At 37.4% G+C, this 115,763-nt stretch overlaps 11 protein-coding genes, 1 long non-coding RNA gene and 2 other non-coding genes across 18 annotated transcripts; 9 read left to right on the plus strand and 5 right to left on the minus strand.

Moving 5' to 3' along the window:
- The first annotated feature begins 31,928 nt into the window (after window positions 1-31,928).
- LOC112189919 (uncharacterized methyltransferase At2g41040, chloroplastic) lies at window positions 31,929-34,461 on the plus strand. The gene is made up of 6 exons (XM_024329300.2): window positions 31,929-32,127; window positions 32,253-32,475; window positions 32,702-32,898; window positions 32,991-33,102; window positions 33,698-33,805; window positions 34,034-34,461. The coding sequence occupies exons 1-6, from the start codon at window positions 31,994-31,996 to the stop codon at window positions 34,160-34,162; spliced, it is 903 nt and encodes a 300-aa protein (XP_024185068.1). The 5' UTR covers window positions 31,929-31,993; the 3' UTR covers window positions 34,163-34,461.
- A 2,766-nt stretch (window positions 34,462-37,227) lies between these two features.
- Window positions 37,228-40,123, plus strand: LOC112188270 (uncharacterized methyltransferase At2g41040, chloroplastic). Its single transcript, XM_024327358.2, has 7 exons — window positions 37,228-37,485; window positions 37,594-37,700; window positions 37,792-38,014; window positions 38,121-38,314; window positions 38,441-38,552; window positions 39,112-39,216; window positions 39,776-40,123. Exons 1-7 carry the CDS (start codon window positions 37,339-37,341, stop codon window positions 39,902-39,904), a joined length of 1,017 nt encoding a protein of 338 aa, XP_024183126.1. The 5' UTR covers window positions 37,228-37,338; the 3' UTR covers window positions 39,905-40,123.
- Window positions 40,124-41,359: 1,236 nt separating this feature from the next.
- LOC112190508 (protein RGF1 INDUCIBLE TRANSCRIPTION FACTOR 1) lies at window positions 41,360-44,516 on the plus strand. 2 transcript variants are annotated; one of them, XM_040513745.1, is made up of 4 exons: window positions 41,360-43,340; window positions 43,468-43,704; window positions 43,801-43,941; window positions 44,062-44,516. In XM_040513745.1, the coding sequence occupies exons 1-4, from the start codon at window positions 43,338-43,340 to the stop codon at window positions 44,443-44,445; spliced, it is 765 nt and encodes a 254-aa protein (XP_040369679.1). In that variant the 5' UTR covers window positions 41,360-43,337; the 3' UTR covers window positions 44,446-44,516. The 2 variants fall into 2 exon arrangements, with proteins under 2 accessions (XP_040369679.1, XP_024185712.1); XM_024329944.2 differs by having other exon boundaries at window positions 41,372-43,340; window positions 43,459-43,704.
- Window positions 44,517-50,954: 6,438 nt separating this feature from the next.
- On the plus strand, window positions 50,955-55,117 carry LOC112185798. Of its 3 annotated transcripts, XM_024324108.2 has the most exons (9): window positions 50,956-51,201; window positions 51,459-51,628; window positions 52,082-52,263; window positions 52,388-52,672; window positions 52,763-52,821; window positions 52,920-52,956; window positions 53,074-53,145; window positions 53,627-53,948; window positions 54,035-55,117. In XM_024324108.2, the coding sequence occupies exons 1-9, from the start codon at window positions 51,069-51,071 to the stop codon at window positions 54,599-54,601; spliced, it is 1,827 nt and encodes a 608-aa protein (XP_024179876.1). In that variant the 5' UTR covers window positions 50,956-51,068; the 3' UTR covers window positions 54,602-55,117. The 3 variants fall into 3 exon arrangements, with proteins under 3 accessions (XP_040371579.1, XP_024179876.1, XP_040371580.1); XM_040515645.1 differs by lacking the exon at window positions 53,074-53,145 and having other exon boundaries at window positions 50,955-51,201; XM_040515646.1 differs by lacking the exon at window positions 50,956-51,201 and having other exon boundaries at window positions 51,496-51,628; window positions 52,086-52,263.
- Window positions 55,118-56,830: 1,713 nt separating this feature from the next.
- TRNAY-GUA lies at window positions 56,831-56,921 on the plus strand. Its single transcript is given in 2 exon segments — window positions 56,831-56,867; window positions 56,886-56,921. It is a non-coding gene; the product is annotated as a tRNA-Tyr (tRNA).
- A 2,163-nt stretch (window positions 56,922-59,084) lies between these two features.
- Window positions 59,085-59,175, plus strand: TRNAY-GUA. Its single transcript is given in 2 exon segments — window positions 59,085-59,121; window positions 59,140-59,175. It is a non-coding gene; the product is annotated as a tRNA-Tyr (tRNA).
- Window positions 59,176-68,241: 9,066 nt separating this feature from the next.
- On the plus strand, window positions 68,242-69,355 carry LOC112187562. Its single transcript, XM_024326410.2, has one exon. It carries the CDS (start codon window positions 68,345-68,347, stop codon window positions 68,972-68,974), a length of 630 nt encoding a protein of 209 aa, XP_024182178.1. The 5' UTR covers window positions 68,242-68,344; the 3' UTR covers window positions 68,975-69,355.
- Window positions 69,356-76,824: 7,469 nt separating this feature from the next.
- Window positions 76,825-79,623, plus strand: LOC112187329 (protein NUCLEAR FUSION DEFECTIVE 4). Its single transcript, XM_024326082.2, has 3 exons — window positions 76,825-77,434; window positions 77,925-78,808; window positions 78,900-79,623. Exons 1-3 carry the CDS (start codon window positions 77,105-77,107, stop codon window positions 79,387-79,389), a joined length of 1,704 nt encoding a protein of 567 aa, XP_024181850.1. The 5' UTR covers window positions 76,825-77,104; the 3' UTR covers window positions 79,390-79,623.
- A 229-nt stretch (window positions 79,624-79,852) lies between these two features.
- On the minus strand, window positions 79,853-81,561 carry LOC112189066 (palmitoyl-monogalactosyldiacylglycerol delta-7 desaturase, chloroplastic). Its single transcript, XM_024328335.2, has 5 exons — window positions 81,229-81,561; window positions 80,852-80,992; window positions 80,530-80,679; window positions 80,316-80,422; window positions 79,853-80,192 (listed from the first exon to the last, which is right to left on the minus strand). The coding sequence occupies exons 1-5, from the start codon at window positions 81,523-81,525 to the stop codon at window positions 79,934-79,936; spliced, it is 954 nt and encodes a 317-aa protein (XP_024184103.1). The 5' UTR covers window positions 81,526-81,561; the 3' UTR covers window positions 79,853-79,933.
- A 5,112-nt stretch (window positions 81,562-86,673) lies between these two features.
- Window positions 86,674-87,816, minus strand: LOC112188469. The gene has a single exon (XM_024327585.2). It carries the CDS (start codon window positions 87,735-87,737, stop codon window positions 86,928-86,930), a length of 810 nt encoding a protein of 269 aa, XP_024183353.1. The 5' UTR covers window positions 87,738-87,816; the 3' UTR covers window positions 86,674-86,927.
- Window positions 87,817-90,914: 3,098 nt separating this feature from the next.
- Window positions 90,915-93,420, plus strand: LOC112189082 (calcium uptake protein, mitochondrial). The gene is made up of 7 exons (XM_040513804.1): window positions 90,915-91,467; window positions 91,544-91,611; window positions 91,736-91,959; window positions 92,063-92,146; window positions 92,260-92,452; window positions 92,552-92,848; window positions 92,931-93,420. The coding sequence occupies exons 1-7, from the start codon at window positions 91,077-91,079 to the stop codon at window positions 93,132-93,134; spliced, it is 1,461 nt and encodes a 486-aa protein (XP_040369738.1). The 5' UTR covers window positions 90,915-91,076; the 3' UTR covers window positions 93,135-93,420.
- Window positions 93,421-94,138: 718 nt separating this feature from the next.
- LOC112189098 (protein ALP1-like) lies at window positions 94,139-95,100 on the minus strand. The gene is made up of 2 exons (XM_040515037.1): window positions 94,293-95,100; window positions 94,139-94,206 (listed from the first exon to the last, which is right to left on the minus strand). Exons 1-2 carry the CDS (start codon window positions 95,098-95,100, stop codon window positions 94,139-94,141), a joined length of 876 nt encoding a protein of 291 aa, XP_040370971.1.
- A 3,853-nt stretch (window positions 95,101-98,953) lies between these two features.
- LOC112189105 (cell division control protein 2 homolog) lies at window positions 98,954-102,363 on the minus strand. The gene is made up of 6 exons (XM_024328378.1): window positions 102,215-102,363; window positions 101,905-102,064; window positions 101,152-101,420; window positions 99,451-99,531; window positions 99,187-99,328; window positions 98,954-99,079 (listed from the first exon to the last, which is right to left on the minus strand). The coding sequence occupies exons 1-6, from the start codon at window positions 102,361-102,363 to the stop codon at window positions 98,954-98,956; spliced, it is 927 nt and encodes a 308-aa protein (XP_024184146.1).
- Window positions 102,364-102,867: 504 nt separating this feature from the next.
- On the minus strand, window positions 102,868-105,710 carry LOC121051409. 2 transcript variants are annotated; one of them, XR_005805643.1, is made up of 7 exons: window positions 105,101-105,710; window positions 104,328-104,574; window positions 104,145-104,231; window positions 103,641-103,719; window positions 103,457-103,559; window positions 103,126-103,239; window positions 102,868-103,006 (listed from the first exon to the last, which is right to left on the minus strand). It is a non-coding gene; the product is annotated as an uncharacterized LOC121051409 (long non-coding RNA). The 2 variants fall into 2 exon arrangements; XR_005805644.1 differs by lacking the exon at window positions 104,145-104,231.
- Window positions 105,711-115,763: the final 10,053 nt, after the last annotated feature.

A 115,763-nucleotide genomic window follows, 5' to 3' on the forward strand; every position in this document is an offset into this window, starting at 1 on the left:
CCTGCCCCATTTGAACATGTATATGGAACTGTGGATGTAATGGAATTTCTTTTTAACTAGTTAGTCACCATCTTATTTCTCATATTCTTTTGCAGGTTGCTGAAATCACTCGTATATTGAGAAGTGGTGGAATCTTTGTTGGAACCACTTTTCTGCGGTCTAGTCCTTCCACTCCATGGATATTCAAGCCCTTTAGAGAAGTAAATACCTATTCTCATTCATTGACTACCAAAATGTGATCAATGATAATAATGATTTACTTACTGTCATTATTGGTTACAAAAATGTGATCATACTTTCTTATTCTCATTGCAATCCATGTTCATATATGGTGGATTTATGCTTACAACCTCCAAGGTTGGAGACCAAATAAATCATATTAATCTAGGTGGATTAACAAAACGGACAACTTCACATCAATTTCATCCATTTTATAATTTTATTAGACAACACCCGACTACTTTGATTACTGCATATGCCATAGCAGCACAGGTAAGAAACAGAAGCTACAACTCTGTTAAATGCTTACCTAAAAGATTAAGTATTTGAGTATGAAATTCTCATCCAAATACTGTATGACCATAAATATTGATTTTGAGGTTTGAATTTACGTGGCAGAGGATCCATCAAACCAATACCTATTTGACGGAGGAAGAGCTTGAGGACTTATGTACATCGTGCGGTCTCACCAATTACTCGGTCAAAGTTCAGCAATCTTTCATCATGTTTTCTGCTCAGAAACTATGAGTTAAATAACTGGTCTGTTCAGAAACCAGAACTGAAGACCAAGTTTGAGCCATTTAACTACCATTTCTCTGTACATGGATTCCTCAGATATCTTGTTTTGTTATGTTATATTCTTTGTTCATTTGCCTTGGCTCAAATGGCATAGGTGGTGTGGGATAATCGGGAGCAGACCGTCTTTCAAGCTCCTTTTTTACATAAATTCCATGCTAGGGCTCAAATCCTAGTTTCCTAAATGGATTACCTTGCACATGTGACTTAGCCTCCCTAATATCATGCTCATGTGATTTTAAGCTCCTTTTCTGCCAACCATGTTCTAATTCAATTGTTTTCCATGTATAGCATATGTCTCTTTCTAATTTACATATAAGATTTGGCTTAGATGTATAATTAGAAGCTTGATTAATTTTTGAATACGTGGATCTGCATATCTAGAACAGATTAGGGAGCTTAAATCACATGTGAAAGGTTTTGCCATACCCTAATTATCATGGACACAAAGAGACCAATGACTCGTAAAAATCACATGTGCAAGGTTCTGCCAAACTCTTAGACACAGGGCTCTCAATTTTCTAAATTTTCTGTTTTTGTTTCCAACTCAATAATCTGGGTTTGATAGTATGGTGTCAAGGTCTCCAGGCTCATGTTGATACATGATCATCTATCCATCGGCATTGCTTCTTCGATTGGTTTTGCTGAGTTAGAGCTGATATGGGGCTCAACTTTTTAGCATTTCACCCTCTAAGAATGATAAATTTTCAAAATAACTTTTGGGCTAAATTCAAAAAAATTAATAAATAAATGTTTTAGGGAAACGGAATTGAGAGTAAATTGTTGTGTATTCTCATTGATAATAGGGGCCTGTTTATATAGATGATTACAATGCATAGAATCCGAATCATACATTGAATATGAATCTAGATCATTCTAATTTAACTTTATTACCACTAGGTCAAGTAACATAGGGTTTGGGCCAGACACACAAATAAGAATTACTTGAACACTCCCCCTTGTGTCGTCTAAACGCGGTGCTTCTCTCGTTGCCTCGCTAAAAACCTTGCCAAGTAACAAAAACCCAGTGGGACAAAAATAACTTCGGTCGAAGGGGGAAAAGAGCACAACACACCCTTCATGTTTCGAGATCATACATGTAGAGACCTCCCTCTGATGTCTGCATCTCCCCCTGATGACTACGATCATTGGAGTTCGGATAACTTCCGCAAACGATGTTACCAACACGTTTTTCGAAAGTGAAATTTAGGCAATGACTTAGTGAGCAAGTCTGTCATACTGTCCTCAGATTGAATCTAGTTCAAATTGATCTTGAGGAGAGTCTGTTAATTCTGCTACATCCTTTCATTTTTTTTTAAGGAAAAACAATTTTATTTTGTATTTGTAAATTTCTACAAATCATGGAAATTTTTTGTTGTTGTTGTATCTCATTTGTTGTTAATCTATTATCAACAACTAAACAAATCATATTCGAAGTAACGTTAATGTTTTTTAGATTGCGAATATTAATCTATTACATATGAAACTTAGAAAATAATAACCCGCAGCATTGCGCGGGTCAGGTTGCTAGTAAAATTGAAGAATACTATGCCTCATTCTTCTTCTGCTATACCCAGTTTGTCTATACTACATGCTTCTTTTGCTCCACCAAAAAACAAAAAAAAATTCATTCTGCATCATTTTTTGAGGTTGTCGGAAAGATGGGTTAAGTTGCCCGGAGACCATCTACGGGTAATAGAGCTGGTGGGTGTCCAAATCAATTCTAGGTATTGAAGGTGTTGGCACATAAGATCGCTTTCAAGCATTGCCAGACGAAGTGGAGGTTGGGTTTGACTTGTCGGAGATTGGGGAGCACAATGATAGTGGAGGTGAGTTGCGGGTGCTTAGAAACCAGTGGTGGGAGTAAACTGAATTTAGTCTTTATTCATTGACTACTGAAATGTGATTGATTATAATCAGGGAAAAAAATGCAAACAGTACCCGACCTTTGGCCTATTAGTAACTTTAGTACCTGACAAAAAAAAAATATCATTTTGGTACCTGAAGTTTGGACCCTGACCCAATATTAGTACCTAAAACACTGTTGGCCGTTACGGTGTTAGCCATGTGACAAACTTTGAGGGGCATTCTCGTCCCTTCACTCAATCTCTTCTTCTTCCTCTCACTTTCTTCGTCTTCTGCTTCCTCCCAACTCTCCTTGTTTCTCTCAATCTCTTCTTCTTCCTCAAGCTCAGATTTCCAATCCAGCCACCCACACCATGCCAATCAAATCTCGCCGCACAATCCACCATTCTCCGTTGCTGTCGCTATAACCCTCGCTCAAACTTCACCCGAAACAAGGCTGAGAGAGAAAGAAAGAGGTTCGTACTTGGCGGCCATAGAAGGAGTTCGAGTCTGAAATCGGACGAGTTTGGGTCTGTGGTAGAGCCAGGTACTACCCATTGCTTCACCTTCATTCCCCAATTTCATCGTCCGTCTTTTCAACTCTTAATGCTCAATCTCCCATTGCAATTCGCAATTTGCCAGAAATATATGACGAATTTGTGGTGGAAGAGAAGGAAGAAGAAGACTTTTCTTGCTATTTTGAACAAATAGCTTCCTCTCCTCATCGTCGACGTCTTTCTGGGGTCAGATCGTCCAGCCGGCAACTCAGGAAAAGGAATTGAAGTCGGAAAGCTTTGTGTTTTCAACGAATTCTGGTGACTGATTAGGATGCATGAGGTATAGAAATCACTCTCCTCTTCCCTCTTCACGCTCTACATGATGGGTATCACTGGTTTTTGAATTTGATCAAGTTTTGATTAACTGGGTTTATAGAGACTGGAAACGTAATTGCAAAGAAACCAAACTCAAACTGGATGGAAATCTCTTAATCTATTCAATCAGTTCAGGCTTCATAAATAGCCTCAAACACTAATAACTTAAGCTAAAAACATGATCACGTTTGGCTACATACAGCCACGTGCAAAACAGAAAACAAATACTAATTCAAACTAAAACTGAATCCTAGAAACTAGGACATTATTCAACTGAATGACAAAACCTTAAGAACAAGTCAAAACCCTTCAATTCCCTCCCTTAAGCTAATGCAGTAAACAATTTAGCTTATATCAGTGACATCACACATTCCTAACTTGCTCCTGAGCCTTTGAAAGGTGTCGAACTTCAATGGTTTTGTCATGATATCAGCCAACTGATTGCTACTTCCACAATGAACAAGAGAAATTGAACCTTCTTTAGTGAGATCTCTGAGGAAATTGTACCTTACATGGATGTGTTTGCTTCGACCATGAAGCACTGGGTTCTTGGAAAGTTTAATGGAGGAGCTGTTATCACAATTGATGCTGATGCAGCCCTCCTCATGTCCGAGCTCCTTCAAGATCTTCTTTAACCATATCGCCTGACACGCACACATAGTTGCAGCAACAAACTCGGCTTCTGTTGTTGACAAGGTCACAATCGGCTGCTTTTTAGAACTCCATGAAATAGCTCCAGAGCTTAACAAGAAAACATAACCACTTGTGCTTTTGCTATCCTCCATGTCCCAAGCGTAGTCACTGTCAGTGAATGCCATGAACCTGTCATCTCCACCATTCTTGTAATGTATGTCATAGTTCACAGTCCCTTTCAAGTATCTAAGAACTCTCTTTGCCGCCTGTAAATGCAGCTCAATGGGTTTTGCCATAAATCTGCTTATAAGGCTGGTAACAAACATTAAGTCCGGCCTAGTTGCTATCAGGTACATCAAGCTGCCTACAAGCTGCTTGAAGTAGGTCTCATCGATCACAACTCCATCTTTGTCTCTTCCAATTTTGAACCCCGGTACCATAGGACTGTTAACTTCATTGCTTTCTATCATTCCGAATCTTCTTAGAACCTCCTATGCATTCCTCTGATAGATGAAAATACCTTCTTCCTTTTGTAAGACTTCAATACCAAGGAAATAACTCATACTTCCCAAGTCAGTCATGTCAAACTCTCTCATCATAGAATTTTTAAACTCAAGCATCAAACCAGCATCATTACCAGTATAGATTAAATCATCAACGTACAGACTTACAATGATGATTTTACCTCCACCTCCTTGCTTTGTGAACAAAGTTTGTTCACTCTCACATCTTTGAAATCCTTCATTGACAAAATGAGACTCTATAGGACTGAACCAAGCTCGAGGAGGTTGTTTCAGACAGTACAAAGCTTTGTGCAGTTGATACACCATGTGCTCCTTGCCCTTCTTCTCATATCCTTTAGGCTGCTCAATAAACACTTTCTTAATCAAATCTCTGTGCAAGAAAACAGATTTGATGTCTAGTTGAAAGATCCTCCAGCCCTTCTGAGTAGCTAAAGCAATGATGGTCCTTACTGTGTCTAGTCTTGCTACAGGTGCAAAAACTTCTGAGTAGTCAATCCCCTCCTTTTGTGAGTAACCCTTTACTACCAGGCACGCTTTGTACTTGATCACTCCTCCTTGCTCATCACGCTTGGTTTTATAGATCCATTTCACCCCAATTTTCTTGGCCCCCTCTGGTAAGTCCGTGAGAGTCCAAGTCTTGTTCTTTTTGATTGAGTTGATTTTAGAATCCATAGCCTGCCGCCACTTTTCTTCTTGCATTGCATCTTCAAAGAAAGTAGGGTCTTCACCCATGACATCTTGCACCATATAAGATTCATCCTCACTCAACCCTCCACCACTCTCATAATCCTCCATCTAGGCAGGCCTTCTTCTCACCCTCCCTTCATCTACACCACTTTCTACAGACTCATCTATTCCTCTGCTAGCCTCGTTAGGGTTACATCTCCCTTCATTCCCATTTTCTTCTCCTGTTACTTCTCCCTCACTCACATCATCATCATCACTCCATTTTAAATCTACTGAAATTTGCTGCTCATATGTGTCACCCCACTCCCACATCTTTTCTTCTTCGAAAATAACATCCTTGCTCACCACTATTCTTTTTGCACAAGGGTCAAACAACCTGTACCCTTTAGATTCTTCAGTCACCTCCAATAGAATACAGGTAAAGCTTTTGTTATCTAACTTACCTCTTCTTGCATTCGAAATGTGCACATGAGCAATGCTTCCCCAAACCCGGAAGTGATCCACAAAAGGTTTGATTCCACTCCATGCGTCTTGGGGTGTGACATCTTTTACTGCCAAGGTAGGACATCTATTCAGTACTTAGAAGGTCCACATTACAGCTTCAGGTCAAACTGTTTTTGGGACTTTCTTGGCGGATAACATTGATCGAACCATGTTCATCACAGTTCGATTCTTCCTCTCGGCCACGCCATTTTGATGTGGCGTATAGGCTGTGGTGAGCTGCCTCTTGATTCCTTGATCTTTACAGAAGTTGTTGAACTCATGAGATGTAAATTCTCCTCCTCTATCTGTCCTTAAGCACTTGATAAACATTTCTGCTTCCTTCTCAATCATCTTCTTGAAGTTTTTGAAGTTGTTTAGTGCCTCAGATTTTTCACACAAAAGATACACCCATGCCTTACGACTAAAGTCATCAATAAAACATAAGATATACCTCTTGCTACTATTGGATGTGGAAGAAATAGGCCCGCAGATATCTGCATGGATTAACTCAAGAACTTGACTTGCTCTCCAGGTGCTTTGTTTTGGTAGGACGTTCCTGTGTTGCTTCCCATTTAGGCAATCTGTGCAGGTAGTCTTCGAATCTTCAAGCTGGGGTAGTCCATGAACCATCTTCTTGGATTGCAAGGTTCTTAAACCTTTGTAACTCAGATGTCTGTACCTCTGGTGCCATAAGTGAGTTAAGTCTGAGCTGCTTGTGTGAAGACATTCTTCGAGTTGAGCATTTGAGGCTTGATTTTCAGCTAACAGGATAAACATGCCATTCAAACTCATTTTTCTTTGAGCAGTCTGTCCTCAGTGTGGATGATAAATGTTACAGGTGCCATTTTGAATCAAAAACGATAGGCCTCTCTCTGGAAGTTGCCCAATGCTCAAGAGATTGTTCCTAAGGTCTGGAACAAAATATACTTCTCCAACAATTAAGTAGCACCATTTAAAACAAGTTTCACACTTCCCTTTCCAGTAACATGCATTCTAGAATTATTTCCAAGTTTTACTGAATGTTTAAAGTTTACATCCAAACTTGAAAACATACCTCTATCTCCACACATGTGATTAGAGCACCCAGAGTCCAAGAACCAAGCATCCTATCTTTTTGCATTATGCATCTCCATGTATGCCATCAAGAGCAAGTCATCTTCTTCTTCTAGTTGGGCGTAGTTTGCCTCCTTGGAACTGTTCCATTTTGGGCACTTGTATTGAAAGTGACCAAGGTTGTGGCATTTGAAACATTCCACTGTTGCCCTATTGAAAGTCTGCCTTCCTCTCCCTCGACCTCTTCCTCTGAGAGCTGCTATTCCTCTGCCTCTCATGTTCGCTCGATCTTCCACTTTTAAGACTTGATCGTAGTCTTCTCTGTTCAACCTCTGGAACTTCTGCTTGTGAACCACCAACGAGCTTTGCAATTCATCAATGGATATGGAGTCAGTGTCTCTTGACTCCTCAATGGACACCACCACATAAGTGAACCTCTCAGTTAGGGTTCTTAAAATCTTCTCCACTATCTTCGAATCCGGCATGTCTTCACCGTTGCTCCTCATTTTGTTGGAGACAGTCATCACCCTAGCAAAATACTCCGTGATGATTTCACCATTCTTCATCTCAAGCACTTCAAATTCTCTTCTTAGTGATTGACGAAGAGACTTCTTCACTCTGTCATTCCCTCAAAATTTCCTCTTCATGGAGTCCCAAACAATCTTGGCAGTGCGTCGATCCAGGATCTGTTCGAAGGTTGTTTTATCAATGGCTTGATAGAGATAGTGTTTCACCTGATGATCTTTGGTTCTGGCATCTTCTAGCTGTGTTTGCTGTGCCTCAGTTAGTAAGACTCATTCTCTTTGCTCCTCGAAGCCATTCTCCAGCAAACTCCATAGGCCCTTTGCTCTGAGCAAATTCTCCATCAGCTTGCTCCAGTGATCATAATGACCGTCGAAATGAGGAATCCTGGCCAAGCTCTTCTCCTCGCTCATCTCTCTCTCTCTAAGCTGCTGCTTATCACACCTTTTCCTCAGGCCCAGTGGGGGCTCTGATACCAGTTTGTAGAGACTGGAAACGTAATTGCAAAGAAACCAAACTCAAACTGGATGGAAATGTCTTAATCTATTCAATCAGTTCAGGCTTCATAAATAGCCTCAAACACTAACAACTTAAGCTAAAAACATGATCACGTTTTGGCTACATACAGCCACGGGCAAAACAGAAAACAAATACGAATTCAAACTAAAACTGAATCCTAGAAACTAGGACATTATTCAACTGAATGACAAAACCTTAAGAACAAGTCAAAACCCTTCAGGGTTTTGGTTGGTTTCGGGGTCTGTCACAAGTACCATCGCCGGTAGCTTTTCTGGCTTCGTCACTTCACCGTTGACGGTGTGTGAGGTATAAAACTCGATCTTCTTTTGATACTCTAAATGTTGGTGTCCTTGGTTTCGATTTGTCATCGAGTTTTGATAAAGTCGTTGTTTGGGGTATTGTCGGCAGAGTTTCTGGTTTGTTTCTGACGTTGATTGGCATTCTGGAGGAAGAACTGCTTGGTGATGTTCATTTTAAGAATCTGTGTAGTGGAGTGCAAATCCGAGCGTGATTGGATGGTAGCAAGGAGTTGCTTCGAAGTTAGAAAGCTTCATGTTCAATGATCGTGTTCGAAACTAGACACAGTAGCAATACCCATGATTAACACAGTGAAGGTAAATTTCGATTCTCACAATCCATGTGTATTGCGGCTGTTCTTTTAGGTGCAGAAGTGGAATGGGTTTGTGGAGATATGATTATTGTTGGCTCTATTATATTTTGATTGATTATGCTGGAAAATGAGATTGGCTTGTTGATTAGCTGCTATACTGAGAACCGAAAAATATGGAAATTGAGTTGTTGTTATAATCTTGGATTAAGTGCGTTACTAGAAATGTGATATTAGTTGAGTTTGGCCATGAATTAGAAAAAGATAATGAAGGAAAAACATGAGCGGGTGCCCTTGTATACTGCGTTTTGATATTCAACAGTTGGGAGGAAGAAGAAAACGAAGAAAGCGAGAGGAAGAAGAAGAGATTAAGTGAAGGGACAACAATACCCTTCAAAGTTTGCCACACGGCTAACGCCGTAACGACCAACAGTGTTTTAGGTACTAATATTGGGTCGAGGTCCGAACTTCAGGCACCCAAGTGATATTTTTTTTTTTTGTCAGGTACTAAAGTTACTAATAGGCCAAAGGTTGGGTACTGTTTGTATTTTTTTCCCTTATAATCACGAGCAATGATACCCGCGCTTTGCTGCGAGATTTATTGTTGGTAATAATTTACAATAATGAAAGATATAATTGAAAATGATTTTATTTTTATTTTTTTTGTAAAATGGGAAAAATGACTTTATTATTGATCAAACTGATAAAATACCATATATTACATCAATTGCAATAGTATTTTTGTGAAGAGACACAAACTGTTCCTGATTGAATTGCTCTAGAAAGTACTCCCATATCATTTGATTCCTCCAAGCCTTTGATTTCCATTACCACATTGTTCTGTGATAGAATATGTATCTCTCTAGACAATCAGCTTTCTGTTTTCGTTGTGCAACAGTTGCATCCAGCGGCATTAGCAGTACCTCACCTGGACAGAACTCCCTCTTGAATTCAATTTTCTTATCAGTCAGACTTGATTTGGCAAACCAAAGTCATTAGCTGCTCTTTCTCATCCCCAAATGGATATTCTTTTACAAAGTACTTAGTGGCCAAGAAGAAGCCTCCACTTAATGTCTCGATGCATCACCTTTGGTTCAATGGCGTTGTGTAAATAAGCCAGACTGCAAAAAGTATATCTTGTGACTTGTTGAATAAGAACAACACGTTGGCATCAAAGGCAAAGTGAGATATCTATGGTGACAAATACCTCCATGAAGTTACTACTCCAAGTTTCCATTGTTGACATACGTGCAGTATATCTGAGATAAACATAACTCGCGATACTACGCTTTGCCGCAGGTAGTATAAATGCATTCTACTCGTATAACAATTGTAAATTGCTTTTTTCCTAACTGAACTAACAACTAACAAAAATCAAACGAAGAGGATTCAAATAAGAAACCAACCCAAAATCAGAAAAGAACATTCACAAGTTAAATATTCTGCCCCACTTCTAAATGCATTCTGTGTCACATTCTCACTTCACATTTAGTGAAGATGGCAGCTCTTTTCAACTGATCCAATTGTTCATAGGTGAAAATTTTCAAGTTAGGCATCTTCTTTTCCAAGCTCTTTAAAACCTCTGATAGTGTTTTGCAATCTAGTAGCTCCTCTTGATTGTGTGTAGTCTATGATGGGGAAGCACACGGTTTCATTGAAACTGGTTCATTACACTCACTGTCCAATTCACCACCAAGGCAAGGAAAAAATATCCTTTCCTGATCAATGAAAGCAGAGGATATTAGTATTCATCATGGCACTGCATTTGACTTCAATATAGAGGAAATTAATATTAGTACAATTAAGTGTGGTACCTCAACGTGTGTTGGGGTTGGGTATTCAATCATTGATTCAAGTAGTTGAGAAGCTACATGATCAACCTAAGCAATCATGACTCCATAGGAAGCTTCAATGATTTTTTCCTGCTTGTGAATGGCTTCGAAGCTCTCAATTTTCACCAAAACTCTAGATCTGCAAACAATCTCAAAAGATAAAATCAATTTTATATAAATAGAAAGCATAGATCTTTCAAGATTAAAGAAAGCTATACATTAGCTGCTACATAACAGAAACCAAAGGTGTATTCCCAAAAAATAAAAAAATTATAGAAATTTTTCTCCCTCTTCTCCTCTATGCAAAAATATGATACCAAGTATAAGCTGATTTGTTATACCACACCTTCATTCTTAACAACTCATGGTCTTGGACAGGAAGGGAAGATCTCCACCAGGGGATAACCCCCTTCAACTGTGATGATAGCAGCTTGGACTACAGGGAAATTATTTAAACCTTTTAAAATGTATGCACTGAAGTCTCATGGGCTTTAAACATACTACTCAAAACTAATTGAAATAAATCCACCAAAAGAGACAATCAATATTCAGTACATTAGATAATAGTGTTCGAACAAAACCTCAATGTTAATTTCATATATTGGCAATCAGATCACTCCAGCTCTTCCAATTCGTCATACTGCATAAAAATTAGAGAACAAAAGAACAATACTTTTTTAGTATAGTAATCGACCAAACTGATGCAGCAACTTTCTTTACATGCATAAATGATATACTATTACCTTAGTAGTAGGAAAAGAGTCAGATGTGTAATTACTAAAAGATAAATTTGTGCTGCTTAGACTTAAAATTGCAATGATAAGCATAGACTTTTACCTCATCAAGATCAGTTCATCTTCTCTCCAAAGTAGAAGTATTCCTGTTTAGCCCCAACCTTTGAAATTCAGCTTCAAGTTCAGCCTCTATTTTACTCATCGAATTTGAACTTACACGAACTCTACCAACATAGTTGGTTCATTTTCTGTTCAGGAGATTTGTTCTAATTCAAATATCAGTAACAATCATCCTGTGATCCTCTGGTGTGCTGTTCCAAACAATAACCTCCTAACATAAAAAAAATTAAAAAATATAAAAAAAATATATAGGAGAAGCTGATGATGAATCTGAAAAGCATTTAGCTAACGTTTCCTTTAAAATATATATGAAGCCACAGTTGTGATTCTTTATACTGGAAGATACGTAACTATGTGATTACGTACCACTCTCCATTTCCTGCCCTACAATATTCCCGGAGACATTCAGATGATGTACTGAATACAAAATATACTGACAGATTCTTTTCGAATAATGATGAATGCAAAATGCCTATTATAGAAACCTTAGATACTGGTATATTGTCTACCGCTATCACTTGTAAATTTAGGGGTAGGTTTGTTTACTCAAAATCTAATGAAATGAAATTGAAAAAACTCAGGAAATTATTTCTGGGAAGCAAAACTCACAATAGATGAATTTATAATAAATTATACAACAGAAAGTTCAAGTATAAATATTAATAAAGTTAGCCTGCAACTTCAGAAACTAAACCTTAACAGGTGTGTGAACCTATAGCTCTTAAGGAAGCATGAGTTGCAGCAAGAACAGTTTGAAGGATCTTCCAAGTGATTACTCCTCAATATAAGAAACTCAAATTGTGGATCAGTTCTTTTACTATGGGTGACTGTCAATGAAAGGTTTTTTATAGTAGGATGTACCATTATGAGAAACGCAGATTGTAAAACCATAAAAAATGACAAAAGAAAATCAAAGAAAGATTGGAGATTAGAAGAATAAAGACTTGGTCTTCCCATATTTGAAGCATCATTCGTTCAAAGATGCAAGGGTCAGTCTTAGAATCAAAATCTTTATTTTTATTCTATTTGGACCTGGGACGACAACCTCATTGAATGATAACCATATTTTCATATGATTTCCATTTCTGACATGTACAGACAACATGTTGGATCTTGTATCTATTTTTCTGTTTCGTAAGTAAATAGATCAAATCTATACAAACTAATCCAAAAGTGCCAAACCCAAAAGATTTTGAAACAGCTAAACATAAAATCTATCAAATCCATATTTTTTTATAATATTTGAAACAACTATACTCTGTGTTTCAATGCAATTAAAAGAAACATAAATTAATCACAAATTCAGAAATAGAAATTTAAGTAAGAAAGAACTCACAACTCACAAATTAAAAAAGCAAATTGGCTCAGAGACAACTTACCTCGTACTCATATGATGAGGTGACAATCTCCTTTTGTGAATTTCAGCTATCTCTCTCTCTATGTCTTTGTGCAAAGCAAAGCAAACAATCACAACCAATCTCTCTATTTCTGTGTGGATCGTTCTTGATAAGTGATCAAATTGAAATGGATCAAAATACCTGAAAATATAACCAAAGACAGCACAGCTTAGTGGAAGTTGAAACATGAAGCTAGATAACTGAATTTTTATTTTGTATGATGTAAGACGTACGATCGATGTACAATTAAGCTAAACGCATAAGAATTCAGTCAGTATCTAAGCTCTCAGTATCATTATTGCCTTCACTTCAAATTAAATGTCAAACAATTACATCCACTGGAAAGACAATAGGAAAATGGACAACCATATACTGGTAGCCCCAAAATCATATAGCTAAAGCTTGTCCCAATCTCCAGTTTCTCTTTCTAAAGCACCAACACAAACAAAACAAAAGAAATAACTATACTGTATAATATTTGAAACAACTATACTCTTTGTTTCAATGCAATTAAAAAGAGAAACATGAATTAATTCCCCACATTAATTGACCAACCAAAACAGAAATAAGATGAGTTAAAAACAGAAACATAGATTAATCACAAATTCAGATATAGAAATTAAAAAAACAAAGAACCCACAACTCACAAATTAAAAAGCAAATTGGCTCAGAGACAACTAACCTTGTACTGAGATGATGAGGTCAGAATCTCCTTTTCTGAATATCAGCTATCTCTCTCTCTCTATGTTTTTGTGCAAAGGAAAGCAAACAATCACAACCAACCTCTATTTCTCTGTTTAGCCAAAACAAACAAAACAAAAGGTGCAAGCAAGAAATTTAAAACAAAATGCCTCACCCTTGATTTTAAACTGTAGAGCTTTGACAGTTTAGCTGCTGTTCCATTTTAAACCTGCAGAAAAGAGGCCGGTCAGCTACAACCTTTGGTACTTCGTAATACAATTGGGGTATACTGCGTTTTACGTACAGAAATAAATTGAAAGTATTTTGTGAATTAAACAAAAAAGAATGAATCAGTGGTATCATTGCAATTTGAAAGAGGAGTTCCAATTAAATGTGCTGCTATCTAAGCATTTGTAGTACCCAACCAAACAAACAAAAAAAATAACAAACAAAAAACAACAACAGAGCTGGAGGATAGAAGTTCTTAACAGTGGGATCCTTGTCTAAATATGAAAAAGAAGAAAAGAAGAAAGAAAACAAAAGAGAAGAATGAATGTTCTGATATACATAACACAAAAGAAGGCTTAATTAACAAACTGCAAGCAAAGTTCTTTCATACTCAGCTTAAGAACACAAAGGAAAAAACCAAAACAATCAAAATGTTCAATGAAGATAAAGAAGTTTGGCACTCCAAAAAGCCTGTCCACTCACAATTGAACTGGCTATTTTATTTGTTTATGTGATGGTCCATAATTCCATATTCCAGCTGAAGATGTAAATTCCAACATTAAATAACAAAGATATCTATTACAGACATGAATGAAACATAAGAATAGTTTCACCAAAAAAAAAGAAAAAGAAAAATCAAAACAGAGGCAGTATAAAATAAAAATTAATACCTTTCAATTGGCACGGTTCTATCAATAAAGAAACTCTGATTTGCAACTGGACTGGAACGTGAATGTCAACCTATTTGCAAAGTTTGGAAACAGTTAGTTCAGAACCATGGTCAGCACCAATACAAACCATATTAACATTTATAAAGTAGAAGTAAACATGGAATAAAAAACTGAGACATAAGAATAATCCAAAACATGATTAGCATCAATACAAACCGTATTAACATTTATAAAATCTATACCATGAATACAAACCATATTAACAATTCCAAAACCAAAAACAAACTGAGGTGAAGTACAAAATAAAAATTCAACTCTACTAAAGATAAATAAAAATGGGTTGGTTCCCCTGAATGAAAATTTTCACAAAACATGGGTATTCATTACCAAAGGCTGAAATCTTGTCCTCCTTTTTGCCTTTTTTTTCCCTTTCGAAAAAAAGAAGAAAGAATTTAGAAACTCTATCTATATTACAGATTGGAAATGTAGCAACAAACAAACATATAAGCCAATGAATAAAGCAAACATTGTAAACAGAAAAACAAATCAAACCAAATCGAAAGTCAAAACATCAAGAAGTAAAGGAATATATAGCATGCATCAACCATCAGAGCCCCATAAACAGAAAAATGAACCACTGAAATTTTTTACCTGCAGTCAACAGTGATGTCGATTCAATGTCTGCAAAATCCGTAATCGTTGCCTCAGTTTTCCTACAGCAGACCTGCATAAATAGACAAATTAGAGATGTTAAACAATTATCAATTGTTTATTGGCTCCAATCAAGATTGTTGAAATAAACATGGTGTTTTAAGGCAAGGACTGCTGAAAACGCATTCCTACACTTATTTCTACATTTTGGGAGTTTGGTGCAGAACTCGAATTGTTAAATTAGAAAGCTGACATTTTAATTTCCAAAATTTTGAATGTTAACTATCTTTGTTCCACACCAACATACAACAACAAACAACTTTCTAGAGTAAAAAGACCATAAGCATTTTCAGGGATTAATAATGATTATCAAAAGCTACTTAAGGTCTGATTGTAGAACACGACGAAATCAAAACCTTAATGCGGAGTACTTGTTTTGATAAGACGACAACAACAATATCAATAACATATCAACAAATACTAATTCTTTGCATTAATACTGATCTGTATTTGGGGTTCTTGTTTCCAGAGAAGAATACACACATGTAGAATTTAAAGAATGATATCGCAGAAACAGGCGATCAATGTTTTAACTTCTGACTTAAAGTCACAGGAAATTAATGACTTTATGGATCAAAGGCAAGTAATCCAAAACAAAGCCAGCATCAAAAAACTTAACGCATCAGAAGCTAATCTTAAACTTAATAAGACAAAAAATGAGAATATCTTATTGAAGCTTGCATAAATTTCCTGAGTAATAAAAAAGAAACAAATGTGATTCAGATTGAAGAACCAAAACTCAACAATATTCATGTGGAAAAGCAATAGAAATAGGCTCAATTCATTGTATAATGAAAGGTTCAAAACAGGTGTAAAAAAATGTATAAAATTTATGAATATGAATTTATTGCAGATTAATTTTAAGGTGTTAAAAAAAAAATGCTTAAGATCAAAATACCAACAGAATTTGGCAGAGAGCTAATACAAATCTAAAGTAAGGCAATCAAAGTTAATTAAGTATATCCATTTGTAAAATTGAGTTTAACATTAGACAGAGAGAGTGAAAACAGTTGAAACCAACTTAAATGGTTGATTTCAATAAGCAAGAGATGTTTTTTAAAATCCATTTGAAAATCATAACAACAATTTGAACAGAGCAGGCCAATCAGAAGTATCAATTCTTTATTACCAAAACTACTGAAAACAGTGATTTCTAATATTTAAAGCACACCAACTACATTTTGTATACAAAGAATTTGAAAATCTATACCCGAATGCAAGACAACTGAAGAATCCGCTTGCAAATTGTTCCTAAAATCTGCAAAATACAGTGGCAACAATCAGAGAATTTAATAATACCATCAGTATACACACTATAAACTAAGTGGAAAAATTATCTAATATAATTTTACAGTGTATACCTGAATAACAATAAAAAAGCAAGATAACACTGATCGATAGACAAAGGAACAGCAGCAGCAAAACAATGCTAAGATTCTTTTGCATAAAATCTGTAGAAGCCAAATAAAACAACAATGAAACATTGAAATTGATTGTTAAACTACAAACACTAATTTCAATACAAAGTTTCTGTATGCGAAAAAAGAAAAAGAAAAAAATAAGTTAGTTTTGATATCAGAGGCCAGACATATAGAAATATTTGATTCATTTATTGTTCAGACTATACGAACATCAGAATTTTAGTTTGATCTTACAATTTATGATCAGTTTCCTTCCATATTCAATACATTGCCTATACTTAATTACTTTCAATCTATGATGGATATTAATTTTGACCACAGGTTGGATGCTAAAGGTACTGCAGAGTGGGCTGTAGACAACTGTACTATTGCCTAAACTTACGTACGTAGTAACATAACTGCATTTTACTAAATGAACTAAAGTAATCGGACAATATGATAGATAAGGATGAAATTTCAATAAATGCTTATTATAGCATCAGTTTCAGAATCATCAACTCCCATGCTTGATTTTATAATCAGTTTATAAAACTTATCTCACAATTTATAATCAGTTTCCTTCTATACTCAATAACTCATTGACTGATACAAATTGTGATAGACGACAATTGTAATCATTGACAGAGAAAAAGGGAAACTCAAATGGAACTAATTCAGATTGGATCAACAAAATGCGGAGGACACCAAAATGATTTAGCAGTGGGTGCCTATTTTAATATATTGGAGTCGACTAATACTATTTCGTAAAGATATATACTCTAGTTTGAATATACACAGTTGATCATTTCTGTTTCGGATAAATGCAGAAACTAAGCCTTAATGGGTGTGTAAAGGTATAGCTGCCAAACAAAAGAAAACAATTCATACTATGATTGTCCTATCCAAATTGATATACAAAATCATATCTAACTTCGTTAAATTGCAGACACAAAAACAAACTCGCATTATTAGGGAATTCTGTACTTCAATGCTTTCTAAATCAATTGCTAAATTCATAATTACGCTCTAGATCCAATTCCTCGGTGCCTGCCTTTGTCCTAAACATCTTACCTCTTAAAGAAGCTATCTCCCTCACTCTCCACAGCCTAGCTTAGGAAGTATATAAGAAAGTCAAATCATGGATCACTTCTTCAACTGTAGTTAATTGCGAATGAAAGCCTTTTTATAGTAGGATGTAAGATTAAGAGAAAAAGAGATCATAATAATGATAAAAAAAATGAGAAAAGAAAATCAAACGAAGATAGGAGATTAGAAGAAGGCACACTTGCTCTTCCCATACTTGTACCATCATTGGTTCAAAGATGCAGGGGTCCCTCTTAGAATTAAAATCTTTATTTTTATTAGTTGCTGAACTGAACTAAACTCAATAAATCCTTTTAAAGACAACACCATCATTCGTTCAAAGATGCAGGGGTCCCTCTTACAATTAAAATCTTTATTTTTATTAGTTTCTGAACTGAACTAAACTCAATAAATCCCTTTAAAGACAACAACATTCTTTTACTTCCAGTAAAACCTGATCACCCAAAAACAGTAACACTTTTTTTCACTATTCTTCTACTTATTTTTATTATAAATTTTCTCTTATTGATAACTCTTCCTTTTTCTTCTTCACAGTTATATATAAAACTCACACAACAATATACCAGAGGGACTTTTCATTTTCCAATAAAAAACTTTCATATTAGTTGCATATTTTTCATTTCGGATCTTCCTTGTTTGGTGATTTGCTGCCATGGATTGAAATATTTCAGCTCAAGAAAGCAACCACAATATCTTAAAAGTTGCGCTGAGAGGTACACCCCAAGATTGAAATAGGGCGAAAGGAATTGACAGACCATACACACATCCATACTCCAGGGTATGCAGCTCATAGGCAAGTATAATTCTAAAAACAACTTGGCATGCATAACATGCAAGAAAACAAAAGACTCAGACCTCAAATTGCACCAAATTCATAGACAATACTTCCCACGTTTGAAATTTTTACAGAGATTTGTTTATAGCCATAGCGGAATTAAAGCCTAATAATAGTGAATAGTCCATGGAAATAACCATTCCTCAAATACTAAGGTCTTTTTTCACTTAATCGAAGCATGTAGTAAACACCCGAAGTAGCCATTATAATAGCAATTTGAAAACTAACAAAATCGTTTACACAAACCACCTTTAAAATCAAAAGCAACTCATTTTAAATCAGATTGGTTAACATTGATTGCTATTGATTTTCAAATGCCTAATGTTTAAAACACTAATATAGTAATATCTGAATCGCTGCCATAAAATTTAGGCTAAGCAAATTATACCTAAAGTTTTAAAATTAGATTATGGAATCAGATTGGTTAACATCGATTGGCATTGACTGTCATATATCTACTATTTAAAACAGTAATGTCTAAAGCTGCCATAAAATTTAGACTAAGCAACTTATGTCTAAAGCTTTAAAATTAGATTACAATTGGAAAGCTTTCAAGTTATATATCTGGTACTATAATTAGGAATATGAATATATCATTATCACAAAATTGGGAATCATATTAAAATAGCAGAGGAGCTTACCTAAGCTCTGAGATTGTCTTGTAGAAATTGATATGCAAAATGACATTTAACCTTGTTAAACTGCAGGCAGAAAAACAGAGTCATATTTCCAAGTAATCAATCCTCAATATAAGAAAGTCAAATTTTCGATCACTCCTAATTACAGACCACTGAATGAAAATGAAAAAATGACAGAAGAAAATGAAAAAAAGACAGGATATTAGAAGAAGAGACACCTCGTCTTCTTATACTTCAACCATCATTCATTCAAACATGCACGGGTTAATCTTACAATCAAAATCTTTATTTATATTCTATTTGGACGTGGGACAACAATCTCAGTGAATTATAACCATATTTTCATATCATTTCCGTTTCTCACATGTACATAAAATAGGTTGGACATTGTTGTTATTTTGGAAAACAGTTAAGTAAATACATCAAATGTATACAAACTGATCCGAAAGTGCTAAACCCAAAATATTTTGAAACACGTAGATATAAAATTTATCAAATGTATTAGTTTTTATAATATTTGAAACAACTATACTCTTTCTTTCAGTACAATTAGAAACAGAAACATAAGTTTATTACAAATTCAGGAGTACAAATAAAAAAAAATAAAAAACTCACAGCTCAGAAAAGAAAAACCAAATCGGCTTAGAAACAACTAACCTTCTACTCAGATTAGGGCTGCATGCGGATTGGATTGGATCGGTTTTGACTCCAAACCGTCTCTAAGCCAAAGTAAGCGGTTTAGACATTTTAGACAACCGGTCATCGAAGAAAATAAACTTAATCCGATCCAATCCAGTCCATTTAAAGATGGTTTGGTTCGGTTGGTAAGGCGGTTTTAACCTATATAGCATTGACGTTTTGTTTACGAAAAATTCATAGTAAAAATACTAAAACTCAATCTCAATAATAAAAATTTAATAATCAAAATCCAAAACTAATATTCAAATAACAAAATCCAAAATAGTTTCAAAATGATTCACTTATTTGGGTTTTAAGCCTTTTGGGTCTAGGATTCAATATGGGGTAGTATATCATTTTGAGAATCAAATTATAATTGGAGATTTATAACTTACTTATAAAAGACTACCCACAAATAAATAAATAAATATATATATATATATATATTATGTATATAAATTAAAAAAAATTTCCTATTATATTTAATACATATCGGTCGGTTCGGGTTTCACGGTTCAAGTAAAAGAAAAACCAAACCAAGCCAATTCATAAACGGTTTGGTTCGGTATTGAACCGGATTTCATATTTTAATGCTAAAAAACCTTAACCAAACCATATTTACCGGTCGGTTTCGACCGGTTTGGCCGGTTTGTACCGTGTTTTGCACACCCCTAACTCAGATGATGACGTGAAAATTCCCTTTTGTGAACATCAGCTATCTGTGCAAAGCAAAGCAAACAATCACACCCAATCTCTCTATTTCTTTGTGCATCATTCTTCATAAGCTGTCAATTTGAAACGGATAGCACAACCAAGCTTTAATAATTTCACAATGCATTCTGTTCTACAAACTTTTTAACTGATTCTACATGTAGCGGTCTAATTCTTTTGATTTTAAGAGCAATATTTGGCTTCAATACGTGTTCTTGTTAAAAAAGACCAAGTCTAAAGATTCAAACACATTTCTTAAGTTGCTACAATATTGTATGATACTACTTGCATTAAGCGGAGGTTTTTTTGACTACATCATCTTACTGACCTAGTGGTACTCAATTTTGTATCTGCGAAGTAGCAGTACTCCTACTTGCATTAAGTGGAGGTTTTTTTGGCTACATCCTCAATTTTGTATGTGCGAAGTAGTAGTACTCCAGTTTCTATATAAACAGCCCTTTAAAATGAACACTTACTGTCTCTAACCCATCTTTTGTCTAATATACAATATTCATAAGAGCAATGGCAATGGCAATGGCAATGAAAGGAGACTTTACCAAACATATACCCAAATCAAACACACACCTCTTCCAAAACCCAACAACCTCTTCGACCAAATTCTTCAACCTCTCCACTTCTTTCTCCTACCCCAACAATCTACCATCAAAATCAAAAACCTTACATCAAATCGAAAGGAATAGACCCTACAACTTCAAATCAAATTCAATGAACCAAGAAAACCCCCAATTCAATCAACCAAGAAGACCCCCAACAAAAGAATCACCCCCCTCAAAAAGATCTAACAAAAGAAGAAAAAAAATCCAACAACAAACACCACAGAACGATTCAAACCACAAATCCAATGTCTTTTCTTTCTTCTCTCTTCTTTCCAGAGCTCATAGATCTTCTGCTTTCGTCTCTTCTATTCCTCTTTTGTCTCTGCTCTCTTCTTTCGCTTTTGTTGATCTTGATGGTCTTTTCTTTCTGCTCTCTTCTTTCCACGGCTCACAGATTTTCCGCTTTCGTCTCTTCTATTCCTCTTTTCTCTCTACTCTCTTCTTTCGGTTTTGTTGATCTTGATGGAAGCCACCCCGATCATTATCCCTATCCTGTAAAAAACCATATACATGCTCACAACATATGCACACAATCGTAAAAGGGATTAAGGCTTACCTTCAGCAATTACTGGCATGGATTCCATCTTATGCAACTGCAAACACGAACACTGAATATAGCCTTCTGTTACTTACCAACTTGCTTCTCAATGGACAGAACAATATGCAAAACGTCGGTAGTAATCAGGGACCAATTCATCTGTATATATAGGTGACTTAAACCTCAAGAAGCTTCCCATTAAAGCTATCCATATCGGTTTAGGTTTCCTAGTTAGATTCTTAATGTATCACAACTTGTAGCCTTCCTTGTAGACTAAGCAATAGATTACTATCCTTAATGAATTGATACACTATTCATTAAGTCACTAGTATTGATTTACTGTTTGTATCCATGTTAAACTAGGATTGATATTAAGCTAATCATCAATTACTTTATGATGATATGTGTTATGTCCATATTTGATCTTACAATCTCCCCCTTGGACTCACACATATCATGCTCGATGATTTGCACCAGAGAACATCAAAACCTACTTAACTTACTGAAGTGCGCGCCAGATAACAAACTTAAATCGAAAATCCATTCCAACATGGTCAGATCACAGTTACTTATGCAGAGCAAGAAACAGTATACATTTTAACAAAAATGCAGAGTTTCAAAACCACAAACACAAGCTCCTGCAATCCACATATGTCAAACCAGAAGTGATACAATATATGTTAATGTGTATCAACAAGTAAACATATATTAGGTCCTACTTTATGTTTCTAAAACCAAAAACTCAAGCAAATTTACTGAACACTGATGGCTTAAAGATATTGCTTGAACCTTAACATCATGCTTCACATGATTTAAGCCATCTGATAGCAAGTATAACTTTAAACACAAAATCGATAATTTTCAGAACATTCAACAAAAACTGCAGTAATAACCAAAATCTGAAAATACCTCAAAATTTATTAATAATAAAATCTGTCATTACAAACAAGTTGTGATAAACAAAATAAAAGATCACAACTAAAACACAAGAACTCAAAAAACCTTAGAATTTTAAATGCTCCAACTGGACTAACTCTCTACTGAACCTAAGCATCTAAATTAGCTAAAATTCCAATGCTTGCTGTATGTTTCTGGAATGCTGCTACTGACAATGCCTTGGTGAAAGGATCTGCTAGCTGTGAATTTGTGTCAATACTCAAAACAGCTATTTCACCATGCTTTACTCTTTCTCTAACACTGTAATACTTTAGATCAATATGCTTGGAATTATTTGACCTTTTACTGTTCTTGCTAAAGAAAACTGCAGCCTCATTGTCACAATAAATCGCAAGTGTTCCAGCCACAATGTGACTCAATACTTTGGTCTGCATGAGAAAATTCCTAATCCAAAGTCCTTCACACACAGTTTCATATACTGCAATAAATTCAGCTTGCATAGTAGAAGTTGAAACAAGTGTTTGTTTCATGGTTTTCCAAGCAATAGCACCTCCTGCAAGCATGAACACATATCCACAAGTCGACTTCTTGGAGTCTGGATAATTCCCTGCAAAATCCGAGTCTGAGAATCCAATGAGTTTCAGATCCTCCACTTGCCTATAAACTAGCATGTGACTTTTAGTTCTCTGCATGTATCTCAACACTTTCTTCCCAGCTACCCAATGTTCATGGCCTGGATTAGATTGGAATCTTGACAAAATCCCTACTGCAAAAGACAAGTCTGGCCTAGTGCAGACTTGCGCATACATGAGACTTCCTACAAGTCTGGCATAAGGCTTTGACTCCATATTTTCCTTTTCAACATTACTATTGGGACTTTGCTTCTCGGTTAACTTATCTCCTTTGGACATGGGAACTTCTCCAGCTGCACACTTCTCCATACCAAACCTCTTTAAAACTTTGGTAATATAATTGTGTTGAGACAAACCAAGTAGTCTCTGTGCCCTATCTCTTTTAATCTCAATACCTAGTACATAGGATGCTTCTCCTAAGTCTTTCATGTCAAAATTCATTGACAGAAAACTCTTAGTATCTTTAAGCAATTTAATGTTACTGCTAGCCAAAAGTATATCATCCACATAGAGTACCAGAAAAATAAAATTGTTCCCAACAGTCTTCAAATAAACACACTCATCAACAAGATTTTCTGTAAATCCAAAAGTAGAAATCACATAATCAAATTTCTTGTACCACTGTCTAGAAGCTTGTTTTAGGCCATAAATTGATTTTCTTAACTTACACACTAAGTTTTCACTTCCAGCTTGTACAAACCCTTCTGGCTGCCTCATATAAATCACTTCATCTAGTTCGCCATTCAAGAAAGCTGTTTTAACATCCATCTGGTGCAGCTCCATATCAAAATGAGCCACTAAAGCCATGATTATCCTAAACGAGTCTTTTGTAGAAACTGGAGAAAAAGTCTCAGTAAAGTCAATGCCCTCCTTCTGTGTAAAACCCTTGGCAACTAATCTTGCTTTATGTCTCTCTACATTGCCATTTGCATCTCTTTTGGTTTTGAAAACCCATTTACAACCTATAGGCTTCTGGTTGGGGTCAGGTTCAACTAATTCCCAAACTGCATTTTGACTCATGGAATTAATTTCTGCTTCCATTGCTAGCTGCCATTGATGAGATTCACTACTTTCAATGGCCTGATTAAATGTAGTTGGATCATTGTCCTCTGCACAGTCCATTTCAATTTCTACTTCTTGTAGATAAACAATGTAGTCACTCTCTTCCCCCCCATAAGTTGGTTTTCTTGCTCTCTGTGATCTTCTAGGTTGAGCTACTGGAGGATTTTGAGGTTCAGTTACTTGACCAGTTACGTGGTCAGTTACTTGGTCAGTGACATGGGCAGTGACTTGACCAGGTACAGTTACTTGGGTAGTTACATGGTCAGTGACATGGGCAGTGACATGGGCAGTGACTTGATCAGGTACAGTTACATGGTCAGTGACTTGGTCAGTTACTCGACCAGGGACAGTTACTTGGTCAGTGACATGGTCAGTCACTTGACCAGTTACTCGACCAGGGACAGTTACTTGGTCAGTGACATAGTCAGTTACGTGACCAGTGACATGATCAGTTACATCTTGTTCTAAAGGCAATGCTACACTTAAATTCTCATCTGACACAATTTCCTCAAAAACTGAGGTTAAATCCTCAAGGTTTGTATTGTGAACTTTTTCACTTAGAAACTTTACTTGATGTGTTTCAAAAATTCTAGGTGAATGATGAGCAGAATATAACTTATAGCCTTTAGATTTATCTGGATAACCTACAAAATAGCAACTAACAGTTTTGGGGTCAAGTTTATTCAAGCTTGGATTATAAATCCTAGCTTCTGCATGACATCCCCAAACATGACAGTGATGAAGACTAGGTTTCCTGCCACACCAAAGCTCAAAAGCAGTATTTTCTATGGCTTTGCTAGGTGTTCTGTTGCAAATATAATTTGCAGTTTTTAAAGCCTCACCCCACAGAAATTTAGGCAAACCAGTTGTACACATCATACATCTAACCATGTTCAAAAGAGTCCTATTCTTTCTCTCTGCAACACCATTCTGTTGTGGATTATAGGGTGTTGTGTATTGAGCTTTAATTCCATTGTCTTGCAAAAACAAGGCAAATGGACCCTTTTGTTGGCCGGATTCAGTGTACTTTCCATAGAACTCTCCCCCTCTATCTGACCTTACTGTTTTGATTTTCTTTTCTAGTTGATTTTCTACCTCAGACTTAAAGATTTGAAAGGCTTTCAATGCTTGTGCCTTTTCTGAAAGTAGATAAATATAACTGTATCTAGAAAAGTCATCAATGAATGTGATAAAATACACATTCCCACAGATAGTTTGATGCCTAAATGGTCCACATATATCAGTGTGTATGAGTTCTAATAAATTTTGGCTTCTATATGCAGTCTTCTTTCTAGTATTAGTTATTTTTCCCTTAAAGCATTCAACACAGTCTGTTAGATCAGAAAAATCAAGTTCATTTAGGATGTTGTTTTTCACCAAAATTTTCAGTCTCTCTTTTGAAACATGGCCGAGTCTTCTATGCCATAAAAATGCAGACTTTTCATTTAGTTTGGTTCTTTTAACACCTGTTAAAGTGCTAGTACTGTTTGTGTTATCTTCAACAAGTAAAATTTCTTGTTGAGCCATTGAACAACTTAACTGTAAATAATCATTCGAGATAACACCAGAACCAATTTGAACAGAATTTTTAGAAATAAGAATTCCATTACTATCAATAACAAGTCTACAACCAGATTTTACTAAAAGAGAAACTGAAACCAAATTCCTTCTCATGGAAGGTACATAAAAAACATTATCCAAAACTAACAATTTTCCTAATCCTAGATCGAGCTTTAAGGTTCCAATAGCCTTGACTGCCACTCTCATGCCATTGCCTACACACAGGTTCACTTCATCACTTTTTGGGATTCTGCTCCTTATGAATCCCTGCAAAGAATTAGTAATATGAATAGGTGAGCCTGAATCTATCCACCAAGACTGTGGTTCAATATTTATAAGATTAATTTCTAAAGAAAAAACTGTATTAGAAAAAATCTTACCCTTTTTGGCTAACCAATTTTTATAGCCAGTGCAGTCCTTTTTCATGTGTCCTACTCTTTTGCAAAAGTAGCACTTGAACCTAAATGGCCTGTTTTCCTTGGCCACTGCAGCTGTTGAACTCTTAGTTATGGCTTTGGTAGGCTTGAGCTTATTCTGGGGCTTTTTCTTCTTAGGCTTCTCTATGAGATTTATGGCTGTAGCAGGTTCTTTTTCTTCCTTGATCCTAGCTTCCTCATCAACACAGATGGATATAAGTTCATCTAAAGTCCAGTTTCCCTTTTGAGAGTTGTAACTGGTCCTAAGATGACTAAAACTGTTAGGCAAGGAATGAAGTGCATAATGCACTACCTGCTCATCCCTAACCCCCATCAAGAGCTCCCTGAGTCTGCCATTTATATTGATCATCTTCATAATATGTTCTCTAACTCCCCCTGAACCCATGTACTTCAAATCATGAAACTCCTTGGTTAGTCTAGCTGCTTCTGCCTTTTCACTTTCTTTAAACTTAGCACCTATGAGTTCCAGAAAATCTGATGCTAGCTCAGGTTCTTCTATACTTCCCCTGACAGTCTTGGACATAGAGGTACGAATGAGATTCTTAGCCATTCTATTGGATCTATGCCACTTCTTGTAAAGGTCAGTTTCTTTCTTGGTGCTCTTTTCATTCAACTCTATAGGCTTATCCTCAGTAAAGCAATAGTCTATATTCTCATGCATTCCCATATAGTTTTCTACAGAATCTAGCCAAGCTCTATAGTTGGTTCCAGTTAGCATCAAGACACTATTCAAGTTCATGTAAGAGTTACCTAAGGAGCAAAACAAAAAATTCGTGTGAGTTCTCAATTTGTAAAGAAAATAACTTTAAGTTTTCTGTGTTTTATTTAGCTTTAAGCAACCAAAACAAGAACATACAGAAAACCTAAACAATCCATACTTGCATTCATATCAGTCCATAACCAAAAATAATGTTAAGCAACACTTTTGAGCAGAAGCATAACATCCTGGAGTTCTTTATCAATATACCATGTTCAATGAAAACAAGTTATCCAAAGAAATTTATCCACATCTTTAGACAGAAGAAAAATTTCTAAGTATCCGTATTTATTTTCATCAAGGACGCATATTGCTGTTTTGTATTCTAAAACCATACTTGACCACTTCTTTGGAAGATAAAACTGAAGCATAGTTTTAAAACACAAAACACAATTTCAGTTTTGTTATTCGATCAGTTACTTGATTAGTTACCTGACCAGTTACTTGGTCAGTGACCTGGCCAGTTACATGGTCAGTGACCTGGCCAGTTACATGGTCAGTGACCTGGCCAGTTACATGGTCAGTGACCTGACCAGTTACATGGTCAGTGACCTGACCAGTTACTTGGTCAGTGACCCGACCAGTTACATGGTCAGTGACCTGACTAGTTGGTCAGTTACCTGATCATCGTTTTCTGCCAACATCAATGAAGAATGCTTTGTGCATCATAATCACTTATGCCAACAGAAAACCACAAAACCCATGAGCTTTTAACTTTATATTCTACCCAGATTCATCCTTGTAAGAAAATTAAGCTCTCGTATCTGTCAATTTTAATAATGTGTAAACAAAATCTGGGAGATTTTTGTTCTTCATGCAATTTTACACAATCACAGATACAATACCATATCATCAATCAATTCAACATGCATATTCAAGCATAACCAAAATTGATTTGATTCCAAGAAACCACGGAACAATCAAGAAATTGTAAATTTCATCCGGTCACCATCTACTCTAACCTAACGCACGCCGGGAATGCAACTAAGGTTCTTGAGCACAATCAAAAACACAATTATCATGCTATGAATCGAAATCAATTTCCATAGAAAAACCTGTTTTTGCTTTTTCCCCAATTTGCTGCTAAAAATCACAGCGGAAGCGTGAATTTGATAATTAACCAGATGCAGCAATCGACTTAAGTAACTTACTTTGATCAGTTACATGACCAGTTACATGGTCAGTGACTTGGTCAGTTACTTGACCCGTAAAGCAAAAACCCTTTTTTTTTTTTCTTTTTTTTTTTTTTTTCTTTTTTTTTTTGTATTTGTTTTGCAAAACCCTAAAACGATCTTGATGCCAAGCAAAAACTTCATTCATATTTGTGAGCCTATGCTCTGATACCAATTGTAAAAAACCATATACATGCTCACAACATATGCACACAATCGTAAAAGGGATTAAGGCTTACCTTCAGCAATTACTGGCATGGATTCCATCTTATGCAACTGCAAACACGAACACTGAATATAGCCTTCTGTTACTTACCAACTTGCTTCTCAATGGACAGAACAATATGCAAAACGTCGGTAGTAATCAGGGACCAATTCATCTGTATATATAGGTGACTTAAACCTCAAGAAGCTTCCCATTAAAGCTATCCATATCGGTTTAGGTTTCCTAGTTAGATTCTTAATGTATCACAACTTGTAGCCTTCCTTGTAGACTAAGCAATAGATTACTATCCTTAATGAATTGATACACTATTCATTAAGTCACTAGTATTGATTTACTGTTTGTATCCATGTTAAACTAGGATTGATATTAAGCTAATCATCAATTACTTTATGATGATATGTGTTATGTCCATATTTGATCTTACATATCCAACACAGAGAAGAGCGAGAACAAAAATGACTTTTCGACCAGCTTGATATTCTCCTCAACAGTGAGGACACAAACGGCTTTTCCAACACTTCTTATGAACAGTGCAACAGTGTTATTCTCCCTTTATATATAGTATAATGATGCACATTTTTATCACTAAAAATATGATCCATGATTTTCATGGTGGATGAATGCTTCGAAACTTGGAAGGCGGGAGAGAACATCAATCAGATTAATCGATAGTACATTTTGTTAGTTGTGGTGTGGTTGTGTGTTGATTATTGAATTCGCCTAGGCAGTACAGGAAAGATAGAAAGGGTCCAATTCTTAATATGCTTACCTAGAAAATTATGGCATTTAAAAATTGAAAGTGAGATACTATACTTCTAATTCAGAGCCGCATGTGATTCATTCTTGTCTATTATGATTTTGGCAGGCTAGCTAGCTAGGTAAATGACATTGGAGATCTCATGAAATTGTAGTAAATCCAGAATGATTGATTAGAATGTTTGAGTTTTCAGTCTAATATGACAGGCTTGGTTATATACCATAAATATAAGGTTTGAATCTATGTACGTGGCAGAGGATCGATCCATCAAACCAATACCTATTTGAAGGAGAAGAGCTTGAGGACTTCCGTACATCAGTACAATGTGGTCTCACCAACTACTCTATTAAAGGTAAGCTTTCTCAACTACTTGAGCAGCATATTGTAAACAGATAGCAGGAGTCCCTATTCCTACTTCTGAACAGGAAGATGAGTTTGTTTGGGGACTTTCCTCAAATGGGCTCTTCACCATTAAATCAGCCACTTGGCTCCAGCTTACGATAAGACTTGTGCCATTTCTTCACCATGAATTTGGACATACAATTGCTTTTTGATGTATTTGCTAGTACATTTTACTTTAAGCTTGAAATGTTATGTTAACTTGTGAACCCATTTGTCCAGAATAGAAGAGAGTTTGATTGTGGAAAAAGGCAAAGACTTTGTGCTTAACTTGTTAATTGAGATACTGTTTTGGTCTGTAATTGTAGGCAAGCAATATACAGGTCGGTTTTCGAGTACAAGAAATTGCACAAGTCTTATTCAAGAAAAGACATTTACTTGGATCTTACTGTTACTGCTGCCTTGAAGAAATACGTTGAGTCAAACCAGCTGGGACTGAGTTCTTCAGGAGACCATTTGTTCCCTTCATTTATGAAAGAGGGTGGCGTCAGTATTTCGGAGGCGGCTTCCCAGGTCCTGATGAAGAGGCTCCTCTCCATTTTCAGTTACTCAATCACTGAAGTATTTGAAATATATTGTGTGCCTATTAGTCTCTAGTTTGCAGAATTCTAGATATTTAGCAACTCTTTGGGTCAAATTTTTGGCAATTTACTCTCAGGTTGTTTGCTGCTGGGTATATCAATACCCTGTTCTCTGGTGAACCTTTATTTTTTGCATCTGAACACATGAACTGCCAATGCCGTTTATTTATCAATCTCCTGCCCTGTTTGAACATGTATATGGAGCTATGGATATGATGGAATTTCTTTTAACTAATCTGTCACCATCTTATTTCTCATATTCTTCTGGCAGATTGCTGAAATTGTTAAAATATTAAATTACTCCTGTTTTATTGTAATTGCATTTTATCTATGTGGACACGTGTGTGATCTGATCAAATGGCTGATCGAGATTACACATAAGGTGTTGCATTATGGTTATACCCTTAAGCCACGACAATATGAGATGTAAATCTGAGAATAGAGAAATAAAACAACGACTGCAACGTACAGCCATTCTTTCAAAACTTTCTCTATCCAAAACATAATATCTAACAGAAATCACTCGATATATTATGAAGGGGTGGCATCTTTATTGGAACGATTCTGCGGTCTAGACCGTCCACTCCTTTGATATTCAAGCCTATTAGAGAGGGTAAGTACTTCTTATTCATCGACTGCCAGAATGTGACAACGACAATCATTATATACGATACATTTTTTTCATTAAAAATGTGATCCAGAACCTTGGAAGGTGGGAGAGAACATCAATCAGATTAATCCATAGTACGTTAATTTCATCCATAGAAGGTGAGATAAGTAACTGGTCTGCTACATGAACTAAATTCTGGTCTCACCAACTACTCTATTAATAAAGTACCTGGATCTTTCATTTGGTTTTCTGCTCAGAAACGGTGAGTTAAGCAATTGCCTGCTCAGAAACCAGAATTGAAGACTAGGTTTGAGCCATTTAACTACCATTTCTCTGTACATGGATTCATTAGATTTCTTGTTTTGTTATGTAACAAAGAATATAGACTTTATTCATTTGCCTTGGCTCAAATGGCATAGGTGGTGTGGGATAAACATGCTTTTTTACAAGGAAAATGTTGTCATAGAGCTTCACACTTTGTCACAGAACTTCACACGAAAAAAAGTTGTCACACAGCTTCACACGGAAAAGGTTGTCACAGAGTACGGAATCTAAGTTCTATTTCCCTAGCTACTACAAAAAAAAAATTGCTTACAGATTTTTCACTCCTAGAGCTGAAAAAAAATTCCTTGTAATAAGTAAGCTTACATCATTGATCATAACAAGGCGAGCTTCAAACTATATTTTACGAGCTGTGGAGACTCAATTTAAAGATTTTTAACCCTCTGCATTAGAATGTTATTGTTTATAGTGAGACAGATGAATTAATTCCCTTTGTCATTCAATAACTCTAGTACGACTAGTGGCGGATCCAAGATGTAAACTTGGGGTGGGCTAATCTAAGGCTTGCTACCAAGATTTTTTTTCCCCCATCAATAATGCTTGTAAAAATTTTGAGACTAAATTGTAAAGAAATGTTAATAGAAATTGTTGTAAGAAAATCGGGAAAGAGAGAAAAAAAAAATAGGCAAGAAAATTTTAGCAGGAAAGAAGAAGGGAGCCCTTCATGGGGAAAGATAAAAAAAAAATAACGAAGGAACAAAAGAAGAAAATGGGGGAGGAAAATGATAAAACAACCAAGAAAACAAGCATTAATTGCTGTCAACAAGATTCGAACTAAGGTCACTAGGAAAATAACCATCTATTTTGTCAACTAAACCAAACATGAATATAAGTAATGTTAGCACTTATAATCGATCAAATATTAAAAGAATTATGGGTTAGGCCCAACCAGCCTCCTACGTAGTTACGCCCCTAGTACGATGTCTCATGCACACAACTGTTTTTTTACTGTTGGGGAGCCTGATCCGTCCATACTGAGGTGGTTGTGTTTGTTGAAAACACTAATGTCGCTTCGTACCTATAAACACTCATCACACTCCTTTCGATCTCATGCCAAAAAAGAAAGAAAAAAAGAGAGAGAAAAAAAAAAGACACTGCAGGAGCAATAGCGAATCAATCAAACTTCATGGCGATGGCTCCCTCATCTGTCAATAAGCAGAGCTCAAGGACTGATGAGAGTCAAAGCTCGGAGATTGAGTTGTTATCCTGCCCAGTATGCTATGAACCACTAATGCGAAAAGGCCCACCTGGTCTAATCCTGTGAGTACTCGATCAAATCAGTTAGCTAATAGTGGATATATTGCTGAAGAAGGCAACGGCTTTGTGCTTAAATTGTATTTGTACTTACGCGCGTACTTTGCTTGGTTGTCTTTTTTTCTCGGTAGGCAAGCAATATGCAGATCATCGTTCGACTGCAAGAAATGCTACAAGTCGTATTCCAGTGAACACAACTACTTGGATCTCACTGTTACTGCTGGATTGAAGAAGTACGTTGAAGTTAAACCAGTTGGCACTGAGTTATTCAGGAGATCCTTCATGTCCTTCATTTATGAAAAAGGTTATCGTCAGTATTTTAGACGATATGGCTTCCCAGGTCCTGATGAAGAAGTACGTTCTCTTAATTGCTTAATTAACATCGTCCCAATATTTTCCTTATTGCTTTAGCTTTTTATACTTACCCATAATAGCATAATTAACTTCTTCTATACATGCACGTATGTGTACACGTACTATATATTTCTATGCGTAACACAACATTAATATAAGTTACATGATGTTTTTAATTGTTTGTCAATGACTTATATGTAGTTTGCTATTTTTACTTCTCGCACAGTTTAAAATGGCTCAGGACTACTTTAAATCCACTGAAGGTGGTGTTCTAGTGGATGTTAGCTGTGGGAGTGGTTTGTTCGCGATAAGATTCGCCAAATCTGGGACCTATTCAGGAGTTGTGGCACTTGATTTTTCTGAAAATATGCTTCTCCAGTGCTATGATTATCTTATGAGAGACCCTACTAATTTTTTGGCTACGTAAGTTTGTTTGCTACTCTCACTCCAGTTCTTGTACAAGAAAAAATGAGATGTCTATCCTAACCATGCAAGTACGATTTTAACAACTGCAGTGATCTTGTTCTTGTGAGGGCCGATGTTTCTAGGCTTCCATTCACATCATGTTCAGTTGATGCTGTCCATGCCGGCGCTGCATTGCACTGCTGGCCATCTCCTTCCAACGCTGTAAGTGTAGTTAATTTAAATCTACTCTGGTTCAGTGGTTCTCCTTCCCCACTCATATTTCTATTCAGAGGTACGGATCCAATCAAATTGTTTTAAAACCAACATGTTTATGGAAACTAATACGGAAAATTCTATGATATATACTCGTATCTCATACACATATTTATAAATGTGACAACAAATTTGTTGTCAAAGTAGTAATGTTGAGTTATATTTTGTGTAATCTTAGTTCTAATAATGATAATTACACCACTTACGACCTTGTTATAAGTTTTTGAACAAATTTGTTGTCAATGTTGTAATTTTTGTTTAATTATATGTAAATAATGTAAATAAATATGGTAATTTTGTTCTCAATATTGTAATTTTAATTTAAATAATTATAATTTTTGTTCAAATATATGTTAAATAAGTGTATAATAAACATCACAATACCAGAGTTTGTCTCAACTAATACAGCCTTCCATTTGCTATAAATCCGACCTCATTCCGCAAAGAATTTTTAACTTGTGCAAGGGATCTAAGGATGTCAAGAAGCTGCTTGAAATTAATAAATAAATCACTACCAACTGATCAATTCTCACACATTTCTCAGGTTGCTGAAATCACTCGTGTATTACGAAGTGGTGGCATCTTTGTTGGGACCACTTTTCTGCGGTCTAGTCCTTCAAGTACTTCCTGGATATTCAAACCACTCAATGAGGTAATATGCATTCTCATATATTACTGGTCAATAATTCCAATCTTGACAGGATGGGGAGCCCTTGGTGTTTTACCATTATGAGCTTTGATACGGATCTGTAATGGTGAAACCAATATACATCCAAATTTTTAGTTAGATTGTCCAAAATATGTTGACAGACTTGTATTCCATGATCTGAATTCTCATGAAGGTATCATATTGGTTTTAAGGAGTTAATTTATGTGGCAGAGGGTTCTTCCCAGCGGGAATTATTTTAGGGAGGAAGAGATTGAGGACTTGTGCACATCATGCGGTCTCACAAACTACTCGAGCAAAGTTGACCAATCTTTCATCATCTTTTCTGCTCAGAAACCTTGAAGAAGACTAGCTAGCAGGTTCATTTCTCCATATTGGTGGTGTGCCATAAAGCTGTGTATGGTATAATAAATTTCGGGGATCGAGACCTGTAAATTTCGAGGATCGAGTTACAGGTCTCGATCCCAAGGTTTTCTTTCTTCTTTTTCTTGAATGTAAGCTATTTATTCCTATTGTAAACCAATAACGGTTAGAATATATAGGAGTGGGGAAGAAATGCAAGGGTCACTCATTCCCATTCCAGATTCTTTGTTTAAGTTATGTTGTGATCTTTATGGTATAAATTCTGAATCTCTTGATCACATTTTTCTTAATTGATCTTTTAAGGCTGCAATATATATGAAGTCATTTTACTTCTCTCTTTGAGTTGGGTGGAATTCCTCTCTCAATTTTAGAGGGTTTACAAGTGGGTATGGTTGTAGGGAGAAGTTCCCAGCTCAAAGACTTGTGGTTGATTTGTTTCACTTCAATATTGTGGTTTGTATGGATCACTAGAAACAAAATGAGACATGAGGGCATGGTGTTTTCAGTTGCTACTATTTGTAGACTTATATTTTGTCATATTCAAGAAGCTAGTCGTTTGGCAATAGGTACCATGCACAATTCCATCCAAGATCTTCGCATTTTGAAAGCCTTTAGAACCCATTGCAGATTGCGTTGTGCCTCTAGAGTGATAGAGGTGAATTGGCATCCCCCATTGATTGGTTGGGTTAAGATTAATTCTGATAGAGCTTGGAAATGTTAAATAGCGACAAACGTGGCCCGTGGCCCACCATTGTACCGATACTGTCCCAACTTAACCACCTATTAAGTATTGAGTTTTAATCACAAAATGCCTCAGTACAATTAGGTGAGATCCACCCACTTATAAGTTATATTTTATTTGTCACTTTTCCAATGTGGGATCTTTCATCTCCAACGGGAAACATGATGAGGGGGTTGGAGGTTATGGAGCTGTGTTTAGGGATCATATGAGATGTTTTCTTGGTGCTTTTGCTTCTAATCTTGAGATTCCTAGTTCCATTGCGGCAGAGGTGATGGCTATGATTAAAGCAATTGAGCTGGCCTAGGTTCGTGATTGGAAGCACATATGGTTAGAAATTGACTCTTCTCTTATTCTGGATTTTATCAAGTCTCCGTTGTTGGTCCCCTGGCAATTTCGTATTAGGTGGCTCAGTTGCTTGTATAAGATTTCTCAAATGACTTTTCGTGTGTCACATATTTTTCGTGAAGGTAATAAGGTAGCTGATGCTTTGGTAAATTATGGTACGACTTCTCCTAATATGCTGTGGTGGGATGCTCCACCATCTTTTATTTTATCGCATTGTCAAAGTGACCAATTGGGTATTCCCTAATTGTGGTTATGATAGCTTGTTTATTTTTCGTTGCTTTTGTAGGGAGGTTTGGTTTGGTCCCCCTCCTAAGTTCCTTTTTTCCTTTTTACTTTTTTAATAAATTCAAGTAAGGGGAAGGCCCCTTATTTGGTTCAGCTAAAAAATAAAATAAAAATGTTGTGAGAATAAAAACCTTGTAAAATTCTACTCAAAAAACTATGTCATGGACTCCACATCAATTTCAAGAATAACTACGCGATTTTGAACAAGATCTCTTTTCATGATTCATTATATCTTTTGATTTTGTATTTATTCGAAAGAAAAATAAGTAACCTAACGACAATTTACTTAACTAATTTTTTTTTTTTTTTTTTTTGATAATGGAGCCAGTAGGGCGAATATATATTTATCAAAAGCCAGAATAGACCATTACATACCCTTCCGCTGCAATTTAGACAGACAAGAAGATAGTGATAGTACCCACAATGGTACATAGAAAATATACCAACTCATTGTACAACCCCCTTTGGAACTACGCCGGAGGCGCTAGTAGGGTTCAGCCCTCCCAACCTAACTCTTAACCAGCAAATCTAGTCGCCTAGAGACCTCAATTGGTGTACAACTAGAGACACTGAAAATTAAGTCAATAAGACCAAGACCAAATACTAAAACTAGATGCACAAAGGTGCCTAAACTATCCCTGAATGTAGGCAATTATTGAAGACTAACCAAAGTAAATAGGGACTAGGACAAAACCAACCCAAAATAAGGCCCAAGAGAGCAGCCCAAGGACATGAGTCAAGCCCAAGGCCCAACAAAATACTGACCTGAGCCAGCCACCAAAACATCCTCCTCCAGTGCAGCCGATCACCGCCAGACCTGTAGTGGCCGCGACCCCTGATGAGATAGCCCAAAACCGTCTAGCCACGCCGCCACCACGATCGCTCCAGATCCATCATGGCCCCGCCCTTGCTGCGATCCTCCCAGACCACCAAAGCTGCGCTGCCACTTCGATCTCCCAGAAAACCGCCATAGCCACGCCACCAACACATGTTCAGGAGAGCTCCTGACGAAAGCTAGCAGTCGTGGAAGCTCTGACAATCCACCAAATCCGCACAAACCGATCAGCCCGGACTCCTTTGCCAAACCTAGAGCCACCCCCATTCAGAAGACTACACGACCATTGCTTTCAAAACCCGCTCGGCGACAGCCCATTCGGCATGGCGAACCACCACCGACGAGCGCCATCGGACGAGAAGGATAGGAGATCTTGAGAAAAACCCTACGCGCGGTTCGAGTTTTTTTGAGTTATTGTTCCTTTCCTTTCAAATTTTGATACAAATATAAACATTATATTACAATTTACTTAACTAATTAATGTTACTGGTTTTGAAAAAATGAATTAGCTTTCCTTCTACACTGACTTCGAACTTAATCTTAGTTCATTTAAGAGCGCATACAATAGGACATTCCAATTTACGGTAATAAAATTCATTAAAATTATCGTTGACATTAATTTTTTAAATTAAAGTCTAAAAACAACCTTTTACCACCGAAGTAGGGACTAATTTTCTTAAATAAACGTCCAAAGACAACCTTCGTGCGACTAAATTTTCTTCCAAGTTTCCTATACATGATTTTATATCTTTCTTTATTTCTTTAGTAATATTACAATGCTAATAATTTGAGGAGCATATTTGATTTTCGTAACTGCCACCGTCTCCATACACTTCCAACTCGTCACTCACTCACCAAGTACAAACGTATGGAACTGCCATCATTCTCGGCTAATCTCAAAACCAGAAAAACAAACAACACAAACACCAAGCACAGAATCAAATCTTCATGGCCACGACGGCTCCCTCCTCCCTCCACCAAACATTTCTATCCCCAAAACACCCTCGCCTCTACCACAATTCCCATCTCTCTCCTCCTCGTCTCCGCTTCCACTCTCTCCCCATTCGCGCCACCTCTGCAATCACTCTACAACCGGTACTACCTTCTCTCTCTCCCACACTCATATTTGGTTCATAAAGTTTCAATCTTTAGGACCCTTTTTGGTCAAATTTCAATTTTCGTTCTTAAAGTTTTGATCTTTAGGAGAAGAGCTCGAACACCCAGAAAAGTCAAAGCTCGGGCATTGAGTTTTTGTCATGCCCAGTTTGCTATGAACCGCTAAAACGAAAAGGCCCAACTGGTCTAAACCTGTGAGTACTATGCTTAATTCTCGGTACTGAATAGTTAAGCTGAAAAAGGCTGAGGCTTTTGTGTGATTTATAGTGTTTTTGGGTTTGGTAGGGAAGCAATATACAGGTCAGGTTTCAAGTGCAAGAAATGTGACAAGTCGTATTCCAGCAAAGACATTTACTTGGACCTTACTGTTACTGCTGGGTTGAAGCAGTACGTTGAAGTCAACCCAGCTAGGACTGAGTTGTTTAGGAGCCCACTTGTGTCGTTTTTGTATGAAAGAGGTTGGCGCCAGAATTTTAGCACTAGTGGATTTCCGGGTCCTGATGAAGAGGTATGTGTCAATTGGTCAATGTGGTATAAATGCATATAGTGTCTGTTGTTTATGTTCTGTTTGTGGACAGTTTGAGAGTTACATGATGTTCTTATGTGCTATGCAGTTTAAAATGGCTCAGGACTACTTTAAATCCGCGGAAGGCGGTTTTCTAGTGGATGTGAGCTGTGGGAGTGGTTTGTTTTCGAGGAAATTTGCGAAATCGGGGAGTTATTCTGGAGTTGTGGCGCTTGATTTTTCGGAAAATATGCTCCGACAGTGCTATGATTTTCTTAAAAGAGATGCTGCTCTTTTGGCTACGTGAGTCTTGTCTGCCTTTTTTCTTATTTCTTATTAGTTTCTCAATGCAATACTGGTTTAAGAAAAGAGAAATGTCTATCAGTCTATTCTAATTTAGATTGTTACACATTATTGGAATAAGTGCAGGAATCTTGCTCTTGTAAGGGCAGATGTTTCTAGGCTTCCATTTGCATCAGGTTCAGTCGATGCAGTCCATGCCGGTGCAGCACTGCACTGTTGGCCCTCTCCTTCAAATGCTGTAAGTGTTGTTTGACATTGTTCCTCCTGTTTTTCCTTTAAGTTACTTCCTCTTTAGGATTCTATGTTTATTCAGTAGGATGACGGAAAGTAATTCAATCCTCTATTTACTCGAAAAGAATATGAGATCTGTTATGTGGAACATTGAGCAAAACTAGGAGCCTTTTACCCTTGTTCCTCACAACAGGCTATAGTGAACTAGGCCTCTATCCATGCATATGGTAACATGAACTCTCATGGAAATTCCATGGTCTAGTGGCCTAGTTGGTTCCCGTGGAACATACTGCAATTATAATAGTATAAAGTACTATGTACATCACAGATATTAGTATATTTTCTGGTGAAATTTTTTGGAATCAGCTTTCTTATGGTTTGGTGTTAGCAAGTGCGTACATATATATCCCCCGATCTCTGGCAGACCTTTATTTTGCATCTGAACTTCATGTGATCTGTCAAATCTCTTTAAGTTTTCAATATTTGCTCAATTTAAACATGTGTATGGATGGAATAAAACTTCAGTAACTAATACATTTACCATCTCTTTTCTGATATATTTCCAGGTTGCTGAAATCACTCGTGTATTACGAAGTAGTGGTGTCTTTGTTGGAACCACTTTTCTGCGGTATACTTCATCCACTCCCTGGTATATCAGGCCTTTCAGAGAGGTAATAATAGTTCTTCAATGATTGCCAAATGTGGTCAGTCATACTTAGGACTATGTTTGGGTGGATTTATATTGCAATCATGGACTTCTCTTGAGTTGGTTTTTATTAATCTTCATTTTGGGACTTTGCAAAGGTTCATTTACTCTGGTTTACTCTTGATGGAAAACCTGGCTATATTGATCTTCAATAGGGAGCTTTCATGGGAAGTTATTTATCCAACTAGGAGTTGGTTTGTCTAAGGAATTCTTATTTCAAGTTGGATTTCATGCTCTGCAGTTATAATTGTTGATTATTATGCTATACGGTTCAGGCATATCCATTGTCCTCCTGGCTGAATGTTACTCAGATGCCTCTTTATCTATAAGAACAATTGTGCATTGCATCCACATTCATTTCCTTATTCTGTAGGTTCTCAGGAGTAAAATTAAAACTATTCCCGACTTTAATATAGCATAGTTGAATGTTTGCAGTCTTTGGAGCATGGGTTTTATTAAAAATATGTTGAATGGCTTGGTTATAGACCATGAATATTGATCTTAAGGTGTTATTTATGTGGCAGAGGACTGCTCAGAGCTACAGCTACCTAACGGAGGAAGAGATACGGGACTTGTGTACATCATGTGGTCTCACAAACTACTCAAGCAAAGTTCAGCAATCTTTCATCATGTTTTCTGCTCAGAAACCTTGACACTAGGTTTGAGCCATTTGAATATCATATCTCCATTACATGCATTTATCATATTTCTTGTTAATTTTTTTTATAGTGTGTAAGGTAATTGTATAAACATCTGAAAAGAAGAAAACAAAACCTGAAAAGGTGGAAAATCTGGGTAGATGTAAAGTATTATTGTGAAATATGAATAAGAAGCACTTTATTAATGGTAGTAGTGCTTAACATTATCATGAATTCTGTTAGTGGTTACTGGTTAGTGATGACAGATGAAGGGGTGATTTTAATCTGAATTAAGCCGAGTTGATTATGGCATATAGACAGATGCTCAGACTCAATAAACAACTAAATTCATAAACCTGTACTCTACCAGTCGGTGACTGAAAATCTTGGAGTGTAATGTATTGATAAAAGGTACTCAAACACATAGTTTAACTATAGCTGCAATTACCCAGGCTACCAAACAAGAAGCATATTTTATTGTTGAATAAGAAGAGGAAGAAAAGGACTAACTCAGGCCACATTTCCTTGAGCCTTTGTTTATAGTCCAAGATTTCAGCTAAAAGTTTAAATTTTTCTAAGCACGATGAAAAGAATTCTTTTTTACTTGTGTGGAACTAGATTACTAGAACTGGTGTACTACTATATATCATGATGTAGGTGTAGTAGCCTTGGCCGGTCTTTAATCTTTGGAAAAAGGCTCTGCATGTGGCTTAACCCATAAAACTAAGGGTATGCATATATAATAGGTAATAAAGAAACCCTTTTTGATATAGCAGAATGGAGTGAGCCTCAGACTACACAGAGGCCATAGCAGAGGGGCAGGGAGATCCCCTCGTGCGGCTCATCCGCTGACTCTGCAAACCCTATTTGTTCTTCTAACCATATTCACATCCACATCATCTCCTTCTCTCTGGATCTTTGACCATTGACCACCACCTACAACTTTGAAGTGTTGTATGAGAAAAGAGGAATAATTTGGGTCAGTTCCAAGACGCGCTTGAGCTTTTGAACACTGCAAGTTTGCTTGGGTTTATATTTGAAACCCAGGGTCTTTGGATCCCTTGCACGTGAGCTTCTTGCCTACTATAATAGCTTTCTGCTTTTCATGGCACGTGAGGCTCCTCTTTGATTCTGTTTTTCTTTCTTCTTTTCAATTTGGTTGTAGGTATAGATAGATGTTTGCTAGTATGTTTATATTTAGTGTACACGTGCATGTTATATGAATTTGATCGGTCAAATTGGTGCTGAAGATCATGAACCTGTTCTAAGTAGCACTATGCTCAAAGAGTTATCCGTATACTTTTCTCTGTTTTTCTGATAAACATAAAAGTCCTGATCTCGTTTCGAATAAATAGAGTTTATGTACTGACGGATCTAGGGTAGCTTTGTGTTTTTTGTTTGTCTTTCTCATTCTCTGGAAAACAAATTGTAATGAATATTATTTTATAAGACTAGTCTCTGGTTTTGCTCATGACAGTAGAATTAAGGAGAGAAAACAAAGAAACCAGCAAGGGAAAAAACAAACCTCCTCAAAAGAAATTTAGGAAGGGTAAAAAATTACATGCTTGAGTTTGACCCAAGGTGAAAATAGGTAATACCTAGAGTCTATAAGCTGTCTACAGTCTATAAGATGCCTAGAGTCTATAAGGTGAAATATAAGCTGCCTAGAGCCTATAAGGTGAAGATAGGTAATGCTTGAGTCTATAAGCTGCCTACAGTCTATAAGGTGAAAATAGGTAATGTAAAAATTACATGCTTAGGACTATAAGCTGCCTACAGTCTATACTATAACATAATGTCTGAACAAAATTGTTTATAGCTTGTCTTATGCCAAATCCTCAGATGCTTCATATCTCTTACCTGTAGGAGTTGAACTTTATAAAGAAGATTAACTACTTATAAGAGCTTTGCTAGCATCAATGGGTGATTGAGAACTGTTGACTAATATGGTAAAAAAAGATTGTCAGCTCGTAAAAATCCAATTTGAATGGTAGACCTAAAAGGGTATAAAAGGGAAAATACAAGATTAATAATACTGTTAGCATTGTAAACCCCAAGATAACTCTTGGATGGAGCTCAGACCCTCAGAGGCGCATTAAGCAGGGTCGTCCTCAAAATTAGCAATGGAGCCTCCAATTAATTAGGTCATTAGTATGGGAAACTAGTGCTCAATGAGTTGTGCTTGTCTGTGAAATGTTTGTTATAAAACCACATTATTATTAAAGCAGAGGACTTGAGATTAGTGGAGTTGTTGATTGATTAATGTTGATATGTTTTATTCCCTAAAAACCGGGTTTTTTCTCGTACATGTCTTGTTTTGACTCTATCAGATGCAAGGCATATGACACTAAAGACAGTGTTCTTAGCCAACACTATAGTGCCCTCACTTGCTTTTCTCTGTTGAATTCATAAGAGTTACAGTAGTAATATTCCTAAGCACAATGTTCTTCAACGTTCTTACCACCTAAGTCACAAGACTCACAGTTCAGGTATCAAACAAAATCAATGAATGGTGACAGCTGCATATTCTTTTGATGTACTAATATTCTCAAAAACCAAAATTTTGATCTTCGATCACGAACACGCTAAAACACTACACATTGTTAGGTCTACTTTTTACCTTTTACCTTGTGTGTGATCACTGCAGCTCGGTACCCTTTTGTTCTCTACCAAGCTATACTTTGCTGTAGGCTCTAATTGCTTAGCTTTGAAGTCATGAAAGTTACAGGAATGACATCAAAAGCAGCAGGCAAGAATAAGGGATGCACAGAAATACTCTAATACAGTATAGTTGGTTTTTTAACTAACCTGGCCGACTTATTGGGATAAGAAACTCAAGCTTTTGGAAATTACCGGAAGTCTGGTGTTAAAGTTCACTTTCAGTGACTACTCGGTGGAATGCAAATTTCACCTATCAAGATGGTAACACAGAAATATCAAACCGATCATCTGTAATTCGATTTTTTTTTTCTTTTTCGGTTTCCCATTTCAAAATGATCTGCAACAAGTGGCTAGTTCCAACCGATTTCACCAATTCTAAGAGATGAGAATCAACGAAAGAAAAGGTGAAAAATAAAAATGGTGAGTCACAGAGGCACCTCCTTCAAGAAGAACTTGGTTAGTTTAGCATTAGAGCTCTTCGGCCAAGGCGATGAGCAGCATTAGTTTATACAGGTTTTAGAGAAATGGGAGACACGGAAACAGCGCCCACGTTCCCCTCATATCTTACTTCTCTCTCTCTCTCTCTCTCATGTTACAAGCCCCTATTGACAAAATGTTGTGTACCTCTCCCAAGGAATAAATATATAACCCTCTCCTCTCTTGTGAAGCTCCATAAATACTCTTATCACCATATCCCTCAGTGCCTCTCTCTCTCTCCTCTTCTGTTCACACCATTGTCTTGATAACAGCTCAAGCAGGACACTTGCTTTGAAGTGTTTATGTGATCATGGTTTGTCTCTGTCCCTCTCTGTCTTCTCTATTCCATAATTCTCATTGTCTTTGTGGATCATATATATAATTGTTTGGTAATTTTAATTTGGATTGAATTGTTGGTCCATGTAATTCAGGGAATTCAGAAGCCTGCATGGTTAGAAGCCCTCTATACTCAGAAGTTCTTTGCAGCTTGCTCCTTTCATGAAACTGCAAAGAAGAACGAAAAGAACGTTTACTGTTTGGATTGTTGCACCAGTATATGCCCCCATTGTCTACCTTCCCACCGTTTCCATAGGCTCCTTCAAATTCGTCGCTATGTTTACCATGATGTTGTAAGACTGGAAGATCTTCAAAAGCTCGTCGACTGCAATAATGTTCAGGTTTATTACATGACTTTTGCTATTCAAATTTAATTCCAATTCAGTATAGTTAATTGGGAATTCAGTTAGCTAATTTAGTCTCTCTGTGTTTTCCAGTCATATACCATAAATAATGCCAAAGTGGTGTTCATCAAGAAGAGACCTCAGAATAGGCAATTCAAGGGTTCAGGAAACTATTGCACTTCTTGTGACAGAAGTCTTCAAGAACCTTATATCCATTGCTCTCTTGGGTGCAAGGTAAACATCTATACATGCATGCATGAAGGACTTGAATTTACCATATACAAGTATATATCATTATGGAATATGGAATACTTCAATTATGATTGAATTGGAATTCATTATGAATAATCACAGGTGGATTATGTGGTTACATTGAAGAGGGGGCTCTCTCCTTACCTGAGGAAATGTGAATCACTCCAACTGAGTCCAGACTTCTTAGTTCCTCTCCAGTCTGAGTCTGATGATCAGGACATGACCAGTGATCAGACTCTCCATTCCACAATTGTGGACTGCGATGATCCAATGAGCTATTCGTCATCATCAGGCTCCGAAAACATGAGCATGAGCATGGCATACACAAATCATGATCAGATTGTCCGAAAGAAGAGAAGCGGACTCAATTACAGTTACGTGTACTGCTCAAGATCAGCTCATAAAGTTTCCAACGATGATCAAGACATGTCCTCAAACATGATCAGTAGAAGAAAAAGCATTCCTCATAGATCTCCTCTCTGTTAGAGGCTAAGCTAACCAGCTAGCTGTTAGCATAAACAACAAATTACTTAAACTTGGTATTCAATTTGCCACTACAATTCTCCATTTCATTTTAACTGAACTTCAAATGCTTTACTTAAATTAATTGATTATTCATCTTCTCTCGCTCTATTCTTTCTCTCGAAATTGAAGTTTAATTTAGTTAATTAATCACTTGGTCGGGGTGTTTTGTCTTAATGCAATCACGTGATTCCCAGTTCCAAGTTATTGTTCTTGTACATTTTTATCACTCTTTGGATTCGTACTATATCTGAGATTTTTAATCACCATGATCACTAAGTAGTCATGAATCTGATAAGGCTCTTCTTGTGATCATATGCTTTACACTCTTACCTACACTCATTGGTTTGTGCTTGAACAAATACAATAAACTTTTGTAATATTATATACATTTCAACAATTTTATACAGTTGAATGTGGTACAATCTGTGCCTTGAAGTTGCACAAATTGCTTTAGATTATCATTTTGAAATGACTGTAACACTAGGGAACCCTAATGACCAATGGAACTTGCTTGACTTTGACTGCAATTGTAGTTAAAACAATCTGAAGAAAGAGAGTGATTAACTTGGACCAGTCAAACCTTCCACAGCAGCACCTAGCTAGCAACATTTTGGCACTAGTATTGTGATCTTAGTCAAGACCTAATCATAGCAACTCAGTTCAACTCTCTCTCTATAAAACCCAGCTCAACTCAGTTTTAAGTTAATTATTGTTGTTTTCACTTAATTCCATCAGTTTGTTTAACTAAACAGATTATGATAAGCAGCGATAATAGGCACACAAGATAACAGGACACCGGCAGAGATGAAAAGTTTGGATCAAGCTTTTATATCAGCAAGATCCCCCATATTAACAGATTGGCATCCTTTGCAATGCGTGCATTCTTGTCTCTCAAACTAAATTTACGGAGTTAGCTCTAGCTGCTGTACATATGGAAAAACATCGATGACCTTTGGGATTATTGGGAAGGTGTCATGTCTCCTTTTTATGATCCACAAGCTTTCGCCGACTACTAACCTAGGTAAGTTTTACTTAACAACAAACTTGTCAACACTCAATTTTTTTTCTGTTTTGGGAAAAACTTCTGGGTTGGTTGCCAGTTCCCACGTAATTGAAAAAGCATACGTCTTTTGGAAGCACCATTCGCTTGCATGGGTGCGGGCATGCCCGCCATTAGCCTCACTTGCCGTACTCACTGTAAGCCTCACTTGTCATGCATGTCCACATTAGACTCACTTGCATAAGTGTGGGCATCATTAACCTTGCTCCATGGACATGATCATGAATGTCGTTAACCTCATTTCCATGGGCATAGACATGGGATTTAAATTCTTATAGCAAGCTCTGAAGTAATAACAGAAGTCCAGAATAAGCTTCAAGCCTTCAAGCATTCTACCCTTTGAGCTGGTTGCTATATTCCAAAATCCAAACGTGCGCGCATGACCTCAGAGCTCAGATGTAGCAGAACCAACAGCCTACCGCACTGTTGTCACTGCATTTCTGAAGATGTTCTGCTCCTATTGTGACTTTGTGAGAGCTATATATTCTGCCAAAGACACAACCATTGGAATGCTTTACAAGAAAGAGAGAATATTAACAGGTTCGCCAAACCTATTTCAAAACGGTTATAGCAATACCTCGTCACTCAAGGCATATATTCCAACTCTGGTAGCACAACCCACTTGTTTATTGTAAGTTTATTGTAATTCATCCTTCAATTATTTCAGCTTTGTTACTTTTGATTTTGGAGATATTTGATTAAGGATATTTGTAAACTAGGATATAATTGGGCCAAAAGCATACTTCCTTGTACCCTTGGAACATTTGGATGTTATGAAAATGGCCCGACTGAAGTACACTTCGACCCAACCCAGTAGAACCGCATACAGCCAATCGTTTCATTAACCCCTTAGACAAGTCATGCAATTCTCTAATAAAGGTTAACCACAAATGAGAAGAATGCAGTTAACCTTTACTATAGAGCATTTGTTTTGATGTTGATATAAGATTGGTTCTTTTTTTTTCTTTTTTTGAAAGGATTTGATTTTATTAGATATCAAAATCATAAGAAACAGGCCAGAGTTTAACTGAACTTACATAAGAAAAATCGAGACAAACTGGATAACTTATCTAAGCCACTCTAAACTCATTAAGATCTAAAGGGACGCTCGCTGAACAGCAAGCCTAAATTAAGCAAGAGTAGTCTCGCTCTCTAAGGAAAAAAATATTCATCTAGTCTAATTTGGCAGTCACGCAATTGTGGTACAAATATCAACTAGAAACGTCTTAGAAAAGCCTATAAAAATTACCCCTACTTCCAAAGACTTGAGTCCAGAATGTCTAGAAGCTTGTGGGACTTAAGCAAGCGCAGGTCCCTTCCCCGCAGGGTTGGAACCAACACCCTCTACAGCTTCCTTTGTTGCCAACAACCTCAGCATCAGGTTGCTCCTTGGGCCCTTCTGAAGATTATGCAGTATAAAGCCCAAATGGAGTCCCCTATACACAGGCCCAATCAGCGGCCCATGCAGATCAGACCCAAATCCAGCCACAACCTCAGGCCCAATCAAAGTCAGCGGCCCAGTATCCAGCCCGATCAAACCAGTGGTTAGCCCTAGGTCAAACCTAAAGTTCCCCGCCGGTTCTTCCAATCTCTCTTCTTGCTCGCAGCCCTCCATTGCAGTCACCTCCAGGACCGGTAAAATAACCCCAGCCAACTCCAGATCTTGTCCAATCACCGCCGGCGTCACGGCAAACCCTCCTACCGCCTTCATCCTCCCAGATCTGACATCGACCAACCAATTAACGCCGACACCACGACACAGGGCAGGATCGCCTACACCAAATCCGCAGTTCCGATTCGATCCGCCGACCCACGGCCAAAAAAACACCCTCAGTTGAGAAACACATCAACCGGAGCCTTCGAGAATCTTGGTCGAGATCCTGACGTCGTTTCAGAAGAGACCACAAACTCTTCAAACCCACGCCGCCATCATCTCGCCTCTGCCTGAACTGGAGAGCACGAGGCTCGCCGCCGCCATCACGAAAACGAATTTTCGCTATACCGGGTCGCTCCACTGGTTTCGGAGACCCCTTTGCCATTCTTTTTGTATTCAATGTGATATTGAGTAGGCTCGAGATTGGAATTATAAGATTGGTTCTTGTTTCAATGTTCTATGACGAGAATTGAAATAATGATTAACGATTTTGATTAGTTTAACGTGCTATATATTGATATGCACATGGTTACAGGAAAAATGATGCGTTCATCACCCGACTTCTCTACATTTTGATGATTTGTCTTTCAATTATAAATTTTCCTAACGCAAAATTCAATTTCTGTGTAATCTCTCAAGCATCGCCATCGCCCGAATGTAGGAGAATCTAGTATATTTTGAAACAAAATCAAGATACTTCCATCTATATATATTGAATATTAATCCAACAAACATAAGAACCTAAAGATCGATACGAATCTTGTCTCCAAAATTGGGAATGGAACCTAGCAAATTCAGATTCTATGTTCTCTGATAGAGAAGTTGAAACTGGTGCTTGTGCTTTATTCCCACAGTGAGCCATAGTTATGTATTTGCATTGGCCTATATACATAGGGCTCTTTTTTCTCGTAGCGGCAGGTGTATCATTTTCCCATCCTTGAATAAATCAGGTACTCCATTAATATGGTTTCATCTCTACGGATGACATGTTTTAAATTCGAATCTCTTCCTTTTTTATATCATGTGAAAAGCCAAAGATAAAATACACAAAAAATCATATACCTGAAAACATCATCATCGTGCGTGTGACTATGATTCTCAAATCATGCCAAAATCTGAGAACCTGGCTTCGATCTGTCTCTTTCCTCAGCTCATTTCTTCTCCAGGACACCTCCATAACCACATAATACAAACCTAAGTGAATATGTAGCGCCATATAATTGGTTAAACCAGTAAAAGCAGTGTACTTATATTCATTATTAACTGGCATAAGTGATCATTTAGATTCGCAGGAAAATTAACTAAAACAAAATTAAGCTGCCATTGTCCAAATAATTGGACAGTGATTGAGTATGCACTACTACATATTTCTTAAATCAAAATTAATTAGGGCAAAAAGTTTTAATTTAAGCCCATGCATATAACCTTTAAGAAGAATCAATGCACATGGACAAAGTGTAGGAGCAATAACTAAATTAGCTAAATATTTTCATTAGTACTTGCGCGCAGAACCTGTACGTGTTGTATGTATGTTAATGGTGGAATATATGTATTATATTTCTCCAATACTCCTACTAATAATTCAATCAACGCAATTTAGGAATAGAATAAAATCTTCAAAGTAATTGTCAGGTAGTGATCAAGTTGATTCATTTGCTCTCTTAAAATCCAATGACAAGATGTCGATGTTGACTTAATGAGCAATCCAAAATCATTCACAAAATATATAAACACAAGTAAATAATCAAGACAACTAAAAGAATTAGAACCAAAGATAAATGAATCACCTGCTTCATTGACAACAGTCATTAGTAATGCATATACTTTGATGGCCACTTAGGACAATTAATATCAATACCTAGTTACCGTACTTTGCCAACATCTTTTGTATCAGGATTGAATTTTTTTTCGCTTCAATTATATCATTCACCACTCAATATTATCAATACAGGAGCTATTAGGTTAGAATAACTTGCATTCAAACGTTTTTAAACAATAGCTACTTTGTAATATATATATATATATATATATATATTTTTTTTTTTATCCTGAGCGAGGCCTCGCTTTGAAATTTCAGAGCGAGGTTAGAGTTTAGGGTCACTTTTCGGTCGCATATCCACATCTCGACCATTCAGTTTTTAAGTACTAATGCATAGATCATCTATGCAAAATTTCAGTCAAATTGGTGATCTTTAAGGTATCTAACTCGCTTAAATTAGTTGACGAACTTAATCTGTCCAACCTGAACCGTACTAGCTTTAAAGCAGTTATGAATGCCTTAACGACCATCAATTTGGCTGAAATTTTGCAGAGATGATCTATGCATCAGTACCTAAAAACTGAACGGTCGAGATGTGTATATGCGACCGAAAAGTGACCATAAACTCTAACCTCGCTCTGAAATTTTAGAGCAAGGCATCGCTCTGGATATAATTTCAATTATTAAACCGCATTTAATAAAAAAAATCATGAATTTTGCAATAAAGATGCGTAGAGTATTTTAATATTTTTATTCCGTAGCTTCTCGTTAATTTACATGTGATGATGTTATTCATTTGATGCAACACGACATGGGAGATGCTTGAGAAATGCATTAGAACTTGGTGGTAAGTATATATTGTACTTGCTTGCAAAGTTGCAATTAGTAATTAAGTGGCCATTAAGAGACTTGTCATACACCACTAATTTTATCTTACTTTAGCTTAATGTTTTGCTTCATTTTGTAATCTTTTCTCATATTTGTATTGATTGAATCCTACTAGTAATCTAACTTTTTTCTATATTTGCCAACAAAATATCCACATCATCATTAAGACACATCTACTAATTAATCACACTCAGATTTTCTTAAATATTGTTCTTAATTGACTTCACATTTCGTCATTAATAGGTCCTAATTAATAACTTTAAAAACGATTCATTTCCAATAAAGCCTCAAGCTCACGTCACATTAATCCCATTAAACAGCTCACCAATACTAGAGACTAAGAGCAATTCCAACAGCTTCTCCATATCTTGATTTTTCTCCATTTTAAGAAAAAATTTGGCTGTTTTGCTCAAACAGATTCCTTATAATTATCCCTAAATTAGAGATAGTGATGAGAGAGAACAAAATTCCCTATATTTATAGCAATCTGTAAAATTTTAGGGAAGAATTTAGAGAAGAATTATAGAATCTGTAAAATAGAGAATCTGTTAGAGTTGAAGCAGAATTTTTTTGGAGATTTTAATTTTTGCTTCCCTATAATAGAGAAATTATAAAGAACCTGTTGGAGATGCTTTAAACGTTATTAAAAAAAATAAATCCAAAATCAGAAAATGAGATTTTGGAAGTGACAAAAATAGACACAGTGGGGAAAAAACAGATCATATACGAGGGATAAGAACTCAAGGATAATGAGATTTACACACATTAAACTCAGTCAGTCTCTCTGTTGATGATGTTTGGTTAGGGGAGACACCTGCTATTATACAGGATGTTCTATATGAGGATTATTCTCATTGTTTATCTGTAGCTTGGGGTATAGGTGATATGTCCCCCCCCCCCCCTGGATACAAAATTTTAATATTAATATAATAAATGGAACCGGGTGTGGGATTGAGTCTCCCATCTAGGCTGGATTCCAAACCCTTTTAAAAAAAAAAATTATCGAATGCGATAATATCTTAGGGCTTTTATAGCAAATCAGCTGTTTCTCTGTGTCCTTCTCCACAACTTTGTAGCGTTAGTTATCTCTGTTATAAATAACCTTTTGTCTCACACCATGTATTTGGGTCCTTGTGTCTCCACCAAAGCTCTCCCGCTGTCTGCGTCAAAAACCAGAAATACAAGGACGTATATAGGAGAAACCCAGAAATCCAAAACACATCATGTTCTTCGGCATTAGATCGCCAATCTTGTCGAAACATTTGGTTCTTTTTGTGATCATAACCATCTCCTTCGTCTTTGTTGTTTCAGCTTTTGCAGAAAGCTATCACCTTTCTCACACTATCCGATTGACAGGTAAAATGGGGATGCATGCAATGTCTTGGCTTTTTCGGGTTTGATTTTATTGGAAGAAAGATGCTTAAGATCCCAAATTTCAGTCACGATTCACGAATGCATGTCATCACTAGTAACACAATAATGATGTGTTATTTTGTACGACATAAAATGTTAAGTCACTACTAATTTTTTTTTTTTGGATATTTTTGCATTGCTCTTGCATGTGGAAATTGAATGAAATTGTTTTTTTTTTTTTTTGGATGTTAATGGTGAAGGGGGAGAGCAAATAAATGATGGTGGGTTGATCACATGGGGAAGAAGGAGGTCTCTTGAAGAAAACGAGACTTTGGTATTGGCTAAGGAAAGGACACGCAGGAAGGACCCTCTAAATAGATTTAAGAAGTACACTGGGGGCTGGAATATAACAGAACGGCATTACTGGGCTGTGAGTTCTATATTCTCTTAATTAATTTTGATTCATTTGCTGGGTTTGTCTTTGTTATTTTGTTTTCTATTAATTTATTTTGCTGTTCTGTGTATTGTGTTGTTTGATAAATGATAATTAAGTACCAATGTGGGTTTATGTGAATTTTCCAATTGTACTTTTGCTCCTTTCCTCATTGATGACTTGATGCTGTAGTTGTCGATCTAAAAATTCTTTCGAGTTCTCATGGTCTTGCTATGGATTTTGAGGCATTTAAAGAATGTTTTATTCTTTGTTTATCTATAAATGTAGGTTATGATTGTGTTGATAATATACTTGTTGAATATCCATATAGTGCTATGCCAAAAATTAACTTCTGGTGTTTGGTTTAACTAATATTATGTGGTATCCCTGTTTCTCATGAAATTGATATATTTTTGACACTAATTAGTTATTGATCCATTTTTGCCGTAGTCAGTTGGTTTTACCGCGGCTCCTTTCTTTGTCGCTGCTATTTTGTGGTTCGTGATTTGCGGGTTAAGCTTGTGCCTTATCTGTATCTGTTATTGCTGTCGTAAAAAAGAGCCTTATGGCTATTCTAGAACAGCCTATTGCCTCTCTCTCGTCACCCTTATTATCTTCACCCTCATGGCAATGTAACTTTCTCTCGAACTTTCTTTCTCTACACACACACACACCTAATTTTCATGCCAAGCACTAGTGCCAATCAGCTTTTATGTTGCTGTTGGCTCCCTTCAATGTTCGTGTGGTCTGTTGTAGTGCTGGATGCGTTGTGCTGTACATGGGTCAGGGATTGTTCTACGACAGTACAAGAAAGACATTGGATTACCTTGTGAAGGAGGCCGATGAAACTGCTCAAAACCTCAGGAATGTGTCAGATTCTCTTAGCGCAGCTAAGAAGATCGGACTTGACGCCATAGTTCCTCCGACAGATATTCAGAATCAAATTGACGAGGGTATGGGAACAATACAGTATGTTTCCAATTTTCTTTCTGAAACTACTGATAAGACTGCACGGAAGTCAAATCAAGTCTTAACAGACTTGTAAGTAGATTCTTGAATCTCTCGAAACTTGTGAACTTCTAGTCACCTTGCTTAATCTGTGTAACATTTATCTGTCGCTGTCTTCTGCAGGAAGCTGGCGCTCATGGTTTTTTCTGCTGTTATGCTTCTTCTGGTCTTTATTGGATTTGGTAAGTCTGTTATCTTCTTTTGATTAGATGTAGAAACTTTAAAGGTATAATATGGCCTTATTGATTCCCTTTGTTTTTATTTGGTTTACTTGTTGCAGCACTTTCCATGTGCGGGATGCGATTTCTTGTATACTGGTAAGTCAGATACCTAAAACTCTTTGCCATTCATTTTTCCCAAGCAGATCTTCAAGTCTTTGAAGCAGTTGTACTGCTCAAACATATTTTTTAACCAACACTTGCAATCTGATGCAGCTTGGTGATTGTTGGGTGGATTCTTGTTACCTGTGCATTCATCTTGTGCGGTACATTTCTCCTTATCCATAAGTATGTACCATTTAACTGGTTGTGCTTACATTATCTTAGTTTCCAAGTTATACCTCTATATTGAATTTTCACTTCAGCTTGCCAGGCAACATATAGAAGTTAATTTCAACCTGTCTATCTTAAGTCGTGGTTCATTTCTATGTCTTTAATATAGATTTTAGCAACAAGTACAAACTTTTTACATGCTTCTTGAACATTGAATGAAGCAAAATGCTTAACAATGGTTTGGTTGCTGAAGTTTTTATCCTTTCAAACACTGTCTTCTTTAACATATAACAAACTTGGTAGATTTTCCTTCCTCGAATATTAGATGTGTTTGGATTTGAATGCGGACGTGGCTGAAGTCGAATAGATTCCTGTCCTAGCAAATCTCTAATCCAGCTGATCCATGAAATTAATTGATATCTCAGAAGTAATTTATTCCTGTGAGGAAGCTGTGTCCATATCAGAGACTGATGTTTTGCTATGTGCAAATATGTAGTGCGTTTGGAGATGCATGTGTCTCCATGGATGAGTGGATTCAAAAGCACCCCACAGCCCACACTGCTTTGGATGATCTACTTCCATGTGTGGACAAAAATGTAAGCCAGAGCATGTTGGAACGGACCAAGATGGCAACCTACTTTGCTGTTGAAGCGGTTAATCGTGTCATCACCGATGGTGCAAATCTTGATCCTTCTGACAGTCCATTAAATTACAATCAGTCTGGCCCTTTGTTACCACCAGTCTGCAACCCCTTCAATGAGGATAAAACTGATCGGAAATGTGTTCCTGGTGAAGTGGAATTGCAACAAGCACAAGAGGTAATAACTAAAGCTTTCTGTTTGCATGGAGTAAAATTCTATGAAGGAAGTGAAGTGCCTTAAAGCTTTCTGTTTCAAATAAACAGGTATGGCAGAAATACGTATGTAAGGTTTCTAGTCCAACCGGCCAGTGTGTATCACCAGGGCGGCTGACTCCTACCCACTTCGATCAAATGTCAGCTTTTGTAAATGTGAGCAACGCACTGTATCGGTACAGTCCATTCTTTGCTGATCTTGCAGACTGCACATTTGCTAAGGATACATTCTCGGACATAAGTAAACAGCATTGTCCCGGTCTGCGACTACATAGTAAATGGATCTACATTGGCTTGTTAATGGTAGCCTTAGCTGTAATGCTGTCTATGATCTTCTGGGTGATTTACTGCCGGGAACGAAGACATCGCTTGTATACTAAAAAATGTGACAGTTTACACTATGACAGTTTAAACTATGGCAGTGCAAATCATGGCAGTAGAAACTTTGGCAGTGCAAATCATGGCAGCAGAAACTTTGGCAGTGCAAATCATGGCAGCAGAAACTTTGGCAGTGCAAATCATGGCAATAGAAACTTTGGCAGCGCAAATCATGGCAGTAGAAACTTTGGCAGTGGAAATCATGGCAGTAGAAACTTTGGCAGTGCAAATACTGGATAGGAAACAGTTGGCAGTTTACTGATTCCTTGAAAATTCTGCTTGGAGATTTCGATATACAATACAATCCTAGTAGCATAAATTTTTTTTCTTTTGCTTTTCGTTCGCATTCTGAGTATTTTGATCCTAAGTAGAAAAATTGTTATACCACCACCCCCCCCCCCCCCCCCCCGAAGTCCTAGGTGATCTCAAGCGAGCAGAAGCATCATTTTCTATGCTTCCCAACTTCAAATGCAAAGAAAAAAAAGGCATAAATATACCCCCAACTGAAACATCTGAGCAATGTGAAAAGCTTCCCTCCAAATGGCGGACCCAATATAGGTTTAGTGTGGCGTGGGCTGCTAGCTAGTTTACTGCCATGTATAGGGTCTGTCATGTATAGAAGCTCTTGTTGGTTTACTGCAATTAAAGGGATACAAGAAAGTTGTACAGCTAGAAACCATCAGTAGCAATGATTAAACATTGCATAAGTTTCTGTACACACTCTTTCTATGTTATAACTTATACCTTCTCCCTTAAGGCTGTATAATTTTGTCCATGAGAATGATTAAAAAAAAAAAAAACAATAGTTTCTCTTGTTCTCATGGTAGAATTTTATATTTAGATTGTTTGTTTTTAAATTTTTCTACTTTTATGTCAGTTCAAGTTCGCTTTAGAAAAGCTCACTTATGGGTCCGCCGATAACTTTAAAAGAAAATGAGATTGAAATTGAATCTAGGAGTGACATTGAATGTGAGTAATATCATCTTGATAGCTAATTTAACAAATAATTTCACCTTCAACATAAACATAAAATTCGAACATTTCACCTTCAACATAACTCATAAGCATTAATATGAACCTATAAAATTATGAAGAACGGCAATCAACCCACAAACTCATGTTTTTTTTATTATGTTTTTATACATATATTCTAAATGTCAATTTTATCTTTACATTTAACAGAAAAATTAACAGAAGTACCAAAGTGTCAAACAGAGTCTAACTTCAGGTACCAAACTGTCCCCTTTAATACATCGGGTATCAAACTGTCCAAGTAGCCATACCTCAGGTACCATAGGAGGAATTTACCCTAATATCATCTTGATAGCTAATTTTCGTTAGGCCATAGTGCTCGTATGGCCCAATTTGAGTCCATTGTTAATTTGTTAAGGTATATCTTTATCGTCGTTGCCTCCAAAGACCATTGTTTTCTTAACCAAAATCCAACACGAGCAGTTTAGCCCTACAACACTACCAACACCATTCTCGCTGTTCAACTCCAATTCCTAGTTATTTCATGCAATTAGGAATTTTCCCACTCCCTTTTTTTTTCTTTTTCTTTTTTCAGTTTTTGTTTTCCTTGTCGCACTAGGTATATGTAACCCAATAAGATTATAAACACCTCAGGTACCAGTATAATCTTGTTTGGCAAATTAACTTTGCATTAGCACATAAATGGATATTGCTGCAACGACCTTGAGCACTAATATCTCAAATGATCAAGTCTTCCTGCAAATGTTGTTTTTAACGGCAGGAGCAGAATTTTCTAATTTGGGTGTGACTATGGTTGGTTGGCCAAAGCTGAGATAGATAATAACTAGACCCAAAACACACATTGTGTGTCTGTGTGTGAGTTTAGTTTTCAAAAAACAAAATAATCATTGGAGATAACGTAGGGAGTTTGGAAGTTTTTTTTCCCCCTCCTTTGCTGGGGAAGTGGGAAGTTATAGAGTAAGGGAGAGATTTGAGGGGAAAATAAATTGGAACGTTTTTACGTAATTTTATTTATTAGCATTATGTCCTCTGTTTATTAAAAGATATTTTTTGATAATTTATGATTTAAGGATATAGTTGTCTTTTGACGCCCACTTTAGCTGACAAATTGGGTTCTCTTAATAATAGTATAGATTATCATCATCTTACTGATTGTTATATAACTCTCCTCAACCCTTTCACAAAAGAAATGTCTATTTGTCTCCCTACTTTATTGGAAGTGCTCTGAAACAGATGGTCGGACATCATCCCTAATAAGGTTATCTTGTCTGCCGATCTTTATCTCTAATCTGGACAGTTATGCACTTCTAGCATTCTGCATTCATGGTGACTATCTTTCTATAAGCATTAAAGGAGGAGGACAAAGGACCTGGGGTTGTAAATATTTTCCTTCATTTGAGGTTACTTGTGCTTATTCACTTTGGCTGAAAGCCTAAATTATTGTTGTATAAGAAAGAACGTGCGGGTTAATATCAACCGACCTTAGCTCAGTTGGTAGAGCGGAGGACTGTAGTTGGAATAACCATCAGATATCCTTAGGTCACTGGTTCGAATCCGGTAGGTCGGATTTTTAATTTTCCCATCTTCATGAACTGCAATTTTTTTGTGTCAATAAACTTCACTAAACTGAAATTTCTTTTCTTCTGTTCTTTTTTTTTTTTTTTTTTGAGTCAAAAGGCCAGACTATCTATCTGCTTTCTTGTTGAGAAAAATTAACTGTTTGTTTTGCATTTTTATTCTCTATGATATGTTTGCTGAGGAATACAGTTGACAAAAACAAACAAGTTGCTACCGAGTCTGAAGTCCTAGTTGAGTAGTAGTTTCTTAAGCTACAGAAGCATCAAAGAGTCAAGACCAATCTTAGCCGCCCAGTTCATCAATTGAACATGACAACTACACACCACATAAAAATCATACGATCATTGACCTATGATCAATCTCAGATTCTTAGCCTTTTAATCCAAATAATATAAATTATCCGAAATCAGACGTGCTCCGAATGTGGAAGACTTCTAGTCCAAAAGATAAGTAGACAAAATAAAAAAACTGCAGATAATGTTATTTTTAGTGTCGATCAACATCATATGTGTGAATTGAAGTTGTTTGGGTGAATGATGAAATACAGTAGATACTAAATTAGCTAGGAATCTTATGTTTATCTTATCTGCTTATTGTGCAGCTAGCTGGACCATTGCAGAAACTTAAGAATTACGATTTGAATAAACTGTGCAAGAAAGAAACCAATTGAACAATCACCTCTTCTGCATAGACCAATCCAAAGAGCACATCCTCAACTTTTTATACAAAGCTTCTTCCTTTATTATGGGACTCTTTTTCAATATAAAAATTCTAAACAAAGGAATTGAAGCATATCCTCTTATCAATATATTAAGTTTGTTTGTCTATAATAGGACAATGAATTTAAGTTACTTTCAAGTAACTTCAAGCAATTAAGTGAATGGTAAAACTGATTTTGACATTTAAATAAAATTCTTATGCTTCCAACTTTGACTGGAGGACCTTTTCTTACTTGCAAGATTTGATAGCAAAAGGTTGGTGAGGTAATCAATACAATCCAGATCAAAGCTTATATAAATTAAAGCCCCTAATGAGTTTGATTTGGAAAACAGAAAAACAAAACCCTCTAATTTTGTAGTTGAAACTTGAATACCAATATTCCAATGGCCTCAAAATCACACATCTCCTTGAATCGTACATGTCTATGTTCACCTACAGAACATCCAGGTTCTTTCAGGTGCAGTTTGCACAGAAGTAATGTGAATAATAGGCAAGCTACAATTAGCAGTAGTAGACCTGCAAAAGATGTTGTAAAACCAAATTCGATAAAAGAAATCCTTCTCCAAACTATCAAGCCCTCGTCTAGTCAGGATCTTCAAAGAAGGAGAAAGTTCCAGCCAAAGCCTAGCAGGTTTTGCTCGGTGAGTCACAGCAGAAATGGAGTTGCAGTTTCTTGATCACAATTACAAAATTTGGATATCGTTGCACTTTTTTGAAAACAATTGTAGGATTTGGATATTTATTTAATTTTCATTTCTCTTCTGACCCAATTGGGTTATTAGAACCATGTTCAAATGTGTGTATAAGCATCTGTAGAGAAGTACTTTAAATATAGTGGTGTTTTGTTTATATGTTGTAGAAAGCATAAGAAATTAGAGATTAATTTACTCTATGTTTAGCCCTGTTCTTATATGATCATTCTATATATGCTAATATGCATAATGCATCATATTATCGTATTTGGATCTTACAAGCTTGTTCATCATTTTGCCACAAATAATTATGTCAAACAAGCAACAATGCAGACAAAGAATGTGATGAACAAGCAACAATGGAGGCTAGAGTTGTTCCGCATATGCTATCCCTTCAAATGACATATATCATAACAACATTGACAAATTTGTTCCATCCCCACCTTATCCACAGATCGTCAAAACAATATAGTATCAACATTAGCGTATAATATAATCTCTAAATTCAAAATACCGTACTTGATCATGAGATATACAATATACAATACACGAACATTTTAATAAGTGAAACACTGTGACATCAATTAGCAAAAGAATTTGGATGATCATGGAGACCCAATCAGTACTCATATATCATTAATTTATTCAGGAAGCAGTATCGGTGATGATCAACCACTTGTTCTAGTATGCTATAAACTATCTTATACGATATATAAAAGAAAGACCACGATACCAAGCAACCGACCTTAGCTCAGTTGGTAGAGCGGAGGACTGTAGTTGGCGTAACCATCAGATATCCTTAGGTCACTGGTTCGAATCCGGTAGGTCGGAATTTTTTAAAAAAAAAATTTTTCTATTTTAACTAATTTCTCTTTAATTTCTAAAAAGAAATTGAGCAAAGCAGGACCAAAATAGATGGTCAATTTTTTCAGCTATCTGATTTGTTTGCTATTAATTGAAACCAAATCAAAATCAAAGTGTTTGCTACTTAGGACACACGGTTGGTTCCCATGGACTTGGGGCAGAAGAAAAGTAGCAATGGACTTGGTGAAGGGCCCTCTACTCAATGAAACTAGAAGCAAATTAGGTCAAATCAAACCAAGGATTCAAATCAAATGCTTGTGCTTGGGAGTTTTGACCCTTGACCTGGGAAATTTCAGAAATAAGAAGCATCCATTGCAGTATTGGTCTGCAGCCCTTGACGTACATAAATATAATGGACCATACAATTCAGGTCCAGCCAAAGTTTTGTACGACCCCGCACCATGTGGGAGGACATTTCCATTTGATTGGAGATGCAATTCATACTAGTTGAAAGCAACAGAAATTGTGAGTGAAACCTCTATATATAATATCTATTTTGTGATTGCTTTGCAGTGACTTCCACGAAACCATAACTAATTATTACTTGTGGACTAATTAGTAGTTACCATAAATATTTTTTTACATTACTTGCGGACCTCTATCAACTTGTAATAGAGTGTGGACTAGTTGGAATTCTACATTAAATCATCATAGGATCGAGGAACATTCGATCAAATGACTTATTCTTGACACTTACTTAATAGGTATGCAATATTGACCGGATATCTTAATTAACTTGTCGAAAACTATATCAGTGACTGTCTTTAAATCTCTTTCAATAGATTAGCTGATCTTTTATAGTGTCTATTATCCTCCGTGAGGATAACTATAATGAACTCCACCAAATCGAAGAGTTGGATCAATTAATCGACAAAAATATCTCACGGGATTTTTATTAAGTTGACGCCATGGTTATCTAGTTATATATTAAAGAACAATAATGTAATTTATAATACGCGTTTAGAACACACTTAATTCTAGAGTGTACTGCTTGGGGGTATTATGTACATAATACTTGTCACCAATGACATGGATTGACTTGGGAAGGAAGAAAATTACATGATGGAATTGAATAAGGAAGGCGATGGAGAGAGACTTGGCTAGCTAAGCTTGAAATGATTGACCCAAAGGAACAACTTGGCTGACTATTCTTCTCAGTGGTCCTATCATATTCCTAGTCCACTAATTAAGAGCTATTTAAGTAAAGATTAATGACATTTAGCAGAAAGAAGAAAGTCACAGCATGTGGGAGGCTATCTATTCCAGCCTTAATGGCTACTGCTGGTTTTATATGGGATACTTCTTGGAACAATAGCTAATCACTGCTTGACAAATTACTTGACCAGTACTCAATCTATTCAATTCGTATGAAGTAACCGAAAACCCTAAACCTAACAAAAGTGACATAAGATTGGAACCTGCGAGCTACCAGCAATCTGTGGGCCGGCGCAGCAAGCAGTATAATTAGGGTTTCGGGCAGAAGCAAGATTATGAAAAATCGGGTAGATTAGTTTGCAAGCAAATTTAGTAACTACCATAGTAGGGTTTAGGGTTCGAGATTCAATCAATTAATATTATACTGATGTAACCCTAGATATTAATAGTATCAATTAACAGCACTACTGCAACCTCTTAACAAGTAGTAACATACAGGATGCAAAAGCTTTGACGCAATGTCTCTTTCTTAATAATTTCTAGTTGATCGTCCACCAAAAAAACTTCATCTTTAAACAACAAAGAAACTACTACTACTACTACCGCTGTAAACGTACAATTAATAAGTTTGTTTTTCTTTTTCTGAAAGAGATTCGAGGAGTTGGATGAGCTGCCAACCCAACTAATCAAGATATATATTACTATATATGTGTGTCGATTAAGTTGTTGAAGCTACATGACGTGCATATTAAGTTTATAAACCAACCAAATTCCACTCACAGCAATCAATCAAAATTATCAAATTAATTAAGCAAGTAATCGAAGGGCTGCAATTAGGTTGCAGAAGTGATCGAAAGGATCTCATTCTTTGTAATTACTGTGGGCAACACCATTGATGTAAGAGGTGAATCGAACCAACTAATTGGTAGTATCGTGATGGTAGCCTCGATCGGTTTGGAAAATCAATCGAAACTACCACCTCCTTCGATATTTCAGAAGAAGATATGATCGAAGTAAAGATACTTGCAACAACTTCAACTACCCCATTTGAGAATCTAAATATCGACTGGGGTATGGACTTTCAAGTCTCCTTAATTTTTATGCACTTACAGGCGTTGCCCTACTGTCATCGTCTTGTTTCTTTCATACAATATATCATGAACTCCCACATCACACATTATCCAAATCGAATTATATGAATATATATGTGCTTTAATTAATTATAGGCATGCATGGTAGGTTGTGTGGGGTTGTGTTAAAAGCAACTTAATCATTAAAATGTTTGATTATTTAGTAGCATAATGACATTAAGTTGAATAATTGCATGGGTATCTATTTCAGCTGCAGGCCAAAGTGTCAAAAATAATGCAGAGGTTCGTGAAGAAAGTAGTATTAAGACAAAGTATAGGCATAAAATCAAGTTGGAATATACGTATGTGATTTAATTATGACAATGTTGGTGCTGTTACAAGCTACTCAATTAGCCGTAAAATTATTTTATTAAGGAGCATAATTTGTGTGGATAATGGTAATTGCATTGGGGTCTTGTTTAGCTGCAGGCCGATGTTCCAAGAATAATATATGAATTATTACAGAATTATACTTTAAGATATGTGAATAAAATGAGCTGGATCCATTTTCACAACCTTCTTCTTTACAATAACAGAAGATTTAATTTAGTAAAAAATAAAGAAAGATGAAAGGTGAAAAGAAAAGGTATGCAATGAAATGTTTCATGTTTGGCTCTTCTATCACCTTTGCGACCAATAAAGCAAATTACTTATGTAATTTGGATAAAAAGAAAAAGCTTCATGTACCTATAAAGGAAAAGGCTCATAAAAGAGAGCATAGATATAGTATTTTTATGGAGAGAGAAAAAGGCAAAAGTGATAATAAATAAATAAAATGAACATAGACACACACATATAGATCGTAAGGAGAGAAATTATTATGAAGTAAGCGACCGAGATTATCAGAAGTGAAAATATTTGAGTTCTCTTTATCACTCTAGTAGACAATTTTTCAAATCTTATATCAAAATTTCCGATAAATTAAGTTTTGTATGGACTACCGTCAAAATAGAGCTTTCTAAGCTTCAAAACATAATTTTGATAATCGAATTGTTACTCTAATTAAAATTTATAAATTTTTTTTTTTAATCAAACCCGAAGTCGGGTACCGATAGATATATCATCTAAAGCCAGAATAGGCTGTTACATACTCTTCCGCTGTCATCTACAGACAGACAAGAAGGTAGTGGTAGTACCCACAATGGTACATAGAAATAGACCTACCCATTAGACATTCATGTACGTAGACATAGCGGAGATCCTCATTTGATACTACTCCAGAGGCACTAGAAATACATAGAATGCACATAATATGCATCTAAAAGGAAATTATTGTCAAAGACTATGCTAAAACATAAATATGGACTAGGGCCAAAACCCCAGCCCAAAATTTCAAAGCCCAAAAGGGCAGCCACCAAAGAAAGCCCACGCAGGGCCCAACAGCGTGGTCAGGTCCAGTCCACCTGCTTCATCCCATGTCGTACGAAATAGTCAGGCCAAGCTCCATCCATCGCACTCCGCCACTACACGAGCTGCCTCGATCCATGTTGCCGCAATCTCTCACTACCCATGACCCAAACCGCCACGGCCCCACCATCACAACCCACACCAGCCTAGAGAAACCAAACCTCGATCCAAATCTCTGCACCGCACACCGCCAACTAGAAAAACCCGTGGCGCCGCCAACCAAGAAACCCACATCAGGGATCGACTGCCGGTCCTGTTTGCATGACCACAGCCTCGCCCCAGCCCAGACAAAACCAGCCGCCAAGCTCAGCATAGCACCCCTCCGACGGAAACCCACGAGCACTAGCCGTCAATACCTGTCCGACAGCAAACCCCTAGACGTCAGGGCAGCCCGGAGGCCAGCCCCAACGCCCGGGCGCCGCCCGACGAGCTCGAACTAGTACTCTGAAAAAAAAAAACCGGCCTTTAGGATTTAGAGAAGGGCGTGAATATCTCTTTAGAGAGAATTATAACTTTATAATGAAACTGAAACATAATTATTTATAATTTTATATCGTGTTTTAGCTTGTCACTTATATATATATATATATATATATTATGATTTTGGTAATCAATATTTTAAGCATGGAAAATAACTAATAAATGAATTAGAGTTTAGCTCTCGTTTTAGACTTAAATATAATAACTAGTTAGGTAACATACAAGAAGGAAAATAACAATATCAACATTCAAACTATCAAACAACAATTCATCGAAGCTAAGTATTTTGAAAACCCACGCGTTTTCTAGTGAGAGAAACTCCTCCTTCTCTCTAGCAAACCCAACTTCCAGCTTTCCCCCTCCTCCCCCCTTTCTTGCCAGATCTAGATCACTCTGATCTGGATCTTTGGCTTGAAAGTTGGGGGAGATATTTTCCCTCTTCGCGAGGCTTATCCCTACCCTTCTCGTGGTAGCTCCCTGTTGCCCCGGCGGTGGCAAGTATGCTTTCCCTTTTGTCTTTGCTTTCCTTTCCTTCCCAGATCCCCTTTTCCAACCAATCCTAATCTTTAATTTTCAACATAACCATCTCTTTTTGTCTCAAATCTCTGATTCATCATGGTTAAGATGCACATCCTCCTCACCCATGGGACTCCACTTCACCGATTGCTCCTTGGTCCATCGGAGCTTTCTCGTCGGCGTTGTTTGGATTGTCTGTTTTAACGGGTTTTTCCCGTCCCTGCTCGTAAACCTTTTGAATACGGTAGTGCAACAAGGGTCTGCACGGTCTTCGGCCGTCTGTCCCTTTGATCCCTCTGCGGATCAGTCTCCTTCTCCTTTTCTTTTTTTCTTTTTTTCTTCTGCTTTGGTTACTGACTTTGTTTATGAGGATGTTTTGTATGGTTTAGAGATTTGGGTTATGGAGATCTTTCGATGGGTTCTATGCTGCTGTACTTGCACGGGATTGTTTTGGTTGGACTCCAAGTCTTCGTTGGCAGATCTGGTGACGTTTCTGTGTCACCTTTGGGCTTGGCTGGTGGCAGCGACGTCACTTCGTCATCTCTCTCCTGTTAGATCTGCGCTGTGGCTGAAGATTGTGGGGCTATTTGGTTTTGTTTGTTGTTGTTTGTTGGTTTTTATTTGGGCCCGTTTTGGGTCTTTTGTTTGTAATGTTGTTCTTGTTTGAATAAAAATCTTTCCATCGCCAAAAAAAAAAAAACAATTCATCGAACACATACGAGTATTCAATAACTACTTTAAATTTTAATTATGTAATTAGTGAATCACACAATGAAAAAAGAATATAAACATATGGTTGGGAAATGTCTGCATAGATTGTGTATAGTGTGTAAACGTTCCAGAAGTCCTAAGCGTGCCAAAACCGTCTTTTCCCGCCCTTTGATTTCAACTTTGTTCCCAGATGGTTCCATTTGTTGACCTCTATTCCGCCACGGACTTCGTCAAGCATCCCCTTCTGGATTGGGCTCTCTCTGTCTCTCTGGCCCACAGCCCACCTTACTACCAATGACCTAGCCACGTGTCCATGGTGTTCCAGTTTCTTAATCTTTTTAGATTAATTAATCAGATATTTAAAAGTTTAAACCGGCCTAATGGTTTAGGTCTAAAGCAACCCCTTCTGGCCGTTTCGATAGACGACACGTAGTGTAGAATGCAAAATGACACACTGCTTGTAAAGCACCACGTGTCCCCCCACCTAAAGGGAAGCGCGCCACATCCACAATTTGAAGGGTCCCCAATTTGATTCCGTCGGAAAATACCAGAGGCAAATCACATGATCTCAGCTCCCCAGATCTGTAACACAAAAATAAATATAATTTTTCGTTTATTGGCTCGAGAAAAACACATTTATTTTGTGGATTAATAATTAATTTTTTTGAGTAATCGAAAAAAAGTTTTATTTTTTGGGTATTAATTGGTAGTATAATGGTGGTTTTTGGTTTCAATTTTTGGATTAATGTGGATGCTTACATTGTAATTAGGACAGGTTTAGATGTATTATTTGTGTGCGTGTCGGTGTGTCGGACAATTGTAATTGTGGTCCAATGATTTTTTTTTTTTTCCGTTGGTGTCTGATTCATTCTTTTTCAGTTCAAGAATGGATATTTATTTTGAAAGATACGTTCTATGTTTTGAAAGGTCACCTCACTATAGATATATATAAACAACTAGGAAAAGAAATGTAATTTTGTTAATATAAGTTATCTTATACGTTTTAGTAATTAAATAAATTATTACGTTAATTTTCAGGTCCACAATGTATAAATTAAAAACTTCAAAATTTATGTCACTAAAGTTTAGTCCTGGATCTACATTTTGGAAGCTAAGTAATATGCGTGACATTAATAACGTATGCAAATAACTTCAGTAATACAAGTATTTCAATCTATACTTAGATCTAAGAGTTATTGATCATAAATCTTTCAAGTCCTCGATAATATATAAACACTATTCTCTGTACAGTTAAAACTGAAGTCACATTTCATACACATTTCTAACGTTTTTGTTAAGAAGTCACCGAGATCACAAGTACAGAGATTAACTATTATTCTTGGCCAAATGAGAATCCGCAATATATATAAACTCATCGTACAAGTCAAAAATCTAATCTAACAGTTTATTTTGAGTCACGAAATTACACGTAACGACTAATCTATAATTAATTTTTTATTTTTAGAATGAGATAGAACTTTCATTCAATCAACCAAAACGCATACATTGGGGGGGGGAGAAGACATAAGCCAATACCCAAAAAAACCGCGGTTATAGATACCATCAGGCCAATGGGCCCAAAATCTAACCACAAAACACCAATTTCCAAGGTTACCCTGAGTATGTGATCCCGAAAGTCCCAATAATACCCTGTAGTCAACAGCACAGAAGACGTCGTCCTCTTCAACACCGTGTCCAAAAAGTACTAGATCACGTGTAAAAGATCGCTCGTCGGCAAATTGACAACAAAAGTAAATCAGAGTTGAACCAACTCGTCCACGGGAAAGACACCATAGTAATAGCACAACCATGAAACCAAGACAACCAAACCCTCGCTCAATTGGGAAGAGACTTATTAGAACTAACCAAAAGCCAAAACCTAAAAACCTAATAAAACAAAGAATGAAGGTAAAGAGGAAACTGCTGCTGCCACCTAAATCCCCTCAAGCCAAAAGAACCAGATCGCTTCACCAAGGCAGAGCTAACCATCCCATCGCCTTGTCCGGCAACGCCCACCACACACCGACGCAAGCAAAAGCCGTCATCAATGCTGGGACACCGCCGGACAAGCCACAACCCCACCCCTCTGTTTTCCAAACCCTACGTTCGGCTCCGAGTATTGCAGAGGAAAAGAGAGACAGGTTGTCCTCATCTAGAATTAATTAAGAAAACACAGAACCAAAAACGGGTTAAAGAAAACAGCGGGCCGAAAAGTAAATGGGTGCCGTGATGATAGTGGTACGTGGAGGTTAAGGCGTGTATGGGCAGCGTTATGCGCGTCGTAACGGAAAGTATGTGCAAGACGGAGACCACTCTCTACTGCCTGCCAGTCTCCCACGGTATTCTAAACGCTCCAGCGTCATTATTATTATTATTAATTTAATTTTCTCCGGCGCGAAAAACCGCGCCTCTCTCTGCGTGCTCTGCCGCTAGTTTCTTAAAACCGTTGGAACTCTAGTGCTCCAGTCCTCCCCCAGTTTCACTTTAATTAACCAACCATAACTGTTTGCTCTAGTTTCTGGTTCGGTCCCTAAACTATTAAGTAATTGCAATCAAGGACTTGTTTTAAAATAGTAGTTTATGTGTATTAGGAAGAGGTTCCTAATTAGGCAGGTGCTTTGAATTTGATTAGAGGGTTTTTTTAAGGAGGAATTATATTCTACGTTCGATTAATTGAATCTGAATTGGTGGTTCCACATTGATTGGGGCCATAGAACAATCACATCATCACATGGATTATGAACATTCTTTTAATTTAGTTTGCTTGAGGTATATGAACTGCCATATATACAACCAAATTCAATTCATTTTATGATTTAAGCATCTCTAAAACATGTGGCATAGGAATTCTTTAGCAAATAAGTGGTCTAATTGTAATGGGAATTTCAAGTTGGAAGTTCCGACAATTTACGTGTGTGAAATGAATATTAAAGTTAAGGAAATGATTTCAATATATAATTTCTTTCAGAAATTAGAATTCAAGTGACTCAAATAAATATTTCTTAATTTTTTAAAGTATTTAATTATGTAGTGGCGGTGGTTGCATCACATAATTTGTGATGTTTATTAGGAAATATATTATGAGAGGTAATTGCGTTAAACTTAAAACAACAAAAATTAAAATTATACAAGACAATATAGTTATTTACTCTATCTTTTATAATTGCTCCTTTCACATCCATTAGGTTGTCTAAATATTTTTAGTTTTAAGTAAATAAATATGTCATTAAATAATGAGATAGTGCATGAATGTAATAGGACTAAAAAAGTTGAGAAGTTTGATTCGACAACTTTTCAAAAAATCTGAAAAATACATCGAGAAGGAAACCTCTTTCTCCAAGGAGGAAACTTTGTTGGTAAAACAATTAGTAAAGGACATTTAATGAAATAAAAATGATTTACGCGTAATATTGCGAAAAACAATATTAATCACAGTTTACAGCTATACACAACTCAATTAAAAACCAAGGCAAGGACCACCAGAAGATTCCAAAGCAAATAAGGAAAACTGGAGGGCACTAATGCAATCCCATTAAATAAATTCCTTAACCGTTTGAATAATTCTCGCGATATTTTCCCCAATTTCTCGTCCCCCTTCGGTATAAATACATAGCTCGAGTGAAGCTAGGTTTGCCAATTTGGGCAGCAAAACGCAGCTTAATAAGAAAACCTCTCTCCTCCCTCATTTTCTCTCTCTAAAACACCCTCACTCTCTCTCTCTGAAACCTCAACTGAAAATGGCAACAGCTTCTAGAAGGTCGTCAGCAACTGGATCGGTCCTCCGGTCCAGTGCCTCACCCTCACTCTCCGGAAGGTTCTACACCTCCCATTCCTCCTCCTCCACCGGCTTCGCCTCCTCCACTTCCAGCTTCTCCTCCCGATCCGCCGGCGGTTTCTTCACACGCGCCGCCTCTCCCCCGCGCGTGAGCCTCGCCAGACCCTCTCCCTCGGCTCAGTCCGTCCGTTTCTCTCTCCACGACCGCCCTACCTCCCCCAGCCGCTCCATCTCCGTCTCGCCGCAAGGCTCCGGCAGCCACCACCGGAGCGCGATGAAGAAGCAGGTCAACCCTAAGAGGACCTGTATGTGCTCCCCTACTTCTCACCCAGGCTCCTTCCGGTGTAGCCTACACAAGAACTGTGGCTCGCACGTGTCGAGTTCCTCCTCTCCGCCGTACTCGCAGAACCGCCTCAACGCGCGTAGATCGGCGATGACGAACTCGCTGGTCAGGATCGGCGGCGTTGAAGGCGATCTCGTGAAGCGCGCCTTGGCCGCTCTGATCCGCCCCTCCTCCCACAGCCAGCGGCGCCGTGCCGATTTCCGTCCCCGGCCCAGCCGGCTCTCCACCATGTCAAAGTGCAGCGAGTAAGTTCAGTTGGTAACAAATTTTGGAGAAATTGCAGCCCTTACTTTGACCAGGCGGATCCAAATATTCATGAAACTTCCGGCAAAATTTGAGGCCGCACGTGGCAGAATCCGGCGCTAGTGATCTGATGGATTTGGTATGATTCGGAACGGACTTGGTTTTTTTGTGTCCTCCGGTGACCGAACTGCTCTAGAGGACTATTGTTAATGATGTGATGAAGAAGAACCTAGCCCTTCTGTGTATATAGAAATACAAATTATATGTATCTTTGGCGCGCCATTGTTGGCGTCTCCAAGCTTAGCTTTCCTGGACTCGATTAACTTCCACTTGAAACATCTTAAATTGAGCCCCGAAATTAAATTCGGATCGAATCCGTTCGTTAAATTTCCGGTAACTTGGTTCAATTCGATTTTCCAGTCCATTTCTTCAGTTCCATCTCCGATTTATAGTCAGCTGCGTTAAGTACCCCAGTTTATTCTTGATGTGCGTCACGTCGTGACTATTGACCGGAATTTACTTCGACGTCTCTGTTACTATTCACCGTCTCTTCCTCCCGTTTGACTTCGTCTCCGTTACCATTTTCCGGATTTATGGAGGTGAATTGTTGAGCTGATTAATTATTCTTTTTCCATTTAATTATCTAATTTTATTATTTCATCTTGTGCAGGGGTTGTGTTCTAAAATTGAAGCCAAGAAATTGCCAAGACCAGTAAGCACTGGGAATCAGAATGAATCTAATTTAACCAATTTATGGACTTTAAAAAAATAAATAATTAAGATTCCGGTCATCGTCGACCTTTTTCTGTTGATGCCGGGCACCTGAGGCTAGAATTGAGCATGTGCAGCAAGAATTCGCCCACCGGATCGGACTAATCAAACCAAAATATCTTCTCCTCACTTAAAACGAACCCCTTTACTTAATTATCACCCAACTTGTTAAATTTAGATATTTTTCTTCTTTTCAAAAGCAGATTCGAGCTTTAAATTTTTCTGGTATCAATCTTATCCTTCTTACTTCTTCTTCTTCTTCTTATTCTCAAATTTGGAATATAAAAGTGAAATGATCATTGTCAAATGGGGAAATTATTCGCAGTCTGTATCAAAGGGTTGCAAGTTGCTAAACGATATTTGAAAGACATAGACACAATTACAGAGAGAGAATGGAATAGTCCCTGTCCTGTGCCAAAACGAAAGTGAGAGGGTTGAGGACCCATATGCTACAATTGCTTCTCTTTTTCAACTGTATCGCATTCATGGGATGGTAGCATTAGCCAAGAAACTGACTTTGGCTATTTGTGGAAGAAGATAAGATCGACCATGAAAACGAAAGCTATGTATGGGACGTGGAGCTAATCAATTAGCTACCTTTTAAGCTTTTGTTGAGACAATCCAACTTACTCACCCTTATCCGTTTTCAAATTCTCTTTCTATATATCATCACGAATCGGCAAAAATGTTGCCTAAAACAGTACAACTACGATGCTCTGAATTCGTAATTTTACCCAAATGGTATTGATTTATCACGAATCAACCAAAATGTTGCTTAAAACACTAAAAGAATAGTGTTCTAAATCCGTATTTTGATTAAAATGGTATTCCTTTGTCACTAATTGGCCAAAATATCTAAAACAATATTTTAATTCGGTGCTCTATGGTATTTCTCTGTTGATTAAATCTTATTTGTTTGTTTTATCACGAATCGAAGAAAATATTATTTAAAATACTAAAAAAATAATATTGTCAATACTTAGACGAAAATGATATTTTTTTTATTACAAATCAGTCAAAAATGTTATTTAAAACGATATTTTTATTCAGTACCATATAGGATTTCTCCGTCATCTAAAATAATATTCATTTGTGTTATCACGAATCGACCAAAGATTAGCTTTTAGTGTACTCATGTTTACATTTTACAAAAATATATATGGAAGAATCAATTTAGACTCACACGAAACTTATAAGTATTAATATGGAGCTAAATTTAATTTAGGTACCAATCTGACAGCTCGGCAATAATGTAACTGTGTAAGTACCGTCAGGGGATTCACCCGTCCCTACTATTAAAAGCATAAAAACCATGTTGAGGAAGAAGAAAAAAGTGCATCAAGTGCGTATTAAGCAGCATTGTTTGGTTAGATTATTGGTATTAGCAGCTAAGATTGGTTTTTGGTGGGTGGGCACACATTTCGTGTCAGATCCTAATCTAACCCAACTTTTTCTAATCAAATTATTGCTTCAGTTGAAAAACTGGATCGACATCAACTTATAGTCTCTGCCTCACGTTGTGAAAAATTCCCGTAATGGATCACACAGCACGAGTCACTGAATCACATTGTTGGGTTCTGAAATTTCAAATCTGCCCTACCATATTGGATATCAAATTCTTCTACGCAGTGACTGTCAAAGTGATCCAACAACTATTAGTGTAAATACACGTCGATGTGCTATAATCTTTTCCGAGATTTGATGAATGGTTGCTGAGTCAGTCTGAATGAAAAGAAAGAACCCGAGACTCGAAAAGACCCGACTGGTTTGGATGGATGTGGGAAATTTCAATATTTCATATTTTCATATATGATCAGGGTCGGTCAAATGGGGCCCCGAGTGGGTTTGGGTACGGGTAGTGAGACAAAGCTCCATGTGCATGTATCTGCCGCGAGGGGTGTTAATGGGGGGAAGGAAATAGCTATCCCATTTGTTGCTTTGTTTTTTTCGTTGTGTTGTTTGGTCACTTCAGAGGTGGAAATGGGATAAGGTTGAAGACAAGCTGGTATGGGGTATGGGCCACGGGTTTCCCTGCTTGAAGCCTTGAACTAAACACAATGTAAAAGAAATCGAGAATAGCAAGTTTGAATTTGGTAAATCGAACTTTAATGTGATCTGAACGAATATTTTTTTTTTTTTTGAAATAGAGTTAGTAGGTGAAAATATATTAATTAGAATGTAGAATAGGCCGTTACATATCCTTCCGCTGCCATCTAGACAAACAAGAAGATAGTGGCAAGTTTGAATTTGGTAAATCGAACTTTAATGTGATCTGAACGAATAATTTATTTTTTTTGAAATAGAGTCAGTAGGCGAAAATATATTAATCAGAATGTAGAATAGGCCGTTACATATCCTTCCACTGTCATCTAGACAAACAAGAAGATAGTGGTAGTACCCACAGTGGTACATAAAAAATAGACTTACTCATTGTACAATCAAGTACATAGACAAAGCGGGATCCCCCTTTGGTACTGCGCCGGAGGCACTAGAAGGCCCGGTCCTCCCAACGTAACTAATAAAACAATAAATTTAGTCGCCTAGAGACCTCAATTGGTGTACAACTAGAGACATTGAGAGTTAGATCGACAAAGACCAAACCCAATGCTAAAAACTAGGTAGGAAAAAACCACTAGATGCCTCAAAAATGGCCTAAATGAACTAGAAAATAATAAAAGCTAACTAACGGCCCATTTGGCCCAAATAAGAGCAGAACCCTAAGCCCAACTAGCTGACCCAGCCCTGTTGAGCTTCCGCCTTTCTATGTTGAGGACGCCGCACACTGCAAGCCAGCCGCTGCCACGCCTGCACCATGCCATCGCCGCCACTTCAAGGACCACTGTCTACACCACACCGCCACCACCCGTGAGGGCAACAAAACCCGAACGACACCAGACCCGATCCAAAAAGAAAGGATCCATGTGCCCCTTGAGCACCGACTGCATCCCGACGATACTGCTGCACTGCCGCCGTTGCCTAAAGACAAACACTAGCCCGTGCTGTCCCTTGAAGCAAAACCACGACTTCCCTAGCCATAGAGTGGTTTCGACCCAAGCAAGACTAGATCAGACACAAACCTCAAGCCACTGCATATCTATGAACTAGGGAACCCTGGACTATCAACACCAGTTCGGCAGCCTCCTAGTGACGACGAGGCAAGCCCCACTGACCCAGAGTGCCGCCAGATGAGAGGATCTCGGCTGAAGACTCGACCAAGGTTGGTGCACGTGTGGCACCTTCAGAGAGAGAGAACTTCAACAAGCCATCCCATCAATAAATCCGATCTGAACGAATATATTGTTTTTGTATCGTGTTAATTTAATCAACTTAACTCTTTATTCATTAGGAGAATTTGATCCTTTAATATAACAACTTATTTCATTGAATGTAGAGTGTGGTCTCTTATTTTTGAGCTGACATATAATGAAGTTAAACAACACTAAAATCAAACTTGATATGTGAGTTTGGTAAGTCGAGAATAACAAGTTTGAATTTGGTAAATCGGATCTGAAATGTGATCAGAACAATTAATTTGTTTTTGTATCATGTTAACCTAACCATCTTGACTCGTTATTCACTAGGAGACTCTGATATATAATATAATGACTTTTTTATTAAATTTAAAGTTTGTCTCTAATTTTGAGCTGATTTATAATAAAATTAAATTACACTAAAATTGACTGTTTGTCCGGTTGCCAAGCCAATTTGAGGTTTGTCTAATCTATTATATGCTCATGTGCATGAATTTATAATTAATCAGCTTGACTCGTTATTAGAAGACTCTGATATATAATATAACGATTTCTTTTATTAAACCTAAAATCTGTCTCTAATTTTGGGATGATCTACAATAAATTAAACCAAACTGAAATCGACTTTTTTGTCCCGTTGTCAAGCCGATTTGAGGTTTGTCTAATCTATTATCTGCTCATGTGCATGAATGTATACCTAGCTATAGCTTGTGATGAAAGAATGTTAAAGAACCAAGTTGGCTCCCATAAAGAACAAAAACAACAGCCAAACTTTTAAGTTCCAAAACATGATTACAGCTATTATTAACTAGCCAGTGGACCTCTTAACAAATAATAACATGCTCATCCTAAATCCTCTTGTCTCAAAATGTTTAGTTAAAATGGATAACCAGATAAGGTTGAGTGGACTAATTCTATGCTATGGCCTAATCTGCGCTTTTCTTTACAACGGCCTAAAACTACCAAATAGGGCCTTCAATGGTTTTGTTTTCTTCCTTGTTCTACTTCTTGTTAATAAGAATATCATAACCAAATTTCAGAGCCTAATACTATTCGATCTGCTGGCATAAATGTTTACTTTCTAAGTAAAAAGTCTTGGGTTTGACTATATGAAAGATCGGTCTAAACCTTCAGATTTGATTAACTCATTAGATAGGTGCTTGGGTATGAAAATGGAGTGGCAGAAACTCTGGCTGGATTTGGGCTTTTCTCTTAATATGGACTCTCGGACTTTGGATTCCTTTCCTAATTATGATCTGATTGGGTTTGAAGAGGAGTGACCTCCCACATTGGGCTAGTCCTATGAACATTTGCACTCGGCTTCATTTGGGCTACAGCCCACATATAACTAAGGCTGACAATTTACGATATAACGTTTTAGAGTGACTAAAAAGCTAACCGGATAGGTTTTGGCATAACGATGTTCGTGTACGTTGGAAATGTGTCGACCTATTTTAAACAACCGTATTTCAAATCGATTCGCCTAGTCATTTAGCATATACAATCACATAAGTGATCAACTCGCCAACCACATTATATATTAAGTAGGAATGACAAATTTACTTTTGAAGTTATTCGCAACTTAATTTTTCAAGATAAGATAAATGTGAGGCGTTATACATTTATTTTTTGAAGAAGTCTGTATAGTTAATAGTTGTGTTGTGTTAGTGTTTATCTTATCATTTCAATATAGAAAGTCGTCACAACATGCGATCACATATTGCCAAAACAAAAACCTCATTCCGCTACTTCCATAACACCGACAAATACATTTCCTATATTTTTTTTTCTAGATGTATACGAATATTATTATTGTTTTTTTTTTTTTAGAATATTATTATTGCTTGTTGGTATTATGGTCACTTCATACTGCACCATTGTTTTTTTTTTGGGACTAGATATCCCTTCATCTTTTGGAACATCCCAGATTCAAGAGAAATTGTCATAAATTAGTTAGCAAAAGATGTGACCCTCCTTGTCACCTTCTTTGGAAAAGCATACACAATGAGGTATATGATAGGACATAAATTAGAAATCGGATAAAGGCAGCAAAACTTGAGCTCAAAGCATGCCGTAGTCTCTAAAAATGATAAATATTATTGTTTAAAAAGAAATTATTTGATCAAGCAGCCTAACACGAAACTTCCACATTTATTGTGGCCAACAGGTATGAAGGGTTTTTGGGTTGGTGCCCATGTGATGGGAATTAGTCTGATTTTGCTAAGATACCCTCATAAATCTCAGTCAAAATATTGACTGAGTGAGTATGTTACTAACTCACTAATATAACTGAAGTGTCTTGTTACTTCACCCGATTAAAAAAAAGTTAATTAAAAAAGAAAAAAGAAAAGTCTACTTAGATATGAACCAAGTGAATAGGCTCATAACCACCTGGTGCGGTAAGGTTGATCGAGCAGCCTACCATGAAACTCTCATGTCTATCGTTCGAGTCCCAACTCCAGCAAGCTTGTGGCCAGCAGGTTTGAGGGGCCTTCGAGTTAGTATGCTTACGGCTGGTGATTAGTCTTGCTTTGCTGGGATACACTCATGAACTCTGGTCCGAATACTAACTAAAGAGGTGTGTTATTAACTCATTAGAGCAACTCCACCGGTTGCTTCTTGATTGGTCACCAACTAGGAAAAGCTGATGTGGTGACCATGGAGGGGAAAATCAGGTTTCCACCGGAGGTATTCTGCCCAGCCAAAAGTCAGTCTTTCTTGACCGAATCCAAGAATTTAGTCAAGGCCCTGACTAATTCCTTGCCCGGCCAAGGCATCTGCCAGCTCGGCCCAGCCCGAAAACATGGGTGACGTCACTGGATGAGTGGAGAAGGAGACGCCCTGATTGATGGAAGTAGAGGACAAGCGTCTGACGCTTGGCGTCGCAACTCATGCGTGCGTGCAGAGAGAGACACGGAAGAGAGGAGGCGTTTGTCGCCGGAGGACGATTTGCTCCGCCTGGGGTTGCTTCGATCTCGGCCTGGGGGCAGCGTTTGGGCGGGCTGACGCCACGGAGTTGTCGGACGAGGTGAGGCGACCTTGGGGGAGCCGGGTCCTTGGATGGAGGACGCCGGAAGAGGGAGAAAAAGGCGGGTCGGGTAGGACAAAACCCGCCAAGTCTGGGGGCGAGAGAGAGAGAGAGAGAGAGAGAGAGAGAGAGAGAGAGAGAGAGAAATGAAAAAAAATTTCTGAGGGGGGAAATGAAAAAAAGAAATTTTTTTTTCGTCCTTTGAAACAAAATAGATTTTTTTTTTTGCTATTTATAGAAAATTTTCAAATTTCAAAAATTCATAATAAATTCATACGAACTCCGAATATTGCGTTCGATATATGCACAAGATCGTATCGACGAGCTCTACAACTTTCATGAAGGAAGTTTTCCTAAATTCCGAACGTATAAAAAGTCAATTTTCACGACCCCCTAAATAACGTTTGTTTCGAAAATAAAAATCGATTAGAAACCGAATTTCTCATACAACAACTAAATAACGTTGTATTGTACTTATTCTTAGTTTTTCATTTATGTAAGAAAAAATCAATGAACAGTAAAACTGACTGGTAAAAAAACGGAACGGGTGGAAACCCATGTCCAGTGGCAGTGAACAGTTTCTTGGCTGGTCGACGTCTTGACTTTTCGACCTTGACATTTCTTGACAAGTTAGCTCTTAACGTAACCGAGATGACTTACTATCTCACCTCTAATAAAAAAATAAATTAAAATAAAAGTGAACAGACTCCTAGAACACGTGGCTCGTAGGTTCAAAACATAGTCACCCTTTTCTCGACGCTTGTCCGCGCTCTCTCAGACCACACAATCAAGTGGAACCAGCTCAAGATCGTGTCATCCATACTCCTCGTCCTCGTCCTCGTCACGTGCCTGGACACGTGACTTCGACTTTTGCTTAGAAAACAGAGCAAAGGAAAGCCAGTTTCACAAGGAAGAGACCAAACCGCCGGGAAGCCATTTGGAGAAAGGCCAAGTCATCCTCGTCCTGCTGGCTGTTGCCAATATCACCCACACCTTAAACTCGAGACCAGCTTCATTTCGTCTAAAGCTTCAATCTTGATCGAACCCGGTTTGTTTGTTATTTCTGTTGCAAGTTAAACCCCATCAATGGTGACCGTTAACGTTAAAGGAGGCACAAGGCCGCCGTGGGTGGGCTTAGGAGCGGCGGTGTGGGTCCAAATAGCCGCCGGAAACGCCTACAACTTCCCGCTTTACTCGCACTCGCTCAAGTCCGTTCTGGGGTTCAGTCAGCGACAGTTGACCATGCTCGGAGTGGCTAATGATATCGGGGAAAACGTTGGACTTGTTCCTGGGATTGCTTCCAACAAGCTCCCACCTTGGATGATACTTTCGATTGGGGCTTTCGCTTGTTTCTTTGGTTACGGTGTGCTCTGGCTCGCTGTCAGCCGTACAGTTCTGTCCTTGCCTTATTGGTTGGTATGTCTTGGTTCTTCGATCTTCTTGTTCAAAGTTTTGATCTTTAATTATGTGATTTGCATGATTTTATTGAGCTACTAAGGTTTTGTGATTGAGTACTGGTTTTTGAAGATTGCTAGATTTGTTTTTGTGGGATTGATTGGGTTTGAAGTTTTGGTCTTTTTTACTGATTTGATTGCTTGGTAGATAGTGCTCTGCGTCTTGATTTTGTTATGTTGTGAAGCTATTAAGAATTTTGATTTTTCCAGTTGAGGAGTAACAGATACGTGATTTTGTGAATTGGGTACTAATTTGTTTATGGGATTGGTGATGGTAATGTTAGCTATGGAAATTAGATGAGATAAGATATTGGTGGGCTAGAATTTAGAGCTTTCTGTTGACAGTTTGCTTTATCCAATTGAATGGTTATTAGTGGTCGAAATGGTTTGTCTACAGAGAAATTGATTATTTTGGATGGATTTATGATCATGAAGCATTGTTTATGTTGCAGTTATGGATTGCTCTTTGTGTTGCTACTAATAGTAGTGCTTGGTTTTCGACGGCTGTTCTTGTGACCAATATGAGGAACTTCCCTGTTAGTCGTGGAACTGTTGCAGGCATTCTTAAAGGTTATGGGGGTCTCAGTGCAGCTGTGTTTACAGAAGTTTATAGCGTACTGCTTCGTAATTCATCTTCTAAGCTTCTACTCTTTCTTACACTCGGGGTTCCTCTCCTGTGTTTCATTCTGATGTATTTAGTTAGGCCTTGTACGCCGGCTACTAGTGAAGGCTCGGTGGAGCGCGGTCACTTTCTCTTCATCCAAGCTGCGAGTGTGGTGGTTGGATTATATGTGCTCACAACTACAATATTGGATGATTCCTTTTCCTTGAGTGCTCCGATTACCTACAGTTTTGTTGTCATAATGGTAGTACTTCTCATGGCGCCGCTTGCTATCCCTCTAAAAATGACATTTTATCCCACAAGAGTCGGCTCTTCTGATAATTTGAATAATGAGGATAGCAATGCAGATGAAACTGAACCACTGCTGAAGTCATCTTTATCAACAACAAGCCTAGGGAGTTTTCGTGAAGGGAATGATTCTTCGTCTGACATAGCTATGCTTCTCGCCGTGGGTGAGGGGGCAGTGAAGAGAAAGAGAAGACCCAAAAGAGGGGAAGATTTCAAGTTTACTGAAGCTGTGATCAAGGCCGACTTCTGGCTTCTGTTTTTGGTTTATTTTGTAGGGGTTGGTACTGGGGTAACTGTTCTGAATAATTTAGCTCAAATAGGTATTGCACAAGGAACGCATGATACCACGATCTTGTTGTCTCTCTTCAGCTTTGGTAATTTCGTCGGACGTCTTGGCGGAGGAGTTGTTTCTGAACATTTTGTCAAGTAAGTAATATCTATCCTTGCATTTATTGATGTCCCCATCCCATGAATCTTTTTACATAGATGACATTAGATAAATATCTTTTCTTTTCAGGACAAAAACAATTCCGCGGACATTTTGGATGACTTGCACTCAAATTATAATGATCTTTATCTATCTGCTATTTGCTTCTGCTATCAAAGGAACCCTTTATGCTGCGACTGCACTGCTTGGGATCTGCTACGGTGTCCAATTTTCTATCATGATCCCGACCGTCTCTGAACTCTTTGGATTGAGGCATTTTGGCATATTCTACAATTTCATGTCACTAGGGAATCCTCTAGGCGCATTTCTTTTTTCAGGTCTCCTAGCAGGATACATATACGATAATGAGGCAGCAAAGCAGCATGGTCTTAATCATCTTTATGGAACAAATGTCTCCTGTTTGGGTCCAGATTGCTTTAGGGTCACCTTCCTTGTTCTGGCAGGTGTCTGTGGTGTCGGCACAATCTTGAGCGTTGTTCTGTCTACTAGGATAAAGCCTGTTTATGAAATGCTTTATGCCGGTGGTTCCTTCAGAATACCTCAGAATACAAATAACTAAGATCAATGAGCGGTAGTCGGTGGAAGCTCAACTACTTTCATACTGAAGTACGTTTCCGTAGTACTCTACTGGAGCTCTAGTAAGTTTTTGTGAACTTTTTGTTGTTGTTGTAACTACTAGAATGTAAGTATCATTCATGTATAGAATGGTGCGGCTGATGTGGTTCTCTTGTTGTTTTTATATCTATGTTTTTGGTAAATCAATGGGAGATGCGGTAGTTGAACTTGATCGAAATCGCTCCTAATACTTTGTTGGAGAGAAATACATGCATTATTAGTAGACTAAATGCTAGTCTTGGTCTTGTGTTAAAAATAATATGGATTAATAAATCTTAAACCAGAAGGAGAAATATAATCCCATGCCAGATTAGAGTTTGGCTCGAGTGGAAGGTGATAATGCAACAAGTTCAGATAGAATCGATTTCCATTATTAGCTGGAGTCCAAACCGACCATGCATGACATGCAAGAATCTTCATCATCAGAACGCACATAAAATGAAGTAGGACACACGTACGATTAGAGGGTAGTACTTAGCTGTCCATTATTAGCAAATTAAGCAAACTAATTCATCTTCGTGGCTTATTTCATGAGAAACCATCGTTGTTCTGGTCTCTAAAGCTTTGCGTTTCTTATGAGCTTCGGATGGTAGTTTCACATCTTTTGCCAATCCTAGAGCTTCAAGAAATTTTATGGCGTACCAAGTCACGTCAATCTGCCACCATTCGAGTCCTTGTCGAGCCGAGTATTCGAAAGCGTGGTGATTGTTGTGCCATCCTTCTCCTAATCCAAGCACTCCCAACCACCTAATATTAGACAGTTAAACATGAAGATACACATACAGTACGTGGATTACTAATCTAAAATCTCAATATTAATGAACCTTGGTTACTTTATTAAGGATCCTTATTAAGTTCTTAATTACGTACCAAAGGTTCTTAGATAGATCACCGGTATTCCATGCTTGATACCCCCATGTGTGGCAGGCCGAATTTACTAGCATGGTGCCATGGAAAACAACTAGCATCCTCACTCCCTGAAGAAATATTTAATTAATTAGTTCATGTAATTTAAGAACTTCATAGTGATAAATATTTCTCTTTGTCAAAAAAAAGAAAGAAAAGGAAATATGATCTCACGTACCATTCGGTCCATTCCCCAAACAATGAAGGGAAACCCACCAAGGGCATATAGAATTCGTCCAAGAATAAACGAGTGTAGAAGAAACGTATGATGAAGAAACCTATAGAATGGCTGCATTTTCAAATCTTCAACATTCTTCAGTCCTCCATACTGCAAATTATTTATTTAAAAAATCTATTTCTCAGCTTAATTTAAAGAGTAAAAAATAATTTAACCAAAATTAGAGAGTAAAAAAAATAGGTATTATGGACGTATTAGTATATAAAATTTTGGTGTATGCATTTATGTATGAATGTCTGGTAATTCTTAGATGATTACATACTTTTCTGAAGCGCTTATTGCTATCGAGAATCCATCCCATGTGACTAAACCAAAAACCCTTGAGAGGGCTATGAACATCGTTCTCTGTATCTGTGTATTGGTGGTGGTAGCGGTGTGTACTCACCCACTCAATTGGACTGCCCTGCAAAACAAGAGTTAAGTACTTACATATCAATTTACAGACCTTAAACATTAAACTCACTGAAAGTAATATGGTAGGTAGTTAATCAAAAGTAGGTTAAACCAAAAGTAAATATATACATTTTTTCCACGTTGAGAAAATGAGATTTTCGATCAAGAATTCATGACAATATTCATGAAGGGAAAGTAGCAAAAATGGCACACTGCACATAAAACCCTTGAAAGCTGGGTAGGCACCTGAGCCGAAAGAACAGCCATATAGGAAAACAAGTACTCGAGAAACTTGGGAAGCCTGAAACTCCTATGCGCAAGGTTTCTATGGTAACAAAGAGTTACTCCCAAGGTGGTGGCAAATGCGAGAGCCAATGCCAGGTAAAACGCAGGCCAGTTGAAATGAAACGGCGCAAATAAACAAAGGACATGGATCGACGTGAACATCGCTGCTGTGACTAGGTCAAGTAAATTCCATTTCCTCCTCCAGAAATATGCACAAGGCGTCATGAGAATGGCCGCCCAGATTCCCACAAGCCCCATTTCCTCTCACTCAACTTAATTACTACTGCACCAATATCTGCCTCTGCTGCGTGAGAAGCTTGTATAGAACTGACCATTATATATACTGGTGAGCCAAGTGAAAGAGAGTTGAATCAACTCAATTCCAGTCGGGCCATGCATGGTAGGTGAAACCATTAGTTCTTGAAACCATTAGATGCCTTGATCTTCACAGCTACCTCTGCAAGTACATGAAATCAGCCACTATCTCTGTTGTTTTTTATTTATTATTATTATTATTTTTTATCATGTAATGTACTCATGATAGGTACAGAACTGATCAGTTTGTTTTTGTTTTTTTTTCCCTCTTTTCAAAATCACCACCATCTTTCCGGAGCCCTTGGCCCCTTTAAATTTAAGGTTGATAAATCTCCACCATTGATAATATTTATGCTTTGTCTTTCGAGCCTCTAACAGTTTGCGATCTTGCATTTCATTTATTCTTGTCTACCCTATTGGGTGCTATTCTTTTTTATCATCCCATGCTATTTTTCGTCCTGTGAATTGTGAGATAAAGTTTTATTCAATCTGGCACAACTGAAATTCAATTGTACGTTGTCTTTCATCTTTTTGTATTTTTTTAATTTCAAATACATGAGTAGAGCCGTGCATGAACTTGTAACCCTCACATTAAGTGACTGTGATGAACATTTATCATTCAATCGTATAATCAGCAATGGGAAAGCCATTATTAGGTATAGTAGTTAGATATTTGTTGGGTACATTTAGAAAGACGACCCAATATTTTATTGCAGCAAAAATCATGAAGTTAGTTCACATGTTGCAATGTTTGAAGTTTAGAACTGGAATTCTGTGAAGTTGACAAAGCATGCATCTGTGCTACGTACTTTAATACCTCTGAAATTATTTACATAGCAAAATCCCAATTTAACATTTACCTTTATTGTCCAAATTGACCTATATGTCTTTAGTGTAACTGTCCAATTCCTTATCTAACCACATCCTTAAAAGCCGAAATTGACAAAAAGCAGGCCATTTTGTGGAGGCATTCATAGAATTTTCCCATACTATTTACTAATTAATTAAGCGACCTACGTAGAAGTAGATGATCGTCTATCACAACCCTAAACAACTAGAACGGATAGCTATTAAAAAAAAAGAAAAAAAAAGAAAAAGAAAAAAGAACAGATAGAACTGAACTAGCAATAGAACACAGGAAGTACGTATTAAGGAATTAAAATCCATACGTACCCAGCAGATCGAGATAGAACACCCGCATACATAACATGAAGAAACTGAACTAGCTAACAGAAATTGAACATAAGATATAAATATATCAAAAATATACTGATCGCAGCTTGCTGCATGATGTACGTAGCTGAACAGCTTCAAAAACCATAATTTCCAGCCTCTAATCATCAAAAATGAAATAATATATGAACCGCTTCACCAAATATTTCCAGCGTCTTATCTTAAATCTGGGCCAAGTGATGACGCTGGAAAGATTTCAGTCAGGCAGTTTCAGATTATTGGGTTAACGACTGACTCATGAATACGTGTATTCGATCTTCTAACACAGATCGATCAGGGAGGGAATTGAAAGAGGAAAAGCAGTTGTTACTATTGCTACCCTAAATAAGTAGAAACAATCGGGTGGGGTAGGGCGTAGCTAGCTAGCTTAAATGATGGAGGCGGCTCATTGATTTTCTTCATCAGTTTGTACGATCGAGGCTGAAGTCATCTCTCTGTGTCTATTATGGCCTTGGAATTCAAGTTGTAGATAAGTTGCAATTGCTTTTGACAACAACACAAAGAGAAAAGCAGCTCGCTAGATCATTATGAATACCACTTGCATGAGTCTCCATTTATATAGATCAATTGGCTCTATATATAGTAATTGGTTAATTATGCCATTCGATCCATAACTATAAGCTACCTTGCATTGAGAGTGTTTAAAATAGAAATTACTTGTGCCAGTTAAAGTTGTTGGGACAGTTGGGGTAGATCTTACTCTTGATAGTGTTACATCATCCCAGAATTCCAATAATTGATTCAAGCTTATAGCTCATTTTTATAGATGATAGAGTTACATCATCTCAGAATTTCAACAATATGCGCACACCTGCTCAGTTACCGAGCAAGATAATTATGTTTAGTCACCTTTAAATCTAGATCAAACAGTAGAAACTATTATTTTTAAGTTTGAGTTGTTTTATTTTTCTATCATTAAATTTAAATCCAACGATAGTTTATCATAATTTATTTTCTCAATCACTAAATAGGTGTACACCACTATCCAGAATTCACTCACGTATACAAATGAATGCATGAGACCTATGGACGGGACATTAGGCCCTAGATCTTGAGGCCCGACGTGAAGTGAGCAAACCATTATGATTCTATTATTTGGGTTTCAAACTGACCCCCAATCCACCACCAAAATAAGAATACTAGTTCTTGCCACTAGAATATACTAGAAAATGTACCTGCGCGATGCTGCAGGAATATAAGCAAATATTGTTTGATTCGATGCTACTGAATTTAGAAACATTGTTATATTACATTGCTACATTAAATATTATATATTGTTTTACATGTTCAAAATTCTGGTAAGTTATCTAGATTTCAAAGTTAAATATCCTAACAACAGTAGGTGTCTATGTACAAAGTCCGATTCGTCATTTGCGACAAATGATAAGTGCTCCAAAATTTCAGGAGCTGTTGTAATTGGAAAACATAAGTAATAATGTCAATCAATAAGAAAGAGTGATTATTTGGTTCTGTAAATTGAAATCATTGAAATGGTTTTGTATGGAGTAAGCACAAACATTAATCAATAAGGCATTGAAATGTAAAGATGGATTGTGTTACCTATTAAACAACCAGCTGCATATGACGTGATCAGAGCTCTGCAACATACTGACGTGAAGTGAAACATATAGTGCAATGAGTGTTGAGATATTTAGCAATGTGAGCATACTATGTTATAAGATAGGAATGTAACTGATTTCAACAATAACTAAAAATAGGAATCAAATTCTCGAATTATCAGAAAAACAAAACGGACCTTACTAACTTTTGTGTAGAAGTCTGTGGGGAGAATGAATCAAGGGGGTTGATTAAAATCCAAGTGACATCCATTAGCCATAAATGCTTTTACCTGTATATTAACATCAATCCTCTGATATTATTGCTAATATGCCAAAAATTCAACTCAAAGTAAATAAATTGTCCTCACCTTCAATGTCTTTGTCACTATCAAGGTCTTTTTAGGATAAAAAACCTCATCATTTAAGCCCTTGTGCATAAAAAAGGCAGGGCCTCATCATTGGCTGTAAACATCCCATGCATCAACCATAGTGATCTTTCACATCCCTGTCATAAAATTTTATATGCAGGGATCAGGTTATATTTCTTATCGATCCTATTATCAGGTTCCAATAAGTTTCATGAAACTGGAAAACTAACCTGCACATTAGACACAGCCATTTGAGCTCCATGCATCCATCCAACATGTGGTTGGTAATTTGAGGAGGCAACTTTAAGTTTCTTTGGGGTAAATCCTTAGAATGTTCCACTGTGTGAACCTAGAGATTATAACACAACACCAAGTATCAGAATCATTACATCATGACAACTGCTAGAGAACACATCACCAAGTATCAGAATCATTACATCATGACAACTGTTAGAGAACACATATAACAAAAGGCTTACTCGAAATAAGATGTCTTACTTTTTCACCGACCTCTAGAGCCTGTTTGAAACCATCCTATGTTCTTCCAGCATAACTTTTTTTATGTTGCACATACTTGGCCACTTGGGTGCTTCAAAGTTCGTACTGGATAGGTTTGATGTCAGCTGCAGTTTTGTTCTCAGTTTTTCTAACACTGTCACTCTGTACCCATTAAAAGAAGTAATGTAAAGAAGCACACGCTTATAAACAAAATTGGGGAGAAGTGGAGAACATAAATTGTATTGGGCCTCTAAAAAAACAAAAAGGACTATTACTCAAAAGTCTAAATAGCACAACCAAACTTTAATAATTTGACAGTTCATTGACTTCTACAAACTCTTTAACTGATTCTACACGTCGTTCTCTAATTCTTTTGATTTTAAAAGCAATATTTGGCTTCAATATGTGTTCTTGTTCAAACCAAGTCCAACGATAGAGACAGATTCCTTAAATTGCTATAAATCAATTAATATTTACATAACTCGCAAGACAAATGATCCCCAAAACAATATGGCGGTATACGTGCACTAAGAGCGAGCAATGGCAAAAAGAGGAGATTTTACCACAGATATAACCAAATCAAACACACACCTCTTCGAAAACCCAGCAACCTGTTCGACCAAAATCTTCAATCTCTCCTCTTCTTTCTCGTATCCTAACGATCTGCCATCAAAATCAAAAACCTTACATCAAATCCAAAGGAAAAGAAACTATATTACAAAACTTCACTTCAGTTACCATTTCAATTAATCATATTAGCCAACTCTTCAATTAAGCATAAAACCCCAATTCATACTAACTGAATTTAACTTTCAACAAACTCAGATTCGAAACTCTAAAATTATAGAACCAAATTCAATCACCCAAGAAAACCCCCAATTCAGTACCCCGAACCGTAAAAGCTAATCAAACCCAACACAGCAAAACTCAATTCCCAATTTCCGAACCGCAATCAATAACCTGAATCAGAAGAGAACAACAAAAATCCCAACCAAAATGAAAAAACATTATGGGAAACAATACCTTCGATACGAAACGCTCTTCTTTCCACCGATCTGAATCTCGCAGACTCCAGTCTCGTATAAAACTGCTTCGACTTCTTCTTCTATTGAATCAGAGGGGATTGAACTCGATGATGATGAGATTATGAGAACAAACTCTGGACTCTGGTAAATGATTTCTATTGTGAAACACCACCACCGTCAGACTAAAACAGAAACCATTGTGGCATCGCATAAGAAGGACAAACTTGTAATTGAGGGAGACAGCAAGGGCAAAAGCGCCACTTCATTTTGCACAGTGATGAACAGTTAACCGGGGTTTAGATATATGTATAATAATAATGAGCAGCTAGTTGTGATGTTTCTTTACTTATTTACTATAATAGCTTCCCCATTAAGTTAGACCTACTTGTCAATAGAAGCAAAATATTATGTTTACATAACTGCAGCATCAACCAATTTATATATGTATTAGGCTGATAGGGCCAGAGCTCACTCAAAGGTAAACGAATTACAATAATATGGTACTAGTAATCACTAGTCTAATACACACACCAAAAAGAGACTCAACTTTTAGTGCAATCTGAAGAAAAAGTTTCAGGACTCGTACAAATTTCATGACTCTTCGGAACACAAAACATTTCAAGGAAAGCAGAACCAACCCAAAAGCTAGTACAAAATAATGATCAAGTGGGTTTCATATCCTGAAACATAGCAGTCCAAAGTGAATGGTCATCAAAATCAACGTCCACCCTTTCCTTCTCATATGGAGTGACTTTTCCATCAAGCGGTTCGGACAGCCTCGGGCTCCTATTCTTCGTCACCATCAGCCGATCATATGATCGTCCATCGTACGGTCCGGATGCCTTGGGGCTCCTATTTGCTGCAACCATTAGCTTGTCGGTCACCATAGGACCTGAAGTGAGCCTAGGGCTCCTATTTGCTGTGTACATGAGCCTCTGATTGACCTTTGAGTCTAAGGGTCCTGATAGCTTCAAGCTCCTAGGGTTAGGGACCATCATCAACCTCTCATGAGTCCTCATATCCAACGGCCCCGATAGCGCAATGCTCCGAGTTTTGACCTCCTCATGACCCTTTGGCTTCCTCAACAGACTTCCTCTCCAATGCTCTTGATACTTCTCTGGCTGATCAGCTACATGCCTGGGGGACGATGACATGTCGTTCTCTTGGAAAGCCAATCTTGTAAAGTACTTGTTGAAACACTTCTTGGTTTTGATGAGCGCCCAGCCGAGCCTTGAAATTGACCTTGGGTGGTGGCGGTGACCACCGCCGCCGCCACCCTCGTTTTCCTTCTTGGCAAGCTTGAGTATCTCTAGCCTGTGCTTGGCCACAGAAACTCCCATGCTCAGCAGAAACTCATGGTTGAAGAAAGCAACGTCCTCCATTTGAAGCTCGTTGCGAGAGAAGATGATGCCGTACTCATAGACAAGGCTTGGTTCAAGGCTGGTTTTCGACAGCCATGCGAACCAGTCCATGGCTCTGTGACAATGTGAGGCTGTGTTAAGAGTTTGGAAGAGATATAAGAAAGAAGAAGATGATGATAAATATAAAAATTTAATGTGGTGGGTAAGTTGATATCGCTTTGCATAGTAAGGGAGACCCAACAAATTTGTCATTGTGGAAAATTTGGATGGTAGTTGGGGACTGAGTGTGACATAACTAACTTACTGGAAACTGAGCATGGAATACAAAGTTCTGTGTGTGTGTTCTTATTATAGGAGCAAAGGGTAAATAATATTGTTGCAGTAGCTAGAGGACTTTGTAGTTTGTACTATACAGGTGGTTAGAGTCATTTACAGACCCAAAGTAAAAGGGGACCAAAAATTAAGGGGGCAGTTAAGCAATATTAAATTGGTAACAAACCCACTTCCACTTTGGTTGAATGTCATCAAGTCAAAGTTGAAGAGAGGCTGTGTCTTTTAGCTCCATTAGCTGTTAGTACTTAGGTCACTTCACTTCTCATGATTTTTGTCCAAAAATGGGGAATGGAAAATGACTTAACAACCCACTAGGACCACTACTGCTAAATAGTACATTTATTTGTATCAACTAACTGTTTGCTAGGAATTTTTCTACCATACAGATCGAATCCAATGGGAAAAAAATGATTAATATAGGGGCTGTCACTCGGTCGGTTCGAATCGGTTATATGTATTACCAACTTCAAAACCAAAGCTTTCGGTTTCAAAACTGAGCTACTAATTACCAACCAAAATTTTCAGTTTTTAATTATATCTACCAAATTCGGTATTTTGGTTTTCGGTATTACCAACTTTAAAACACTAATTCTTTATAATATAAATTAGAATGAACAAAACTAGGTTTTTGAATTTTATAGTCATAAACTTTGTATTAATCTACTAATTATAGCTTTCGGTTTCAAAACTGAGCTACTAATTACCAACCAAAATTTTCAGTTTTTAATTATATCTACCAAATTCGGTATTTCGGTTTTCGGTATTACCAACTTTAAAACACTAATTCTTTATAATATAAATTAGAATGAACAAAACTAGGGCTGTCAATTCCGACACGACCCGATAACACGACTCGAAACCCGCACGAAATAAAGCAGGTTGAACCCGCATGATTAAAAAGCGGGTCAGCCACGGGTCAACCCGCCATGACCCATTTAATAAATGGGTCGGCCACGGGTCAACCCGCCAACACGAAGTGAACCCGTATAACCCGATTATGCTATATTTTATCCTGAAATTTTAGACGTTGGGAGTATTTGATCATAGGATTAGACAATTTGAAATATTTTTCTTTATAATTATTGGATTTAATTATTTATGAATTATATATAATTATTTATATTCTTCGTCTTGTGGAGTTTTTAGCAAATTTAATCAATTTATGCATTTTTTTAGTTAAATTGGTCGCATTGTTAACCCTTAAATGAGTCATTTTGTCAAACACAACACAACCTATTTATTAAATGGGTTAAGCGGGTTGGAAACGGGTAACCCGTTTAATAAATGGGTTGGGTTTGGGTTTAAATTTTTGACACGATTATTAAATGGGTTGGGTTTGGGTTTGTATCTTGCAACACGATAAATACCTTGACCCGACACGAACCCAATCCGACACGACCCATTGACAGCCCTAAACAAAACTAGGTTTTTGAATTTTATAGTCATAAACTTTGTATTAATCTACTAATTATAGCTTTCTTTTGTATATATGACATCAAGTTTTAGCAATTTTCAATAAAACTAGGTTATTTAACCATTTTTGACTAGGTTACTTAAAATACATGTACTATTAATGTAGTATATGTAGTAATGTTCATACTATTATAAAAGTTTTTATGTTTATTTCTTAATATACATGTATGTGTATTGAAAACTGTAGTATATAAATCTAATATTTAAATAATCGGTAGATTCGGTATTTACGAAAACCAAACCAACTTTTTCAGTAATTTTCGATTTCGGTATTATCGGTCTCGGTTAGGGCTGTCAATGGGTCCTGTCGGGTTGGGTTCGTGTCGGGTCAAGGTATTTATCGTGTTGCAAGATACAAACCCAAACCCAACCCATTTAATAATCGTGTCAAAAATTTAAACCCAAACCCAACCCATTTATTAAATGGGTTACCCGTTTCCAACCCGCTTAACCCATTTAATAAATAGGTTGTGTTGTGTTTGACAAAATGACTCATTTAAGGGTTAACAATGCGACCCATTTAACTAAAAAAAATGCATAAATTGATTAAATTTGCTAAAAACTCCACAAGATGAAGAATATAAATAATTATATATAATTCATAAATAATTAAATCCAATAATTATAAAGAAAAATATTTCAAATTGTCTAATCCTATGATCAAATACTCCCAACGTCTAAAATTTCAGGATAAAATATAGCATAATCGGGTTATACGGGTTCACTTCGTGTTGGCGGGTTGACCCGTGGCCGACCCATTTATTAAATGGGTCATGGCGGGTTGACCCGTGGCTGACCCGCGGCTGACCCGCTTTTTAATCGTGCGGGTTCAACCCGCTTTATTTCGTGCTGGTTTCGAGTCGTGTTATCGGGTCGTGTCGGAATTGACAGCCCTAGTCTCGGTTACCAAAAAGTCAGTTTACCGAACCTAAAACATCGGTTGGTATTCGGTAATTACCAAACTGAAAATAAAAAATCGATCGTTTCAAAAAAATTTAATTAATAGATATCATACCATTCTTATTTTTAGCTATAGGATGAGGGTGAGAGTTGGAAGTTTCTATGACTAGGACTATTATATTAGGGATAATATTTAGATATTATTAACTGTATAAATCATTCTAATTCCAGAATTTAGAGTGTGTTTAATGCAATTTCACTATAACAAATAAAATTTATTAAGATTTAACGTTAGTGTCTACTTAGTTACGTTACAGAACTACACATATCTTGAATCACATGCAAGTAGCATTGGTGGGATCTCTCGATCATAATTAGAAAATGCTTCCGTGAAATCCTAACTCCATGAATGAGTTTGTGCCATAGATGGAAGCAAACAATAGAACCACTACAACCACCAACGAACTTTTAAAAAACCGTTAGGAGAAGATTCAGTCAAAGGCTTGAGCTACCACTTTTCCCGCTCCAAAACTAACCGTACACCTCTTCACTGGAAATCAATTCAATTCCGTACCATTCTCTCTTCCTTTCTCCCTCAGTCACATTATAACTTCCACTCATTCTCTTTGTGACGAAGAATTAATCAATCTCTCGCCCATTTTCAGTTTCTGTAAGAATTGCTAGAACTAATTGAAGCTCCATCTTTCAGTAACCAAACCATAGCTAGAGATCGAGATTTATATTATGTTTTCTTGGGCATCTTCAAGAAGATCTTCAGGGGTTGTTTTGGGTGTTCAACGACTCGACTCTCGCACATTGTTCAGTAAATCACAACCTTCATCATCGCCATCTTCGTCTTCTTCGATCAGCTCATCATGTGGTGGCAGTTTTGGCTGTAATAATGAGTACAATCACAAGAGTAGATCAGGCTCCTCCAATAAGGGTAGTAAATTTGATTTGATTCAGAGGTCAGTTTCTTCAGGGGTTCTAATTCTCGGGTCAAGCATAGGCTATTCTTATTGGTCTTCTTCTGCCTTGGATCCAAACGCCTCTGTTTGTTTTGCTGATTCCAAAGAGGAGGCAGCATGGGCAATCGAGCAGGACCCTGCAGAACAATTCAAGTCCCTCTTTTCAAGTACAGTACCTTAATTGTTTCATTCAAAATTCATTTCTAAATTATGAGAGACGTGTACTAATAGATCTTGTTTCAGATACATTTAGGAGAAAAAAGTTCTTTACGTATGAAAAAAAGATAAGAGAGCGAAGTACCCCTGAAAAGGTATAATAATATGCATCGTTGAATAGAAGTCGTCTAAACGAAGGAACTTGCATGAGAAACATGCATGTTATCGTACATATATTCTACTCACACGCACTCTCTTGCTTCTTGTTTGTGTTTTTAGATTTTCAATTACTTTGCATCAGTTCGAACCCCTAGCGGAGAGTGCTTTATGACTCCGGGGGACTTGATGCGAGCTGTTGTTCCTGTGTTTCCTCCCTATGATTCAAATCGGGTTCGAGAAGGCTCTTTAAGAGGGGAAAATGTTCCTGGAGAATTGCAATGTGCTCCTTCTAAATTCTTCATGCTTTTCGACACTGATGGTGATGGCCTCATTTCATTTCAAGAGTGAGTCGTACTCCAAATTAAATGTCCCCATCTGAATCCAATTCAAGGATCAAATGCAGCAGCATATATACTCATATAAAACCACATTCATCATGAATATTAGGTACATGTTTTTCGTCACTCTCCTCAGCATTCCTGAATCGAGTTTTACTGTGGCTTTTAAAATGTTCGATCTTGACAACAGTGGGTGAGTAACTTAAATATGGCATTTCAATTCGTCGATAGGAAATCCATTTCTAAAATCTTGGTTTCCAAGACAAGGTTGAAACGTGTGATCTAACTTGTTGCATATATTAACAGAGACATTGATAAGGAAGAGTTTAACAGAGTTATGGCATTGATGCGAAATCACAACAATAAAATCAAGGACGGCCACAGGGTCAAAGTTGGTGTAGAAGAGGGAGGAATACTCGAGTACTTCTTCGGCAAAGACGGCAAAAAAGGCCTTAAGCATGAAAGATTTGTTCAGTTTTTCAGGGATTTACACGAGGAAGTACGTTAATTCTCTCTCTGACTCTCCCAGTCGTTTTATGATTGCTATATCTCAATCGGTTTGATCCCTTTTTTTCTTCATGTATTATTGAACTTGAAGATGTTGCGCTTGGAGTTTGCTCATTATGACTATAAATCAAAAGGAACCATAACAGCTAAAGATTTTGCCTTGTCCTTGGTTGCATCTGCTGATCTCAGTGACTTATACAAGTTGCTTGATCGTGTTGACGATATTAACAACGCCCCACGTCTTAACAACATACAAATTACATACAAGGAATTTAAAGATTTTGCAGAGCTACGCAAGAATTTGCAGTCTTTCTCTTTGGCCATTTTCAGCTACGGCGAGGTTAATGGGGTTTTGACAAAATCAGATCTCCAGAGAGCAGCTTCCAAAGTACATTCTCACGTACCAATCTATCTGTTCCTTCTGATTAGCTTCTTTCATGTGGATACTAACGATCAACTAATCGACACAGGTATGTGGCATCAATGTTACAGACAATGTGATGGACATAATCTTCCATGTATTCGATGCAAACGGTGATGGTGACCTAAGTGCGAACGAGTTTGTCAAAGTTTTACAGAACCGTGGAGGTGAACCCGTAGAGTCAGGCCTTAGGGGATTCCTAACTTGCTTCTTAAACTGTGCAACTAAAAGCTGCTCCTACGCTCAGACCTGAAAAAACCATTCTCCTTAGCAATGCCATATATGGCTCTAATCTTGGGTTAAAAGTCGAAGGCTGTACTCAGAATCTTCTGCTGTGTGATTGAGATAGTGTATAAATAACAGCGGGCTGATATTGCATATAGACCACTTATTTCAATTGCAGATTTACTTTGTCACATAGGTGATTGTAACCGTTTAGCTAAATCAGTCAAAACCTATGGTCTTTACAGATCATCTTCATCATTCATGTACGAATATTTTCTGATACTATGATATATTAGTCTTATATAGCAGTTCTTGTTCCCAAATCAAGTATGCTATGCTATTTGAATATAACATTTCGATTTCAGCATCACTTATTTAGTTTATTTACACTTGAACATTTATCCGAAATGGCAAGCGGATCTTTGCCAACTAAATAAGCATATATATCATCTCAGATACCCAGCATCATAAACAAGATAAGAATGTCATTTGCATACCATGGAAAGACAAAAGAAACCTTGACATTAGTGATCCTCATTCTCTATTTACATTCAAAATCACATATGCATGTCATATGCTCGCATACATATATGCAGTGGAAGCAGACCAAATCAAGGTGATCCAAAACACAAAAACTCTCTCCAAATCTAATATGCATTGCGACTATAGCAGGAGGCAACAGTAGTGTGTGTTCATCTTCTTAGGCTTACCCGGCTCAAGTGCGTGGCAAGCACATCCCTAATCCTCTCGCCACTCTCATCCACCTGTCCTTCGAACACCTGAAGCTCCTCCTCCCTCAAGCACCCCACATTGTCATCCGGCAGCGGCTCACTACACTTCATCAGAAAATTATTCAGCAGACAGCCAGTAACCACCACAAACGGCAAAAACTCCACACACTCTTCCTTCCACTCCCTACTCAGCAGCTGCCACCGAGCCCTCACCCTCGCAAACGCCGTCCCAACCAGCCCCATTGCGCCACCATGCGCCGAGTTAAACGCCTTCTCCAATGTACCGAAACTCTCCTCTTCCTCATTTGATCTCACATACGGAGTCAAAAGCCAAGGCAACAGAGGAAAGCAAGAGTCCCCCAGTATGTACTGAGGAAGCGCATTGCCATCACTGAGCTCATAAACAGGACCATTCAACAACTCCCTGGACTCCTCCACACCCAAATACAGCTTACTCTGCCGGAATATCGCTTCCGGTTTCACTGTGCTCGGCCAGCCTGCCGAAACATCCAGAAACCTCCCTTCAGAATCCACCAATGCCTGAACCAACAGCGACCCATTTGGCCCCAGCATTTCACCACTAACCCCAAATCTCCCAAACCCTAACACCCCACAGCAATTCGGCAGCGAAATCCACCCGAAACCCCCAACACTCCAAGCCATATCGGACCGGAGCTCAAACAAGCTCCCTAATTTATCATTGACCGACTTGCAGACGGCGTAGAAAGCCCGGCAGGCCTCCGCCGAGTCCATCCCGAAGCGCCGGCCGACCGCCTTGTAGGTGGCGCCGTGGGCGAGGCGGTAAATCGCGGCGGCGAGGGCGTAGTTGGGCGGAATCGAAGGGATTGCGGAGGTCAGAAATGGGGAGAGGATGGAGAGAAGGATAGAGAACGAGTGTTCGGACATGCGGAAAGCGTGGCGCCACGGCGAGTCGCCGGCGGCTGAGGAGAGGAAGCGGCGGAACCAGCATTCTTGAGGAGGAGACCGCGGCGGTTGCGGCGGCGGCGGCGGAGGAGATGAGAGGAGGAGGAGGGGGGAGAGGGCGGAGGAGGCGGAGGAGAGGAGGGTCTCTAGGGTTAGGGTTTGGGAGGGGAGGAGGTGGAGGTCGTTTTGGGAGAGGAAGGAGTGGGCGAGTGAGGTGGCGGAGGTGACGAGGCTGAGGAGGTTTCGTTGATCGAGCGGCGGAGTGTGGTGGTTCTTGTTCTTCTGCTTGCCGCGTTTGGCGGTGTTCTTGGCTGCTCCGCCGCCGCTGACGGCGGACATCGGCGGTGGAGTTTGGTTACTGAGAGAGTTGAGAGTGGCCGGAGAGTTCAGTGTGAAGTGTTAAAAGAGTGTGTGAATGAGTCAAATGAGAGAGGTATATGCTACTTACGTTGGGCCTCCTCAAGTGTGGGCTTACTTTTGTTACTTGGGGCTCTAATTAGTACAAAACGGTTTATTTATTTATTTTATTTTTTTGAAATGATTTATTATTAAGGTGAAAAAGGAAAAGTAAGTATTTAAAAAATAAAACTTCGCACCAAATATCGTGAAAATTGGATCTCAATCATCTCATAGTTTATTTTTTTATTAAAAAAAAAAAAAATCTCAAAGACCATAATTTTCTACATAAAAACTGTGAACTCACGATTTTTGACAAAAATAGCATATTCTTATATTTCTGCCAACAAATAATGATTTAACACTTCTCGCACTTATCTGCAAACTTATCATTGCTTGCTACTTATTCAACTAGTATCCGTTTCCCCTTCTACTGCATTCTTACTTTGCCTTGGTGAATCAGGCGACTCTTTGTGAGAAGTTGACAGCAGTAAAGGATGTGGAGTCAAAACCAACAAATTCTGCGGACATGGAACTAACCAACGATGTGGAGTTGAAACTAGCTAATTAAGGTTGTGGAATGGGAACCAGCAAATCTAACCTGCAAAATATATGGAGTTCAAACCATTATAGGATCGAGAGGCATCCCCTACTAGTTTATTACTAAAATCGAGAGGCAGCTTCTTACACGACTTCATGTCATTGACGAATATAATTACTATTTTTCACTTCATGTGTCTAGGGTTTAACACTTTAACACATAGAATGTCCATTCCTAACGCAAACTATGTAAATTAATGTCATTACATGGTAAACCCAAATAAGAAATTGCTCACAATCCATCAACATACCCACAAAGAAATTCATCAATTATAAGAAATTAAAGCAAGAATAGAGTATAATTCCAATGATGCATTATACTCGGAAATGAGAGAGAGAGAGAGAGAGAGAGAGAGAGGGAGAAATGAGATGGTTACTGTTTGGTATTGTTTTGATTTTGCATGGGCGCCTTGAATTTGGTACGTTCTGACTTCTGAGGTGGGGCATACGGTAGCAACCAACCGCCCCAATCTGTATCCTTAATCAGCCCAAATACCAACAAGGCCCAGACAACGGCCCAATTGCACCACGCCGTCCTTTACCATTCCAGTTCCGGGCTTGTTTGGTATTGATCGGCTTAGCTCTCAACGATTTCAACTTTCTAATACCGAGCGATAGACTGAGTGCTTTTTGAAGCTTAACGTTAATAAATAAATAAATAGTTAAGTTTTAAACTTTTAATGAACAACATAGAAGTTTGCATGCTACAACCAACATGTGCATGGCCCGTGGCAGTTGACATGGTTTAACGTCATGTTTGGACGTCTCATGTCATACTAAAGAAATTATAATTTTATAAAATATATTGGGTCAAAATTAGTAAGGTTCGTTGATTAATGCACATTCTAAAAATCTTGCTTCATCAATTGTGAGATCATGACATTGGAAATTATGAAGATATAAGGTACTTGAAATGGTTTGGCGCTTTCACTTGTTGCGTGCCAAACCTTGTCAATACCATTTTATATTAAAATGTTCCTATTCCCAAATCTCACCATTAGTAAAATAGAACTTTTCCACACTCTCAACTCGATCTCTCCTCTACTTCATACCAAGCAATAGATTGAAAGAAGCTTTATGTCCTCAAATATATATAGGAAATGAAAGTTAGGTTCAGTCTATTTCCGTCACCATTCAAAACCATATAATTCCAATCAATTCATTTTCACAACAATATAGTTTCTATTAGTTCATGAACTAGTCTCTCACAATTTACTCGAATAAGTCTTACTGCAATCGTCTGTTTACAGTATAAGATACAATCGTCTGTTTATATACAGATGACAAGCTCTCTAAGGGTACTCTAAAGCAACATGTTCTGTTTCTAGATCGCGTACTTGCTAAAGGTATTTCCATTCATTTCCTGGTGCATGTCCATAGTTGTTTGCAGTAAAGATAACTTAACCTTCTTATTTGTTCTTTGCAGTTGGAAAGGAAATTGTAGATCTCTTGCTTCATTAAGGAAGTAAAGTGGTTGATACTTTTACTAGTTTGCCAGGTTTAAGGTGTTCAATCATGTAAGTGCAATTGTGGTCTTTTGCTTTTTAGATTGTGTAAGAAACACTGTTGACCCACTACCTATGTACGAAGTCATGGGTTCGAGTCACTATGGGGGCAGGAGTGAAACTCTTTGATCCTCTTTTAAACAAAAGAGAATTTTTTTTTTTTTGAGGTTTTAATGAAGTTATGGATTTGTTCTTCTCTTCTATGATAGTGTTTAATATGTTACATCTCATTACTGGTATCATTCTCATTCCGCGGGTATGTCAACAGCATTCCCAACAGAAACCCATACAGGGCAGCACAAAAAAAAACTGCATTATTGGCACAGATATAAAATATGTCCCCGAGAGTTGTAGAGGTGATCAGTATATGTAGGCAGTATTGTACATTAAAAGGATGAAGTGAGAAATGTATAATTGGTGGGTCGCAGTCTTATTTTAGGGACAGAAGAGTTATGTGTTCCATTTAGCCAGGTATTATCAATTTCACCCATAGGCCTGGGCGTCCGCAAAAGCCCACTCGACGCATCAAAGAAAAGCCCAGCCTGACCCGGTATAAAAAAAAAGTCCATTTCGGCCTGGCTCGCGTGGGCATAAGACAAGGCTAAGGCGGAGGATTCAATCCATTTAAGCCCGAAAAGCCCAACGATAATTTATACTAGCTTTTTATCCATGTATCTGCATGGATTCATAAAGTCCAGTAGAAAAACAAAGAGGTGGTCAATTTTAATTTATCAGTTTATCCACTTGTTTCTAAACGTGAAAATTTGAAATTTAAAATAAATGCAGTTTATCAGTTCTCCCACTACGCACGTCTCTCTTCCATAATTAATAGTTTATTTCTTTTGCTTATTACTATAATAATATTTTTTTTAATTAACTATAGGAGTAATTAAGGTAGTTCAAAATTTGATGAAACTTTTGAGGGCTTTGCTTTATAGTACTAGAGATATGTATATATCTATATACTAGTTATTTTCAAAGTTGGGCAACATGTATTTCAACCATTAGTTAATGCCTAACATCTTTAACAATAAATACACAATTGTGGAAAAAACACACCACACATATATAATGATCTCTTTAAAGGGCTTTCAGTTTCTTCCTTAATTTCCCTTTTCAAAATTAATAATGACTCATGCTTAATATAATTTTTATTTTATACTTCACTTTTCTTTTTCTCTTTCTTTCTTAAAGAGAGAAAATGAAAACGTCATTTTCACATTCATATATAATAGCATTATAAATTAGAATGTAAATTTTATGAATTTTTTTCATAAAACATAATTAAAAACTTAGGCCTAGTCGTGGCCTATTTAAATAACCGGGCTAGGAAAAGTCCGCGAGCCCTTAAACCTTGGGTTAGGCTTAGGCTTTGATTTTTCAGAAAAAGCCCGACTTGACCTATAAAATTGCATACGGGGCCTGAGCCTGTCAGTTTTGAACAAGGCTGGACTGGCCTGGCCCAATGATGATCCCTAGTTCAGTACATTTAGCAGTAAGAACACCTGCAATAGGCACATATCTCATACTATGCATTTAGATCAATAGGGACAGATATGTGTCCTATAGGCATCAAAAGGCACAGATAACGTATGTCCCCTTAGGGCTAATTTGAAGCAAAGAAAATCAAAAGGCACACCTGATAGCTAGACCATTTCAAGCAGCAAGAAAATCTGAAGGAAACACAACAATTAGAAGTGGCAATAGTCATATTCAACCTCTATCAGATTGAAAATCCAAAGGAAACCGTTGAAGTACTTGTGTTTCAATGCCCCTTCAGCTGTAATCCTCTTTGCCGGGTCGATACACAATAGTCTCTATATAAAATATAGGAATAAAGATGTAAACATTTCAAATTAAATAAAACAGCTATTGTAATAAAACATTTTAAAGGTAAACAACAAATGTATACAAATATACTTACCATCAGGAGCCGAGATCCACGCTGGCCCAAGACTGGCAAGAGTAGATCATATAGATCAAGAGTAGGCTCACATGTCTTTTGGGCTGCCCATTGATCGTGTACATCAGGAGGATATGGGTTCACTGTTGGAGTGCCCAATAGTCTGTCAACAGTAATTAAATATTTAAAAACTCAATATATATTCATACATTAATATAACAACAAAATGAACCTGTTAACTGATTCTTGTCGGAAAAAAAAAAACTGTTAATTGTTAGTACTTACCCGAATATAGATTGCAGATGGGTATGTGGATGAGAAGTAGAATCGGCCGAAAACAGAACAACACCAGTTGTCATCTCAACTCTATAAATAAGAAAAACAAAAGTAAAAGAAGAATTCATTAATTTTTTTTTTTTTGAAAACATACCAAACATATAATAGTTTTTGACCATATATTTTGAGAACAAGAAGTATAAGAAAATGAAAAAAGAGTCTACACATAAAAGTGATAGAAATGTAAACAAATCCCTAGACTTTCAGCCTAGCAATTGTGTGTGACCATTGGGAGCAGGGTAAGAAAAGTCCTATGTAAAGGAGGATTGAAAATGATTAGGCATTAGTTGTTTTGTGGGACCATATATGATTGATTTGTCATTAATTGAAATCAACAGAAAACACGAGCGAACCCTCCGGCGGCATGCCCTCGTGGCGGCGGCGTCGGACGGGATGAGAGTGGACCTAGTGTCTGGGGTAGTATGTTCTTGGAATAATCTTAGTCGGAGGGGTAGCTGTTTGGTGGTTTCGCTGTTGAACAGGAGAGGAGGCTTTGCCGAGGTAGATCAGAGTAGATTCGGTGGTTGGTGGGTGGGGTGGGGATCGATCTCACAGCACGCGGTTGGCGGGCAGTTGAAGGTGATAGCGGTGGGTTGTGCGATGACAACATCCGAGGGAGACCTGAGTTGGTTTGGGTTGTTTGGGGTAGCGCTGTGGATTGGGGGTGGCAGCGATGCGTGCCAACGTGTTGGGAAGTACGGCGAGGGGATGGCCGGAGGCTGCTCGGTGCGGTGGGCTAGCCGTTTTGTTTTGCAGATCGGTGGCGAGGTGACGGGCCTGGGTTATGCATGTCGGTGTACCAAAAAAAAAAAAAAGTTGAGTTTGGTTTAGGTTTTGTTTGTGTTAGGTTTAGCTGTTGGGTCGGGCGCACTACAGGTTGTGGCAGAGACACTCTTCTCTTTGGCCGGCTAGAGGGTCGTTCATGTCCTGGAGTTGGGTTAGTAGTGATGGCGAAAATGTCTGACTGTGGCACAGACAATCATCCTTGGCCTTCTAGTGGGTCGTTCTCGTCTGGATTCTGGTCGAAGGCGATTTGGAGCAGTAGTGGATTGACGATGTTGACATTAGGGAGGTGACAGTGTTGGGTTTACTTTAGTCCCAGGTCCATTCGGCTAAGCAATTCTCTGTGATCGGGTTCGAAGTCACAACAAGTGTAGGCTTGATCGATCAAAGGCAGGTCAGGTGGATTTTGGGTGGTGAGTTAGTGTCGACAAAGTTAAGTGTCAAGGAGTTACTGTTCCTGCGCAGTTTGTCTTTGCCATATAGTTGTTGTGTGAGTTTTTCAGTTTTCTTTTTAAGTCTGTAATTGTCATTTTGTGAAACGTGATGGCACTAAGTTTGCTCACCGGTTGGCAAAATGGTTTTTTTTGGAGTCGGGGCCTTTTGGCTCCTTCAGTCAGTATGTTTTGAGTATTAGAGTTCCAGTGTGAAGTCTAGTGGTCGTTTCTGTGTAAGAGATGTTGCCCAAAACTCGTTGTAATCAGTTCATTATTATTGAAGTTTTTCCTTGATAAAAAAAAAAAAAATCATTTTCAATCCTCACAAATAGCCCTAACCATGCATCTTTTAAAAACTGTTTTAACACAATCAAGCACCCACACAGAGAGCTAGAAGATCAGTGATTTACCTACAATGCAAGCCAGTGCCCACATGTCCACAGCAGAGGTGTACATCTCTGACCCAATTAGCTGCTCAGGGGCCTGATAGCTCAGGTTGCGCTCCAACGCGCCGGGAGGTGTGACCAAATCCAAATTGCGAGCCATTGGGTGAAGCATCTTGGCCCCAATGAAGTCAGAGAGCTTCACTCGAAAAGGGTTCTCCGAAACCCGAATCTTCTCTGGGCAGAGGTCTCGAAGAAAGATCCCTTTGGAGTGGGCGGCACGAAGGCCCGTGGAGAGCTGATAAAACAAGCTCTTCACCTAAGAAGCACCGAAACGGGTACGAGTTTCCGGATACGATACGATCGGAAACGTGGAAACGGAAAATCTTAAATGTAATAGGAAACGGGTACGTATATATATATATGTATATATATGTGTGTGTATATATATATATATATATATATATTGATAATCCACATGTCAATAATGTCAAGTTGTCAACCAACAATTATACTGATCATCTGAGATACCCATAGTTGCTGCTATACACACATCGCATAACAATATCAGAACAAGCCCCAAGCTCCAAATTGAAGAACAAATATTCCGAGCATAAGAGGAACGACCGGACTGGAGAAGAGGGTCTCGTTTGTGTCTGAGGCTGCGTCGTTTGCAATTGTTTGAGGTCGCGTCTCTGGTCTCTCTCTCGATCTGGTCTTTTGTTTTTTGTTTTTGTTTTTTTTCTTTTCAATTTTTGCATAGTAAAAAGTCAGTATTACCCCCACGTTTCCTATTTATTTACATTCTGGCGTTTCCGGATTGGATACGGAGGTATCCAAAACGTTTCCAAATCCGGATACGCGTTTCCCGTTTCGATAAGGGATACGCGGGCATTTTCGCGTTTCTGTGCATCATAGCTCTTCACCCTTGCGGCGGGGAGATGGCGGCCAGGAGAAGCCATCCTATACATGGTCAGGTCAGTATCGCAATGCTCGTACACGACGGAAACGGTTGAGGCTTTTTGAGGATCACGCCACGTCGAGCGAGCTTCAAAATCATACACCTCGTGGCCCACTGGATTGACCACGAAAGGACACTGAGCAAGCGCTCACAGGATTTCGATCTCTTTGTAGCCTTCGAGGATTACGTCGTTGTTGTAGGCGGCAATGAATACGGCGCGATCGGTCGTCTTGTCAAGTGCGGCCACCAAACGGCGGCATTTTCCGGCCCTGAGCTCCTCGGCGAACGTGTACCTCTTCATGGCTATGGAGTATTGCAGCCTTGCAGGTAGCTTGAAGAAGAAGAAGAAGAAGGAGGAGGGCGGTGAAAGGTCGAGTCTTGGAACGGGTTGCTTTTGGGTTTTGGATTTAGGAATTGGGGCTCCAGGCCTCTTGCTTTATTTAGGAACTCACCCATCAGGATTGGGCCTCGTTAAACCATTCGGTCCATTCCAATTTCGGGTTTCTATTTCCTCTTAATTGTAGAATATAGTACACACTAGCACGATGCCGTGGATTTGTTTGCTTGTTAAGTTCTGTACATTTATAGTTTACGAAACATTGTGCGCTTAAATATATCAAAAGCTGGTGATTTTACCAGGTTTGCATAGTTACACATTACAAAAGCAGAAGGTGGAATCTTGACCATGTTTAAACTATTTGCATTTTTCAAAATTTATGCTAGAGAAGAATTCAGTTTTGTTAATAAACCACACTGGAATTTCACGAATTGTATTTGTAACAATTCCATCATCGTTCAGGTAAACAACGAAATGATCATTATCAAAGATATATTCAAACTTTAAGCCACATCTGGACTGTATTTTTCCAAGGGATAAGATAGTGTAGTATCCTTGCTATCATAATCAAACACCTTCTGAGCATCAACAGCCTCATTTACACAATCTGCAGCCACAAACAGATATTGTTGATTAAAAACCAATGTCTGTTGACTTAACATTCAATAAGAGCATATACTATGGAAAACTATTGCAAGAATAATAAAGGAGCTCCAAATTGCTTACCCTCAAGACCCAATTCAATCTATTTGAGATAACCCTCTCAGGCTGCAACAACTCACCAACAATTCTATTTGGCTCAGTCAAGTCTTTTTCGATGACGTGTACACGGTGTCATTCCTATGACAATATGCAAAACATATGGTTTAGTAAAAAATCACATATTAAAGATCAAACTGGCACTACAGCGAAAGCTGAAACCTAAACTTGCCATTTTAAGCAATATGTAATCATATACTCTTGCTTAAGCCTTCTCAAATTATAAACAAGTCAACTTCTTCACTCAGCTAAATATCAATAACAAAATTTCAATTCACAAAAATTTGCATTATCAAACCTGCATAGCTAGAGCATCCATGTCAACTCGGATTGCACTTTAGACATTTTCATGAGCATATTCCTCCATTTTTAGTACTGTTTGTGGCATCAAATATTCCTACCTACAGTTAAATTAGGGTTCTTAGTAAGAAAAAATTAGTTAGAAACCAACAATGCTCAAAATGACTCAGAAAAGTACTTACCTGGTCCCCTTCTTGCATCCAAGAAACCATGTCATCAAATGCCAAGACCGCTACGTAGTAGCACATGATATATTAAAATCTATGTACAAAGAAGAAGGTTAATTAATATTGAGTCAACGTTACCGATCAACTCATGAAAAATCAAAATCAAAATTCACCATAAATGGCAGCGGTTTCAAGCAGAAGCACTTCTAGTATGATGTATCTACGGATTGTCATCCATTACTGATGTGAAGTGCTTGTAGCAATATTTCAGTGCTTTTGCTTCTTTAAATTTTTTATTGACTAACATTACATTCACTCAAGAAACAACCACTCCTTTTATTTTATTTTTTATTTCATAAGATCTAAAGTAAAAACAGAATCATAGTTTCTCTATTACTATTTATGCATACCATCGTGGGATCCGTCTTAAATGAGAGTTTCTAAAATACTGAAGGGACTTTTGCATAGAAATTAATTCACATATAAGAGTGAGATAAGAGTTGCTTTTAGCTGCTTTACAATTGATTTGGTGCAGATGTTGCCTGAAATAAATGACCAGATTTGAGCTCATCCCATAATATGCCAATATTTCACAACGTTCATTCCCTATTGAAAAACAAAACCTAAAAATCAAATCAGTATATACCTCACATCTAATTTATATCCACTAATTCTATTTTAGAAATCTTACTAAAACATTACCTAAGATAAAAGGGCAGCTTTCCATGTTCCTGTGATTTTTTATTAGCTGGGATTCCTTTGTAATCCACGTACTGTCCCATCTTGGTGCTTGGCTTCCAAGCCCGAAGAATCGGAATCATTCCCATCTTTTATGCCTTTGTTGTCCTTCTCCTCATCATCTTTTTCTTCACGGTTAATGTGAAAACTGCGATCTGACACCGAATTCTTCATCTCCTTATTCAAATCTTCCTCTCAAATGCTTACCCTCCTGCAAAACACACCCACAAATCAATCACAGCTTTCTTTAGCTTATAGGGTCAATTATGAGACTTGAAAACAAAGTTAGGCTAATAACACATTGCTTTGTTTGAGAGAACCCCAAAATTGTACCAAAAACAAAAAACTATTCAAATTGCCAGATAATTAAATAAGCTTATATGGCACTAATACAGCTCAGACTAAAATCACACAAAGAAAAAAAAAATCTTGATAAAATTGGCGTCCATTTTCCAAAGAAACTGAATCAGGATTCTGCTTAAGTTTTACCATTGAATTTCTATTATTCGACATGAAGAGTGGTAATCTAAGAAAAAAAATGGAAAATCAGAACTGCATTCTATAGATGAAGGATTTAAGAAGCAAAATACACATAAAAACCTGTCTAAATCGCATACATGTCGAACCAAATCGCAGAAACAAATAGTGAGATTGTAAAGCAGACAACAAATACAAATAGATTTCATAATCAAAACACAATTTCAAACAACCCATACAAACCCAAACCAAACACTTACCTTTTTACTGCTGAAAATTATCCCCCAAACTCGATCAAACTTTTTGAATCCACCACTCCGAAAACAAACCCAAACCCTCCCCCCGAAGCCCACCACAATCTTGATTCTTGAATCCCTTCTCTTGTCTTTCCCACCCCAGCAACCTACGATGACATCAAATCAAAAACTGAAAATCTCAAATTTGGCAAATAAGCCTACAAAACCAAACCTGTCCTACTCGTTTTGAGGCCGACCTTCGTTCGTCACTATTTGGTTTTGGTTAAAGGAGTTTTGGATTCAGGTATAGTTTTTATCAATATGATCCCAATTTTGTAATAGCTTCTCTCGACATTTCATTTGGATTCTAAAAACAAATCAAAATTCACAAACCCAAATCAAATTTCTCAAAGCTATATTTAAACCAAGCTAACCAAACAACGAAGTGGAGAAGCAAAAACAACCGAAACGTAGCAAGGAATTCAAGAAAACTAACATAATCTAATTATACCCAAGTCTCTATACACAAAACGTAGCAAGGAATTCATTAGCTGATTGTTGTGAAGTCTGATGAATCTGAAAATTAAGAGAATTGATTTCTACAGTTTTGTAGCTTCACCGTCAAACCAATTGATTGTTTTGTAAAGTTGAGAGCGAGACCTGCAGCTACTGCTGTTCCGTTTAGGAGGAAAAGAGAATGGAAAAAACTCGATCTGAGAGGAAGAGGGAGGAAAAAATAGGTTAGAGCAACAGCGCGCGTTAAATGACGTTTTATATATAGTACATACTAGTTACAGATCCCGCGCTCTGCTGCGGGTAGTATAGCCACTTTTTAGTCATTTAACGATTATCAATTGCTTTATTTCTAATTGAACTAACAACAAAAATCTAATCAAGTTCACAGTTTCAAAACAGTAAGAATCTAAATAGCCAAACTAATTCAAAACAAAATTGAAAAGAAACAAAACGAAAATAAAAAAGGAATACAGGCGGAGTATTCTTCTTAACTTTTTCACACTTTAATACCAGCAGTAATCAAGTTAGAAGTTTAGAAGAGTAAATTACTTGATGCTCTGGTTTCTGCCTGTATATCTAAATCCACTTAAATTACTATGTTTGAAAAGTTAAATAAACTTCAGGGACGTAATAATAGTATATATTGAATTTCCTGCGGTGATTTGAAACATTAGCCATATCCGCCATCATCTTGTATCAATCCAATTTTGATGAGAAGAATAGCATCGAATCGGTCCACTCCAAACATGCTCGCATGATTGAAAGTATCATTCACCTCCTTGAATTTCTCCAACTGTCACTACCTGAAAATTTTAGCTTAGCACTTGGTTGACTTGAGAGTTCTGCAAAAGGCAAAGGTCACAAATACTGAATAAAGGAATCCAAGGTCTTATGCAACTTGGCTAACAGAAGCAGCAAAAACTTCCATGCTTACACATGACATTGAAAATGAATAGTAATCCAATGTAGTCGGGATGGTTTCAGAAGTACACAAAGATCAACAACATGGTAATAATAGGTACCCAAAAGAATTATCTACTATTCATTTCTTTTATTTGTCAATCAGGTGATTGTATTTTCTTTGGGAAAACAAACTGTGCACAGAAACTAAGCAAGGAACCAATACTGCAAAGATATTGCATTTCATATTGATTAATGATAGATAAAAGCATAACAGATTTTGTAGATACATGGGATAAAGCTGTTCTTTTTTAAAAATGGCATTGCAATCATAAAAACTTAATAGGAAATTTATCTGCATGGATATGAGCCTAATTTCTAGGTTAACATAACTTCAAAGATTGCTGGCATGTAGTCAACCAGAGACCCTGATAACAGTTTAATAAACAGTAAGCAAAATAATGTTTACTAGAAAACAGAGATAGATATACAACAACTTATATCATCTTACTGTGAATTACCTTTCTATGTTACGAATTGGTTCAACAATGCTTCAAGGCTCCACAGCTCCACAGGTAACACTTGGTAGTAAAGGGGCGAATGAAAAATAATTCCAAGGAGATACGACATGAACATCATATGAGAAATTTTTCAGATTCCTTGAGAAAGTTGTTCCAGCCCACCTTTCCACATCAGGTGCACTACTGATCGGGTCGGAATCTTGAGTTCGCTTGAGCATAAGCCACATAGCCGCCACCACTGCAACTCAAAGCAATAGACATAAGCCAAAAGATAATCATGTTATGTATCACACATGAGTTATGTTCAAACTAAAAAGCACAAAATGATGGGTTTGCATGGTGACGTGACTGCCAAAAAAATGGCAGATCATTGTAACTCTATATCTCACATAGAATTTTAGACTATGAATTTTAATTCCTGTCATTTAAAATTACACATTAAATGTTCTATGAGCAACTGAGCCTGAACTAAATCTGATGGAACAAAAGCTTAAGATTGGATTCATCATTCATATATTCGTTCATTTCAATTAAGAACTAATGCAAACCACAATGAAGCACATAATCTGCATTACTGGACAATATCTATTAGTAAAATGGAAAAGTACATTGTCTGATCTATCAGAGTAAGTTTCTGATTTGGAAATTCCTAATAATTTGAACCTTTCACATTCAAAAAGTTGTATTTCTGCATACTCATTATCAGTTATTTCTACCCTCCTTTCAACAGATTTCAAATTTGCCTTCATTCCAAAACCATATCTTTTCTTTTGAAGAGACCATTGTAAAAAGATGCAGAGAAATGAATTCATGGGAAACACAGATAGGCGGACCATATAGAGCTTATTAAAGAGAACAAACAATTTAACAGAACAATGAGTGTTTCTTAATCAATTTAAGATACAGAAAAGTTGATAGCACACCTATGATGGCTGTGCATTTTGAGACGCCAACAACTTGTCACCCTTTGATGCATTACACAAAATAACAAATTAGAACAATGAAAGCAAATCAGTCCCATGAATATATAACCAGCAAGCTACAGCTCAAACTCCTAAACATTAAGAGTTTTTAAAGTCATAGACCTGGGAACGATCATGTCGTCTTTTCAGCATCCCAAAGTTGTGTGTTATGGCATTCAAGTCTTGAACCTTCAAAGTTCCACATAATCTGAAACTGTAAAATTAATTTGAGTTGGTCATATTCCTATATTTCAAACGTGCTTCACCCTTCAAAATGTTTCTTTAATAGGAACCAAGTACAAAATTTACACAAAAAACACACAAAAGAACAATATAAAAAAAATAAAATATTCATGTAGCGCAATTGATACAACAGAAGACATTACATGTATAGTGTGGAATGGCTATAATAAAGGATCATTTTTGGGGCTTCAATCATATATGGAAACAACACAACAACACTTTGTAAATGTCTTTAACAGTTACATATTAATTCACACAACATAACTCTGAAATTTTTATTCGAGAGTAAGAGGTTAGGACAAATTGGAAAGTACCCATCCTATAATTTTCAGCAGAAATAAAGAGTAAAAGGAAAAGGAGATAACATGACAGCAAATAAAACCAGACCTTCAACACAGAAATTAACTTCCAGCAGTAGTATGTCAAACCTGCAAGAAAAAATGAATCAGAACAAACTGGACATAAAAGCAACAACTACCTAAATAAATAAATAAAGAAAAGTATTCATAAAATTGAATACAAAAATCCAACAGACCATGTAACATAAATCTAATGCCATAGATAACCATATAAATAAATGACAATAAATTCAAATTCAAATGCTCAATAGGAGCTTTATTCACATAGTATTCATTTAATAAAATGCATTGAAGATCAGAGTACAGAATACAAACGGTTTGTTTTGAAACTGAACTATTATTAAATGGTTCATAAAGGCGAAGAACTTGGTCATTCTAGTTTTTGATTGGAATATATAGGATTAAGAGTTTATGTATTTCGGATTAAGAGTATTAAGAAAAACTAAGCTCAACACACAACTAGTATAGTTCTTGTAGCTCTTTGTAAAAGTAAAATATGAATGAACATTAACTTGAATCAAATATAAAAATAAAATAAAAAAAGTAAAATTTGCAGTTACATGAACTTAAGTAAACTATTAGGTCCAGTAATAAACTACACCATAAGGTTATAATTTGGTTTGCTTCAATACATAGAAGGTTCTGGGAATTACTTACACTAAGTTTGAGACTGTTGCAAAGATGATTAGAAAAAGCACATGAGAGATAAAATCATTGAAAGACTCAGCCCACCTTATCAAGAGGACCTTCTCTGCGTAAAGCTAGACCACCCCCCACTGAACCAAGGTTCACAAACATCTGTGCAGTTACCAGAAGACGATTATAATCTGAAGCATTGTTCACTCTTCAAAAAAAAAAAAAAGTACAGTGTACTAGTGTACTAAATAAGCTCACCACACCTTTCCAATCAATGTTATGAAAAGTAGGACACCATGAACTTCGACCCTGAACATTTGAATAACAGTTAGCAGGAAACTTCGCCGATAAACTTTAAAATAAATGCACTGCAAGTCCATCTCACCATTTAAACACCCCTTGATTTCTGGAATACCAGACCCAGCTACTGCCGAGGTGTAACAATATAGAGAGAGGAAAAAACCAAAACTATGTTGATTAATATGTATAACATGAAACCAGCCAGACATGATTTTTGTATTATAGCAAATGTCAATGCAAATTTCCAGCCTGCAATGTTCTCAACTGAAATATTGATGAACAACAGCCAATCCAGTGCCTGAAAACAACCAAAATAAATTCCCAAAAAGCTAAAATCAAAGAAAATCCAAGATGGTATAAATTCTACTCCAATTAGGCTCCATCAAGAGTGACATTAAAAGCTACAGACTTACTTCAATGAGTGCTTACCAATGCCGATAAGCAAAGCAGAGAACCCTTTCATAGCCACATAATATATATCCAACATAGAGTTTCCCTTTCTGCATTGTAGTTGTCAACATAAACAAACCCAAATTAATCCCGAAGCTCCAACATTTAAACCAAATTCAGACGCAATTGAACTCAGAATTGTAACCTGCGCAATTGAAAGACTTTTGTTTAAAATGAAAGGATTGAAATGAAAATATTAAAGAGGATTGTGACTCAATTCAATGAGTACTTACCAATGGCGGTGAGCTGAGCAAAGCAAAGAACCGGTTGTTCTTTGTCAAGCCTCCCTTGAATATCTTTCTGCACAAAAAATAATGAGGGAACCTATTAGCTTATTCTTGATGTATTAGCCTATTTCCTGTAATCACCTTAGCTAGTCTCACTACCAAGACATGGATTTGGCCCCTTCCTCCTTCAATTCCCATAAGTAGTCATAAAATAAAGTATTAATAAACACATAATAGCAAGGTTCTAAAAAACGCTAGGCGCTAGTCAGGCGGTGGCCCGAAGCCTAGCGCCTAGAGGCCTAGGAGGGAGACTAGGCGGGGACTAGGCGGTTTTTTTTATTTTTATTTCACTTTTTTATTTTTTATGACATATAATTATATAAATAAAATTATAAAGGGCATTATTTTGATAGATAGATTTCTTATTTTTAAAGAAAACAAAAGGATTATTTTGACAAAATAAATAAAACAAAAGGATTTAATGTAAAAGAGAAAAAATAAAAATAAAACACGTTGCATAATCATAGGGCATACATGTCAACATGTGCCATAATCATTGCTTATGCAGTTATACACTCATACCACGGGTTTCTTATCCTCTTCCGCCTCTGATACGAAAAGAGAGAGAAAGTAAGGCCATTTCAATTCAATGGTAGCCAAACCCAAAATCCTTCTCTTGTTTACCCTTTCAAATATTCTCGTCGTGCCTTTTCGTTTTCCTTTCAATTTAGATATGGTAATTTTCAATCTATAATGAATCCCTCTTTTGGTTTTATTTTCACTGCCGTCGTGCCGCTGCTGTCGACATCGAGTAAGACTGTGTTTTCATTTTTGAGAGGTCTGGATTCTCAGAGGTCAATTTAGAGAGGTTTCAGAGGTCTGAGAATGAGAAACCGCTTCGATCTTCTACGTTTGTGTTTTGAAGATGATCAGGAAAAAAAAAAAAGTTCCAGCCCTCGACGCCCAGCTCCCAGGCGGCTCCGACTAGACCACCTAGACTCCGCCTAAACCGCCTAGGCGGCCGCCAAGGAGCCCACCGCCCAAACCTATCGCCTAGATAGAAATCCGAACGGTGACCTGACGACTACCGCTTAGGCGCCGCCTAAGCCGTTTTTTAGAACCTTGCATAATAGAAAACCTAAAAATGAATTCAACCCTCTGATATGAAATTAGAGAAGCTGGTGAGAAAAAAGGAAGACCTGAATTCACCCCCAAAACGAAGTAGCTTTGCTGTTTGATCAAATCTCTCTGATGAGAAAAGGAAATTGGGCGTTGATACATAAGCATCTCCTAAGAGCAAGTGTGGTCTTGCTCCAATCCCTCTCCCCCATTATCTACGTCCACCCAGCCAAAACTGAGAAATGCAAAACTGATATAAGTGAAACCCAAAATTGTATGAGAATTCAACTTATCCAATGACAACGAATTGGAGAAGCCAAAAAATATGAAGCAAAAACAACCATTAATATTAATCTTATGCCTAACACAAAGTCTCGGTTTAATTAAGATATTTCAAATATCAATAACCCTTCTTTAAAATACAAAGCTTACAACTATCAACTGATGCAATTTAGAGTGAACCTAAACAATTTCCATCATTTACTGAAACCGTAATCAAATTCTTAGCATCCAAATCAATTTATAAACAACTCCACAATTGCATATCGATTTTATGTCAATGTTCCGGGACAACCAAACTAACATGCATTCCCAATTATAATCACAAGACATAATTGCATGATCATAGTCCAATACAATTCTACTATAGTTGATATTGATTTCCAAAAATCAACTAACCATATATAGCAAAAAGCTATAATTGTAGAAACCAATTCTCAACAACTCTACTACTTGCGTATCAAATCAAATGAAACTCCAGAGCACTACCTTTTTCTTTTTCTGTGAGAATCCATGAAAATTAAAGCATAATCCATAGTGATGACAGGAAAAAATAAATAGAAAATATGCAAGTGGGAAACAAAATTCAGTTAAATGGGAATGGGAAAGGAAAGAGCAGAGAGCAACGATTATCAGGAACCAAAAACATTAGTAGTTTGTTCAAGATACCTGCAAAATATATAGAAAAAACCCTATCAAATTGGGGATCATAACTGAAAGCAAAGTAAAAAAAAATGGAAAACCACATATACCTGAGCATCATTCCAGCATCAGTCTTAGAAAAACAACAAAATCATCCCCAGTCTCACTGAAATCAAGGCCTGCTCTAAAGCCCAGTTGGTTTTGGGATCCATATTCTCATATGGGTCATCCTCCTTCCTTTTAGCACGTTGAAGCTTCAATAGTTGATATATCGAAATGACAAAAGATGCTGATCAGAAAACAATAAATCAAACCCAAATTCACAAATCAAAAACAAACACACGTGGACAACTTATATTGGGTGACGTGAAGCCCGTGTGGCCGTTAAGCATTCACACGTGGGATAACCCATTATGGTACCAAGTTGAAACTAAGAATCTCTTGAGAATAAGAAGCTTTTGATGATGAATACTCACACTTTTCATTCCATGTACAGAGGAAAATTTATACAATCATATACAACCCCAATTATGGACTAACAAGGAAAGTAATCATATCACAATTACAATCCCGATTCTATACAATTAGTATAATTCTATTCCTAATAGTAATCCTAAAATATCTATGACTCACAACATTCTCCCTCAAGTTGGAGCATACATATCTCGAATGCCTAACTTGTCAAGTGAGTCATGAAATGCTTTGACTGTGACACCCTTAGTTAGAACATCTGCTAGTTGCTCCTCAGTCGGTACGAATGGGAAGGCAATCAGGTTTGCATCCAACTTCTCCTTGATAAAGTGTCGGTCAACTTCCACATGCTTCATACGATCATGCTGCACTGGGTTATGTGAAATTTCAATAGCTGCTTTGTTATCACAAAACAAGTCCATAGCTCTTTTTGGCTTGAACCCCAAATCACGTAATAAATTACGTAACCATAACAACTCACATACTCCATGTGCCATACCTCTATACTCGGCTTCTGCACTTGATCTCGCCACCACCTTTTGCTTTTTACTCTTCCAAGTGACAAGGTTCCCTCCAACAAATGTAAAGTAACCTAAGGTCGATCTCCTATCAGTAATACAACCAGCCTAATCAGCATCAGTATAACCACTCACCTCTAGGCAATGATGTTTTGAGAACATAAGGCTCTTCCTAGGAGCTCTCTTTAGATACCGAAGGATTCACATGACTGCGTCCATATGGTCTTCACTCGGGTTATGCATGAACTGGCTCACCACACTTACGGCATATGCCAAATCAGGTCTAGTATGACCCAATTAGATTAATCTACCAACTAACCTTTGATACCTTGCCTTATCAGTCGGGACTTGATTAGGGTACTCTGCTAACCGGTGATTCTGTTCAATTGGTGTATCAGCAGGCCTGCAATCTAACATGCTCGTTTTGGACAGTAAGTCTAGAACATATTTCCTTTAGCACAAGAAGATGCTGCTACTCCCTTTGGCTACCTCTATCCCAAGGAAGTATCTCAAGTCACCGAGGTCTTTCATTTCAAACTCTGAAGCTAACTGCTGCTGCAACCTCCTAATTTCCTCTCGATCATCACCTATGATCACCATATCATCAACATAGATGATCAGTGCCGTTACTTTACCCTTCTGAAGCTTAACGAATAGGGTATGATCCGAGTTGCTTTGATTGTAACCAAACCGCTTCATTTCCTGAGTAAAGCGCCTAAACCATTCATGGGGGGACTATTTCAAACCATAGAGTGACTTCTTCAACCTACACACAACATCTATTTTATCAGCAGTCTCATATCCGGGAGGTAGACTCATATACACTTCTTCAGCCAAATCTCCATGTAGAAAAGTATTTTTCATATCAAGTTGTTTGAGAGGCCAATCCAGATTAGCTGCCAAAGAGAGAAGCACTCTGATAGTATTGATCTTGGCTACGGGTGCAAACGTCTCATCATAGTCTACACCATATGTCTGTGTAAACCCTTTTGCTACCAATCTCGCTTTATATCTACTAACTGAGCCATCTGAATCATATTTAATTGTGTAGACCCATTTACATCCAACTTGTCTTTTCCCTTTTGGTAACATCATCAATTCCCAAGTGTTATTCAAGGGTTAAGATCCATTCACAAATGTGACTGGGAAATGTGCTCGGTCATCAGCTATCATCGGCAGCAGTCACAGCACCAACCACCCGGCTCTAGCTAATCAGACCAAGCCAACCTTAAGTCATAACATGATTCTTACTCATCATTAAGTAAGAAAATAAGAAGAGAAGTTGAGATATTATGTTGTCTGAGGAGAAGAGGAAGAAGGTGAGAACAATACTATTTAAGGTTTGATATGGAGAAGAATAAGGTGTTGCTATGTATGAGTTTGAAGATGTATAGAGGACTAATAAAAAGCAAAATGGTTGAATGTGCGTCGTTGGGTAAAGGAGCCAGACCTTGCATTAAATACGTACACTACCATAGCAACTAACCATCACCCATCGATCAATATACGTACCACACACATTATCCTTCAATTCATGACTAAAACCATAATGCTTGAACTCAGTTTAACCAGCACTTTGTGACAGCTGGTCAAACCTCGAGTCTAGTATTTGAAATCAACGGTAGAATTCTAATGCACGATTCCAGTGAACTTTAAGGCCTTGCTTCAACAAATTGGTTCACAAGAAATCAGCCATTTAATTGATAACTTCTCCATAGAGATTGGGTCCCAAAACATAGCATATGTATGCATATGTGACACATGCAAGGTTAATTGTTGTGAGTTATGGGATATGATCGATGTCATTGAAAAAAAATAAAAAGTAATTGACTCACAAGAATCAAGAGGTCGATTACAAGAAAAAATAGCCAAAACAATAATACGTCCAAGCTAGATAACTTGAAACTAATAAGTGCAAGAATATCATCATATGATCGATCGAGCTTCATCTAGCTAGAAGAGTGGAAAACTATTGCTTTGTGGCTTTGTGCTACCCTAATTATCGGGAAGGGATTAAGATCACTAAACAAGACTTGATGTTTGGATAACATGAAGTACACTTTTTAGTTATTAAAAAGAGGGTTGACTACAAATGTAAAGAATTTAGATACCTTGAGTTACTAGGTCATTTTGTGAGAGAAATGGATTATATTCCAGTGATCGAAAAGATCATAACGACCGTACAAGGTCAAGTTAGGGGATCTGAAAATCACCCATTACATTCATTGTTCAAGTAGTGCACTGACTGCACATATAAAATGACTACTAGCTAGCGTCCCTAGACTACTCTGTCGTAATCAAATTGAAGCAACAAAATTCAATCAATAAACCAGTATATCCGCCTAAGACCATCTTGGTGTACATCAATACTGGCCATTGGAATGAACACACTGTTACGACAAAAAGATCACGACGTAAACAGGGCCAAGGCCCACTACAACCTCCAACAAGGAAGAGCTTTATTGACAAAACAAAATAAAACTAAATAAAAGACTAAAAAAACAAGCCCAACATTGACCCGGCCTTGGATACCATTAGCAGAAA

The sequence above is a fragment of the Rosa chinensis genome, chromosome 2, assembly GCF_002994745.2.
Source record: "Rosa chinensis cultivar Old Blush chromosome 2, RchiOBHm-V2, whole genome shotgun sequence".
Lineage (NCBI taxonomy): Eukaryota > Viridiplantae > Streptophyta > Magnoliopsida > Rosales > Rosaceae > Rosa > Rosa chinensis.

What these genes read in the sequence shown, in the direction of transcription:
- LOC112189919 (XM_024329300.2), top strand. Translation starts at nt 31,994, where the DNA reads ATGGCGATGGCTCCCTCATCTGTCAATAAGCAGAGCTCAAGGACTGAT. An exon ending in GGCCCACCTGGTCTAATCCT is followed by an intron (nt 32,128 to 32,252) that starts GTGAGTACTCGA and finishes TTTTCTCGGTAG; the next exon opens with GCAAGCAATATGCAGATCAT. An exon ending in TATTCAAACCACTCAATGAG is followed by an intron (nt 33,806 to 34,033) that starts GTAATATGCATT and finishes TTTATGTGGCAG; the next exon opens with AGGGTTCTTCCCAGCGGGAA.
- LOC112188270 (XM_024327358.2), top strand. Translation starts at nt 37,339, where the DNA reads ATGGCCACGACGGCTCCCTCCTCCCTCCACCAAACATTTCTATCCCCA. An exon ending in TTCCGGGTCCTGATGAAGAG is followed by an intron (nt 38,015 to 38,120) that starts GTATGTGTCAAT and finishes TGTGCTATGCAG; the next exon opens with TTTAAAATGGCTCAGGACTA. An exon ending in ATATCAGGCCTTTCAGAGAG is followed by an intron (nt 39,217 to 39,775) that starts GTAATAATAGTT and finishes TTTATGTGGCAG; the next exon opens with AGGACTGCTCAGAGCTACAG.
- LOC112190508 (XM_024329944.2), top strand. An exon ending in TCGACTGCAATAATGTTCAG is followed by an intron (nt 43,705 to 43,800) that starts GTTTATTACATG and finishes TGTGTTTTCCAG; the next exon opens with TCATATACCATAAATAATGC. An exon ending in ATTGCTCTCTTGGGTGCAAG is followed by an intron (nt 43,942 to 44,061) that starts GTAAACATCTAT and finishes GAATAATCACAG; the next exon opens with GTGGATTATGTGGTTACATT.
- LOC112185798 (XM_024324108.2), top strand. Translation starts at nt 51,069, where the DNA reads ATGTTCTTCGGCATTAGATCGCCAATCTTGTCGAAACATTTGGTTCTT. An exon ending in AATCAAGTCTTAACAGACTT is followed by an intron (nt 52,673 to 52,762) that starts GTAAGTAGATTC and finishes TGTCTTCTGCAG; the next exon opens with GAAGCTGGCGCTCATGGTTT. An exon ending in AATTGCAACAAGCACAAGAG is followed by an intron (nt 53,949 to 54,034) that starts GTAATAACTAAA and finishes TCAAATAAACAG; the next exon opens with GTATGGCAGAAATACGTATG.
- LOC112187562 (XM_024326410.2), top strand. Translation starts at nt 68,345, where the DNA reads ATGGCAACAGCTTCTAGAAGGTCGTCAGCAACTGGATCGGTCCTCCGG.
- LOC112187329 (XM_024326082.2), top strand. Translation starts at nt 77,105, where the DNA reads ATGGTGACCGTTAACGTTAAAGGAGGCACAAGGCCGCCGTGGGTGGGC. An exon ending in TGTCCTTGCCTTATTGGTTG is followed by an intron (nt 77,435 to 77,924) that starts GTATGTCTTGGT and finishes TTTATGTTGCAG; the next exon opens with TTATGGATTGCTCTTTGTGT. An exon ending in GTTTCTGAACATTTTGTCAA is followed by an intron (nt 78,809 to 78,899) that starts GTAAGTAATATC and finishes TTTTCTTTTCAG; the next exon opens with GACAAAAACAATTCCGCGGA.
- LOC112189066 (XM_024328335.2), bottom strand. Translation starts at nt 81,525, where the DNA reads ATGGGGCTTGTGGGAATCTGGGCGGCCATTCTCATGACGCCTTGTGCA. An exon ending in TGGCTGTTCTTTCGGCTCAG is followed by an intron (nt 80,993 to 81,228) that starts GTGCCTACCCAG and finishes CTTGTTTTGCAG; the next exon opens with GGCAGTCCAATTGAGTGGGT. An exon ending in GATCTATCTAAGAACCTTTG is followed by an intron (nt 80,193 to 80,315) that starts GTACGTAATTAA and finishes GTCTAATATTAG; the next exon opens with GTGGTTGGGAGTGCTTGGAT.
- LOC112188469 (XM_024327585.2), bottom strand. Translation starts at nt 87,737, where the DNA reads ATGGACTGGTTCGCATGGCTGTCGAAAACCAGCCTTGAACCAAGCCTT.
- LOC112189082 (XM_040513804.1), top strand. Translation starts at nt 91,077, where the DNA reads ATGTTTTCTTGGGCATCTTCAAGAAGATCTTCAGGGGTTGTTTTGGGT. An exon ending in ATTCAAGTCCCTCTTTTCAA is followed by an intron (nt 91,468 to 91,543) that starts GTACAGTACCTT and finishes ATCTTGTTTCAG; the next exon opens with ATACATTTAGGAGAAAAAAG. An exon ending in TCCAGAGAGCAGCTTCCAAA is followed by an intron (nt 92,849 to 92,930) that starts GTACATTCTCAC and finishes TAATCGACACAG; the next exon opens with GTATGTGGCATCAATGTTAC.
- LOC112189098 (XM_040515037.1), bottom strand. Translation starts at nt 95,100, where the DNA reads ATGTCCGCCGTCAGCGGCGGCGGAGCAGCCAAGAACACCGCCAAACGC. An exon ending in GGAAGCGATATTCCGGCAGA is followed by an intron (nt 94,207 to 94,292) that starts GTAAGCTGTATT and finishes GCGCTTCCTCAG; the next exon opens with TACATACTGGGGGACTCTTG.
- LOC112189105 (XM_024328378.1), bottom strand. Translation starts at nt 102,363, where the DNA reads ATGAAGAGGTACACGTTCGCCGAGGAGCTCAGGGCCGGAAAATGCCGC. An exon ending in CAATCCGGAAACGCCAGAAT is followed by an intron (nt 101,421 to 101,904) that starts GTAAATAAATAG and finishes GGTGCTTCTTAG; the next exon opens with GTGAAGAGCTTGTTTTATCA. An exon ending in TACACCTCTGCTGTGGACAT is followed by an intron (nt 99,532 to 101,151) that starts GTGGGCACTGGC and finishes TCTTATTTATAG; the next exon opens with AGTTGAGATGACAACTGGTG.